At 41.6% G+C, this 133,425-nt stretch overlaps 1 protein-coding gene across 1 annotated transcript; it reads right to left on the minus strand.

Annotated features, from left to right (window-relative positions):
• Window positions 1-57,793: 57,793 nt before the first annotated feature.
• LOC137425338 (amine oxidase [flavin-containing]) lies at window positions 57,794-121,652 on the minus strand. The gene is made up of 15 exons (XM_068113658.2): window positions 121,408-121,652; window positions 111,515-111,609; window positions 111,156-111,293; window positions 108,626-108,730; window positions 107,874-107,965; window positions 102,474-102,615; window positions 102,189-102,338; window positions 95,545-95,704; window positions 94,799-94,895; window positions 88,251-88,304; window positions 73,625-73,682; window positions 71,662-71,759; window positions 67,902-68,013; window positions 61,639-61,701; window positions 57,794-59,390 (listed from the first exon to the last, which is right to left on the minus strand). Exons 1-15 carry the CDS (start codon window positions 121,454-121,456, stop codon window positions 59,232-59,234), a joined length of 1,572 nt encoding a protein of 523 aa, XP_067969759.2. The 5' UTR covers window positions 121,457-121,652; the 3' UTR covers window positions 57,794-59,231.
• Between the last annotated feature and the right edge of the window lie 11,773 nt (window positions 121,653-133,425).

Below are 133,425 nucleotides of genomic sequence, written 5' to 3' on the forward strand. Positions count from 1 at the left end.
ATCCCATACACTTAAGTATCAAATTCTGGAGCAAAATCTGGAGCAAAATCTGACAAAATTTCACATATTAGCGATTCTTATTAGGTTTTACTGTCCTTAACTTTTTCTACTGTTCCAACAACAATATTGAGTGAAGAAAATGTGAAGGAATGTGCCCAAAGTGTAACTTTATCGAGTTCAATGAAAATAATTAACCAGCAGGATCGACGGCAAAGCTTCCGTACTCGCGCCTGTATAGTATGCTCTGTGGGGAATTATCTGAGTAAAGAAGGCAAAATATATCAAATTATTAAATCTAATTAAAGACCGTGATCCTCCTCCTGATATACCTAGACTCTATGCAATTAATTTCCTTCCTTTAAAAAGGAGAAAGTACACCGATGGATGAACAAAGGCCTGTTTCAAGGTAAACCTTTGCTGTTTTGGGGTTGTATTGATGTACTTTATGCGTGTTTATGCTTTACCGCAACTTTACTCGTGCCTGTATAGTATGCTCTGTGGGGAATTATCTGAGTCTGAGGCTTGCTGAGGCTTGCTGGCGACGGTTCGTTTTTTCGCAGGTCTCCACGCTCTCCATCGAAATCGAAGTTAAGTCATTGTTCCAATTTTGTATTTTCGTTATAACTGTATTTCTTTTATGGTGTATGTACGTTTACTGTCCCGTCAAAGATTTTCGGTGCAAATCTTTCATACCTGTATTGAAAATCGCGTTAATTCGTGTCGTCTCGAGGTCTTGTACAGTGTACACTGTACAACCTTGAGGCTTTGTTTTTCTCTCAGCGCCTGTCGTTTGTGATCCAATAACTTTCGTTCTCTGTTTTCGCAGTCTTTCCACCCCAAAGCCTACTTCCTTATGTAAATCTCAACTCAAAAAAAACAAAAAAAAAAGACTACCTTCTCTGTGCTCATTCGTTTATTCATTCTTATTCGTTCGTTCGTTCTTCGACCACGTGTTTCTCCCCCATTTCCCCAGATAGATTGTCAAATTTCAATTCGTTATTTTATCGTCCATGTGATATTGTTTGATTAGAGTTAGTTTTGGTTTGAATTTCCTGTAACTCGTAATTAATTAATTAATCGTTTTCTGCTCATCGTGTGTGGCCTTGTAGTTGTACCCCCGTCGGTGTTTTGTTAACTTAAGTGTGTTTTGCTTGGCTCTTGGTTTTTTCCCTTCTACCCCGAACATAATACTGTCTAACGTTCTAATTCCCCACCCCCCCCCCAAAAAAAACAACAAAAAAAAACAAAAACATTTTTTTTTCTTTTCTCCACGTGTACTGTTGTCTCATCCTGTATTTTCTGTCCAGGTGTGCTGTTCGCCCCACCCCCATTATCTCCTTGCCATCCACCGTTTGCCCTGTTCACGTGACTCGTGGTGGTCCCTCTCGGCTCTCCCCCCGTTGGTATTTTTGTGCATATAAGATTGTTCATAGTTCTGTTTAAATATTTTTAAATATGTTTAACCTTTCCCCTTCTGTTTTTTATTCAGTGGTATATTACAACACGCTGTTTTTCTTCCTATTTAAAAGGCTTTTCTCAATTTCCTCTCCAACTCATTCCACTTCAAAAAAAAGAAATTCAATATCTTATACGTCTCCCTCACTACATGGTCTAAATTCACATTCATTCCATCCCTCCTCCATCATCCTGAACCGGATTGCTAACTTGAAAATCACAACAAACCCAATTTGTTATCAATGTTCGTCTTTCATTAATCATCCACTTTCTAAACTCCCCTCTTGCCCCTCCCATCCAAATCCCCCCCCTTGCACCTACACTCCGAAACTTCCCCCTTGCCCCTCCACTCTTAAACTCCCCCCTTGCCCCTCCACTCCTGAACTCCCCCCTTGCCCTTCCCCTCCTAAACTTCCCCTTTGCCCCTCCCCTCCTAATCCCCCCCTTGCCCCTCCACTCCTGATCTCCCCCCTTTCCCCTTCCCTCCAAAACTCCCCCCTTGCCCCTCCCCTCCTAAACTCCCCCCTCACTCCTCCCCTTCAAAACTCCCCCCCAATCCCTCCCATTCAATTCTCCCCCCTTACCATTCCTCTCCAATTCTCTCTCCTCCCCCCTCCTCCTCCAAGCTGCCTCCTCCCCACTTCATCTCCCTTCTATCTCATACCTCCACCCCCCCAAACCTTCTACTTTCCTCTGCCCCCCCTCAAACAACCCCTCACTGTGCCGCATCCCTTCACCAGCAAACCTTTCATCCTCCTCATCCTTCCCTTTCTTGGAACTCTTCTGCAACATCTGAAACACTATCAACTGCTCTCCCTACCTCCCCCTCTCATCCTTCATCTTACCCTACTCCTCCCCTCCCCTGTCCTGTACCCGATGCTCCCCCTCTCTCTTCATTAACGGTATGGACCTCAAACATCCGGGGCCTTCGCTCAAACCTGACTGATCTCTCCATACAGGTTGCTTCTGACAATCCAGACTTGATCTGCTTAACAGAGACTTTCCTCCTTCAAGATGTCTCTGATTCCTTAATATCTCTTCCTGGTTACTCCCTCCTCCGGTATGATAGACCTGAGCCTCGGCCTGGTGGTGGGGTGGCTATCTTTGTCAAAAACTCTCTTCCTCACTCTCCTTGCACTGCTCTCTTTCCTCCTCACCCGCAGGAGTACCTCTGGTTACGGCTTCCTCTCCGCTCCCACCTTTTGTTCATATGTGTTCTGTACCGTCCCCCAAACAGTGATGACTCCATCTACATTTCAATGTCTGACAACATGGACCAACTTCTATCCACTCATCCCAACTCTCTCTTCCTCATATGTGGTGACTTCAACTGTCATCATGCCACCTGGTTGGGTGTGGGTTCCTCTCTCACTAGTCATGGCACCTCAGCAAAGGACTTCTGTGACTCACTGGGATTGACACAATCTGTCAATTTCCCGACCCGGATCTCAGCCAATGGAGTATCTTCTCTTCTAGACTTGGTTATGACAAACTTCCCTGCTAATGTCTGCTGCTCTTCTTCTGCTCCAATCGGTTCTTCTGATCATGTGCTTGTCAAAGTGGACATCTCTCTGGCCATTCTCAGAGAGCCTCCTCAGCGTCGACGAGTCTGGCATTTCACTCAGGCCGACTGGGACGGTTTTCAAGCAGCCATCAATCGTCTGGATTGGTCTCCCATCTCCACTGCCTCTGACATCAATTCTTCCTGGGAATTCTTCCAAAGCAAACTGATCTCTCTCATGCACAGATTTATCCCATCTCGCCTTCAATTGTCTTACGCTTCCTCCCGTCCATGGTACACTGAATCTTGTGGTGAGGCTGTTGCCCTGAAACAACTTGCCTTTGCCTCTTGGAAGGCTAATCCAACTGAAGGAAATCTCAGTTCCTTCCACCAAGCTCGGAACAAGTGTGTGTCTACCCTCAGGAGTGCCAGGAAGCACTATCTCTCCTCACTCAAGAATGAACTCTCAAACCTGTCTCCTTCCTCCAAATCCTGGTGGCGTCTGGTCAAATCCGTTTCTGGTGTTTGTTCCCCCTCCATCCCCTCCCTTACCTCAAATGGCCACACAGTTGACATCGCACGTGACAAAGCCGAATGCCTCAACTCTGTGTTCGCCTCGAAATCCTTAGTCCCAAACCCATCTCTCTCTGTTCCCACCTTTCCCAGTCGAACCCAAATGCTCCTGGACTCTGTGTCCTTCTCTCCTGAGAAGGTGGAGGAGTTTTTGTCAAACCTCGACTCTGATTCTGCAACTGGACCAGACGGCATCAGCCCACGGGTCCTAAAATCCTGCTCTGCAGCTCTATCTCACCCTCTCTCTGTTCTTTTCACCCTATCTTTTGCTCAAGGTCATCTGCCAGCATCCTGGAAATCAGCTAACATTACCGCTTAACACAAAAAAGGTGCAAAAACAGATCCTTGCAACTACAGACCAATCAGCCTGCTCCCAATTATCAGCAAAGTCATGGAATCCATCATTGCTTCGGATATGAAATCTTTCCTCTTCTCCAATGGCTTGATCTCTGATCATCAATTTGGTTTCAGACCTGGTCACTCTACTCTGGACATGCTGCTTCTGCTGTCTCAACAATGGATGGAGGTCCTGAATGCCAAACAGGAAATCAGAGCTGTCTCCCTTGACATATCAAGGGCCTTTGATACGGTCTGGCACCCAGCTCTGCTCACCAAACTCTCCTCCTATGGTATCCATGGAAATCTCCATGCATGGCTTGCGGACTTCCTCTCTGGTCGTAGTCAACGTGTGGCCCTGAATGGATTTCTCTCATCTCCCCTTCCTGTTCAGGCTGGAGTTCCCCAAGGAAGTGTGCTGGGCCCTGTGCTTTTTCTGGTCTTTATCAATGATCTCTCTGACTCTCTGGAAAATCCTCTCTATCTCTTTGCTGATGACTCCACTCTCTGCCGCTCCATTCCTCTTCCCTCAGATAGGCAGTCTGCAGCCTCCTCACTCTCTGAAGACCTGGACAAAATCACAGACTGGTCAAACAAGTGGAACATGTCTTTCAATCCTGCCAAATCTCACTCTCTTACTATGTCTCTCCGGAAAGATCGACTGGACAACCCTCCCATCTACTTTCTCAACAATCCTCTCCAAGAAGTTCTGTCACTCAAGCTTTTGGGTCTCACTATCTGCCATGATCTTTCTTGGGAAAACCACATTTCCAAGCTGGCCTCCAAAGCCAGTCGCCGACTGGGCATCCTCCGTCGTGCGAAGTCCTTCCTCGGCACACCTGAGCTCCTCACCACATACAAGGCTTTCATCCGCAGCTCAATGGAATACTGTTCTCCCCTATGGGCTGGTGCTCCTGCCTCACACCTGGCTCGGCTTCATGCTGTTGAATCCAAAGCTTTCAAAATCATTGGAATCTCCCGCGATGAAGCTATCTCTGAGGGCCTTTCACTCACTCACCGCAGGCAGGTAGGTGGTCTTTCTGTCTTCTACCGACTCCTCTCCGGCCTTGCTCCCCCAGCTCTCTCCGTGCTCTGTCCCCCAAATATTCCTACAGGTCGCACAAGATCTGCCAGCAACCCTCTGATGGTTAAACTGCCGAAATCTCGGCTCTCTGCTCACCTTCACTCTTTCATTCCTCTTTTCTCCCGCCTGTGGAACAAACTCCCACACTCCCTTCAATCCCTCTCCTCCCTCCAGGTCTTTAAAACAGCTGTTCACCACCATCTCTTATCTTCCCCCATCCATAACCTTGATCTTTTCTACCCCCACTAATTCACCCCAGATCCACCTTGTTTGAAATTCCAACTTATTTCCTGGAAATCCTGGCAGTGTCCATATGTTTATACCTCTCCCACCCCCCACCCCCTTCACATGCCTCCCCCCCTTCACATGCCTCCCCCCTTCACATGCCTCCCCCCCAAAGCCCTCTCCCTCCCACAGATCTCTCGATGTCTCCATGTCTCTCGGTCCCTGCTCTCAAATGTTGTGTTTGTGTCCTTCCCCCTCTCTCCCCATCTTGTCTACCGCTCCCGATGTTATTTGTTTTATGTGTCTGTTTGTCTTTCTGTGTGATTAATTTTCGCTCTTTCACGAGCCTCGATCTTGTATACAAAAAAAAAAAAAAAAAAAAAAACACTACTTCAAACAAGCTGCGGTGCCTCGATCCACTCATAAGTGCTCATATCGGATATGTGTGTGTGTTTGTGTGTGTGTATGTGTGTGTTGGGGAATGGAGCTCTCACAGGTCTCAAGGTATCCACTTTCATGTGAGTGTGTGTGTGTGTGTGTGTGTGTGTGTGTGTGTGTGTGTGGTCATTAAGCATACCATATCACTGTCTTTGCTATCCCCCCTCTCCTTCCCTCACATTTCTCTTTTTTTTATTATCTGCCCCCCCCCCCCTTCTATATTGCTCCCCCACCCCTCCCTGTCTCTCACCCCCCCACCCCCTCTCTGTCTCTCACCCTCCCCCTCCTTTCCACCTGCTCCTCTTCCTGCTCTCCTTCCCCTCCTCCTCCCCTTCCCCCTCCCCACCCTTTTTCTCTCCTCCTGCTCCCTTCCCCCTCTCCCCTCATGCTCTCCTTCCCGCTCCACTTCACTTTACCCCCTACCCCTCCCCTGCCCTCCTGCTGCGACTCCCACGCCCGTCCCCATCCCACTCCCACTCTCACTCCCCTCCCCATTCCACTCCTCCCCTCTTCCTCCACTTATCCCTTTCCTCCCTCTCTTCATATTCCCATCACAAAGCGACTCTGCATTGCCCGGCAACGCCGGGTATCTTTACTAGCATATAATAACTTGAGGCATTTTAGAGCTTCTTGAAAAGTTCACGCAATTAAATTTTGAAAACTAGACCATTGTGGGAGCTGTGCTCGCACGATAAAGCCGGACAAAATGGACGACACCAGGAACGAAGTTTCACTGAGCAATTATTTTAGCTCAACTCGAAAGAACTCAAAAGCACTGAATCAGCCCATCGAACGGGCGGCAATTTATAAGTAAAGTTCCAACACACAAAAGCCACGCCTCTTAGGCGGGGCGTGGTATGCAAATAGGTAAGCCAAGTGTTCGCCCGGGAAAGGCAAGTCTGGACACGCCCGGGCGAGTCCGGACAAGTGACCGCTCGCCGGTTGCGTCATCGGCCGGTGCAAGGTGATTATGTCATGCTTCTGGTAACCGCTACACCATCATTTCAAATGCTATTACTTAGGAACAGTGCTGCAGCATTTGACGATTTTTAAAAGGCAACTAAAATCATCTTCAGGGTAATGACTTAAAATTACCCACCTTGATAATCTGGCACATTATTTTCGGATGAAGGAAAAAGGAAATATTTTCTGACACATTATCAAACAGACAGACATGAAAGAGATTTTAAAACGACATATTCATATAAGTGAAAGATGATTATACCAATGGATGTTTACATCACACTTTAAACAAGCATTCTGAGTATTGCGCTGCAATACATGTCCCCTACCGGCAGTCTGTCGTCCGGATAACTTGGGGAAATTACCAAGGGTTATTTACCCACAGGTTCTGAATCGTTCCCAATCGCTAATTACCTCAGGATGGGCTCACCTGTGATTCGCACTCGGGACTTCGATTTATACACCTTGCAGACAGGTCAGCAGAAGCACGAGAAAATACGTTGTTGATAAAGAACCTTTCGAGTCGCTAAATATCAGTAATTTGTTATATTTTCCGGTTCACGATCAAAGATCGATGTGTATATATATGTTGCTCGGCTTGGCTCCGCCCCTCCGGAAAGTGCGCGGTGTGTCGCGCTTTTGACGTTCGCGAGACGAGGCTGAGGGCGCGCGGTGCGGCTTAAGGAGAACTCTAGAATAAACAAGAGATATCCTTTTTTTATTTTTTTTATTTTTTTCGTTTAATTAACGATATCTGCCAAACCACGTGACCTATCGCAAATTCCAAAAGGACATTTTAGTAGACTGACATGCTGAACAGATCTGTGAAGTTTCCCCTCGATTGGATCAAAAATGAGGGAGGGGCTCGGTTTTAAAAGTTCATGCTTAAAAACGTCATAACTCTGAAACCATGTGATGCATGACGTCATGCTCGCTGACTTTTTTGTTCATCATAGGTGTGCGACTCTGCCTGCAAAGCTTGGCCTCGATCTGTTCATCCGTTGCAGAGAAAAAGGGGTTTTTCCTGTTTTCACGAAAAACAATATGGCGGCCGAACCACGGGACATGTGACGTAATAATTACATTAAAATATTCTACAGACCGAGTCCCCCCTACGGTGAAAATTTGATCTCAATTGGTCCAATTATTGCAGAGAAAATCTTTTTTAAAGGAAATTAAAACTTAAAATGGCACTGAGTTAAGGATCATCAGAATTATCAGAATTCCCAAAGTTCAAAGTGCCATAACTTTGTCAAAAATGATCGAAACGTCGTGAAGTTCGAACTTGATCTGTAACTTATCATGAGGAAACCATGTGCCAAGTTTGAAATCATTAGCATTAAGAGTTTAGAAAAAAAGTCCGGAAAACTGTTCTTTGCGTGACGGACTGACAGACTGACAGACTGACGGACTGACGGACTGACGGACGGACAGACAGAGGGACTGCGTGGAAATCCATAGTCCCCTCCAGTGTACACCGGTAGGGGACTAATAAGAGAACTAAAAAGAGCAATCAAGGATTTCAGACACTCGCTAGGACTCATTTTGTGTGTTGATGTGTTTGTGTACAGTGTGTAGACGATCTATGTGTAATTGACGGCATAGGTTTATGTTCATACAGCGGACAAGCAGACCTTTTTTGGTTTTATTGCATAGATTCACGTTCCAATTGTATGTATTTTATAAAAGTATTATGTACGCATTTTATAGATACACGCATTATACTGATGTAGACGTATTTTTATATACCTACTTTATAGATGCACTCACGTTTTTAAAACACGTACTCACATTCTTAATAGTTCATATTTTATAAACGTACTCACATTCTAATATTACATACTTTATAGACGTACTCACATTCCAATAGTACGTACTGTTATGGCCACGGGTTTGGGGTCTACGACGAGGACCTGAAGGCCACCAAGCGAGCGCGGATAACTCCGCGATCCAGCGGGTTGTTAATCAATCCCAAATGCTAATTAGTTGACCAAATCCACCAGGGTCCTCCATCTCATTACCATTTACCTGGGGTGACGTGGCTTTCTAACCGGCTTTCGCGCCCTTGGTATGTACTGATCTTATCTTGTTTTAATCAGATGCAGCTGTGCAAGGCTTTGATGATCGTCACCCATCAAGCTTAAGCGCCATGGCACCCCAGCGATGTGCAAGATGTTAGTTGTAACCGCAATGTTCAGGCAGGTGATCAAAAGCTTGCGGTGGTCCAGTGGTGAGTATCTTGTGGTGGTGGTGTCGTGGTTGAGTAGGGATTGAAATTGCGTGGTTGAATGTTGAGCAAAAAAGGTGCGAGGTTGGTCGTTGTGTGGTGGGGAAGGACGGTGATTTTTGTATGGTAGTGTAGAGTTGGTTGATAGTCCGGTGGTGAGTAAATTGTGGTTGAGGTACCTAGCATCGGTTAAGGTGGTGACGTTTGGAAGTTGGTGTGAGGATTCAAATTGGTTTTTGGGTGTGATATGCAAATGAGGTGTGCCTTCTGGTACGCCACGCTGCTCTTCTGGGTGGCTGGACGATCATAGCACTGTTCTTTAAGGTTGATTGAAATGATAAAAGAGAGAAACCCTAGCTAATACCTTCACAAAGCATGTTAGCCTGGAAACCCACAGCACATAAGGGAGGACTGTGTGGAACATTTAATAAGGAAATAACTAACTAGGGAACCAATATGTTGTACGGGATTGCCTGGCGAATGACGGTTCTCAGAACCATCACAATCTTTATAGACGTACTCACATTCTTTTTGTACATACTTTATAGATGTACTCACAATATAATTGAACATACTTTATAGATTTACTCACATTCTAATTGAACATACTTTATAGATTCACTCACATCTAATTGTACATGTGTGTACATTCTTTTCTATATTTGTCTTGTTTCAATCCAAGGGGATGGTTGTGCTGCTTTTGTTTTCTTTGTGTAGCCCCCACCTTGAGTGGCCCTGTAGGTTTTGTGGTGGGCAATATCCCATCCAAAAAAAAGGAAAAGGAAAAAAAACATACTTTATAGATTTACTCACAATGTAATTGTACATACTTTATAGATTTACTCACATTCTAATTGTACATACTTTAAAGATTTACTCACATTCTAATTGTACATACTTTATAGATTTACTCACAATGCAATTGTACACACTTTATAGATTTACTCAGAATTCTAATTGTACATACTGTTACGTGGTCCTCCCCAACCCCCTGGTCACAGTGTACCTCCGAGCCCCGAGAGGAGCCACGGCAGAATAATGTGTTACTCCGTGTCAAAATCACTCGTGAAACCACACCAATGGTTATCAACAAACAAATATTGTATTAAAAATCACACCAGACTAACGATACAACAATAATAGCAACCAACAATACAATCAACACATCTTATGATGGTACCATCAGCTAGGGTAAGATAACTCACTGTGCTCCAAGTGAGTGAAAAAGAACACTCCCCAATGTCTCTATAGCTCAAAGGTGATCCCCTCCAGCGAGCGTCAGAGCGATATCGAATCGAAACCCGAACCCCGTTCAGATGACGGGCTCAGTCACACCATCAAAACAGCACAGAGGCGTAGGCGGCCGAAGCGGCGCAAAGAGTCACGTGGTCCAAAACCGCGTAAGGCAACTCACGGAGGAATGGGAAATCCAAAGGCGCCCTCCAGGTATGAACATTCACGGTTCACCGTCAGCGAACTGCAAATTAATCTTCAAACTCCGCGTTGCACACACACATCCCAGATAGACGTCTGAATGGTGAAAAAAGCTGACGCGAAGCAAAGACCTTTTGCAATGAGCAAAGCGCGAGTGTCAAAATGGCCGACGGCTCGTACTTGAGTCGCACCGACCCGGCGATGATTCTTCAGAATCCCAACGCCAAACCTGACCACGCAGGTTTATCAATCCCAGCGATAACACCTATCGCAGGAATTCCTTTCAAGGAAACTCCAAGTTCACTCGCGACTTTTATTCGACAACGCTCGCTCCGGAGCTTGAAGCGACCAGCTTCTTGTCCAACTTTTTGCCCTGCCTTCTTTTCTCTCTCCTCCTCCTCGTCTTCCGGTTCCCGATCCGGTTTCCTGTTTCATTTAACATTAACCTTTTTACCTTTTGACAATAATAATGGCTATTTTCCTCAAACAATCATAATAATAATACATAGAACAAGAAATGTTTCAAGTGGATGAAAACCACAACACCGGAAGTGACGAATCCGTAACAATACTTTAAAGATTTACTCACATTCTAATTGTACATACTTTATAGATTTACTCACAATGTAATTGTACATACTTTATAGATGTACACAGAATATAATTGAACATACTTAAAAGATTTACTCACATTCCAATTGTACATATTTTATAGATTAACTCACATTCTAATTGAACATACTTTATAGATTTACTCATATCTAATTGTACATGTGTGTACATTCTTTTCGATATTTGTCTTGTTTCAATCCAAGGGGATGGTTGTTCTGCTTTTGTTTTCTTTGTGTAGCCCGCCTCGAGTGGCCATGTAGGTTTTGTGGCGAGCAATATCCCATCAAAAAAAAAGGAAAAGGAAAAAAACATACTTTATAGATTTATTCACAATGTAATTGTACACACTTTAAAGATTTACTCACATTCTAATTGTACATACTTTATCGATTTACTCACATTCTAATTGTACATACTTTATAGATTTACTCACAATGTAATTGTACACACTTTATAGATTTACTCATATTCTAATTGTACATACTTTATAGATTTACTCACAATGTAATTGTACATACTTTATAGATTCACTCACATTCTAATTGTACATACTTTAAAGATTTACTCACAATGTAATTGTACATACTTTATAGATTTACTCACAATGTAATTGTACATACTTTATAGATTTACTCAAATTCTAATTGTACATATTTTATATATTTACTCACATTCTAATTGCACATACATTATAGATTTACTCACAATGTAATTGCACATACTTTATAGATTTACTCACATTCTAATTGGACATATTTTATATATTTACTCAAATTCTAATTGTACATACTTTATAGATTGACTCACATTCTAATTGCACATACTTTATAGATTTACTCACATTCTAATTGTACATACTTTATCGATTTACTCACATTCTAATTGTACATACTTTATAGATTTACTCACAATGTAATTGTACACACTTTATAGATTTACTCATATTCTAATTGTACATACTTTATAGATTGACTCACAATGTAATTGTACATACTTTATAGATTCACTCACATTCTAATTGTACATACTTTATAGATTTACTCACAATGTAATTGTACATACTTTATAGATTTACTCACAATGTAATTGTACATACTTTATAGATTTACTCAAATTCTAATTGTACATATTTTATATATTTACTCACATTCTAATTGCACATACATTATAGATTTACTCACAATGTAATTGCACATACTTTATAGATTTACTCACATTCTAATTGGACATATTTTATATATTTACTCAAATTCTAATTGTACATACTTTATAGATTGACTCACAATGTAATTGTACATACTTTATAGATTTACTCACAATGTAATTGTACATACTTTATAGATTCACTCAAATTCTAATTGTACATACTTTATAGATTGACACATTCTAATTGGACATACTTTATAGATTTACTCACAATGTAATTGCACATACTTTATATATTTACTCACATTCTAATTGCACATACATTATAGATTTACTCACAATGTAATTGCACATACTTTATAGATTTACTCACATTCTAATTGGACATATTTTATAGATTTACTCACAATGTAATTGCACATACTTTATAGATTTACTCACAATGTAATTGTACATACTTTATAGATTCACTCACATTATAATTGTACATACTTTATATATTTACTCACATTCTAATTGCACATACATTATAGATTTACTCACAATGTAATTGCACATACTTTATAGATTTACTCACATTCTAATTGGACATAATTTATATATTTACTCAAATTCTAATTGTACATACTTTATAGATTGACTCACATTCTAATTGGACATACTTTATAGATTTACTCACATTCTAATTGTACATACTTTATAGATTTACTCACAATGTAATTGCACATACTTTATAGATTTACTCACATTCTAATTGGACATATTTTATAGATTTACTCACAATGTAATTGCACATAATTTATATATTTACTCACAATGTAATTGCACATACTTTATAGATTTACTCACAATGTAATTGCACATACTTTATATATTTACTCACATTCTAATTGCACATACATTATAGATTTACTCACAATGTAATTGCACATACTTTATAGATTTACTCACATTCTAATTGCACATACTTTATATATTTACTCACAATGTAATTGCACATACTTTATAGATTTACTCACAATGTAATTGCACATACTTTATATATTTACTCACATTCTAATTGCACATACATTATAGATTTACTCACAATGTAATTGCACATACTTTATAGATTTACTCACATTCTAATTGGACATATTTTATATATTTACTCAAATTCTAATTGTACATACTTTATAGATTGACTCACATTCTAATTGGACATACTTTATAGATTCACTCACATTATAATTGTACATACTTTATATATTTACTCACATTCTAATTGCACATGCATTATAGATGTACTCACAATGTAATTGCACATACTTTATAGATTTACTCACATTCTAATTGGACATATTTTATAGATTTACTCACAATGTAATTGCACATACTTTATAGATTTACTCACATTCTAATTGGACATATTTTATAGATTTACTCACAATGTAATTGCACATACTTTATAGATTTACTCACAATGTAATTGTACATACTTTATAGATTCACTCACATTCTAATTGTACATACTTTATAGATTTACTCACAATGTAATTGTACATACTTTATAGATTTACTCACAATGTAATTGTACATACTTTATAGATTTACTCAAATTCTAATTGTACATACTTTATAGATTGACTCACATTCTAATTGTACATATTTTATATATTTACTCACATTCTAATTGCACATACATTATAGATTTACTCACAATGTAATTGCACATACTTTATATATTTACTCACATTCTAATTGCACATACATTATAGATTTACTCACAATGTAATTGCACATACTTTATATATTTACTCACATTCTATTTGCACATACATTATATATTTACTCACAATGTAATTGCACATACTTTATAGATTTACTCACATTCTAATTGCACATACATAATAGATTTACTCACAATGTAATTGCACATACTTTATATATTTACTCACAATGTAATTGCACATACTTTATAGATTTACTCACATTCTAATTGGACATACTTTATAGATTTACGCTTTGTAGATAGATTTACGATTTACTAATTTACGATTTACGACATACTTTATAGATTATAGATTTACCCTTCTTCCTTTTTAAAAATATTTTATTTTAATCCCAACTATCAACTGGTATTTTTTTTTATTTGGCCTTATGATATCATTTTGAAACTGGTTATGTAAGAATTTCTGCTGCTGCCTGTTTGCTGATTTTTGTGCTCATTTTTAACCACTTTGTAAAATCTTAATTTTGATCTGTTTAAGTACTTGTTTGCAGGGTCTTGGAGTTTAATTGTTTCACATTTTTTGATCCATTTGGTGAAATCAACTCTTGTATTCCCAGGCATTATAATTTAGCCATTTGTTTTTGTGAGTACAGTCTTAACATGTTTTGGATAGAATATGCACAAGGTTTATGAGATGTATGTTGATTTTTTAAAATTATTTTTTTACTTTTCCTAGACCTAAAGAGGGAAGCAAGCATCTGCCATATGCTGAAACATCCACATATTGTGGAATTATTGGAAACCTACAGTTCAGATGGCATGTTGTACATGGTGTTCGAGTTGTAAGTATGGAATGTAAAATTGGGAAGTGTCTTTTAGCATTGAATAGAGGTAATTCAAAAATAACCTCGTTCTGCTTACCTATTCATTAATTTGTTTCTTACTTCCCCCACTCCCACCCTCTCTCTCCCCTCTCTCCCTCTCTTTCTCTCTTTTCCACATCTGCCCCTAAATCTCTTGTAGCATGGATGGAGCTGACCTTTGTTTTGAGATTGTGAAGCGGGCTGATGCTGGCTTTGTGTACAGTGAGGCAGTGGCCAGGTTAGTTTCCTTCTTTCTTTTGCATTTTCATTTTTTTATGCCTCCGCCGACGAAGTTGCCAGAAGCATTATGTTTTCGGGTTGTCCAACTGTCAGTCCACCCGTCCGTCCGCCCGTGATAGGTTTTCGTTACCACGATAACTTGAGAATGGCTGAAAGGGTCTAAGTCAAACTTGGTGCATGTATGTATAATGAGGTAAAGATTAACTGATTCGATTTTGGGGTCATTAAAGTCAGAGGTCATGTCAGGTAAAAATCCTGCTACCCGGCATGATAACTTGTGAACCAGCGATGGGATTTTGACCAAAGTTGGTACAAGTATATATAATGATGCAATGATGAACTGATTTGATTTTGGGGTCAAGAGTTCAAAGGTCTGAGTCTGTAATAGGATTTTGTTACTGCCATAACTTAATAACAGCTGAAAGGAACTACAGTATGTCAAACGTGGTACAAATATGTATAATGATGTAAAGATAAACAGATTCGATTATGGGGTCAAGAGGTCAAAGGTCAGAGGTCCTGTTAGGTTAACGTTCTATTGCTGTGTTAACTTGTGAACCAGTGATGGGATTTTGACCAAACTTGGTATAAGTATATATTATGATGCAAAAACGAACTCATTAGATTTTGGCCTTTGAGGTTAGAAGTCATGTCATGCAAAAATGTGATACTTAAGAACAGCTGAAGGGATTTAAATCAAATTTGATGTAGTAATGATGTAGTAATGTGGGCGGAGGCATATTAGTCAATGTTGTGATGTCTAAGAGAGTCATTCTAGTTTACTTCTGGTAGAAGCACCCCACAAAGCACCCAAATAAACTATTAATAAATGTTAACATGGTGTTTGTTCAATAAGGACAAACCTCTTGCGGAGGGGGATATAATTAGTATTAATATTGTTTTGTAATAACATTAATATTATGGTATTGAAGGACCTGTGCTCCAACTCGAATCGAAAGAATGGACGCGACAAAAAGCTGGAATTCGTCCGAGTTTCTTTATTGCATCAAATGAACTCGGGTAAAACTGAAAAGCCCGTTTATCGGGCAGCATTATATACAAGCACTCGAATATCTCATGCCGGAGCGTTTGCCCTTAAAAGGCACGACTGGGCGTGTCCGGGAGACCTGGGCGAGTCTGGACATGCCCGGGAACGGCGAGACTGGGTGTCGCCGGACGGGCCGGGCGTGCCTGGACATGCCCAGGAACGGCGAGACTGGGTGTCGCCGGACGGGCCGGGTGAGCCCGGGAAAGGCGAGTCCGGGCATGCCCGGGAAAGGCGAGACTGAGCGTCTCCGGGCGGTCTGGGTGAGCCCGGCACAGCGATCGCTCCGTGGTTGCATCCTCGGCAGGTGTAAGGCGATTGTGTATGTTCAGCGGCAACCGCTACAGTATTATCATTGGTATTAGTATTACTTTTGTTATTAGAAGCAGCCTTGGAAAAAAGCCAAAATAAGCTATCTTTACATGGAAATACACCTTAACATGGATTTTGCCCAAAGTGGACAATCCTCTTGGGGAGGGGGCAGATTAAGTCACTACAACCTCCATCGGGTGATCCTGAGTCATCTTGTCAGGTTTAGTTGAGATTGGATAAGCAACAACCCAATGTATCATGGTCAGACAGACAAACAGACAGACAGACAGACAGACAGACCAGCCACAAAATTGTTTATTTTAGTATGTGATTATGATGATGATTGCGATGTCTTTAAAGTTCAAGGAAATTAGACATTCTGATATTACGCATTGCCAGAGCATCGTCTGCAGTTATTACAGCTTAGGAGAAAGGGAAAGTATTCTATTTCTTTGCATTAACAAGAGCAGAGTGCAAAAAAACGTAGGTTGGGAATTCTAATTCAAAATGAAACGTTTCATGGAAGTTAAAAATTAATGAAACAAAACCTTTCTTTGGTCAATGTATAATTTAACAACCGAGCTCACACACATGACCGTAAATGCTAGAACTGTTCCAAATAGTTGTAAAACTGTGTAATGTAAAATAAACACTGAACTGTATACATATTAACTTATCACCCATCTCCCCATCCCCACAATGCATCACATCCCAACCTGGCCCCCTTATCCTAACCAAGGGTGACACTCACACAGATAACAACTGGTAATTATGACTTTTGTCAAGCTAGATAATGGGTGATGGAAGAGTGATACAACAGAACTACCGTGTCACAATGATCCAAAGGACCATCTCGCAATGACAAAGCCAGAAGAAAGGCCAAACAGTCTCTTACAAACTTGGCCACCAGGTTTTAACAAACGAGTTATTTAATTAACTCAGTTGAGGTTATAAACAATAAAAAGCAAGTACGATCCAATAGGAAAACCAGAACTTTGAGTACAAAAAATAATAAAACTGTTGAAGGAGCTGTGCTCCCACGTAATCGGAAGAATGGACGCGACAAAAAGCTGGAATTCGTCCGAGTTTCTTTATTGTCACAAAACAACTCGGGTACTCTGAAAAGCCCGTTTATCGGGCAGCAATATATATACACACATTATCCCGGAGCGTTTGCCCGGGAAAGGCGAGAGGGGGCATGCCCGGGCGTCCCGGACGCGGCCTGGCAAGTCGAGAGCGGGCGTCCCGGCCGAGGCCTGGCAAGTTGAGCGCGGGCCTGCCCGGGCGTCCTGGACGAGCCCGGCATGGTGATCGCTCCGCGTCCTTGGTAGGTGCAAGGCGATTGTGTAAACCCAGCGGTAGCTGCTACACACGTCCCCCCCAGAATCGACTTGCACCGGCAGGGTCAATTTGAGGGGGGTCCTGATGACCCGGCCGAAGCGACCCCTGGCAGGTCGTGGGGGGGGGGGGGGGTCCGGTGTGGTGGTGGGCGGTCGAGTGGGGGGCACCGTGGACGGGGGGCGGCCTCGCCGCAGCGGAAGGGCCAACCGTGGCGGTTGGTCGATGTCCACGTGCGCCGGCTTGAGGCGGTCCACCGCAATCCGGTCCGACCTGCCGCCGATGTCGATGACGAACGACTTGTCGTCCCATCGCAGGACCCGGAAGGGCCCGTCGTACGGCGGCCGGAGTGGCCCCCGATGTGCGTCATGACGCACAAAAACGTACTCCGTTGTGCGAAGCGCTGGGGGGACGTAGGACTGGGGGTCACCGTGGTGGGATGTTGGCACGGGGGCAAACCGTCGGGCGGCCTCCTGGAGGTCCGAGCGCTGGTGAGCTGCGGACCAGGGACTGGTAGCGTCGGGCACGAATTCGCCCGGGACGTGTAGCACCTGGCCGTAGACATGCTCGGCGGTGGATGCCCGGAGGTCCTCCTTGGGGGCCGTGCGGAGGCCCAAAAGGACCCAAGGCAGCCTGTCGGCCCAACCGTCGTCTTGAAGGCCGGCCATGAGCGCGGCCTTCATGGAGCGGTGGAATCGCTCGCACAACCCATTGGCTTGGGGGTGGTAGGCCATAGTACGGTGGAGCTTGACCCCCAGGTTGCGGGCGACCGCGCCCCACAGCTCGGAGGTGAACTGCGGTCCGCGGTCCGACGAGATGTCCGCCGGTGCGCCGAAGCGGGCGACCCAGGTGGCGATGAAAGCCTGCGCCACGTCGGCGGTGGTGGTGGAGACGAGGGGAACGGCCTCCGGCCACCTGGTGGTCCTGTCCACCATGGTGAGCAGGTGTGTGAACCCCCGTGATGGGGGGAGGGGGCCCACCAGATCCAGGTTGACGTGGTCGAAACGTCGTTCGGGCACGGTGAAAGGTGCCAGCGGGGCCTGGGTGTGTCGGTGGACCTTGGCCTGTTGGCAGGCTGTGCAGGTGCTGGTCCAATCACGGACGTCCCGTCGAAGGCCGTGCCAGACGAATCGCGCCGACACCAGCTTCTGGGAAGCTTTCCGGCCCGGGTGGGAAAGGCCGTGGAGGGAGGCGAAGATGCGGCGTTGCCAGGTAACGGGCACGATGGGGCGAGGTTGGCGGCCTTGGGAGATGTCACAGAGCAGGACAGTGTCCGCGAAGGGGATGTCGGCCAGGCGGAGGCCCGTGTCCGCCGCCCGGAGGGCTTGCACCGTGGTGTCGGTGGTTTGGTCCGCCGCCATAAGCGCGAAGTCCACGCCGAGGTGGACCGCGTTCGCACTGGCCCGAGAAAGACAGTCGGCCACGGCGTTGTTTTTGCCGGCGACGTGCCAGATGTCCGTGGTAAACTCCGACACGGCGGAGAGGTGGCGCTGTTGGCGGGCCGACCACGGCACCGTGACCTTGGCCATTGCGTAAACCAACGGCTTGTGGTCGACGAACGCCGTGAAGGGTCGGCCCTCCAGGAGGTGGCGGAAATGGCGAACGGCCAGGTGTAGACCGAGGAGCTCCCGGTCAAACGTGCTATATTTGAGCTCGTTCGGCCGGAGCTGCCGGCTGAAAAAAGCGAGTGGCTGCCAAACCCCGTTCACCCATTGCTCATGTACGGCGCCCACTGCGTAGTCGGAGGCATCCGTGGTGAGAGCGATGGGAGCGTTGAGCACCGGGTGAGCGAGCAGTGTTGTGTCGGCGAGGGCCCGCTTTGAGCTTTGGAAGGCCGCGTCCATTGCTGCAGACCAGACGATGTCGTGCTTGGCCGGCTTGCCCCGGAGGGCTTCGTAGAGGGGCCGCATGAGTTGAGCAGCGCGGGGCACGAAGCGGTGATAGAAATTCACCATTCCCAGGAATTCCTGCAGGGCCTTTATGGAGCGGGGACGCGGAAACGTGGTGATAGCCGCGACCTTGGTTGGCAGCGGCACGGCCCCGTTCTTGGTGATGTGGTGGCCCAAAAAATCAACGGCCGTCGTACCGAAGTGGCATTTGGCCGGGTTGACGATGAGGCCGTGCTCGCTGAGGCGCCCGAACAGTGTTCGGAGGTGGAGGAGGTGCTCGGCCCGGGATGTGCTGGCGACGAGGATGTCGTCCAGGTAAACGAAGAGGAACGGCAGGTCATGCAGCACGCCGTCCATCAAGCGCTGGAACGCCTGAGCCGCGTTCTTGAGGCCAAACGGCATCCGTAGGAATTCGAATAAGCCGAACGGCGTGATGACGGCCGTTTTAGGGACATCGGCCGCCCTGACAGGTACCTGGTGATATCCCCGTATGAGATCGATTTTTGAAAAAATGACCCGTCCTGCCAGACGGGCAGAGAAGTCTTGGATGTGCGGGATCGGATACCTGTCGGGGGTGGTAGCGTCGTTAAGGCGGCGGTAGTCGCCACATGGGCGCCAGCCGCCCCCTGGTTTTGGGACGATGTGTAGTGGCGAAGCCCACGCGCAATCGGAGCGCCGCACGATGCCGAGGTGTTCCAAAGCGTCGAACTCGGCTTTGGCCACGGCGAGCTTGGCTGGGTCGAGGCGGCGGGCTCTGGCGTAGACCGCGGGCCCGTGGTTGGTATGTGGTGCTCGATCCCATGTCGTACTGCGATGGCCGAAAACGTCGGCCGCGTGAGGACCGGGAACCGTGAGCAGGCGAGCAAACTCGTTCGCCGCCGGGAGGGCGCATGCCAGCTCGGTCGGAGCGGAGCTGCTCAATGAGCATACCAGGGAGCTGAAGATCTCGGCGTTGATGAGGCGACGCCGTTGGACGTCCACCAGCAGTCCGTGTGCGCAGAGGAAGTCGGCGCCTAGCAGAGCCATGGGCACGCTGGCGGTTACAAAAGTCCAAGTAAAGCGTTGGCCGCCGAAGCAGAGGGTGACGTTGCGCGGGCCGAAGGTGCGGATGGCCGATCCGTTGGCCGCAACCAAGGAGGGGCCGCAAACCGCGGACTGCCTGTCCTGATCGGAGGCGGGTATGACGCTCAGTTGGGCGCCGGTGTCGCACAGGAAGCGCCGTCCGGACGCTTTGTCCGTGATGAAAAGTAAGTTGCCCGTGTGGCCGGCGCTCATGGCTGGTAATGAACGCCGGCCCGGCCGTTTCCCGGCCTGCCGAAGGTGCACGGGGGTCGGCATGTCCGGGCCTTCTGTCCGAACCTGGCATGATAGTAACACCACGCTTGGTCAGGTGGAGGCCCCGGTCGTCGTGCTGGAGGTGGTCGGCTCGGCATTGCGGCCGCCAATTGCGTCGGCAGTTCGGTCGTCGACCGTGCCGGGTGCTCGGGCACCATGGGCGTTGCGTCGGACGGCGGTGGGCCCCAGGTCGCTGCTGCAATGCGTTGGCCTGCCGCGGAGATCTTGTCGGCTTCCCTGGCGAGGGTGCGGGGATCCGTGATCGTCGTGCTCGCCAGGGCGAGGCGTACCGGGCTAGGCAGCTGACGGAGGAACAGCTCCCGGAACAGGAATGCCGGAGAGTGCTCGCCGAGCAGCGAAAGCATGTAGTCCATTCGCTCGGACGGGCGCATGTCGCCGAGCTCGGGCAGGTCGAGCAGGCGCCGTGCGCGTTCCGCCGATGGGAGGGCGAAAGCGTCGAGGAGGAGCTTTTTAATCGCGCCGTATTTGTCAGCGGCTGGCGGGCTCTCGAGGAGGCTCAGGGCGCGGGCCGCGGTGGCTGAACCGAGCACTGCTACCACATGGTGGAAGCGGGTGTCGTCGGCCGTGATGCCTCACAGGGCGAACAGGGAGTCCGCCTGGGGGAACCAAACCGCCGCGTGAGCCTCCCAGAAGGTAGGCAGTTTAAGGGCAACTGCCGTGTCCATGTCGGTAGGTCACCAATGAAGGAGCTCTGCTCCCACATAATCGGAAGAATGGACGCGACAAAAAGCTGGAAATCGTCCGAGTTTCTTTATTGTCACAAAACAACTCGGGTACTCTGAAAAGCCCGTTTATCGGGCAGCAATATATATACACATTATCCCGGAGCGTTTGCCCGGGAAAGGCGAGAGGGGGCGTGGCCGGGCGTCCTGGCCGCGGCCTGGCAAGTCGAGGGCGGGCATGCCCGGGCATGCCCGGACGCGGCCTGGCAAGTCGAGAGCGGGCGTGCCCGGGCATGCCCGGGCGTCCCGACCGAGGCCTGGCAAGTTGAGCGCGGGCCTGCCCGGGCGTCCTGGACGAGCCCCGGCATGGTGATCGCTCCGCATCCTTGGTAGGTGCAAGGCGATTGTGTAAACCCAGCGGTAGCCGCTACACAGTATTTATTACAGGCCTGTTCATCGTTTATACAATGTAACTAGCAGAGGTTTCCGCAGCTCGTGGGAAGGAATTTCGAGTTTAGAAACAGACAGCCAAGTACTATGTATAATTCCAATTAATTCATCACGTATAATTTAGCAGGCAATCTACCATACAAAACACAATTTCAGTTTGTACAGATATCTGTCCCACTTCGTAAGGACAATTTGAGTCGGGTTTTAAAGGCCAATCTTTTAACACGAGTGTGTGTTCACTACGGGTAAAATTTGAGGGTAAAACAAACTCGAAAAACATTTTCCATAAAAGAGTAATTTATGTTTCCTCTATTGGTAGTGTAGATGGTGGCTTGCAAACCGAGCATCAAGGGCGGTGCACAGAGGCGTTTAAAAAAAAAAATACAATGCGCAGGGAGGTGAAATTTCCTGCACATTATGCGTAACGTGCGGAGAGTAAAACGAGTATTCATTTACATCCGTATGATGTCTAATAAATAAAGAAGATATAAGCACACCTGACACTAGGCCGAGGCTTCAGACTTTGGCATGCTCACGAGGCTGTACCATCGAATAAATTGTTCCAACCCATCATTTTTGACAGGCTATTATTCTAGTACTATAATAAAAATAGGACCGTGGGTAGTACTGAAGCTCACCTGGATCAGGAGCAACAGTCACTCAAACCACCCCACAGACCTCCTCAGACCCTGATATTTTTAAAACTGTTAACAAACCTTGGTACATCATGGGCGATGAAGGTAGTGATCAAGTTTCATTTAAATTGTGTGTGTAGTTTCGGAGAAGAGAGCAAATACCTATTTCCGGGGGAGAGGGGCAGGGGTCAAACCCAACTCCTCCCTTAATGAGTGCAGATTTTGATGCGGTCAATACACCTTCGCTAGGCATCAGATATGAAGCTTGTGGCCAAGTTTCAACAAAATCGTGTGTTTGGTTCAAGCGATAATTACAGAAGTGTTTACAGATTCACTGGCTGACTGACTGACTGACTGACTGACTGACTTACCTACGGATACTACTCGATCGCATAAGCTCACTGGAGTAAAGTCCGGTTCTTCGATATAACATCATTATATGAGCGCAGATTGTTACAAAGTATGTACAAAGGGTGTTGGAGAGGAGGATAAGAAAGAAAGTGAAGATCGACGAAATGCAGTTTGGATTTATGCCAGGAAGAGGAACGACAGACGTGCTTTTTATTGTGAGGCAGTTGCAGGAGAAGTACATGGAGAAGAGGAAGAAGTTATTTCTTGGGTTTGTTGATCTGGAGAATGCGTTCGATAGGGTTCACGCGAAGTATTGACATGGGCATTGAGGAAGTTAGAAGTGGAGGAATGGTTGATCAGAGTAGTGATGGCAATGGACAAAAGAGCGCGCACAGCTGTAAGGATGAAAGACGGGAACAGTGGTGAGTTTGAGGTGAAGGTGGGAGTGCATCAGGGGTCGGTACTAAGTCCACTACTATTTGTAGCTGCAATGGAGGTGCTGGCTCAGAACGTAAAGGAGGGTTTACATTGGGAGTTGTTGTATGCAGATGATCTGGTGTTGATTGCAGAAAGTATGGATGGACTGAAGGAGAAGATGAACAAGTGGAAGGAATGTATGGAGACAAAAGGTCTGAAGGTGAATATCGGAAAGATGAAGGTGATGGCAAGTGGTAAAGCATGTGGTGAGGTAGAAAGAACTGGGAAGTGGCCGTATGCTGTGTGCAGGAAGGGTGTCGGAGTGAATTCCATTCAATGTACAATGTGCGCTGAGTGGGTTGATCAAAAATGTAGTGGGCTGAGAGGGTCATTAACCACTAACCAGTGTGGCAGCTACATTCAAGTGTAAGGTGTGCACAGAGGGAGCTGCAGATGGAGGAAATGTTGAGTTGGATATTGGAGATGGCATGAAGCTGGAAGGTGTGAAAACATTTTGCTACCTCGGAGATATGCTGAATGGAGAAGGTGGATCAGACTCGGCAACGGTTGCTGGAGTGAGATGTGCATGGAAGTAGTTTCGGGAACTGAGTGGCATGCTGACGAGGAGGGGAGTGTCGTTGAAGCTGAAGGGAAAGGTGTATGCTGCATGTGTGAGAAGTGTTATGATTTATGGGAGCGAGACATGGGTAATGAACGTAGAGCAGCAACGAAGGCTGAAAGGGTGGAAATGCGAATGGTTCGGTGGATGTGTGGAGTATCGTTGGAGAGAGAGGAAGACAAATGTTGAATTGCGAAAGATGATGGGAATAGACCCTGTGATTGATGCTGTGAAGAGAAACAGGTGGAGATGGTTTGGTCATGTGTTGAGGAAGGATGAAAGTGACTGGTTGAGAAGGGTGATGGAAATGAATGTAGAAGGAAGTAAAGGATGGGGAAGACCAAGAAAGACTTGGGTAAAGGTGGTGGAAGAAGAAATGCAGGCAAGGGGGTTAACAAGGGGAGATGTAGAAAATAGGGCAAAATGGAGAAGATTGTCCTGGGCCCCAAAAAGGCTAACCCCCGTTCTAGCAGGGAAAATGGCCTTAAAATGCCTGTTGTTGTTGTGTTGTGGTACAGTTGTTGTTAAAGTGGTCAACATGAGGGCCGTAGAAGTGACATTACCATCTAATATAAATGGATGATGTGTGTGTGTGTGTGTGTGTGTGTGTGTGTGTGTGTGTGTGTGTGTGTGTGTGTGTGTGTGTGTGTGAGGCATACTTTTTATGTCTATTAATTACCTACTATTGAAATGTACCTTTTAAATCTTTAGACTGCTGAGACCCCTTCGGTCTTTGAAGACCCTTTAAGACACCAAAGACCCATAAAGATCCACAGGACCCAAAAGTCCCCGAGGGCTCAAAAGACCCAGAGGAACCAAAAGACGCAGAGGACCCAAAATATCCAGAAGATCAAAAGTCCCCAAGCACCCAAAGGATCCAGAGGACCCAAAAGACCCCCAAGTCCGGCAGGCAGGTATGCTACAAGGCAGTGAAGACCAATGAAAATTTGGTACAATGGACCAACGGACCCCCTAGTTCAATACAAATAATGCAGATGAATAGTTTTGTCTACCAACCTGAAGAATAAAGAAAAGGCAGTGGACTGCCACCTTCCTCCGAGGGAGGACTCAAATTTTCTGGGTGCAGCTAATGGTTTTACAACTATCTGTTGTCAGCTCTTCTGTTGTAAATGGAGTTTGTAAACTCTTCCAAAGAATGTAGGGAAGGAACCAAGTTGTTGCCTTTGAGCACAGCTGTGCACCGGTAAGTTGGAAGTTTTTTTTTTGCACCACCTCTGTCAATAGTGGTTGTCATAAACAAGTGTGAAAATAAATCAGAACCCTCTGTCAATTCCATCTTGTGATGCCATAACATTCCCAGTTGAAAGTTTCAAAATTCCGATCTGCCTTCAGTGAGCGACCGCTTTATCAAAACCAAAGGAAAAATCTGATGCACCAATGGTGCATCTAGTTTATGATTCAGCCACAGTCGGATCATTGCTCTTTTAGCCTGATAATAAAATGGATCATTTAGGACTGACACTTTCTCAAACAGCACCTGATTTTTCTGCACACAAACGATTTACTACTTGGGTTTGCAAAACCATGATTACCTCCTCCATCAAGAGTTGATGGAGGTGACATATTCACCCTTGTTTGTTTGTCTGTTTATGAGCAGGATATCTCATGAAGTTATTAACGGATTCAGACGAAACTTGGTGGACAGATTGGGAGTGTGACAAGGATGAAATGATTCGATTTTGGTGAAGATCTGGAGGCTGATATGAGATTTTTTTTCATTTTTACAAGCGAGTCTTCATCATTGAAAGACAGGACCAAAAACGATATACATATATAGAATGATATTTCAAAAAGTTGTTGATGTATTATGACCAAACTTGGTAAATGAGTTGGTTCGGTGACAAGAACGAGTTGATTAGATTTTGTTTCAGGTCCGAATCCAGATCCAGCCTATCAGTGGGATTCAAAACATAAACTGTTCAGCCTGGTGGAGGTATTCGCTCTACCGAGTAACGTTCTAGGTCAATACTTGCCTATCCCTTTAACATACAGAGATGACAAATGTTTCAATTGTTGGGAAAGAACTGCAATCTGTTCCTTTACAGTAGACATAGTCCCACCCATATCTGAAATCAATAAACTTTGTTTGTCTTGAAAGTTTCACCAAATTATTTTCAAGGCCAAGCAAAAACAGTTCAACAAATTTCCAATACAGATCCAGTACGGACCGCCATTGTTGTAAAGCAAGTTTGAACACGAAATTGTTACAACCAGATGTGACTAAAATAGAAGGCACAATATCAGATTTATTTATGTATTTTGTCAAACATTGATTTGCATAAATTCTGTCGTGTGTGTGTGTGTGTGTGTGTGTGTGTGTGTGTGTGTGTGTGTGTGTGTGTGTGTGTGTCTTCCGCACTCCTAGACCAAGTTAAACTGACAATGTCTAAGATGCCAAATTCTCCATACATCTATATAATAATAGCGTTTGGACTCGATTTTGTTATCCCTTTTACGCCGCACCCAGTGACCCGATGCCCACGGCACTAATGGATTTACGATCTACGAACCATGCTCTTTGTTTATCACGTACAGCCATACTCGAAAAATCTGAATTAGCCGACGTTGGGGCCCAAAAGCATCCGATTAACTGCCGATACGACGCCATCTTATTGGCGTCTGCTGGGTGAAGGCGAAGCAAGCCGTCTGCTGATTGGACAGTCGAAGGCGACAGCAAGCCGTCCACTGAGTGGACAATCCTGAGCATGCATTTGTGCCGGTGTCGTCGGTCGCGGTGTACGCTAACCTCATCAGGTGGGTTTACCATAATTTCTTCCAACCGCGCTCTTTGTTTATCACGTACAGCCATACTTCCTAACTCTTACTCAGACAAGCAGATCCCCTATGCCATCCATAATGGTACACTCTATCCATACACCACATCCTCCCTTCCGTGGATGTTCCACGGGTTTCGGCTAGTCTATTAATAATAGTAATGTCTTGAAGAGCTTCACAAACCTCAGATGTGGCCATCCAATAAAAGAACAGCAATTACCATCCATCATGTATAAAAAGTCATCTTGTTCTACATTATGCCTTTCTGCACTCACACCAGGAGTACAAACATTTATGAAAACTAAACATTGATCATTAAAAGTGAACTCAAGGCAAGCCCTATGATTTTGGTTCAGGTCCAGGGATGCCCACCCAGTATTTGTACTAAACCGATGAGGGCGCTGTTGAATAAAGAATGCCACCCCAACAGCGGAAGAACACACATCACTAAATAACCGCTGCCTTTGAAGTAAGCATTGTCCCTGAAAGTATCCCTTTGGTTTTTTTGTAGACAAAGTCGAGGATTGCAGAGGAGCTAGAACATACAACTGAGCAGGATGTAACAGAACAAAATGAACGAAAGAAAGAAAGCAAGAAAGAGAGAACGAGAGCAAGAGAGAAAGAGAGAGAGAGAAAGAGAGAGAGAGAGAGAGAGAGAGAGAGAGAGAGAGAGAGAGAGAGAGAGAGAGAGAGAGAGAGAGAGAGAGAGAGAGAGAGAGAGAGAGAGAAAGAATCACCAACAGTAGGGATGAGGGACAAAATGGAGGAAGACAAGGACAAGAGTTGTGGCGAAGAATGAGAAGTATGGGGAGGATGCACAGGATGGACAAGATGGATAAAGAAGCAAACTCTCAGGACACAAAAACTGGAAATTTGGAAATTGGTGGCTTTGGGAAGGTTATTGGGGTAGAAAAGATAATGGTTTTGGATGGGGGTGATCTGAGATGGTGGTGAACAGCTGTCTTGAAGACTTGGAGGGAAGAATGAGATTGAAGAGAATGTGGAAGTTGGTTCCACAGATGGGGAAAAAGAGAAACGAATGAGTGGAGGTGAGCAGTGATCATGGATTTAGGGAGTTTCACCAAAGGGGATTGATGGTGGTCCATGTGTGTATTCCAGAAACATGGGAGTGGGGGTGGAGACAAAGCATGGAAAGAGTAGAGGATGCAAAACCAGAAAGGAGGTGATAGAACTCATGGAAGATAGAAAGACCACCGACCTGCTAGCGTTGGGAAAATGATAAGCCCATAGTCTCGGCCTCATCGCAGGAGATTCCAATGACCTTGAAGGCATTTGTTTTCATGACATCAAGCTGAACAAGGTGTGAGGCAGGGGTGCCAGCCCAAAGACGAGAGCAATACTCCATCATGCTGCGAATGAAGACCTTGTATTTGGATCGATAAGAGTTCCGGTATGCCAAGGAAGGACTTTGCACAACGGAGGATGCCCAGTCGGCATCTGGCTTTAGAGGCCAATTTAGAAATGTGGTTTGCCGAAGAACTATCATGGCTGATCGTGAGACCCAGGAGTTTGAGTGACTGAACTTCCTCAAGAGGATTGTTAAGAAAGTAGAAAGGAGGGTTTGCCAGATGGTCCTTTCAGAGAGAGATAGTGAAAGTGTGAGATTGATCAGGATTGAAAGACATATTCCGAGTTGTTTGTGACATTGTCATGGCATGAAGCGAGGGAAGAAGCTACTGCCAGCCTATCTGAAGGATGAGACGGATGTCATGGCAGAGGGTGGAGTCATCAGCAAATAAATGAAGAGGATTTTCCAAGACAGTCGGAGAGATCGTTCATGAAGTTTAGGAATATGACTGGACCCAGAACACTGCCTTGGGACACTCCAGTTTTGACAGGGATAAATCAGAAGGTCCCGTTGAGAGCCACACGTTGACTACGAGGCTTGGGGAGATCAGTAACCCAAGAGTGGAGCTGGCCTTGAATGCCATTGAGAGTTTGGAGAGCAAGGCGGAGTGCAAAACTGTATTGAAAGGTCGAAATGTGTCCAGAGAGGCGGTTCTGATATTATGTCTCACATTGAGGGCCTACATCAATATCTCACATTTTATATGTAAGACTAGTAAGTGACAGTGATAAAAATGTAAGACAAATACGTGGCCGGAATATAAATGTAAGACTAGTAAGTGACAGTGATATAAATGTGAGACTAGTAAGTGACAGTGATATAAATGTGAGACTAGTAAGTGACAGTGATATAAATGTAAGACTAATAAGTGGCCGTGATATAAATGTGAGACTAGTAAGTGACAGTGATATAAATGTAAGACTAATAAGTGGCCGTGATATAAATGTGAGACTAGTAAGTGTAAGTGACAGTGATAATGAACAGTTTACGTTTTGTATTCCAAGTAAACCAGAAAATCACAATACAGAATCACATTTAATCAAAACAATTCGTCCATAACTTTTTGAGATATTCTGCTATATGTCGTTTTTGGCCCAATCTCCCGATGGTGAAGAATCACTTAAAAAATTATACTAGCCGGATCCGGATCCGGATCTTCACCAAAATTGAATCGATTCTTCCTTGTCACACCCAACCTGCCCACCAGGTTACGTACAAATCCGTCCACAACTTTTTGAGATATCCTTCTATGTATCGTTTTTAGCCCGATCTCCCAATGGTGAAGAATCACTCAAAAATTTTTAGAAGCCGGATCCGAATCCAGATCTTCACGAAAACGAATCATTTCATCCTTGTCACATATGCTATCTCGCTGTCAAATTTCGTCCGAATCCGTCCACAACTTTTTGAGATATCTTGTTCACAAACAAACAAACAGACAGACAGGGGTGAAAACATAACCTTTGACACCTTTGACACCACATGACACCTTTGGTGGCGGAGGTAAAAATGCAAGACTAATAAGTGGTATTGATATAAATGTAAGACTAACAAGTGGCAGTGATATAAATATAAAACTAATAAGTCGTATTCATATAAATGTAAGACTAACAAGTGACAGTGATATAAATATAAAACTAATAAGTGGTATTGATATAAATGTAAGACTAACAAGTGGCAGTGATATAAATATAAAACTAATAAGTGGTATTGATATAAATGTAAGACTAACAAGTGACAGTGATATAAATATAAAACTAATAAGTGGTATTGATATAAATGTAAGACTAACAAGTGGCAGTGATATAAATATAAATCTAATAAGTGGTATTGATATAAATGTAAGACTAACAAGTGACAGTGATATAAATATAAAACTAATAAGTGGTATTGATATAAATGTAAGACTAATAAGTGGCAGTGATATAAATGTAAGACTAATAAGTGGTATTGATATAAATATAAGACGAACAAGTGGCAGTGATATAAATATAAAACTAATAAGTGGTATTGATATAAATGTAAGACTAACAAGTGACAGTGATATAAATATAAAACTAATAAGTGGTATTGATATAAATGTAAGACTAACAAGTGACAGTGATATAAATATAAAACTAATAAGTGGTATTGATATAAATGTAAGACTAATAAGTGGCAGTGATATAAATGTAAGACTAATAAGTGGTATTGATATAAATATAAGACGAACAAGTGGCAGTGATATAAATATAAAACTAATAAGTGGTATTGATATAAATGTAAGACTAATAAGTGGTAGTGATATAAATATAAGACTAATAGGTGGTATTGATATAAATATAAGACTAACAAGTGGTAGTGATATAAATATAAGACTAATAAGTGGTATTAATATAAATGTAAGACTAACAAGTGGCAGTGATATAAATATATAACTAATAAGTGGTATTGATATAAATGTAAGACTAACAAGTGGTAGTGATATAAATATAAGACTAACAAGTGGCAGTGATATAAATATATAACTAATAAGTGGTATTAATATAAATGTAAGACTAATAAGTGGTATTGATATAAATATAAGACTAACAAGTGGCAGTGATATAAATATATAACTAATAAGTGGTATTGATATAAATGTAAGACTAACAAGTGGTAGTGATATAAATATAAGACTAATAAGTGGTATTAATATAAATGTAAGACTAACAAGTGGCAGTGATATAAATATAAGACTAATAAGTGGTATTGATATAAATATAAGACTAACAAGTGGTAGTGATATAAATATAAGACTAATAAGTGGTATTGATATAAATGTAAGACTAACAAGTGGCAGTGATATAAATATAAGACTAATAAGTGGTATTAATATAAATGTAAGACTAATAAGTGACACTGATATAAATATAAGACTAACAAGTGGCAGTGATATAAATATAAAACTAATAAGTGGTATTGATATAAATGTAAGACTAACAAGTGACAGTGATATAAATATAAAACTAATAAGTGGTATTGATATAAATGTAAGACTAACAAGTGGCAGTGATATAAATATAAAACTAATAAGTGGTATTGATATAAATGTAAGACTAACAAGTGGCAGTGATATAAATATAAAACTAATAAGTGGTATTGATATAAATGTAAGACTAACAAGTGACAGTGATATAAATATAAAACTAATAAGTGGTATTGATATAAATGTAAGACTAATAAGTGGCAGTGATATAAATGTAAGACTAATAAGTGGTATTGATATAAATATAAGACGAACAAGTGGCAGTGATATAAATATAAAACTAATAAGTGGTATTGATATAAATGTAAGACTAACAAGTGACAGTGATATAAATATAAAACTAATAAGTGGTATTGATATAAATGTAAGACTAACAAGTGACAGTGATATAAATATAAAACTAATAAGTGGTATTGATATAAATGTAAGACTAATAAGTGGCAGTGATATAAATGTAAGACTAATAAGTGGTATTGATATAAATATAAGACGAACAAGTGGCAGTGATATAAATATAAAACTAATAAGTGGTATTGATATAAATGTAAGACTAATAAGTGGTAGTGATATAAATATAAGACTAATAGGTGGTATTGATATAAATATAAGACTAACAAGTGGTAGTGATATAAATATAAGACTAATAAGTGGTATTAATATAAATGTAAGACTAACAAGTGGCAGTGATAAAAATATATAACTAATAAGTGGTATTGATATAAATGTAAGACTAACAAGTGGTATTGATATAAATATAAGACTAACAAGTGGCAGTGATATAAATATATAACTAATAAGTGGTATTAATATAAATGTAAGACTAATAAGTGGTATTGATATAAATATAAGACTAACAAGTGGCAGTGATATAAATATATAACTAATAAGTGGTATTGATATAAATGTAAGACTAACAAGTGGTAGTGATATAAATATAAGACTAATAAGTGGTATTAATATAAATGTAAGACTAACAAGTGGCAGTGATATAAATATAAGACTAATAAGTGGTATTGATATAAATATAAGACTAACAAGTGGTAGTGATATAAATATAAGACTAATAAGTGGTATTGATATAAATGTAAGACTAACAAGTGGCAGTGATATAAATATAAGACTAATAAGTGGTATTAATATAAATGTAAGACTAATAAGTGACACTGATATAAATATAAGACTAACAAGTGGCAGTGATATAAATATAAAACTAATAAGTGGTATTGATATAAATGTAAGACTAACAAGTGGCAGTGATATAAATATAAGACTAATAAGTGGTATTGATATAAATATAAGACTAACAAGTGGCAGTGATATAAATATAAAACTAATAAGTGGTATTGATATAAATGTAAGACTAACAAGTGACAGTGATATAAATATAAAACTAATAAGTGGTATTGATATAAATGTAAGACTAACAAGTGACAGTGATATAAATATAAAACTAATAAGTGGTATTGATATAAATGTAAGACTAACAAGTGGCAGTGATATAAATATAAGACTAATAAGTGGTATTGATATAAATGTAAGACTAACAAGTGGCAGTGATATAAATATAAGACTAATAAGTGGTATTGATATAAATATAAGACTAATAAGTGGCAGTGATATAAATATAAGACGAACAAGTGGTAGTGATATAAATATAAGACTAATAAGTGGTATTGATATAAATGTAAGACTAACAAGTGGCAGTGATATAAATATTAGACTAACAAGTGACAGTGATATAAATATAAGACTAACAAGTGACAGTGATATAAATATGAAACTAATAAGTGGTATTGATATAAATGTAAGACTACCAAGTGACAGTGATATAAATATAAGACTAATAAGTGGCAGTGATATAAATATAAGACGAACAAGTGGTAGTGATATAAATATAAGCCTAATAAGTGGTATTGATATAAATGTAAGACTAACAAGTGGCAGTGATATAAATATAAGACTAACAAGTGACAGTGATATAAATATAAAACTAATAAGTGGTATTGATATAAATGTAAGACTAATAAGTGACAGTGATATAAATATAAGACGAACAAGTGGTAGTGATATAAATATAAGACTAATAAGTGGTATTGATATAAATGTAAGACTAACAAGTGGCAGTGATATAAATATAAGACTAACAAGTGACAGTGATATAAATATAAAACTAATAAGTGGTATTGATATAAATATAAGACTAACAAGTGGTAGTGATATAAATATAAGACTAATAAGTGGCAGTGATATAAATATAAGACAAATAAGTGGTATTAATATAAATATAAGACTAATAAGTGACAGTGATATAAATATAAAACTAATAAGTAGTATTAATATAAATATAAGACTAATAAGTGACAGTGATATAAATATAAAACTAATAAGTGGTATTGATATAAATATAAGACTAACAAGTGGCAGTCATATAAATGTAAGACTAACAAGTGGCAGTGATATAAATATAAGACTAACAAGTGACAGTGATATAAATGTAAGACTAATAAGTGACACTGATATAAATATAAGACTAACAAGTGACAGTGATATAAATGTAAGACTAATAATTGGCATTGATATAAATATAAGACTAATAAGTGACAGTGATATAAATGTAAGACTAATAAGTGACAGTGATATAAATGTAAGACTAATAAGTGACAGTGATATAAATGTAAGACTAATAAGTGACAGTGATATAAATATAAGACTAATAAGTGACAGTGATATAAAAGTAAGACTAATAAGTGACAGTGATATAAATATAAAACTAATAAGTGGTATTGATATAAATGTAAGACTAACAAGTGGCAGTGATATTAATATAAGACTAATAAGTGGTATTGATATAAATGTAAGACTAACAAGTGGCAGTGATATAAATATAAGACTAATAAGTGGTATTGATATAAATATAAGACTAATAAGTGGCAGTGATATAAATATAAGACGAACAAGTGGTAGTGATATAAATATAAGACTAATAAGTGGTATTGATATAAATGTAAGACTAACAAGTGGCAGTGATATAAATATTAGACTAACAAGTGACAGTGATATAAATATAAGACTAACAAGTGACAGTGATATAAATATGAAACTAATAAGTGGTATTGATATAAATGTAAGACTACCAAGTGACAGTGATATAAATATAAGACTAATAAGTGGCAGTGATATAAATATAAGACGATATAAGCCTAATAAGTGGTATTGATATAAATGTAAGACTAACAAGTGGCAGTGATATAAATATAAGACTAACAAGTGACAGTGATATAAATATAAAACTAATAAGTGGTATTGATATAAATGTAAGACTAATAAGTGACAGTGATATAAATATAAGACGAACAAGTGGTAGTGATATAAATATAAGACTAATAAGTGGTATTGATATAAATGTAAGACTAACAAGTGGCAGTGATATAAATATAAGACTAACAAGTGACAGTGATATAAATATAAAACTAATAAGTGGTATTGATATAAATATAAGACTAACAAGTGGTAGTGATATAAATATAAGACTAATAAGTGGCAGTGATATAAATATAAGACAAATAAGTGGTATTAATATAAATATAAGACTAATAAGTGACAGTGATATAAATATAAAACTAATAAGTAGTATTAATATAAATATAAGACTAATAAGTGACAGTGATATAAATATAAAACTAATAAGTGGTATTGATATAAATATAAGACTAACAAGTGGCAGTCATATAAATGTAAGACTAACAAGTGGCAGTGATATAAATATAAGACTAACAAGTGACAGTGATATAAATGTAAGACTAATAAGTGACACTGATATAAATATAAGACTAACAAGTGACAGTGATAGAAATGTAAGACTAATAATTGGCATTGATATAAATATAAGACTAATAAGTGACAGTGATATAAATGTAAGACTAATAAGTGACAGTGATATAAATGTAAGACTAATAAGTGACAGTGATATAAATGTAAGACTAATAAGTGACAGTGATATAAATATAAGACTAATAAGTGACAGTGATATAAAAGTAAGACTAATAAGTGACAGTGATATAAATGTAAGACTAATAAGTGACAGTGATATAAATATAAGACTAATAAGTGACAGTGATATAAATGTAAGACTAATAAGTGACAGTGATATAAATGTAAGACTAATAAGTGACAGTGATATAAATGTAAGACGAATAAGTGACGGTGATATAAATATAAGACTAATAAGTGACAGTGATATAAATGTAAGACTAATAAGTGACAGTGATATAAATGTAAGACTAATAAGTGACAGTGAAAGAAATGTAAGACTAATAAGTGACAGTGATATAAATATAAGACTAATAAGTGGTAGTGATATAAATGTAAGACTAATAAGTGACAGTGATATAAATGTAAGACTAATAAGTGACAGTGATATAAATGTAAGACTAATAAGTGACAGTGAAAGAAATGTAAGACTAATAAGTGACAGTGATATAAATATAAGACTAATCAGTGGTAGTGATATAAATGTAAGACTAATAAGTGACAGTGATATATACATAAGACTAATAAGTGGTCGTGATATAAATATAAGACTAATAAGTGGTAGTGATATAAATGTAAGACTAATAAGTGACAGTGATATAAACATAAGACTAATAAGTGACAGTGATATAAATGTAAGACTAATAAGTGACAGTGATATAAATGTAAGACTAATAAGTGACAGTGATATAAATATAAGACTAATAAGTGACAGTGATATAAATGTAAGACTAACAAGTGGCAGTGATATAAATATAAGACTAATAAGTGGTAATGATATAAATATAAGACTAATAAGTGGTAGTGATATAAATATAAGACTAATAAGTGACAGTGATATAAATGTCAGACGAATAAGTGACAGTGATATAAATGTAAGACTAATAAGTGACAGTGATATAAATGTAAGACTAATAAGTGACAGTGATATAAATATAAGACTAATAAGTGACAGTGATATAAATGTAAGACTAATAAGTGACAGTGATATAAATGTAAGACTAATAAGTGACAGTGATATAAATGTAAGACGAATAAGTGACGGTGATATAAATATAAGACTAATAAGTGACAGTGATATAAATGTAAGACTAATAAGTGACAGTGATATAAATATAAGACTAATAAGTGACAGTGATATAAATGTAAGACTAATAAGTGACAGTGAAAGAAATGTAAGACTAATAAGTGACAGTGATATAAATATAAGACTAATAAGTGGTAGTGATATAAATGTAAGACTAATAAGTGACAGTGATATATACATAAGACTAATAAGTGGTCGTGATATAAATATAAGACTAATAAGTGGTAGTGATATAAATGTAAGACTAATAAGTGACAGTGATATAAACATAAGACTAACAAGTGACAGTGATATAAATATAAGACTAATAAGTGACAGTGATATAAATGTAAGACTAATAAGTGACAGTGATATAAATATAAGACTAATAAGTGACAGTGATATAAATATAAGACTAACAAGTGACAGTGATATAAATATAAGACTAATAAGTGACAGTGATATAAATATAAGACTAACAAGTGACAGTGATATAAATATAAGACTAATAAGTGACAGTGATATAAATGTAAGACTAATAAGTGACAGTGATATAAATGTAAGACTAATAAGTGACAGTGATATAAATATAAGACTAATAAGTGACAGTGATATAAATATAAGACTAATAAGTGACAGTGATATAAATGTAAGACTAATAATTGGCAGTGATATAAATATAAAACTAATAAGTGGTATTGATATAAATATAAGACTAACAAGTGGCAGTGATATAAATAGAAGACTAATAAGTGGTAGTGATATAAATGTAAGACTAACAAGTGGCAGTGATATAAATATAAGACTAATAAGTGGTATTGATATAAATATAAGACTAACAAGTGGTAGTGATATAAATATAAGACTAATACGTGGTATTGATATAAATGTAAGACTAACAAGTGGCAGTGATATAAATATAAGACTAATAAGTGGTATTAATATAAATGTAAGACTAATAAGTGACACTGATATAAATATAAGACTAACAAGTGGCAGTGATATAAATATAAAACTAATAAGTGGTATTGATACAAATGTAAGACTAACAAGTGGCAGTGATATAAATATAAGACTAATAAGTGGCAGTGATATAAATATAAGACGAATAAGTGGTATTAATATAAATGTAAGTCTAATAAGTGACAGTGATATAAATATAAGACTAATAAGTGGTATTGATATAAATGTAAGACTAACAAGTGGCAGTGATATAAATATATAACTAATAAGTGGTATTGATATAAATGTAAGACTAACAAGTGGCAGTGATATAAAAATAAGACTAATTAGTGGCAGTGATATAAATATAAGACGAACAAGTGGTAGTGATATAAATATAAGACTAATAAGTGGTATTGATATAAATGTAAGACTAATAAGTGGCAGTGATATAAATATAAGACTAACAAGTGGCAGTGATATAAATATAAGACTAATTAGTGGCAGTGATATAAATATAAGACGAACAAGTGGTAGTGATATAAATATAAGACTAATAAGTGGTATTGATATAAATGTAAGACTAATAAGTGGCAGTGATATAAATATAAGACGAACAAGTGGCAGTGATATAAATATAAAACTAATAAGTGGTATTGCTATAAATGTAAGACTAACAAGTGACAGTGATATAAATATAAAACTAATAAGTGGTATTGATATAAATGTAAGACTAACAAGTGACAGTGATATAAATATAAAACTAATAAGTGGTATTGATATAAATGTAAGACTAATAAGTGGCAGTGATATAAATGTAAGACTAATAAGTGGTATTGATATAAATATAAGACGAACAAGTGGCAGTGATATAAATATAAAACTAATAAGTGGTATTGATATAAATGTAAGACTAATAAGTGGTAGTGATATAAATATAAGACTAATAGGTGGTATTGATATAAATATAAGACTAACAAGTGGTAGTGATATAAATATAAGACTAATAAGTGGTATTAATATAAATGTAAGACTAACAAGTGGCAGTGATATAAATATATAACTAATAAGTGGTATTGATATAAATGTAAGACTAACAAGTGGTAGTGATATAAATATAAGACTAACAAGTGGCAGTGATATAAATATAAAACTAATAAGTGGTATTGATATAAATGTAAGACTAACAAGTGGCAGTGATATAAATATAAAACTAATAAGTGGTATTGATATAAATGTAAGACTAACAAGTGACAGTGATATAAATATAAAACTAATAAGTGGTATTGATATAAATGTAAGACTAATAAGTGGCAGTGATATAAATGTAAGACTAATAAATGGTATTGATATAAATATAAGACGAACAAGTGGCAGTGATATAAATATAAAACTAATAAGTGGTATTGATATAAATGTAAGACTAACAAGTGACAGTGATATAAATATAAAACTAATAAGTGGTATTGATATAAATGTAAGACTAACAAGTGACAGTGATATAAATATAAAACTAATAAGTGGTATTGATATAAATGTAAGACTAATAAGTGGCAGTGATATAAATGTAAGACTAATAAGTGGTATTGATATAAATATAAGACGAACAAGTGGCAGTGATATAAATATAAAACTAATAAGTGGTATTGATATAAACTAGGGCATGCCCGTACTATATATATATCTAAAATTATATCCCCCCCCCTCTATTTACATGGAATGGTTTGGTCCATTCGCAAAGCCAAAGGCAAAGCGAACGGCTTGCGAGTACGGTGACAATCCCCCCCCTCTATTTACATCAAATGGTTTGGTCCATTCGCAACGACCACAGAACCCCCCCCTCCCCCCCCCTCTATTTACATGAAATGGTTTGGTCCATTCGCAACGCCAAAGCGAACGGCGAACGGCTAAATCGCCATAGCTCGGTAACTACTTGTCCGATTAATTTCAAACCTTGAAAAGGCACATCCTCGGGTCCCCAGCAATATACCTGGCAAGTTTAAAGTATATCGGACCCGTGGTTGTCGAGAAACAGCGGTCACAGACAAACATACAAACATACAAACAAACATACACACAGAGATTAGTGGAATTATAGATAGATGTAAGACTAATAAGTGGTAGTGATATAAATATAAGACTAATAGGTGGTATTGATATAAATATAAGACTAACAAGTGGTAGTGATATAAATATAAGACTAATAAGTGGTATTAATATAAATGTAAGACTAACAAGTGGCAGTGATATAAATATATAACTAATAAGTGGTATTGATATAAATGTAAGACTAACAAGTGGTATTGATATAAATATAAGACTAACAAGTGGCAGTGATATAAATATATAACTAATAAGTGGTATTAATATAAATGTAAGACTAATAAGTGGTATTGATATAAATATAAGACTAACAAGTGGCAGTGATATAAATATATAACTAATAAGTGGTATTGATATAAATGTAAGACTAACAAGTGGTAGTGATATAAATATAAGACTAATAAGTGGTATTAATATAAATGTAAGACTAACAAGTGGCAGTGATATAAATATAAGACTAATAAGTGGTATTGATATAAATATAAGACTAACAAGTGGTAGTGATATAAATATAAGACTAATAAGTGGTATTGATATAAATGTAAGACTAACAAGTGGCAGTGATATAAATATAAGACTAATAAGTGGTATTAATATAAATGTAAGACTAATAAGTGACACTGATATAAATATAAGACTAACAAGTGGCAGTGATATAAATATAAAACTAATAAGTGGTATTGATATAAATGTAAGACTAACAAGTGGCAGTGATATAAATATAAGACTAATAAGTGGTATTGATATAAATATAAAACTAATAAGTGGTTTTGATATAAATGTAAGACTAACAAGTGGCAGTGATATAAATATAAAACTAATAAGTGGTATTGATATAAATGTAAGACTAACAAGTGACAGTGATATAAATATAAAACTAATAAGTGGTATTGATATAAATGTAAGACTAACAAGTGACAGTGATATAAATATAAAACTAATAAGTGGTATTGATATAAATGTAAGACTAACAAGTGGCAGTGATATAAATATAAGACTAATAAGTGGTATTGATATAAATGTAAGACTAACAAGTGGCAGTGATATAAATATAAGACTAATAAGTGGTATTGATATAAATATAAGACTAATAAGTGGCAGTGATATAAATATAAGACGAACAAGTGGTAGTGATATAAATATAAGACTAATAAGTGGTATTGATATAAATGTAAGACAAACAAGTGGCAGTGATATAAATATAAGACTAATAAGTGGTATTGATATAAATATAAAACTAATAAGTGGTATTGATATAAATGTAAGACTAACAAGTGGCAGTGATATAAATATAAAACTAATAAGTGGTATTGATATAAATGTAAGACTAACAAGTGACAGTGATATAAATATAAAACTAATAAGTGGTATTGATATAAATGTAAGACTAACAAGTGACAGTGATATAAATATAAAACTAATAAGTGGTATTGATATAAATGTAAGACTAACAAGTGGCAGTGATATAAATATAAGACTAATAAGTGGTATTGATATAAATGTAAGACTAACAAGTGGCAGTGATATAAATATAAGACTAATAAGTGGTATTGATATAAATATAAGACTAATAAGTGGCAGTGATATAAATATAAGACGAACAAGTGGTAGTGATATAAATATAAGACTAATAAGTGGTATTGATATAAATGTAAGACTAACAAGTGGCAGTGATATAAATATAAGACTAATAAGTGGTATTGATATAAATGTAAGACTAACAAGTGGCAGTGATATAAATATAAGACTAATAAGTGGTATTGATATAAATATAAGACTAATAAGTGGCAGTGATATAAATATAAGACGAACAAGTGGTAGTGATATAAATATATAACTAATAAGTGGTATTGATATAAATGTAAGACTAACAAGTGGCAGTCTTATATGTAAGACTAACAAGTGGCAGTGATATAAATATAAAACTAATAAGTGGTATTGATATAAATGTAAGACTAACAAGTGACAGTGATATAAATATAAAACTAATAAGTGGTATTGATATAAATATAAGACTAACAAGTGGCAGTGATATAAATGGAAGACTAATAAGTGACAGTGATATAAATGTAAGACTAATAAGTGACAGTGAAAGAAATGTAAGACTAATAAGTGACAGTGATATAAATATAAGACTAATAAGTGGTAGTGATATAAATGTAAGACTAATAAGTGACAGTGATATATACATAAGACTAATAAGTGGTCGTGATATAAATATAAGACTAATAAGTGGTAGTGATATAAATGTAAGACTAATAAGTGACAGTGATATAAATGTAAGACTAATAAGTGACAGTGAAAGAAATGTAAGACTAATAAGTGACAGTGATATAAATGTAAGACTAACAAGTGGCAGTGATATAAATATAAGACTAATAAGTGGTAATGATATAAATATAAGACTAATAAGTGGTAGTGATATAAATATAAGACTAATAAGTGACAGTGATATAAATGTCAGACGAATAAGTGACAGTGATATAAATATAAGACTATTAATTGGCCGTGATATAAATGTAAGACTAATAAGTGACAGTGATATAAATATAAGACTAATAAGTGACAGTGATATAAATGTAAGACGAATAAGTGACGGTGATATAAATGTAAGACTAATAAGTGACAGTGATATAAATGTAAGACTAATAAGTGACAGTGATATAAATGTAAGACTAATAAGTGACAGTGATATAAATATAAGACTAATAAGTGACAGTGATATAAATGTAAGACTAATAATTGGCATTGATATAAATATAAGACTAATAAGTGACAGTGATGTAAATGTAAGACTAATAAGTGACAGTGATATAAATGTAAGACTAATAAGTGACAGGGATATAAATATAAGACTAATAAGTGACAGTGATATAAATGTAAGACTAATAAGTGACAGTGATATAAATGTAAGACTAATAAGTGACAGTGATATAAATGTAAGACTAATAAGTGACAGTGATATAAATGTAAGACTAATAAGTGACAGTGATATAAATGTAAGACGAATAAGTGACGGTGATATAAATATAAGACTAATAAGTGACAGTGATATAAATGTAATACTAATAAGTGACAGTGATATAAATATAAGACTAATAAGTGACAGTGATATAAATGTAAGACTAATAAGTGACAGTGAAAGAAATGTAAGACTAATAAGTGACAGTGATATAAATATAAGACTAATAAGTGGTAGTGATATAAATGTAAGACTAATAAGTGACAGTGATATATACATAAGACTAATAAGTGGTCGTGATATAAATATAAGACTAATAAGTGGTAGTGATATAAATGTAAGACTAATAAGTGACAGTGATATAAACATAAGACTAACAAGTGACAGTGATATAAATATAAGACTAATAAGTGACAGTGATATAAATGTAAGACTAATAAGTGACAGTGATATAAATATAAGACTAATAAGTGACAGTGATATAAATATAAGACTAACAAGTGACAGTGATATAAATATAAGACTAATAAGTGACAGTGATATAAATATAAGACTAACAAGTGACAGTGATATAAATATAAGACTAATAAGTGACAGTGATATAAATGTAAGACTAATAAGTGACAGTGATATAAATGTAAGACTAATAAGTGACAGTGATATAAATATAAGACTAATAAGTGACAGTGATATAAATATAAGACTAATAAGTGACAGTGATATAAATGTAAGACTAATAATTGGCAGTGATATAAATATAAAACTAATAAGTGGTATTGATATAAATATAAGACTAACAAGTGGCAGTGATATAAATATAAGACTAATAAGTGGTAGTGATATAAATGTAAGACTAACAAGTGGCAGTGATATAAATATAAGACTAATAAGTGGTATTGATATAAATATAAGACTAACAAGTGGTAGTGATATAAATATAAGACTAATACGTGGTATTGATATAAATGTAAGACTAACAAGTGGCAGTGATATAAATATAAGACTAATAAGTGGTATTAATATAAATGTAAGACTAATAAGTGACACTGATATAAATATAAGACTAATAATTGGCAGTGATATAAATATAAAACTAATAAGTGGTATTGATATAAATATAAGACTAACAAGTGGCAGTGATATAAATGTAAGACTAATAAGTGACAGTGATATAAATATAAGACTAATAAGTGACAGTGATATAAATGTAAGACTAACAAGTGGCAGTGATATAAATATAAGACTAATAAGTGGTAATGATATAAATATAAGACTAATAAGTGGTAGTGATATAAATATAAGACTAATAAGTGACAGTGATATAAATGTCAGACGAATAAGTGACAGTGATATAAATATAAGACTATTAATTGGCCGTGATATAAATGTAAGACTAATAAGTGACAGTGATATAAATATAAGACTAATAAGTGACAGTGATATAAATGTAAGACGAATAAGTGACGGTGATATAAATGTAAGACTAATAAGTGACAGTGATATAAATGTAAGACTAATAAGTGACAGTGATATAAATGTAAGACTAATAAGTGACAGTGATATAAATATAAGACTAATAAGTGACAGTGATATAAATGTAAGACTAATAATTGGCATTGATATAAATATAAGACTAATAAGTGACAGTGATGTAAATGTAAGACTAATAAGTGACAGTGATATAAATGTAAGACTAATAAGTGACAGGGATATAAATATAAGACTAATAAGTGACAGTGATATAAATGTAAGACTAATAAGTGACAGTGATATAAATGTAAGACTAATAAGTGACAGTGATATAAATGTAAGACTAATAAGTGACAGTGATATAAATGTAAGACTAATAAGTGACAGTGATATAAATGTAAGACGAATAAGTGACGGTGATATAAATATAAGACTAATAAGTGACAGTGATATAAATGTAATACTAATAAGTGACAGTGATATAAATATAAGACTAATAAGTGACAGTGATATAAATGTAAGACTAATAAGTGACAGTGAAAGAAATGTAAGACTAATAAGTGACAGTGATATAAATATAAGACTAATAAGTGGTAGTGATATAAATGTAAGACTAATAAGTGACAGTGATATATACATAAGACTAATAAGTGGTCGTGATATAAATATAAGACTAATAAGTGGTAGTGATATAAATGTAAGACTAATAAGTGACAGTGATATAAACATAAGACTAACAAGTGACAGTGATATAAATATAAGACTAATAAGTGACAGTGATATAAATGTAAGACTAATAAGTGACAGTGATATAAATATAAGACTAATAAGTGACAGTGATATAAATATAAGACTAACAAGTGACAGTGATATAAATATAAGACTAATAAGTGACAGTGATATAAATATAAGACTAACAAGTGACAGTGATATAAATATAAGACTAATAAGTGACAGTGATATAAATGTAAGACTAATAAGTGACAGTGATATAAATGTAAGACTAATAAGTGACAGTGATATAAATATAAGACTAATAAGTGACAGTGATATAAATATAAGACTAATAAGTGACAGTGATATAAATGTAAGACTAATAATTGGCAGTGATATAAATATAAAACTAATAAGTGGTATTGATATAAATATAAGACTAACAAGTGGCAGTGATATAAATATAAGACTAATAAGTGGTAGTGATATAAATGTAAGACTAACAAGTGGCAGTGATATAAATATAAGACTAATAAGTGGTATTGATATAAATATAAGACTAACAAGTGGTAGTGATATAAATATAAGACTAATACGTGGTATTGATATAAATGTAAGACTAACAAGTGGCAGTGATATAAATATAAGACTAATAAGTGGTATTAATATAAATGTAAGACTAATAAGTGACACTGATATAAATATAAGACTAACAAGTGGCAGTGATATAAATATAAAACTAATAAGTGGTATTGATACAAATGTAAGACTAACAAGTGGCAGTGATATAAATATAAGACTAATAAGTGGCAGTGATATAAATATAAGACTAATAAGTGGTATTAATATAAATGTAAGTCTAATAAGTGACAGTGATATAAATATAAGACTAATAAGTGGTATTGATATAAATGTAAGACTAACAAGTGGCAGTGATATAAATATATAACTAATAAGTGGTATTGATATAAATGTAAGACTAACAAGTGGCAGTGATATAAATATAAGACTAATTAGTGGCAGTGATATAAATATAAGACGAACAAGTGGTAGTGATATAAATATAAGACTAATAAGTGGTATTGATATAAATGTAAGACTAATAAGTGGCAGTGATATAAATATAAGACGAACAAGTGGTAGTGATATAAATATAAGATTAATAAGTGACAGTGATATCAATATAAGACAAATAAGTGACAGTGATATAAATGTAAGACTAATAAGTGACAGTGATATAAATGTAAGACTAATAAGTGACAGTGATATAAATGTAAGACTAATAAGTGACAGTGATATAAATGTGAGACTAATAAGTGACAGTGATATAAATGTAAGACTAATAAGTGACAGTGATATAAATATAAGACTAATAAGTGACAGTGATATAAATGTAAGACTAATAATTGGCATTGATATAAATATAAGACTAATAAGTGACAGTGATATAAATATAAGACTAATAAGTGACAGTGATATAAATGTAAGACTAATAAGTGACAGTGATATAAATGTAAGACTAATAAGTGACAGTGATATAAATGTAAGACTAATAAGTGACAGTGATATAAATATAAGACTAATAAGTGACAGTGATATAAATGTAAGACTAATAATTGGCATTGATATAAATATAAGACTAATAAGTGACAGTCATATAAATGTAAGACTAATAAGTGACAGTGATATAAATGTAAGACTAATAAGTGACAGTGATATAAATATAAGACTAATAAGTGACAGTGATATAAATGTAAGACTAATAAGTGACAGTGATATAAATGTAAGACTAATAAGTGACAGTGATATAAATATAAGACTAATAAGTGACAGTGATATAAATGTAAGACTAATAAGTGACAGTGATATAAATGTAAGACTAATAAGTGACAGTGATATAAATGTAAGACGAATAAGTGACGGTGATATAAATATAAGACTAATAAGTGACAGTGATATAAATGTAAGACTAATAAGTGACAGTGATATAAATATAAGACTAATAAGTGACAGTGATATAAATGTAAGACTAATAAGTGACAGTGAAAGAAATGTAAGACTAATAAGTGACAGTGATATAAATATAAGACTAATAAGTGGTAGTGATATAAATGTAAGACTAATAAGTGACAGTGATATATACATAAGACTAATAAGTGGTCGTGATATAAATATAAGACTAATAAGTGGTAGCGATATAAATGTAAGACCAATAAGTGACAGTGATATAAACATAAGACTAATAAGTGACAGTGATATAAATGTAAGACTAATAAGTGACAGTGATATAAATGTAAGACTAATAAGTGACAGTGATATAAATATAAGACTAATAAGTGACAGTGATATAAATGTAAGACTAACAAGTGGCAGTGATATAAATATAAGACTAATAAGTGGTAATGATAGAAATATAAGACTAATAAGTGGTAGTGATATAAATATAAGACTAATAAGTGACAGTGATATAAATGTCAGACTAATAATTGGCAGTGATATAAATATAAGACTAATAAGTGGTATTGATATAAATATAAAACTAATAAGTGGTATTGATATAAATGTAAGACTAACAAGTGACAGTGATATAAATATAAGACTAACAAGTGACAGTGATATAAATGTAAGACTAATAAGTGACAGTGATATAAATGTAAGACTAATAAGTGACAGTGATATAAATATAAGACTAACAAGTGGCAGTGATATAAATATAAGACTAATAAGTGGTAGTGATATAAATGTAAGACTAACAAGTGGTAGTGATATAAATATAAGACTAATAAGTGGTATTGATATAAATGTAAGACTAACAAGTGGCAGTGATATAAATATAAGACTAATAAGTGGTATTAATATTAATGTAAGACTAATAAGTGACACTGATATAAATATAAGACTAACAAGTGGCAGTGATATAAATATAAAACTAATAAGTGGTATTGATATAAATGTAAGACTAACAAGTGGCAGTGATATAAATATAAGACTAATAAGTGGCAGTGATATAAATATAAGACTAATAAGTGGTATTGATATAAATGTAAGACTAACAAGTGGCAGTGATATAAATATATAACTAATAAGTGGTATTGATATAAATGTAAGACTAACAAGTGGCAGTGATATAAATATAAGACTAATTAGTGGCAGTGATATAAATATAAGACGAACAAGTGGTAGTGATATAAATATAAGACTAATAAGTGGTATTGATATAAATGTAAGACTAATAAGTGGCAGTGATATAAATATAAGACGAACAAGTGGTAGTGATATAAATATAAGACTAACAAGTGGCAGTGATATAAATATAAGACTAATAAGTGGTAGTGATATAAATATAAGACTAATAAGTGGGAGTGATATAAATGTAAGACTAATAAGTGGTAGTGATATAAATATAAGACTAACAAGTGGCAGTGATATAAATATAAGACGAATAAGTGGTAGTGATATAAATGTAAGACTAAGAAGTGACAGTGATATAAATGTAAGACTAATAAGTGACAGTGATATTAATATAAGACTAATAAGTGGCCGTGATATAAATGTAAGACTAATAAGTGACAGTGATATAAATATAAGACGAATAAGTGACAGTGATATAAATATAAGACTAATAAGTGGCAGTGATATAAATGTAAGACTAATAAGTGACTGATATAAATGTAAGACTAATAAGTGACAGTGATATAAATGTAAGACTAATAAGTGACAGTGAAAGAAATGTAAGACTAATAATTGGCATTGATATAAATATAAGACTAATAAGTGACAGTGATATAAATGTAAGACTAATAAGTGACAGTGATATAAATATAAGACTAATAAGTGACAGTGATATAAATGTAAGACTAATAAGTGACAGTGATATAAATATAAGACTAATAAGTGACAGTGATAAAAATGTAAGACTAATAAGTGACGGTGATATAAATGTAACACTAATAAGTGACAGTGATATAAATATAAGACTAATAAGTGACAGTGATATAAATATAAGACTAATAAGTGACAGTGATATAAATATAAGACTAATAAGTGACAGTGATATAAATGTAAGACTAATAAGTGACAGTGATATAAATAAAAGACTAATAAGTGACAGTGATATAAATATAAGACTAATAAGTGACAGTGATATAAATATAAGACTAATAAGTGACTGTGATATAAATATAAGACTAATAAGTGACAGTGATATAAATGTAAGACGAATAAGTGACGGTGATATAAATGTAAGACTAATAAGTGACCGTGATATAAATGTAAGACTAATAAGTGACAGTGATATAAATGTAAGACTAATAAGTGACAGTGATATAAATGTAAGACTAATAAGTGACAGTGATATAAATGTGAGACTAATAAATGACAGTGATATAAATATAAGACTAATAAGTGACAGTGATATAAATGTAAGACTAATAATTGGCATTGATATAAATATAAGACTAATAAGTGACAGTGGTATAAATATAAGACTAATAAGTGACAGTGATATAAATGTAAGACTAATAAGTGACAGTGATATAAATGTAAGACTAATAAGTGACAGTGATATAAATGTAAGACTAATAAGTGACAGTGATATAAATGTAAGATTAATAAGTGACAGTGATATAAATATAAGACTAATAAGTGACAGTGATATAAATGTAAGACGAATAATTGGCTTTTTTTTTTTTTTTTTTTTTTTTTTTTTGTATACAGAATCGAGGCTCGTGAAAGAGCTAACATTTATCACACAAACAAATCAAACAGAGAAACAAACAATGTATATAAAAAGGGGAGCGGTAGACAAGATGGGGAGAGAAGGGGAAGCACATAAACAAAACATTTGAGAGCAGGGACATTGGGAGATGTGTGGGAGGGAGAGGGCTTGGGGGGAGGAGGCATGGGAAGGTGGGGGGGGGGGGGGGGGGTGGGTGGGAGAAGTATAAAACACATGGACACTGCAAGGACTTCCAGGAAAGAAGTCGGTATTTCAAAAAAGTGGATCTGGGGGTGAAATTAGCGGGGGTAGAAAAGATCAAGGTTTTGGATGGGGGAAGATAAGAGATGGTGGTGAACAGCCGTTTTAAAGACCTGGAGGGAGGAGTGGGATTGAAGAGAGTGGGGGAGTTTGTTCCAGAGGCAGGAAAAAAGAGGAATGAGGCATTGATATAAATATAAGATTAATAAGTGACAGTGATATAAATGTAAGACGAATAAGTGCAAGTGATATAAATATAAGACTATAAATTGGCCGTGATATAAATGTAAGACTAATAAGTGACAGTGATATAAATATAAGACTATAAATTGGCCATGATATAAATATAGGACTAATAAGTGACAGTGATATAAATGTAAGACTAACAAGTGGCAGTGATATCTATCTATAATTCCAGTAATCTCTGTTTGTACGTTTGTACGTTTGTTTGTCTGTGACCGCTGTTTCTCGACAACCACGGGTCCGATATACTTTTAACTTGCCAGGTATATTGCTGGGGACCCGAGGATGTGCCTTTTCAAGGTTTCATATTAATCGGACAATTACTTACCGAGCTATGTCCAAAAAACGATTCAACCAATCAGAGAGCAGCGAACTATCGCGTGTGCCGAACGTGGCGGACACACTCTGCCTCGGATGGCACATTTGAGAGCGTATTCATTTATTTCACGTTTGCAAACTATGTTGGCGTTAAACTATGTTTTAAAACTAATAAAAACGAATTTGCGATTCATTCGCTTTCCTGCGCGTTTGTGCACGCGATGGCGATTTCTTTACCAAACTCCGGAAGCCGTTCGCTTTGGACCAAACCATTGCATGTAAATAGAGGGGGGGGATATAATTTTAGATATAGATATAGTACGGGCAATGCCCTAGTAAATATAAAACTAATATGTGGTAGTGATATAAATATAAGACTAATAAGTGGTAGTGATATAAATATAAGACTAATAAGTGACAGTTATATAAATATAAGACTAACAAGTGGCAGTGATATAAATATAAAACTAATAAGTGGTATTGATATAAATATAAGACTAATAAGTGGCAGTGATATAAATATAAGACGAACAAGTGGTAGTGATATAAATATAAGACTAATAAGTGGTATTGATATAAATGTAAGACTAATAAGTGGCAGTGATATAAATATAAGACGAACAAGTGGTAGTGATATAAATATAAGACTAATAAGTGGTAGTGATATAAATATAAGACTAATAAGTGGGAGTGATATAAATGTAAGACTAATAAGTGGTAGTGATATAAATATAAGACTAACAAGTGGCCGTGATATAAATATAAGACTAATAAGTGGTAGTGATATAAATATAAGACTAATAAGTGGGAGTGATATAAATGTAAGACTAATAAGTGACAGTGATATAAATGTAAGACGAATAAGTGACAGTGATATAAATATAAGACTAGTAAGTGGCAGTGATATAAATGTAAGACTAATAAGTGGTATTGATATAAATGTAAAACTAATAAGTGGTATTGATATAAATATAAGACTAATAAGTGGTAGTGATATAAATGTAAGACTAATAAGTGGTATTGATATAAATGTAAGACTAATAAGTGATAGTGATATAAATGTAAGACTAATAAGTGGTATTGATATAAATGTAAGACTAATAAGTGACAATGCCTCAGCCAATGAATAATAATTAATTAATCAACACATGGAACAGTCTTCCAGCAGATGTCGAGTAATCATTCAAAACAAAACTGAATGATCACTGGAAGAATAAGGAAAACAAGGTTGCACCCAGGTGTCTTTATTAATATGGAACTAATAATACAGGAACAACACAGAACTGAAGGAAGTGAGAGTCTTTCATGATGAGGCAGATGGGAACAGATTGGAACTAGGGAGAAATATCACGGCCCTTAATCAGTCTTTGAGACTTCATCGGACATCTACCAAGTACCAACAGCTTAACAATTAATAACTCAACTGTCAACTTTGACTCTGTCGTTCATTCATCCATATCCCCATATGATATAAGAAGTATTGTGTCAGAACTGTGTCTGATGGAGATATTCACTGTCTCGTCTTACCATTTTGACCTCGAGCTTATGGACCTTCACATCCATCGCTGCTGGGAATTGTATCTACAAGAAGTCCCATTGGCCACTTGTTCTGCTTGACCATTTAGTCCTCTAGCAAAACAAGTTCACCTACTTGAATGTCCGGACTGCCATTTGTGGCAACTCTGAAGTATTATGAGAAACTCACACCTCCTGTGGTCCCAAAACAAGTTTGCATGTTCTGCGCCTGCGTCCACCGCCATTTGTAGAGGTCTTTGGTATCAAAATTCCAAGGTGGCACACAGGGCACACTGATCTTCTGAGTAAGAAGCGTATAGTTGGAGTTATGATGAATGGCAACACTGGGTTAGTGGACAAGAAACAGATGTCTTGCATTAGCAATAGCTGAAACCTCAGCCATTAGAGTTGTCAGGACATCATGGGAGAGTCGAAAAGGCCTGACATCTGATAACATGGATTCCAGGATGCGATGACTGACACCGATCATCGTTCGCAGACTCCACCTGTATGTGAAGGGTGAGGGAAGTTGAACATTCATGTGCATCCTCCTTACAAGCTCCAACAAAGTTGGTTGTACAGAAGTTTGAAATGCCCAGAGAGTTAATGATTTCATTGTGAATGCATAGGCCACCGTTCGTTGCTCACATATCCTTGCCTTGTCCAAAGTGGTCTTTGGTCGGATCCATGGTCTGAAGACGTCGATTCCTTCATAGGAGAACGCGGGCTCTGTGCTATGTCGATTGGCCAGCAATTCTGCCACCTTTTGTTCCTCTCGTCTGCCTCCAAGATGAAAGCATTTCATGCACCTAATAGTTGAACCGGTAATGCATCATTTTATGCAGATGATCCACAACTCTACCCTTCTGATCACTCCCTCTGTGAGGTTATGACCTTGGTGTTTAACCTGCTCATGATAACGGCGCATGAGCAGTGTGGCAACATGATGACGAGAGGATGTCGCTCACTCCTGACAAGCTTGGTATTGTTTCAGTGACCTACAATCCTCACCAAGCAGTCCTCATCAATGATAGAGTTGAACCTTCTGAAGGAGCTGCCCTTGGGAATATCTTCCTTCTTGTTAATGCGCATCATCTCCTCCATGTATGCTTTATTGTGTACGCAGCAGAAGCTGATTGTCTTGGCGTGAGAGAGCTCATCAATGGTGCATGGTTTTTCAAAGTGGTGCCAACCGTGGCAACTGTTTGATTCTACAACTATCGGGGATGCTTCTTCGCGGTGGTTGTACCCCCCAACGCAAGTCGGGGGCCAAATCTTCGCCATTCTTCCATGCTGTCCAGATTAGTCAGGGAAGCGCTGTCACGGTCAGAGTGCCAATCAGTCCCCATGGGCGGTCCTTTTTTTTCCCTCTTGTCTTTGTCTCTCTCTATGTCTGCCTCTCTCTAACTCTGTCGAGGCCCTGACTTCCTGACGGTGGGTGTAGACTGTAGACCATCCTGGATGTGGGGGGTCTTTGGGTCGCTCCTGCAAGATCGATCGGTTGTCTCCGTGCCGCGGGCTTGTTCGGGAGAACTGTCCCAGGCTATACAACAACCACCACCACCACCACCACCACAACAACAACAACAAAACAACAGCAACAGCAGCAGCAGCAGCAGCAGCAGAAACAACAACAACAACAACAACAACTTGATTCTTGATCAGGATTCCGGAGGTAGGAGCAGATGTGGATAAGATGCACTGCAGCTTGTATATGTGTGTCCAGTCTGAATAGCGGTCAAAACTATGTCAACCAAGCTGGTTTTCAGTAGCGCTGATTGCAACAGTTGTACCTAAAGATGGATCTCTGTGTCTGATGCAGGGTCGACAAGTTCAAAGTGGTCTCCCATAGCCAATAGTGCACCATTGTAGTGCAACAGTAACGCCAACCCTGTATCAAAGATGGTATATCTCTACTCAATAAGATGACTGAGAGACAGAGAATATCACTTTCTTGTGATACAATTTAATCAACACTTGCTAGAACAAATTCAGAGTTTACACCACATATATTTCATTACACAACACACAAGACGTCCAGCCAGGTTCTCTCTGCTCTCGGAGAATTCTGTCTCTTTATAGTCGTGTGGTTTCTTTGATGTCAAGGAGGAAGAGCAGAAGGGTATTACAAGGTCAGACGAGATGGCGTCTCTTGGAGCTGTTTCTTTTCTTGCAGCCACCAGAATGTTGTAGGAGCTGGACTCATCTCAGAAGGTGGAGGAAGGTCATTATATTCCTAGACAAGCCGACGCCAATGTCCAGATGTACCCCATCATTTAACAGGGTGTAGTTTGAAAAATACGAGTAGGTAGGTCTCAGAGGAGAAGAAGAGGTGGATACTGAGGTGAAGTTATCTGGACCTTGTCTGAGATAACAGAGCGGAGCCTGCACTTAGCCAGAAAACTGCATTTATAGCAGGTCAAAAAGGTCACCACACAAGCTTCTCTCCCTCTAACTTCCAGCACCCATTTCATGAAAACTTTTCCCAAAGCTCATCTTCATTATTATTAGCATTTCATTTTAATGGCTCTAAGTAAACACACAAACCAATATCCATGTATTGGTTATACTCTGCATTGTTAAAAACCCATGCACCAATTACAATTTGTTAGCTGTGAGTAAAAACTCACTCAAGGACATTATTAATTCTTCCAATCATAAGAAGTCCTAAACAAGGACTTCCACACCTGTTAACCATGTCGTGTGCATCATGTGAGCTACAAGAACTGACCAAGTAGCGTAATCTTCTGGATTGTAGTTGCTAGCAATGTAATGCCACTGCTCTGGTCGCATTGACATCTTGTTACGCTCCACCCAGTTACTGACATACTCATAGAACCTCCTAGTTTGGTTGTATATGTACCTCAGCACTACTTTGTTGTCAATGTAGAGCTTAATGTCGTTGAGTTTGATGTCCATTTCATCTAGAATTAGCTCTGCTATCTCTACTGCCTGTACATGCCCACATAGCTCAAGTGTAGAAATAGTGTGTTAGGCCTGTGTTGCTAGCTCAGCCTTGTCTAGGACCCCACATAGTACTTTATTTTGCCATCTGTGATCCTTCAGCTTGGCAACATTCCTTTTTTATTTTTTAACTCAGGGAAAATCCCGTCAAAATGACTGGTGCACAAAACAACACAATGCAGAGGATTACAATAAATACAAAGTTATGGATTTATACATCCGATGAATTATTTGCAATAAATGATAGTCCAATAAATGAGACTTTCCCTGGGGAGGATTAGCGATGAGCAATCTGTCAAAAAATTGCACATTGGAATGAGAGCATGGGAAATTTAGAATGGGAGATCCATACACTTGTTCAACGGATGGGTGATTGTATGCATGTGTAGTGATTACCTTGTCCGAGAGCTTAGTTAAAAAGTGAATCCTCTGTCATGTCTGCTCTGTTCATCCTCACCCTGCAAACCCCCATCATCCCTCCTCTGTGTATAAAAATATAACACACTGGTGATGTTTCTGTACCTGCCCCCTTGTTCTACCCACTCTCATCCACCCAAAATGAAATTGATTAAGTGGTAGATTGGGTTAAGATCATCGATGACAAATAGACTGAGACATTGAATTGTCGGTGTGTGGACGAGCACAGGCATGATGTCCAAATGGTCTCTTCCTATGTCCGAGTTCCTTGTACCGTATTGTATCAGCCCCAGACATCTCGTCATCCTGTAATATGTACACATTAAATAAAATATTGCACTTTTTTCTCTATTTTGCTACTTTTAGTACCATCAGCATCAGATACATCTTGAATCTTCATTTAATCAGAATGAGAATCCATAGTCAAAACTGAGCAATAAAACACACGACAAGCTGGAAGACAATCTTCACAGTTGTCGGCTTGGCAAACAGGTGTAAATGGTCATTGAAAATGCAAGCTTTCATTCACATGTCTCTAACATTTGGAATTCAATCATCCATTAACTGTGAAGCTGTACTATAAAAAAAATAATGCTTCACGCGAGACATTTTGTTTGAAACTGTAAAAAAGATAGAAAAGAAAGACATTAATGCTGTCTTCCGAATGTAGTGTTGATTTTATGAATGAATAGTTAACAAACTATCAATTAATTCATTTTCATAGTGTTCGTATGCCCGTTGTTGAAATTCTTATTGATATTGTTATGAATTTTGGGTAAGCATATCTAGATCTAGGTAGATCTGTATAGGTATCATGCTTCGTCTGTCGTGGGTAGCTAGAACCACCTCAATGTAAATAAGTAGAGGACCTGTCTGGACCGAATGTCGGATTAAGTGTGTACCTGTGATCATACGAGGATGATCCGGTGATAAATAGTTCCAGGGAATAAGGATATGGCTCCATTGTATGTGAAACCTCTGTGATCATTCCGGTGTCCCTTATGGCAACGCACTCATATACATTAGCTAGGCCCATTTGCACATACACACTAATGCCTGTTGTCTCTTCCCTCTCTTAATAAAACCTGACTGGACGAACAGACCAGATGCGGTCACGCATTACCCCAGCATGGCAGGCAGACATTCGGACAGGCAGGCTGAGACCCCACGCCCACCTCATGATTGATTGACACCAAGGGTATGATGGGCAGATGACATCACTGGAAGGCAGGGCCAATCGACGTGCAGCTGAAGCCCAGGGACAATAAAGAGCCAGCTGATTGGCCAAGTGTGATCAATAAAAGTGGAGAGAAGCCGACATTTTGTCTCTCTGATACTGGATGCGATAGCAAATGGTCGGAGACCGACATTTGCGCTCTGCCCTCTCATGCTGGATCCGATAGCGAGTGGTCGCATTTTGCCTCTGTCAGCATCGACGTCCCTCTCCTTCCTGTCTCGTTGTTGGATACTCTCTCTCGCTTGGCCCTCACATATTCCTCTGCCATCGACTCTCCCTGCTTCGTGTCGGACTTTGGCGAGCGACGGTGTGCGGGACGTGACCTGTGGTTGCGAACCGAGGAGAGACTGCGTGCGGGGTGTTCGTAAAATGACAGAGCCCCAAGAACGAAGAGCCCGCGGTTTCCGTGCCGCGTTCGTGAGGAAGGGCACGGTTGGGGAGCGGGCTGTGCACTCGTTCCCCTTGCGCGGGAGGCCTTCATCGGGGCTGAGCGAGCAAGTGCGCGTCGGGGCCTGGTTCGCGCCAATGACTGAGTGGTTCGCACCAACCGGAGCTGTGTTCGGACTACGTGCTAGGACCGGATGATTCCTGACGCACAAAGATAAGCCAGCACAAACGCAAACACAATGGTTCTTTTTTTTTTTTGATATATCTTCCTTTGTTTGTTGATGCGTCTGGTGTATGGGATTCCAACTTAGAACATTTAGCTTTATCGTCACGCGTCCTTGTCCCAATAGTTCTTGTAAATAAACCTTTTTATTATTTTCCCTTTTTATTCGAAATCCGTGTTCAGTTTGAATTATTTCCCTCAGGTTGAAGACGCACGCGGACCATCAGGTAAATCTCGCCGCTTCTTCCTCTTTCCTTCTTTTCTCCCGTGCGTGTATAGGAAATCCGCCATTGATCGTCGCCTGGTTAAGCTCGTTTCCATCCGCGATTCCCCGGTCTTAACCGACAGGCAATCGCGTGACATTTTTTCTATGTCGCAGTAAAACCGCTCGCTCGCCGGCATTTTCTCTCTCTCTCCCCTTTGTCCTTCTCTTGTTGGCTGCCTTCCCACTTGGACCTACCTTCTGACCTTGCTTTTCGTTCCCGGTTGGAGTTTCGCTTTGAAAGACGGTGGAAAGATGTTGGAGCGCCGACGATTATCTTCCCCGGCGTTCACGTGTGAACGGCGAGCGTACGAGCTGCAGCAGCCAGGAGACCATTGCATGCTCGCTCGCTTGGCGCGAGAGGCCTGGTGAACGAGGGGCTGGTGGAACGCCAGCAGACGGGACCGGGCGGTTCGCGCTGACCAGAGCTGCGTCAGACGGTGCCTGATCGACCCGACGCTACATCCAGGGACAGATAATACGCATCCACAAACACGACGATTCTTGTATTTAATTCTTTCCCTTGTCTTGTATGTGAAGTGAGGTGTGCGGGATCCCAACCTAGGTTTTAGTTCTTCCGTCGCGTTTCATTGTACTCGGGTTCCGTTCAATAAATCATTTCTTTTTGTACATTGAATTCGGGGGCTTGATTGAATTTCCTGCAGTTTCGAGGGCTGCCGTCGGAACCGTGAGGTAAGGTACTTCAGCATCCCCCTCACCCTCCACACCATCCTCCCTCCCCGCGTGTATTAACTCTGCCATATTTGAACTGAACGCCTTCGGAGTTAAAGCATGCTCGGTTAATCTGTTTCCTTGGTGAAGATTTTAATCGCCAGGAACACGACATTTCATTTCATTTTTATGTCAACAACACAATGCAGAGGATTACAATAAATACAAAGTCATGGATTACATCCGATGATTTATTTGCAATAAATGATACAGTCCAATAAATGATACTTTCCCTTGGGAGGATTAGCGATGAGCAATCTGTCAAAACATTGCAGACTGGAATGAGAGCATTGGAAATTTAGAATGGGAAATCCATACACTTGTTCAACGGATGGGTGATTGTATGCATGTGTAGTGATTACCTTGTCTGAGAGCTTAGTTAAAAAGTGAATCCTCTGTCATGTCTGCTCTGTTCATCCTCACCCTACAACCCCCATCATCCCTCCTCTGTGTATAAAAATATAACACACTGGTGATGTTTCTGTACCTGCCCCCTTGTTCTACCCACTCTCATCCACCCAAAATGAAATTGATTAAGTGGTAGATTGGGTTAAGATCATCGATGACAAATAGACTGATAGATTGAATTGTCGGTGTGTGGACGAGCACAGGCATGATGGCCAAATGGTCTCTTCCTATGTCCGAGTTCCTTGTACCGTATTGTATCAGCCCCAGACATCTCGTCATCCTGTAATATGTATACATTAAATAAAATATTGCACTTTTTTCTCTATTTTGTTACTTTTATTACCATCAGCATCAGATACATCTTGAATCTTCATTTAACCAGAATGAGAATTCATAGTCAAAACTGAGCAATAAAACACACGACAAGCTGGAAGACAATCTTCACAGTTGTCAGCTTGGCAAACAGGTGTAAATGGTCATTGAAAATGCAAGCTTTCATTCACATGTCTCTATCATTTGGAATTCAATCACCCATGAACTGTGAAGCTGTATTGTAAAAAAAAAAAAAAAGCTTCACACGAGACATTTTGCTTGAAACTGTAAAAAAGATAGACAAGAAAGACATTAATGCTGTCTTCCGAATGTAGTGTTGATTTTATGAATGAATAATGAACAAACGATCAATTAATTCATTTTCATAGTGTTCGTATGCCCGTTGTTAAAATTCTTATTGATATTAAGGCAGTGAATTGTACCTAATAGCTCTTTTTTATTAAAAATTGTATTCATGTTGTTTAACAAACAATTAAGTAACAAGACCAGAATATAAATGACTCCTCTCTACTACAATAAAACTCATTTTGTTCGTGACATTATAATGCATTATTACACAAAACACATTATACAATAGACGTGGAACTGCTGGTTCAATAACCATCATCCAATTAGCTGCTTGAGACACTAAAAGGACCAATGATAATCAACACATCGAACACTAACTAGTGACTTTCTTGACAGACCAATCTTCTCTCTTTCTCACCACATACCCAAACTACCTTACTGCCAAGGTACAAAGAAAAGATCACAAAATGACAAATACTGGTTTTCTTGAGAAGCAACAAGTAAAGCATTTTTGACGCTTAACTATCAATTACGCACACCCTCGTCCATGTTATGACCGATTCTGTCCCATCTCGCATGTATGCCTTTAGCGGCGAGTAACACAGATCCCATGATATCTGGCAGCCATAAAGATACTGGCGAGTCCAGCCACAATCCCCCCAAATGTTAGTAGGTTGACGAGGGTGGAGGCTGAGGGCAGCACCCACTCACAGAAGGAGATCTCGATCGGGGTCGAAGGAACGTCCTGCAGGTAGAAGGGTTGGTGAGTAAGGAGATAGGGATGTTAAAAGTCAATAAAATCTAGATGTATATGATAAAGTCAAAATGCTGTGTGATATTATTGGGAAGGAAGGTGAAGGTATGAGAGTGGAAAGGAATGAGGTGAAGTGAGAGTGGGAATTGGAAGGATGGTTTGAAAATGTTTCTGTGTTCTTCAATGTACTGCAGACAAACATGTAAATGTTCGGATGCTTTGAGAGTCAAACAGGGTGGAAGGTAAAAACACTATGCAGTTTAACAGTTTCCACACTATGTTAATGTTAGGTTTGTCCACCCTTTCGTCAAAACTCACGTGTCCTACAGCTCACGTGTTCTAAAACTCTGATCTGCTGCTCTTGCACATCCTCTCTCTCTCTGCCCCTTTTCACGCTGTCATTTGCCCTCGGTTATCTTCCCTCTGCCTAGAAATCAGCCAACATCACTGCACTACATAAAAAGGTACAAAAACCATTAACGTACTTACTTCCAAGCATCAGCAAGGTCACGGAATACATCACGCAGTTGATATAAAATCATTCCTTTTCTCCAACAACCTCATCTCAGATCACCAATTTGGTTTCAGACCAGGTCACTCCACTTTGGACATGCTGCTTATGCGCACCCATTGATGGATGGAGGCCTTCAATGTCAAACATGAGATCAGGGTGTCTCCCTGTACATATCTCCTGATTTTGATACAGTCTGGCATCCTGCCTTACGCGCCAAGCTCTCTGCCTACGGCATCCAAGGCAAACTCCACACGTGGCTCATTGACTTCCTTTACTCTCATAGCCAACTAGTCGCTCTCAATGGAATCCTCTCATCCCCTCTTCCTGTCAAGGCTGGAGTGCCCCCATTGCAGTGTTCTGGGCTCAGTCCTTTTCCTGATCTTTAATGATCTCTCTAACTCTCTGGAAAATCCTCTTTATTTTTTGATGACTACACCCTCTGCAGTGACATCCCTCATCCTTCAGACAGGTAGGCCTGCAGCCTCTTCCCTCTCTTCAGAACTTGACAAAAATCACAAGCTGGACAAACACTTTGAATATGTCTTTCAATCCTGACCAATCTTACACGCTCACTATCTCGCTCCGAAAAGACCATCCGGCAAACACTCCCATGTACTTTCTTAACAATCCTCTTGAGGAAGTTCAGTCATTTAAACTCCTGGGTCTCACTGTCAGCCATGATCTTTCTTGGGCAAACCACATTTCAAAGTTGGCCTCCCAAGCCAGCCACCGACTGGGCATCCTCAGTTGTACAAAGACCTTCCTTGACACACCTGAACTCCTATCCACCGACAAGGTTTTATCCACAGCTCCACGGAGTACTGCTCTCCCCTTTGGGCTGGATCCCCTGCCTGACATCTTGCTCAGCTTGACGCCGTGGAAACCAAGGCCTTTAAGATTACTGGAATCATCTGCGATGAAGCTGAGTCTGGGAGTATCACTTTGCTATCACAGACAGGAAGGAGATCTCGCTGTCTTCTAGCGCTTTCTTTATGCTCTTACAACCTCTGCTCTTTCCGTGATTGTCCACCCCTAACTCCCCTCCTTCCCCCCTCTCCAGGTTTCTGCAGGGCTCACATGATCCACCATCAACCCCTTTCTGGTGCATCTACTTAAATACAGAACCACTGCTCACCTACACTCATTTGTTCCTCTTTTTTTTCCCCGCCTGTGGAGTCAACTTCCACATCCTCTTCAACTCATTGTACCCTCCATGTCTTCAAGACAGTTGTTCACCACCATCTCAGATCATCCCCAATTCAAAACCATGACCTTTTCTACACTCGATCAGCTCCTTCTTCCAAATTTCCAATTTTCCCCTTCTTGAAGTTTCCTTCTGTATCCATCTTGTCCATCCCATGCAGCCTCTGTGTCCAACTTGCCCACCCCATGCATGCGTGGTGTGCATCCTGTTTTTGTCTGTTACATACTGTTCCATTCAGTGTACTATCTCTTCCACAAGCCTCGACTATGTATGCAAAATAAAAAACATGCATCGTTTTAATCCAGTAGAACATGTGCATGATCAAAGGGAGGAGAAAGCTAATAATCGACATCAGTTTAATTTTACATGATTTACAAGGACATTCCTAGGCAATGGACAAACACATATGGTACATGAGCATTTGAACCTGGACTACCCACATCATACAAACACTCACACATTTTTACTAAATGGCATTTAAATATGTTGTGTTGCGTTGCATGATGTTTTGGCATTCTGACCTCAGACTCTGGGCAATCCTGTATGATGTCATTCTTTCTGATCCGACCCATTGCCCACAGAACCTGCCAGAGCACACAACACCCAAAATTACTACTACTACAACTACTACTACAACTACTACTACAACTACAAATACTACAACTACTACGACTTATTATCAGTTTTCACAAAATGAAGAAATCATCAAGCTGTGGATCACAAATTATCAATTCACAAAATAGAGAAAAAAGTGCAATATTTTATTTAATGTATACATATTACAGGATGGCAAGATGTCTGGGGCTGAGACAATACGGTACAAGGAACTCCAACATAGGAAGAGACCATTTGGACATCATGCCTGTGCTCGTCCACACACCGACAATTCAATCTATCAGTCTATTTGTCATCGTTGGCTTAGCGGTTAGGGTGCCGGCTTGGGATCCTAGGATCCTGGGTTCGAATCCCGGTCGATCGCTGAATTAACGCCAGGGGGGTTGACTCAGCCTGTCATCCTTCCGAGGTCGGCAAATTGAGTACCAGCTTGCTGGGATGAATAATCCCGGTGTGTACCCCGGTTTAGAATAGGTGCACCGTATCCCTGCGCATCGTAAGAGCGTGACCAAGGGTTGGCGTCAGGAAGGGCATCCGGCCATAAAAACATTGCCTCAAACAGGGAACCATGATTGCCATGGGACCCGCAAGGCCAACCCCCGCTCTAGCGGGGAAAAATGGCCTTAAAACGATCATTCAGTCGATTTGTCATCGATGATCTTAACCCAATCTACCACTTAATCAATTTCATTTTGGGTGGATGAGAGTGGGTAGAACAAGGGGGCAGGTACAGAAACATCACCAGGGTGTTATATTTTTATACACAGAGGAGGGATGATGGGGGTTGCAGGGTGAGGATGAACAGAGCAGACATGACAGAGGATCCACTTTTCACCCTTCAGCCCAAATTGGGCTAAGGGGTATTGTCGTCAGGGCGTCGTCCGGGCATCTGGGCGTCCGTCAACTTAACTTTTGGTTTCCGTCAATTTCAAGGAGAACGGCTTGTCCGATTAAATCCTTGTTTGCAGTGTGTTTTGGGGTTGAGTAGATGAAGGTTCCTTTCGAAAATGGGCGCACTGCGATTTTCAATATGGCCACCACGGCAGCCATCTTGAAATTGGTTTCCATCAATTTCGAGCAGAACGGCTTGTCCGATTAAATCCATGTTTGCAGTGTGTGTTGAGTAGAGGAAGGTGCCTTTCGAAAATGGGCGCGCTGCGATTTTCAATATGGCCGCCACGGCAGCCATCTTGAAATTGGTTTCCGTCAATTTCGAGCAGGACGGCTTGTCCGATTAAATCCATTTTTGCAGTGTGTGTTGGGGTTGAGTAGAGGAAGGTTCATTTCGAAAATGGGTGCGCTACGATTTTGAATATGGCCACCAGGGCAGCCATCTTGAAATTGGTTTCCACCATGCATGGGCTGAGGGGTTATGCCCGCTTTGCGGTGCTATTTATTAACTAAGCTCTCGGACAAGTTAATCACTACACATGCAACCATTTTCCATATTAAGGTGTTGGTCAGCTGATGGCCCCTCTCCACTTAGTCCTGTCAAAAGCATCCTCCTCCTCGGACACCAACAACTGCATGTCTCCATTGATCCCCTTCCCAGGTCTTTTTTTAGTCTACCTCTTGTTCTTTCCTCTCAAATATTAAACTGGTGACTTTCTTGACAGACCAGTCTTCTCTCTTTCTCACCACATACCCAAACCACCTTAGTATTCTCTTTCTCAACTCTTCCTCAATACTATTATATCTTTAAGCCTCTTTCGTATGTCCAAACTACTCTGCTTATCCTATAGCGTTACCCCACACATCCATCGCATTATCTTTAGCTCTGTCCTCTCTATTCTTCCACTCTCATTCCTCATGCCCCACTACCAGTGATGCCTCCATAAATCGAAGAAATCCCCTACTTCATCTTGCTTGTTTGAACATCCCCCATTTTTTTCTGCTTTTTAATCGTTCCACAATCCTTCCATGGATTTAACTCCTTTCCTGGCTCATTCATGGGTGATTGACCCTGGCCAAGTGGTTTACAAGTGATGGTTTTGTCAAAATGAATTTTCTACTAATTTTGTTTGTATAGCTGTTCAGCTAATGCTGTTCAACGATGAGACAAGTATTGGTTATTTAAAAAAACTGAAATAAAAATAGTGAAGTATTTTATCCAACAAGGTGGCGAGATTTACAGAATAGACTTGGCAACCATTACGAATCTTTCACATATTCATAAAATTGGTTTGACGTTAACCGCTCGGCGTTGGCTCATGAAAAACAGTGATCATTTAGCTATCCTTTAAGACTGAGCTTCAGCGTGGACTGTATCTACCTGGATGTGCTTCTATCCTGTTGGGTGGTTACCATCCACAAGATAATTTTCACAAATAATAATTGCCCTAGAGGCAAATGTACTGCACCTTTTTTGCTGGCATTTTATGTTTTCCCCATTTGACATGTGAGAAAGGAGGGATGAAAAGAGCCTTTCCACATTCGGACTGACCATCTAGCCCCTCGGTGACAGTGGAATCTTAAAGAGATTAATGTTTACTACTATTCACAGTTAAACGCAGTCTGTGTCAATCGGTCATTGGCGTAGCGCGAACATACTCGTACAAGTAAATAAATTTCACCTGTAATAAATACCTACTACAAAGCACAGATCGAAAAGGGTACTTGCAGCTTCAGCAGCAACAGTGCAACAAGGGGGCATTACAGGATGGTACTTGCAGCTTCAGCAGCAACAGTGCAACACCTATTGAATTAATGAACCAAATTTATTCTGTTTAATGGACTGGAGACCAGCTGGTATGAGGTTGGAGAGACATTTGTGGAAGGAATAGAAAAACGACTGTTAATTATTCTGGGAATGGATTCGGAATCTATCGCAGAGCCTGGCCTTTGAACTGCAATTGATTTGTGGATTCCGTTTGGACCGAGATGCTCTCATAGATATTTTATAATTTATGCTTTTATTTATATTAATAATGAAGTATTGAATGTATTGAAGTATTGAAACATGAATTTCGAAATTTGTAATTTATCAAATCTAAAAAGGTTTACAAACGACAATCAGGAATTGGAATAAAGTCTGATTGGAAAATTATTATTTCTTCAATGTTTGGTTTTGAATGTCAATATCTTATGACTTGAGGTGTGGAGTGCATCACCAAATTGGGTACGTGCTCAATCCATCCTCTCGTTTACTCAATAAATGTATCTACATTATTCACTCATTTGCCCCACGTACTCAATATACAAACGAGACGTCATGCAGAGCAAGATACTTGCAAAATCCACCCCTCCCCAAAATAAAAAGTTGCCATGGATACATCAAATTGTCCATTTCACCGAGATCAAAATTGACGATCTTAATCAAAGCTCAGGTCAATGGGATTAAAATTGATGATTTTTCAGATGAAAATTGATATTAGAAGTTTGACCTTGAGTTGACCTTTTGACCCTAAATATAGTTGGTTTCCCGACTTAGCAACTCAATATGCAAATGATGTTCAATTTTCAAGTCAATGGGATGAAAAATGATACTTTTAGAAATATGACCTCAAGATGACCTTTAACCTCAAAATCAATAGGCTTCTTCCTCATGTCCAACTCTACCATCTGGTAAAGTTTCGTGAAGATTGGTTTAAAATTGTGACCTGTATGCGATTGACAGACAAACAAACAGACAATAAGGCACAAGACCAACCAAGATGCTTTAAAAAATCTTCGATTTTGCAAGTAATAATCCAACAAACATACACGTGCCCACTCATTCATACATATACATACATACACATATATACATATATATATATATACTAGCTTCGTTAGCGTCGTTACTGAGGCGCAGGCTTATTTTAGCTGAGGATAATGACTGTGTACCTGAGTTGCTGTGTTGTCATGATTTACACCAATCATAATACAAACAATTATTTTGTACAAATGTATTTGTTGTGTTTGTGATATTACATTTTTATAGGCAATTTAGGTTGAAGATTTAAGTTGAAAAAAAAAAAAAACAATTAAAAAAGAACCCCTCAGCACATACATAGGAGTAGGTGCAGCCTGGAAGTTTGGGACGATTACACCTCACCACCACATAATTTAAAACACCTCACCACCACATAATTTAAAACACCTCACCACCACATAATTTAAAACACCTCACAACCACATAATTTAAAACACCTCACCACCACATAATTTAAAACACCTCACCGCCAAGTATTTTAAAACACCTCACCGCCAAGTATTTTAAAACACCTCACCACCACGAAATTGAAAACACCTCACAGCCATAAAACACGTAATAAAGACACCTCACAGCCATGAAATTAAAAACACCTCACCACCACATCATTTAAAACACCTCACCACCACATAATTAAAACACCTCACCACCACATAATTTAAAACACCTCACCACCACATAATTTAAAACACCTCACCACCACATAATTTAAAACACCTCACCACCACATAATTTAAAACACCTCACCACCACATAATTTAAAACACCTCACCACCACATAATTTAAAACACCTCACCACCAAGTATTTTAAAACACCCCACCACCACGAAATTGAAAACACCTCACAGCCATAAAACACGTAATAGACACCTCACAGCCATGAAATTAAAAATACCACCACCACATGATTTAAAACACCTCACCACCACATCATTTAAAATACCTCACCACCACATAATTTAAAACACCTCACCACCACATAATTAAAACACCTCACCACCACATAATTTAAAACACCTCACCACCACATAATTTAAAACACCTCACCACCACATAATTTAAAACACCTCACCACCAAGTATTTTAAAACACCCCACCACCACGAAATTGAAAACACCTCACAGCCATAAAACACGTAATAAAGACACCTCACAGCCATGAAATTAAAAACACCTCACCACCACATCATTTAAAATACCTCACCACCACATAATTTAAAACACCTCACCACCAAGTATTTTAAAACATCTCACCACCACGAAATTGAAAACACCTCACCACCACGAAATTAAAAACCCCTCACCACCACCAAATTGAAAACACCTCACAGCCATAAAACACGTAATAAAAACACCTCACAGCCACGAAATTAAAAACACCTCACAGCCACGAAACACGTAATAAAAACACCTCACCACCACATAATTTAAACACCTCACCACCACATAATTTAAAACACCTCACCACCACATAATTTAAAACACCTCACCACCACGAAATTAAAAACACCTCAGCCATAAAACACATAATAAAAACACCTCACAGCCACAAAATTAAAAACACCTCACCACCACGAAATTAAAAACACCTCACCGCCACGAAATGAAAAACACCTCACCACCACGAAATTAAAAACACCTCACCACCACAAAATTGAAAACACCTCACAGCCATAAAACACGTAATAAAAACACCTCACAGCCACAAAACACATAATTAAAAACACCTCACAGCCACGAAACACGTAATTAAAAACACCTCACAGCCACGAAACACGTAATTAAAAACACCTCACAGCCACGAAACACGTAATAAAAACACCACAGACACAAAACACGAAATTAAAAACACCCCACAGCCACGAAATTAAAAACACCTCACCACCACGTCATTTAAAAACACCTCACCACCACGTCATTTAAAAACACCTCACCACCACCACATTTAAAAACACCTCACCACCACATCATTTAAAAACACCTCACCACCACATAATTCAAAATACCTCACCACCACGTGATTCAAAACCACCACCACGTTATTAAAAACACTTCACAACCACGGAAACAAAATTGTCAGGGAGTAGTTCAGTGACAACAGACACTGCCCAGATATGTAGATATATAGATAAATGACTGTACCTGAGTTGCAGTTTTGTCATGGTTTACACCAATCATAAATCAAACAATCATAATGCACAAATGTATTTGTAATATACGTGATATGACATTTTATAAACAATTGAAGTTGAAAACTTAAGTTGGGAAAAAAAAAACTTCCTGAAAAAATTCCCCAAAAAAAAAAATTGGAAATTTTTTCAAAAGTAATACCCTTAGGTCATACCGACGGGAGAGATATAAGTATACCAGAAGTTTGGTACGATTTCACAAAAGTTTGAGGGAGTAGTTCAGTGACAAGACAACACAAGACAACACAGACACTGCACAGATATATATATATACATATACTCGTACCTCACGAGCTGCTCTTTCCCCTGCCTCCAATGCACCATCCATGTATCCACTCCACTTGGTGGCCGTTTCGGTTCCGGCAAAGTGCACTCGACCAAAAGGCTTCCTTATTATGCTGCACATATAAGAATGATTCTAATTAAAATGTACAGCCAAAATTGACACTGTTAAATAAAACAACAAATACATTTTTATCAGTTCTTGTAGTCATGTCATCTAGTGATCCACAAGGTCTCACACAAGCTTGTAATGCTTGCAACTCAAAGTATAAAATACCATTGTGCGCATTGTAGTCATGTGACATGTCATGTGATCCGCAAAGCCTCATTTTGGCTCGTTACACATCGTCGTTTTTAGAGAATACACATCTTGTAATGACTTGGATCCCCATATGAACATCATAGGCAGTAATGAATTATCAACAGTGTGCAAATGGATTAAAATAAATCAAGTTAAACCTCAAATTTATCAGAGGTCAGCCAGAATGGAGCCTGCAAATGCGCAAGTTTTTTTTTTGCTTCATTTATTAACACTTTTATAATATAGATTGCCCTTCCTGAAAGGAGGAAGATTATCTAGCCATTAATACGAACCATAACGCTTCATAAAAATCAAATATAGAATTCAGAAAGGGTCAGAGGTTTCAGGAGCAGATGTTGTAAATTGAACCATTTAAGGGAAGGTGACACGTTTCTATATGCTCAGATCCTTTATTATAATACGGGGCTCAAAAGTTCAAATGTGGTATGAGCTTAAATTATGAGTATTTGTTCATTATATTATACATGACCCGCTTCTTCTCCAAACATCACAGTCCCTTAAGATGTGACATGCATTGGCATGACTAATCTCACATGATGTGTGACATCCAGGTTAATGAATGCTGCAAGTCTCACAACTTCCCACTTGGTTTAAAAGTAAAACCCCGACATTCACGCCTTACGTTCTTGAAAACTGCCGCGAATCCTCAAATATCGGGGCATTGTTTCAATGGGAAAAGGGGGGTTCGGTTCATGGCGGTTTGTGATTCAAGAGGGAACATTTTTAAAGTTTGAAAACACTAAAACACATAATTATAGTTTCATTGTACTCAATCAAGCCACACATTCAATGCCTTCTCCATTTTCTTCAATATGGATGTCTCTGACCTCTGTAATGACTTTGGAACTGGGTGCTGCACCAACAACGACACATTCACGAATCACCTTCTCGTTTTTAACCACCGCCACCGTAGGTGGATGGAGGTTATGTTTTCACCCCTGTTTGTTTGTTTGTCTGTCTGTGAACAAGATATCTCAAAAAGTTGTGGACGGATTCGGACGAAATTTGGCAGAGAGGTCGGGTCATAAACCAAACATATGTGACAATGATAGAATGATTCGATTTTGGTGAAGATCCGGATTCCGATCTGGCTAGTATAATTTTAAAGTGATACTTCACCATTGAGGGATCGTGCAAAAAACGATAAATAACACGATATAAAAAAAAAAAATTATGGAGGAGTTATGACTACACTTGGTGGGCAAGTTGGTTTGGTGACAAGAACAAGCCGATTCGATTTTGGTTCAGGTCCGAATCCAGCTCCGGTCGATCAGTGGGATACAAAACATAAAATGTTCAGCCTGGCAGAGATATGCGCTCTACCGAGTGCTGTTCGAGTTACCCTCGCCAGAGGAGAGGCTATTGCATTTGAGTCCGTTTGTTTGTCTGTGTGTCTGTCTGTCTGTTTGTCCGCACAGAATAAATATGATTTTCTCTGCAACCATTGGTCCGATTGACAGGAAATTTTCACCATCGGTGCAACTCCACCTGTATAATTTTTAATGATAATTATGACGTCATAGGTCACGTGGTTTGGCCGCCATCCTGAAAAAAACGGAAAACATTTGCACCTCTATATCTCTGAAAGCGCTGCATAGAAAAAATTGAGACATGTTAGTGATGTCATATGTGCCTCTATTACGACATCATAATTTGACAAGTACAAAACTTCATCGATCAAGATGAAATTTCTTGAGCATAATCTAGGAATAAATTGGTGGAGAAAAAAAAAATGATGATGTCATCGGTCACGTGGTTCGGCCGCCATATTTGTTTTAACACAAAAGCCTTAAAAAACACTGAAAATACATCCTGGCGAGGGTTTGCAATCTCTGATTGCTCTTTCTTGTTCTTTATGTATCAGACAGTGGACTCGTTCATACCATAAAGTCTGCCCACCCCTTGCTAGTTGGTCAAGCAACTCCACTTTCTGGCTGAAGTTCATAACATTTTCTGCCTCTTGGTAGCAGACACATGTCCTGCACTACTCTTACGCTTAGGACCCATGATTGAATTGAAACAATAAGTGCTAAATTGAAACGATACACACAAAATTGAAAGAATAAAGCACAAAAGTTCACAAATACAAGGAATAACAGCGAAAAAATGCGAGAGGAGTTAGGCCCAGGAACGCTGTGTAGACAGACCCGCACAGAGGATTGTGGGTAAGGGAGTATCACTAGGGGTATTGGGGGTACAGGGAGGAGGGATGAGTAGTGATCATCATTGGTGGAGGATGGTTTATGGCCACAAAAACCGTGAGAGCGAGACAAGGTGAGAAGAAAGAGTTAGGCTCAGGACCCGGTGCGCAGTCGGACCCACACCGGGGATTGTGGGTAAGGGATTATCACTAGAGGGATTGGAGGTAGATGGAGGAGGGGTTGATAGTGACTATTGTTTGTGGGGGATGGTCCACCGTTGGTGGCAGATGGTTTATGCCCACAAAAAAAAACGCGAGTAGCTGGAGCACAGGGGCCGCAAAAGTAGAAACAGAATGCATTTTTAAAACCGCGAATAGCTGGGTTCCATGAATTGTGAATCCGTGATTCTACTTCCATAACATTAAACATTCGATTTTAGTACAAAATGCATTTCTTATGTTCATTTTCATCCTCATCGCTCCTTCAATGCTGGCATTACAGATCAGCTTATTAATGTGCTCATGTAACTTTTTACACCAATTTTTCTCAGTCATGTTTGTCAAGCCCCTGTCACACCTTGACGATTTAGCCAGCGTATGCCGACGTATCAAAATTGAGTGCTAGTGTGAGTCATACGCTGGCATACGTCGACAAATTTTGTGCATGCACAAAATTTGTCGACGAGCTCGGCGTACTACGACGTATGCCAGCGTGCTTCAGCGTGCTCTTAACGTATACAAAACTTACCCATAACGTATTCGACGTGTGCCAGCGTATTCGCCAAATTTTTCATACGCCGGCATACGCTGGCTAAAACGTCAAGGTGTGACAGCGGCTTTACTTGGCAATACAAATTGACTAACATGTGATAGCTGCACAAACCCAATTGTTGGTGTTCGACCACCTGTGTAGGCTTTGCTGCCACAGTAACAATTGTTATGGTCTTCCTTGAGGCAATGGAGTTGTTTATCAGAATGTTTAAATTGGAAAATAAGTATTTCAGGGATAACAAACTTAAGCCTAGAGCCATTGGTTCAGATACAAGTCCTAAACAGGGTTTTTGATGTTCATTTAAACAAATAAAATCACATCACCTGCACTTTTAGGATCATAATGTGTGGATTACTGTTCACAAAAATACTGCAGTTAAAAAAATTGCACTACTTCCTGCAACTGATTGTCATGTGAAGAAATACAAAATCATTCCTAAGCTTGCACACATGAAAGATGAGGATCGTTCAAGGGAGTTCCCTATAAGACATGTGTATGTATTTATTAATTCATTTATTAAGGGGTCTGACCTGCCATACTCCGTCAATATTCCAGGAGCGAGACATGCAGTGTAGCATCCACCTGAGTACTGCTCTTCCATCCAGTTCTTCTCCTCATAATGTACCGGCTGACATACACACAGGAGTTATTCATTCAGTAGATTTTAAATGTTTATACTTTCACTTCTTTTAAAACTTCCTGTTATATATTTACCTAACTTGTTAAACGATTTATGTTCATAGCACGTTACTCACTATTTTCTGTTATAACGCACAATGACATTATACGATAGCCAGTCAATAAGTAACCTTAAAATGGCGATATAAATTCGAGAATGTAATGTGTGTCGTTGTAGACGACATATGTTATATCTATGGGTAAGAGTCATGTTTTGCCTGTTTTAGATCTGGCAACATTGAGAGTATGACGTCATTAGAGCAGTTCCAAGATGGCGGCTCCCTTAGAAGCATGCACCAGGGAGGAGCAACGTTCTGTCATCCGTTTTTTGGGAAGTGAGGGTGTGAATCCCAGTGAAATCAATCGCAGAATGAAAATGCAATATGGTGATGCATGTTTATCGCTGCAGCAGGTGTACGACTGGGACAGGAAGTTTAAAAGTGGAGTGTCCAGTGTGGCAGATGCTGCTCGCTCGGGCCGGCCTCACACAGCCGACACACCAGAAATGGTTGCAGGAGTTGAGCGCGTGCTATGGGAAAGCCATCGCATTACGCTGGATGAAGTGGTCTCTGAATTGAACATTAGCCATGGTTCAACACACCATATCATTCACAACGTGCTGGGGTTCCGCAGAGTGTCTGCAAGGTGGGTGCCTAGACAATTCCCACCCGAACTGAAAGAACAGAGAGTGGATGCATGTGAAGAACTTCTGTAACTTTATGAAACAGAAGGCGACGCTTTCTTACAGCACGTAGTGACTGGGGATGAAAGCTGGGTCCACTACTTTCAGCCAGAAACGAAGAGGGCAAGCAAAGAGTGGCACCATTCAACTTCACCGAAGCCCAGAAAATTCCACACACAGCCGTCCGCTGGAAATGTGATGCTGACGCTCTTCTGGGATAGCAGAGGACCACTTGTAGAACATTACATGCCCAGAGGGACCACAGTCACCAGTGTATCATACTGCGACCTCCTTAAAAATCATCTTAAACCAGCAATCAGATCAAAACGTCGTGGACTACTCACTACCGGTGTTTTGTTGCAGCTTGACAATGCTCGGCCCCATACTGCCTGCGCGACAGTTTCAACAATCGAGGACCTGCATTTTGAGTGTCTTCCTCATCCACCCCACTTGCCAGACCTCGCCCCTTCGGATTACCACACCTTTGGGCCACTTAAAGAGGAGCTTGGTGGAACCACTTTCCGATCCGACGAAGAGGTCCAAGAGATGGTGCACGAATGGCTACACAAGCAGCCAAAATATTTTTTTTCTAGAGGAATCCAGACCTCAGTAAGGCGCTGGAAAAATGCATTGAACGCAATAGAGATTATGTTGAAAAATAACAGTTGTTACACACGTACATGCAATTAACAAGTTGTGAAAAATATTTTAAGGGTACTTATTGACTGCCCCTCGTACATAATATCTATAATGGAGGGAAAGTATGTTTGGATCATCTACTGATTATTCTACTTTCAAAACTTTCAGGGATTTGAGTGAAAACTGAAACTGAAAACAAAACTTTCAGGGACATCCTGAAGTTGTGCATGTGCATATTTCATTTGATCCCATCAAGTATTGAAAAACAAAATTCCTTTTGTCTAGATTTTCATAGAGTCTGATAAGGAGGCCTAATTCAATAAAATGTCATGAAATAAAAGTTGCAGAAAATGTTCCACTTAGAAGGGGCAGCGCGAATTTATATCTTGAAAATATTGACTAATTTGGCCATAATTCCTGGAAGAAAAAAAAACGAAGAGAGGATTCTGAATGTGATACATGATCTGTAATCAAATGCTCCTTTATGAACTTACACACAGTGCCTCTTCTGAATCAAACACCTTTGAGTAAATTTCACAAATCCTTCTTTTCCTGCAAAAGTAGAATACCGTATCACCAGATCATGGAGAGAAGCCATTCATCAACCATTCCTGTACATATTCATTTGAAAATTATGGATGAACCATTCCATGCACCATAAATTAACGTATCGGATTAGAGATGGCAGAAGCACAAAAAATAGCATTTGATACCTCTCATATTGGAAAAATGTTGAACATAATGAAATATAACAAATTTTATTCAAGTTAAAGTATTAGCAATGCCAACTCAGTTCTGGCAGGAAAGGCTAAAGGTACTCACACTTGCCTTTGAGCCATCTAGCCTGATTCTGAATCCAACTATAATCTACACTATAATTTATAGACAACTATAATCTCTCACCTTGGTGTTTCACATGTAGGACCAGGCATTATTGTGTCCATCGGAATGACGTTAAGCCACATGATGCGTCTGCCAGCACCGGTTGTTCTTGTAAGTTAAAGGTGCCATGGTGTTTTTCGCAGTGAGTGGGAGAGTTATCATCGGCACCATAAAAGGTTTCTAATTCCTGCTCAATTCACCCGTCAGGCCTTATTGAGGGATAGGAGCTCCTAAAATAAGTCAAGAGCAGGGCCAACTCATGCGTTGACACTGTGAGCAAAGTCTAAGTGCTCGCCTTATCGAAGGATGCTTTGGCAGCACCCTTTGGTGGATTAGTGGTCTGCTCAGGGTAAATATTGTCGCGCGAATCCTTCGGTTAATACCAGGGCTCGCAGAGGACCGAACGGCTTTAATGGAGGCAACGACCAAATACGGATTTTGCAATAAAAGCACGGGAGAAAGAAGGCAAAAGAGGAAGAAGCGGCAAAAGCGCGTACCTGTACAGGGAATTAACTCAAACGGGAATCCGGGTCTAAAAGGAAATGGAAATAATACAAGGTTTTATTTACAAGGATAGCGGGACAGGAAAATACGCGGTGATAAATAAAATGTCCTAATCGGGACGTCCCCACTCACTTCGGATACAGCACAGGGGAAATGAATTAATAAAAATAAAACGTTGTGTAATGTTTTGTGGGGTATGGCCTTATCTATCAGTCATCAAGGAATCGTAAGCTCCAAGTGCCCGCTTTGATGTCGGCGGGAAACAGGCCTCGATGCGCGCCTGTTCGCGCGCCGTCAGGCCTCACCGAGCGCCTCGCTGCAAGCCCCTTGCCAGTCACACCCGAGTTCCCATCCGCTCACAGCACCAAAAAGCACTGAGCACCACGACGAGCCAAAAGCACCAAAGGTCCAACGCAGGGCTAGCGATCTCCACACGAAGCCGATCCAGCACGGAGAGAGTCCGAATAATGCCAGGAACGCACAGAGAGGGAACTGGCCGAGACAAGAAGAAGCCAAGAGAGCCAAGAGACAAAATGTCGTACAGCGCGTCCTCTTGTCCCTCGTGTGTCACGTCACTCCTTCCTCTGCCCCAGCCAGAGCCTCGTCTCTCGACCTCTCGAAGGTTCTGACTCATGCGCTCATGCTTTCTCATTGGCCAAGTGCTTCCCGCCACCATGTCACGCCACCCTCGTGGCCAACCACCAGTCCTTCCCTTCCTTCCAATCACGGGGCAGTTCTCTGTCCCTCCTATGGACTAATCAACAGTCCTCCTGGGCATGGCTATAGTCTGCCACGATGTCTGACGCCCACGCCGGTGTTGTACGCGGCCGCTGCCTGCTTGTCTTCCACAGTCTTATTGTAAGGGAGGGGAATTTAATTACTGTTGTGCACTAAGGGCCTATCTAAGTGTTTATATGAGTGCGTTGCCATAAGAGACACAGGTTTGACGACAGAGGGGATGACGAACAAAGGAATCTTATCCATAATCCCTGCACTATTCAGCACGCCCTGCTCCCTCGTAGCGGGGACATCAATACAGCTTATACCGACAAACCGGACTAAACATAGAACTTATTACAGGTAGATTCCCTATCACGACAGTCGGATACCTACCTATACAGATCTATCTGACTCTAGATATTGCTCTACCCAAATTCATAACAATATGCTACAATGGAAATGTTCATGAACGATTGTGGGCACCCTGTTGCTTCCTCGTAGGGTTAGGGGAAAACAAATGGAGTAAGGTGAGGAAAGATGTCTTCTCGGTAATTTTGTTCAGTATACTAAACTTTTTCTTTTTCATTTTAAAGTTCCTGCTCATGTCAGCAGGATATTGGAAATTTAGGAGGCAAACTTTAACCATGACAAATAAGGTAATGCATGGGGGTGGAGGGGTGGGAGTGAGGGTTAATGTTGGCCCACCTTTCTCGACAGTGGCATCGTGCCCTCAATACTACAACTTAAGAACTCCAATTCCTTTTGGAGAAGTGAATGAAATGCTCAAGAAAAGAGGTTGCTTTGGGTTCCAATAACAATCCGATATAGTAATCCAAAAGATGGCTCCAATTATCCTTCAATAAGGCACAATGCTCAAGGATGCACTGTTACGGTTTAATTTTGACATCGAAAAATATTGAGGTCATTGTCACGATGGGACTGTGAGTCAACGATGTATGATCTGGAATACATGCTCGGATCAAGCTTGAAGAACCAAGAATGTACAATGTATGGCTCCGGATGACACAACTTGGTTGTCAAGAAGACGATTATGACAAACCCAAAGCAAATACCAAGTGTACCCTGTATACAAAAATGCTCAAAGGCTCACTCCTGCTGTAAGATAATTTTAACTAAGATCTACCCCAAGAGCAACCCCTCTTCTAGAGATACACTGTACCTGGTGGTCAGTCAAATGTATGCCTTGGTGACCCCAAGGTCTTCAACGCTCTGAACATCTAAGGCCCTACGCATTAATATGAGCTCTCTTCCTGTAACAACAGCAGAGTTATCATCAGAGGACGATGAACAAGCAGACTCATAGTAGAGTCCCTCAATGGAAAGAAAATTTCCCAACCATCTTCGAGAACAAGGGCCTCTCCTTGTGATAGGAATGAGATAATCACCAGAACCTTGCAAGTGGTTCAATCACCTCAGACAAAAATTAGAGAGAGAAAATACCAGAAGATATAGATATATTCTTACACATAGGCAGCAACTGTCGCTCAAAATAAGGGGGTCCTTCAATGGTCCAATGAATACATCTTGGACCCAGTGCATAGACTTGAACTGGTCTGCCTTAGTCGAATTGTGCATGGGCACAGCCAAGGGGAGAGCACAAGCTTTAGCCAGTAACAACTTTTTATCAGAAACACAACCTCAATCACAACTTCAGCCACAAAGCTCAAATCTAGACCTGCCAGGATGCAGAGAAGGAAGAATAGACGTGTGAAAATCACATATACAGTCACATGAAAAAGTAAGTACACCCCATGTAAAGTTTTGACTTTTTCAACATATTTCAACATTCAGCTATTTGATCTTCATTTCAACAATATTGACAGATAAAGGTGATATAATATAACAAATATCATGAAACATTTACATTTTGTAGTCCATTGTATAATTTAAATAAACATGAATGCAAATTTCGCATGTGGAAAAAGTAAGTACACCCCTACATTTATCACGACTTCAAATACCTAAAATCAGAATCAGGTGCACCAGCTCAGGTGCAAATGATTAGAACATCGTTGGAGAAGATCTTGGAGGAACCTGTCTTATTTAAACCTGACATTTAGTTTGGTGTGCTCTTTGTTGTTGAAGTGTGCGGCGTCACCATGCCTAGATCAAAAGAGCTCTCTGAGGCCTTCAGAAAGAAGGTTATAGATGCCTACGAGTCTGGGAAGGGATTCAAAAAGATCTCCAAACAATTTGAAATCAATCATTCGACTGTCCGGAAGACCATCTACAAGTGGAGAAGATTCCAAACAACTGCCAACTTGTTCAGGCCAGGCCACCCCAGCAAGTTCAGCCCGAGAGCAGACCGCAAGATGCTGAAAGAAGTCTCTAAGAACCCCAGAATGTCATCACGGGACCTACAGGTAGCTCTTGCCACTGTTGATGTCAAAGTGCACGAGTCTACCATTATAAAAAGGCTGCACAAATTTGATCTACATGGGAGGTGTGCCAGGAGGAAACCTTTGCTGTCCAGAAAGAACATCAGGGCAAGACTAAAGTTTGCCAATGAACACCGAGGCAAAGACCAGCACTTCTGGAACAATGTGCTCTGGACAGATGAGTCAAAGGTAGAGCTATTTGGCCACAGTACCAGAAGACATGTTTGGCGAAAACCAAAGACAGCATTTCACCACAATAACCTGATAGCAACTGTAAAGCATGGTGGTGGAAACATTATGGTTTGGGGCAGCTTTGCTGCATCAGGGCCTGGGCAGCTCACCATCATATAATCCACCATGAATTCTTCATTGTACCAGAGGGTGCTTGAGGATAATGTGAGGCCATCTGTCGGAAAGTTGAAGCTCAACTGAAGGTGGACCTTGCAACATGACAATGACCCTAAACATACCAGTAAATCCATCTGGGAATGGCTGAAAAGAAAGAAATGGAGGGTTATGGAATGGCCAAGTCAAAGCCCGGATCTAAATCCCATCGAGATGTTGTGGGGGGATTTGAAACGAGCTGTGCATGCAAGAAACCCCTCAAACATCGCACAGCTGAAAGAATTCTGCATGGAGGAGTGGGCAAAAATCTCTCCCAGTCGATGTCAGAGACTGGTAGACAGTTATAAGAAATGCCTACTTGAGGTTGTTTCTGCCAAAGGGGGCAATACCACCTATTAGAGCCAAGGGTGTACTTACCTTTTCCACATGCGAAATTTGCATTGATGTTTATTTAAATTATACAATGGACTACAAAATGTAAATGTTTCATGATATTTGTTATATTATATCACCTTTATCTATCAATATTGTTGAAATGAAGATCAAATAGCTGTATGTTGAAATATGTTGAAAAAGTCAAAACTTTACATGGGGTGTACTTACTTTTTCACGTGATTGTACATGAAAACATTACTCCCCACACCCCCTTAAGTTAGTAAAGACGCCAACCAAAAGGCTGCAGACGATCACAAGAAGACCAAGTTAGTTGAAGATTGACACTTCCTCAACACCATGAAAACTGGTGCTCACACAAGCTCAAAGGGAAACCTTTCAAGAAAGGACAGATGAGAGTACTGAACAATCCTTGATAGGTTTAACACTGACTGAAAATCATTGTTAGAACCCCTATGGAAAACGCCAAAGTTGACTGACTGTTAAGCATTCTTGGAAAGAATTAACAGACTACCAGGGAATGCATTCATCACATGCCAGAGAATGAAGCGATCACACAATGTGGAATGATAGATACGGTACCTGCGACACTTCAGTGTTTCCAACTGAAAGTAATCTGATATCTGCATCGATTTCGACATAAAACAAATGTTACCACAACTTTCTCGCTTATCCAGGTCATTGATCGTGATCTCCTTCGCTTCCTGTGGTTCCAGGATAATGACCAAACAAAACCTGTCATTGAATACAGGATGAAGCTTCACCTCTTTAGCAACTCCTCTTCAATTCCTGCAGCAACTTTTGGCCTGAGAATTGTCTGTGAGGAGTGCAAAAATCCTCACAGAGATGATGTGATAGAGTTCATTGAACAAAACTCCAACATTGATGATGGCCTAACATCCAAACCTGTTGCAGGCACAGCTATCCTGACAGAATGTAGTAGAGATACCTTAACAATGAAGATCATCTGGTTCGAAAAATTCTCTCCAACAGCTAGGAAGCGATGAACACCCTCCCTAAGGAAGGAAGATCGAAGGAATTTTAAAAAGTCCAGACCTCAACCATGATGCCTTACCTGCACAACAATCTGTCAGAGTGCATTTGTCTCTTGAACAAGACACTTTCACCTTCAAAGTGGACTCTTCTCCTGGCGGGGAGGCGTGTTGATAGTCAACTCTATATATGATTCAATGGGCCTAGCTGCGCCAGTAATATATGAGGGAAGGACCATCCTTCAGGAATTCATGACAGATATGAAGAAGGAATCAAATGTCACACAAGACATATGGGAATGACAGCTTTCAGAAGACAACTTTGAGATGGAGTTACTATCGTCCTTCGCTAGCATACCTGGAAGACATAAATGTCCAACGGACCATTACAACCCTGTCAACTGGCCCTGCCAATGGTGTTACAATCCACCAGGCTTTGGGTCGATTAAACAAAGGAAGGTCCACATCTTCTCAGATGTCGGCAATCGAGCCATAGATGCAGTCGCTTATCTATGCATAACCATTGAGATTGATCAGCCGCATGTCATTCTTGCTATCCAAGGGAAGAGTAACACCTTCGCACACCAACTCAATTACTTGTCTGGAATTGTGTGTTGTGCTAGCCCCAGAATTGGCGCAGACAGTCAAACCTGAAATGAGAGTGCCTAGAGAGAGCACTACTTACTATATACATTATACATGGACAGCAGGTAGTCCTCAGCCACATCATAAATGAAGCCAAACATTTCCATGTCGACATAGCAAACAGAGTTAATAAAAGACACACCATATTAAAACCAAGTCAATGGCATCATGTTCCTACAAATAGGAACCTAGCAGGACCTGACCACACACTCGTTTCAGCCAGCTCAACACTTCTCTTGGCTTAGGCCTTTGGGGGATTTGAGTTTCTTTTGAAATCACAGACAGACCTCTCTGACTCGGATAATATCTGGGACTCACCTAAGCCAGGACTCACTGGGATGATATCTGGCACTCACTCACTAACCTAACTCCAACTTGATTAAGATGACCCAGAGATGTGGAAGTAAGTCCACACCCACACTAGGAACTTCACAGTACACCATCCTTGTCAACCTTTCGAACAGGCAAAAACTTACGAGTTTGAAATTCTCTCACTTCTCATCTTCGACATCACTCAGATGAGCAATCGCAACTCTGATTGTGAAAGTTAAAGCTTTGAAGTCAAACAAGGACAAACACAAACCTCTCAGACTAGCAACATGTTTTTTTTTTTGGTTTTTTTGTTGTTTGTTTTTTTGTATACAAGATCGAGGCTCGTGAAAGAGCGAACATTAATCACACAAAAAGAAAACCGACACATAAAACATGTAACATCGGGAGTGGTAGACAAGATGGGGAGAGAGGGGGAAGGACACAAACACAACATTTGAGAGCAGGGACCGAGAGACATGGAGACATCGAGAGATCTGAGAGAGGGCGAGGGCTTTGGTGGGGGGGGGGGGGCATGGGAAGGGGGCGGTGGGAGAGGTATAAAACATATGGACACTGCCAGGACTTCCAGGAAAGAAGTTGGAATTTCAAACAAGGTGGATCTGGGGTGAATTAGCGGGGGTAGAAAAGATCAAGGTTTTGGATGGGGGAAGATAAGAGATGGTGGTGAACAGCTGTTTTAAAGACCTGGAGGGAGGAGTGGGATTGAAGGGAGTGAGGGAGTTTGTTCCAGAGGTGGGAGAAAAGAGGAATGAAAGAGTGAAGGTGAGCAGAGAGCCGAGATTTCGGCAGTTTAACCATCAGAGGGTTGCTGGCAGATCTTGTGCGACCTGTAGGAATATTTGGGGGACAGAGCACAGAGAGAGCTGGGGGTGCAAGGCCGGAGAGGAGTCGGTAGAAGACAGAAAGACCACCTACATGCCTGCGGTGAGTGAGTGAAAGGCCCTCAGAGATAGCTTCATCACGGGAGATTCCAATAATTCTGAAAGCTTTGGTTTCAACAGCGTGAAGCCGAGCTAGGTGTGAGGCAGGAGCACCGGCCCATAGGGGAGAACAGTATCCATTGAGCTGCGGATGAAAGCCTTGTATGTGGTGAGGAGCTCAGGTGTGCCGAGGAAGGACTTCGCACGACGGAGGATGCCCAGTCGGCGACTGGCTTTGGAGGCCAGCTTGGAAATGTGGTTTTCCCAAGAAAGATCATGGCAGATAGTGAGACCCAAAAGCTTGAGCGACAGAACTTCTTGGAGAGGATTGTTGAGAAAGTAGATGGGAGGGTTGTCCAGTCGATCTTTTCGGAGAGACATAGTAAGAGTTTGAGATTTGTCAGGATTGAAAGACATGTTCCACTTGTTTGACCAGTCTGTGATTTTGTCCAAGTCTTCAGAGAGTGAGGAGGCTCTGCAGACTGCCGATCTGAGGGAAGAGGAATGGAGCGGCAGAGAGTGGAGTCATCAGCAAAGAGATAGAGAGGATTTTCAAGAGAGTCAGAGAGATCATTGATGAAGACCAGAAAAAGCACGGGGCCCAGAACACTGCCTTGGGGAACTCCAGCCTGAACAGGAAGAGGAGATGAGAGAAACCCATTCAGGGCCACACGTTGACGACGACTAGAGAGGAAGTCCACCAGCCATGCGTGGAGATTTCCATGGATACCAAAGGAGGAGAGTTTGGTGAGCAGAGCAGGGTGCCAGACCGTGTCGAAGGCACGTGATATGTCGAGGGAGACAGCTCTAATTTCCTGTTTGGCATTGAGGACCTCCATCCATTGTTGAGACAGCAGAAGCAGCATGTCCAGAGTAGAGTGACCTGGTCTGAAACCAAATTGATGATCAGAGATCAAGCCATTGGAGAAGAGGAAAGATTTCATATCCGAAGCAATGATGGATTCCATGACTTTGCTGATAATTGGGAGAAGGCTGATTGGTCTGTAGTTGCTAGGATCTGTTTTTGCACCTTTTTTGTGCATAGCGGTGATGTTGGCTGATTTCCAAGCAGATGGCAGTTGACCTTGAGCAAAAGAGAGGGTGAAGAGAACAGAGAGAGGGTGAGATAGAGCGGCAGAGCAGGATTTTAGGACCCGTGGGCTGATGCCGTCGGGTCCAGTTGCAGAATCAGAGTCGAGGGTTGACAGAAACTTTTCCACCTTGTCAGGAGGAAAGGACACGGAGTCCAGGAGCAGCAGGGTACGACTGGGTATGGTGGGTACAGAGAGGGGTGGGTTTGGGACACAAGATTTAGAGGCAAACACAGAGTTGAGGCATTCAGCTTTTTCACGTGCGGAGTCAGCTGTGTAGCCGTTTGAGGTAAGGGAGGGGATGGAGGGGGAACAAACACCAGAAACGGATTTGACCAGACGCCACCAGGATTTGGAAGAGGGAGACAGATAAGACAGATAAGCTGTGAAGGATTACTGAGTGTTGAGAGGGTCATTCTGCATGTGGTTCAAAAATAATCTTTCAATTGAAAAGATATATGACTTGAATGCAAATAAAAACTGAGCTCAGGCTGCCAGAAACATAAAAAGAGTCCTATACAAACAAGTTCATTCTTAGATTAAGAAAGAATCATTCAAGCTGAAGGAAGACTTTGACTTTAGCAGTTGCCACCCTACACTCCTTCCCAAAGACAGCTCCATCTCGAGGCGGATTGTGGAGCACTCCCATCAGGAAGTACAGCACTGAGGCTGACAGTTTTTTTTTTGTTTTTTTTGTATACAAGATCGAGGCTCGTGAAAGAGCTAACATTAATCACACAAAAAGACAAACCGACACACAAAACACAAAAAACAAGGGGAGCGGCAGACAAGATGGGGAGAGAGGGGGAAGGACACAAAACAACATTTGAGAGCAGGGACATCGGGAGGACTTGGGGGGAGGTGGGAGAGGAATAAAACATATGAACACTGCAAGGACTCTGGGGTGAATTACCGGGGGTAGAAAAGATCAAGGTTTTCGATGGGGGAAGATAAGAGATGGTGGGGAACAGCTGTTTTAAAGACCTGGAGGGAGGAGTGGGGTTGAAGGGAGTGGGGGAGTGGGGTTGAAGGGAGTGGGGGAGTGGGGGAGTTTGTTCCAGAGGCGGGAGAAAAGGGGAATGAAAGAGTGAAGGTGAGCAGAGAGCCTAGACTTTGGCAGTTTAACCATAAGAGGATTGCAGGCAGATCTTGTGCGACCTGAAGGAATATTGGGGGGACAGAGCACTGAGAGAGCTGGGGGAGCAAGGCCGGAGAGGAGTCGGTAGAAGACAGAAAGACCACCAACCTGCCTGCGGTGAGTGAGTGAAAGGCCCTCGGAGTTGACTACATCGCAGGAGATTCCAATGATTCTGAAAGCTTTGGCCTCAACAGCGTGAAGCCGAGCAAGGTGTGAGGCAGGAGCACCAGCCCAGAGGGGGGAACAGTATTCCATTGAGCTGCGGATGAAAGCCTTGTATGCGGTGAGGAGCTCAGGTGTGCCAAGGAAGGACTTCGCACGACGGAGGATACCCAGTCGGCGACTGGCTTTGGAGGCCAGCTTGGAAATGTGGTTTTCCCAAGAAAGATCATGGCAGATAGTGAGACCCAAAAGCTTGAGCGACAGAACTTCTTGGAGAGGATTGTTGAGAAAGTAGATGGGAGGGTTGTCCAGTCGGTCCTTTCGGAGAGACATTGTAAGAGTGTGAGATTTGTCAGGATTGAAAGACATGTTCCACTTGTTTGACCAGTCTGTGATTTTGTCCAGGTCTGCAGAGAGTGAGGAGGCTGCAGACTACCGATCTGAGGGATGAGGAATGGAGCGGCAGATAGTGGAGTCATCAGCAAAGAGATAGAGAGGATTTTCCAGAGAGTCGGAGAGGTCATTGATGAAGACCAGAAATAGCACAGGGCCCAGAACACTACCTTGGGGAAATCCAGCCAGAACAGGCAGGGAAGATGAGAGAAATCCATTCAGGGCCACACGTTGCCTACGACCAGAGAGGAAATCCGCAAGCCATGAGTGGAGATTTCCCTGAATACCATAGGAGGTGAGTTTGGTGAGCAGAGCTGGGTGCCAGACCGTATCGAAGGCACGTGATATGTCAAGTGAGACAGCTCTGATTTCCTGTTTGGCATTGAGGACCTCCATCCATTGTTGAGACAGCAGAAGCAACATGTCCAGAGTAGAATGACCTGGTCTGAATCCAAATTGATGATCAGAGATCAAGCCATTGGAGAAGAGGAAGGATTTGATATCTGAAGCAATGATGGATTCCATGACTTTGCTGATAATTGGGAGCAGGCTGATTGGTCTGTAGTTGCAAGGATCTGTTTTTGCACCTTTTTTGTGTAAAGCGGTAATGTTTGCTGATTTCCAAGATGCTGGCAGATGACCTTGAGCAAAAGAGAGGGTGAAAAGAACAAAGAGAGGGTGAGATAGAGCAGGATTTTAGGACCCGAGGGCTGATGCCATCTGGTCCAGTTGCAGAATCAGAGTCGAGGTTTGATAAAAACTTCTCCACCTTGTCAGGAGAGAAGGACACAGAGTCCAGGAGCAGTTGGGTTCGACTGGGAAAGGTGGGAACAGAGAGAGATGGGTTTGGGACACAAGATTTTGAGGCAAACACAGAGTTGAGGCATTCGGCTTTGTCACGTGCGGTGTCAACTGTGTAGCCATTTGAGGTAAGGGAGGGGATGGAGGGGGAACAAACACCAGAAACGGATTTGACCAGACGCCACCAGGATTTGGAGGAAGGAGACAGGTTTGAGAGTTCAATCTTGAGTGTGGAGAGATAGTGCTTCCTGGCACTCCTGAGGGTAGAAACACACTTGTTTCGAGCTTGGTGGAAGGAACTGAGATAGCCTTCAGTTGGATTTGCCTTCCAAGACGCAAAGGCAAGTTGTTTCAGGGCAACTGCCTCACCACAAGATTCAGTGTACCATGGACGGGAGGAAGGGTAAGATGAGATGGGATAAATCTGTGCATGAGAGAGAGCAGTTTGCTTTGGAAGAATTCCCAGGAAGAATTGATGTCAGAGGCATTAGAGATGGGAGACCAGTCCAGTTGATTGATGGCTGCTTGCAGACCGTGCCAGTCGGCCTGAGTGAAATGCCAGACTCGTCGGCGCTGAGGAGGCTCTCTGAGAATGGCCAGTGAGATGTCCACTTTAACAAGCACATGATCAGAAGAACCGATTGGAGCAGAAGAAGAGCAGCAGACATTTGCAGGGAAGTTAGTCATAACTAAGTCCAGAAGAGAAGATACTCCATTGACTGAGATCCGGGTCGGGAAATTGACAGATTGTGTCAGTCCCAATGAGTCGCAGAAGTCCTTTGCTGAGGTGCCATGGCTGGTGAGAGATGAACCCACACCCAGCCAGCTGGCATGATAGTTGAAGTCGCCACATATGAGGAAGAGAGAGTTTGGATGAGTTGATAGAAGTTGGTCCATGTTGTCCGACAGAGAAATGTAAATGGAGTCATCACTGTTTGGAGGACGGTACAGAACACATATGAACAAAAGGTGGGAGCGGAGAGGAAGCCGTAGCCAGAGGTACTCCTGTGGGTGGGGTGGAGAGAGGGCAGTGCAGGGAGAGTGAGGAAGAGAGTTTTTGATAAAGATAGCCACCCCACCACCAGGATGAGGATCAGGTCTATCGTACCGGAGGAGGGAGTAACCAGGAAGAGATATTAAGGAATCAGAGACATCTTGAAGGAGGAAAGTTTCTGTTAAGCAGATCATGTCTGGATTTTCAGAAGCAACCTGAATGGAGAGATCAATCAGGTTTGAGCGAAGGCCCCGGATGTTTGAGGTCCATACCGTTAGTGAGGAGAGAGGGGGAGCATCGGGTGCAGGACAGGGGAGGGGAGGGGTAGGGTCAGATGAAGGGTGAGAGGGGGTTGTAGGAAGAGCAGTTGATAGTGTGTCAGAGATTACAGAAGAGTTACAAGAAAGGGAAGGATGAGGAGGACGAAAGGTTTGATGGTGATGGAATGAGGCACAGTGAGAGTTTGTTTGAGGGGGGGCAGAGGAAAGTAGAAGGTTGGGGGAGGTGCAGGTATGACATAGGAGGGAGAGGAAGTGGGGAGGAGGCAGCTTTGAGAAGGAGGTGGGAGGAGGGAGAATTTGGGAGGGATGGTTGGGGGGGAGATTTGAAGGGGAGGGTCAAGGGGGGAGTTTAGAAAGTGGATGATTAATGAACGATGAACATATGTAACAAATTGGGTTTGTTGTGATTTTCAAGTTAGCGATTCGTTTAAGAACGATGGAGGAGGGATGGAATGAATGAGAATTTAGAGCATGGAGTGATTTGGAATCATAAGAGATTGAATATTTTTTTGAAATGGAATGAGTTGAAGAGGAAATTGAAGGGAGCCTTTTAAATAAGAAGAAAAACAGCATGTTGTAATAAACCACTGAATAAAACACTGAAGGGGATAGTTGAAACATATTTAAACAGAACTGTGAAGAACAATCTTATATTCACAAAAATACCAGTGGGGAGAGGAAGCCTAGAGCGACGACCACGAGTCACTTGAACAGGGCAAAAGGTGGAAGGCAAGGGGAAAATGGGGGCGGGGCGAGACAGCGCACGTGGGCAGAGGCAAAAGCACACGAGGAGAAAGGGAAATAAAAGTTTTTTTTGTTTGTTTTTTTGTTTGTTGTTTCGGGGGGGGGGGGGGTGGGGGTTACAACGTTAGACAAATAGTAGATGTTTGGTGAAGCTTGGTGGAGAAGGGGAAATCAAAAAAGCTAGCAAAACAGCGAAGGAAGGAACAACCTTCGACGGGGGAAGCCTGAGGCTGCAAGGCCTTGCTCGCGACGCGGCAAACAAACGATTAATTTATGAAAGATAAACACCGAGAAACTTCCAAGGGGGACACTACATGTTCACACACCGAACGATAAATACAGTTTCGACAAAATACAATTGTGAACAGACTTAACTTTGAAAAACGTGGAGACCGTGTGGACCGTCGAAAACCCCTGCCACCGTCCCAACAAGTTAATCTTCACAGCTATACAAGCTGGAAGACACTTAATCACAGGTGCCTATAATTTTGTCAGACACATCATAGACCGTCAAGTCTATCGTCATAGACAGACAAGGGGACCTCAGCATCTGCAAGATATTCAGAGGTGAGCTTTTTACCCAAGTCCTGGCTGACTTACCTAAAGACAGACTTAAGGTAACGCCACCTTCACCAACATCAGCATGGACCGGCCACGGACCATTGTGACGTCCCAGCTCATTTTATTCTAAGACATGGGTTGTGAACTTCATCTGCCTCTGTAGGAGAGCAGCATCATCAAAGTGATCGACTTGATGGACACCTCGGCATTCATATCCACTCCACACAAACGATCAGTTGCTGGGCTGAGATGCAATTGAGGGATAAACTCTGCACCAAACGCAAGATTGACAACTGCTGCACACACAAAATAAGCTGACCTAAGACCATGTGATAAAATACCTGTCCACAAAACCTATGGTTGTTTGTCTATGCTCTATCCCTTCAAATGCTGAATGTCAAGCAATGAAGCAGCACATACTATTTTTAAGTCATTAGTATGACTCAGCCGGGTTTGAACTGCTGACCTTCCAGGCTTGGAGTGGACATTCAAACCTTTACTCCAAACTTTGCAGCTCAACACCATTCCTGAGATCGCTGCATAGTGATGAAATAAGTGAAATGGCAGAGTTTCTGATCCCCATTACTTATTCTCCAGATGCCTCATTTCCATTACACCCTCTCCTTACTCTTTCCCATCCAAATCCATTCTCCATTTTCACCTCCCACCAACTCCTCCATTTTCCACATTTCTCTCCTCTTCCTACCTTCACTATTTGTTTTTCCAAATATTATTTTTCACAATTTACACCCCAACCCCACATTTGCATACATAATCTTTAGGTAGCCTTATAAGTGAGAGTATGTAAATAAGCAAACCCACCTTTCCTCCTTACTCACGTTGCAGTGTTTCCGAGCCTTGTGTGCAGTAATGAATCTATCCAAGGAAAAATAATCAGATTAACAAGCCACATAACCTTGAATCAGGAAGAACATATACGTATAACTCATCTAAATGGAATGAAATACCATTTTAAGACTCAAATTTAGAAACTTGAGTCTTAAACATTGCAATTCCCATAAGCCAATTTAAAATTATGGAATTTATCTGTTTGCATGTATTAGGAGTTCATTATATCAAAACAAGACCAAAAGTCTAACAGCGGCGTAGCCGGGCTTGTAAAATATTATAAACCACAAACACATATGATTAGCTTTTTAAACAGTCGCTACTGCTGTTTATAACATTAAACAAAGAAATTTGGAGGAATCCCGACATCAGTGAGGTAAGTTTTACTTACAGAACTGAGCGAAGATCTACTGTCATCTATGTACTCCACAAGGGTTGGAGGTGTGCTCATTTACCAAGCAGCTAGCGAGCGTTTGCCAAGCCAGCCGTTCCTTAACGGTTATTAATGGAGTGCTTGCTCGAATACTTAAACCACTTGGCCATCTCTCCACAAGAAACTTGGTAAATGAGCACACCCAATGTTCTTGAGACCCGACCATAGATCGACTGTAATCTATATACCCCAAAGAGGAATGACCCCTCCTGCCACTCCCGTAGTGAGCGGGTGTACTTGTAAATTAAAATGTTGGTCGGTGGACTCAGCCGTCATAATGACATCATAGACGTAATGACGTAACGGACACAAAACGGATGTATTTTAACTTCCAGTAAGTTTGCAGTCGCTACGAAGGGATTAGAGTTACGATTAGATTTACTATAATATTGACGTTACGTTATCATTATTTCGAAAATTATATTACCATAAAAAAACCGAGGCTAATTCCCTACTTCCTCGGGTTATTAATATTAGTGCCGAACAACGCTTAGATCATTGATCATGAGCCATACACTGCTTCAATCCATCAACTTTGTATTCAATACATTGGGATTAAAGGGTTATGGTTATATATATATAAAATAACCACCTTTAGAGGCCATTTATATTTACTATATTATTATTATTATTATTACGAAAACAATACTACTGAAATGATAGACTACTGTATTAGGAAACCTTGGCTTAATTTGTCCGAAGCGGTCCGCAGATGAGTCATAACGCCGAAGTAAGGCCTATACCGTATTGTTGGAAAAGCTGTAACGTCTATGCTTTCGATATTTTATGATCATTTTAACAATCGATTTGTTTGTGTTTCACACTGAATGAAAAACGTAAAGGTTGGGCATGGCGATTGTGATATATGACAGGTTCGACGAAATGTTCGGCATGAACGGCATATACATCAAAATGGTGGAGTGTGGAGAGTCAGCCGCAGTACGCCATAATGACATCAAACGTAACCTGTCATGTGACCATATCCTCAGCTCTGATTGAGATACGTTTGAGGGGACATACATACGGACAGACAAACACTGTTCGAGACGGCTTTGCCCGATGGATTACGCCATAAAAATCAGTTGACATCTTTTATATATCAATATACAGTACTGTACATCAATAAAACCAGCATCTCATAAATACATAAAAATGCAAAAGGCGCTGGCTATATACATGTCAGAATACACACACACACACACACACACACACACACACACACACACACACACACACACACACACACACACACACACGCGCGCGCACACACACACACACACACACACACACACACACACACACGTGAAAAAGTAAGTACACCCCATGTTAAGTTTTGACTTTTTCAACATATTTCAACATACAGCTATTTGATCTTCATTTCAACAATATTGATAGATAAGCGTGATATAATATAACAAATATCATGAAACATTTACATTTTGTAGTCCATTGTATAATTTAAATAAACATAAATGCAAATTTCACATGTGGAAAAAGTAAGTACACCCCTACATTTATCAATACTTCAAAAACCTAAAATTAGAATCAGGTGCACCAGCTCAGGTGCAAATGATTAGAACATCGTTAGAGAGGATCATGGAGGAACCTGTCTTATTTAAACCTCAGACATTTACTTTGGTTTGCTCTTTGTTGTTGTGTGCAGAATCACCATGCCTAGATCAAAAGAGCTCTCTGAGGCCTTCAGAAAGAAGGTTATAGATGCCTACGTGTCTGGGAAGGGATTTAAAAAGATCTCCAAACAATTTGAAATCAATAATTTGACTGTCCGGAAGATCATCTACAAGTGGAGGAGATTCCAAACAACTGCCAAGTTGTTCAGGCCAGGCCGCCCCAGCAAGTTCAGCCGGAGAGCAGACCGCAAGATGCTGAAAGAAGTCTCGAAGAACCCCAGAATGTCATCATGGGACCCTACTGGTAGCTCATGCCACTGTTGATGTCAAAGTGCACGAGTCTACCATTAGAAAGAGGCTGCACAAATTTGATCTACATGGGAGGTGTGCCAGGAGGAAACCTTTGCTGTCCAGAAAGAACATCAGGGCGAGACTAAAGTTTGCCAATGAACACCCAGGCAAAGACCAGCACTTCTGGAACAATGTGATCTGGACAGATGAGTCAAAGGTAGAGAGAGCTATTTGGCCACAGTACCAGAAGACATGGAAAACCAAAGACAGCATTTGACCACAAGAACCTGATACCAACTGCAAAGCATGGTGGTGGAAATATTATGGTTTGGAGCAGCTTTGCTGCATCAGCGCCTGGGCAGCTCACCATCATATAATCCACTATGAATTCTTCATTGTACCAGAGGGTGCTTGAGGATAATGTGAGGCCATCTGTCGGAAAGTTGAAGCTCAACCGAAGGTGGACCTTGCAACATGACAATGACCCTAAACATACCCATAAATCCACTAAGGAATGGCTGAAAAGAAAGAAATGGAGGGTTCTGGAATGGCCAAGTCAAACCCCGGATCTAAATCCCATCAAGATGTTGCGGGGGGATTTGAAACGAGCTGTGCATGCAAGAAACCCCTCAAACATCGCACAGCTGAAAGAATTCTGCATGGAGGAGTGGGCAAAAATTTCTCCCAGTCGATGTCAGAGACTGGTAGACAGTTATAAGAAATGCCTACTTGAGGTTGTTTCTGCCAAAGGGGGCAATGCCACCTATTAGAGCCAAGGGTGTACTTACTTTTTCCCACATGCGAAATTTGCATTTATGTTTATTTAAATTATACAATGGACTACAAAATGTAAATGTTTCATGATATTTGTTATATTATATCACCTTTATCTATCAATATTGTTGAAATGAAAATCAAATAGCTGTATGTTGAAATATCGTTAAAAAGTCAAAACTTTACATGGGGTGTACTTACTTTTTCACGTGACTGTGTGTGTGTGTGTATATATATATATATATATATATATATATATATATATATATATATATATATATATATATATATATATATATATATATATATATATAAATATATATATATAAATATATATATATATAAATATATATATATTGTCGTGTCACCTAGCGATTAAGACCACTGGGTGATGAATGGTCTTTCGTTTTTACTCCTGAGGCGGCAGCCCGAAAGTTGGCGGTACTTTTTGGCGCGTGCTGGATGGAAGGAAACAAAATGCTTACCTGGCGAAACACACAGGTTTATTCTCGAACCCACAACAAATCAACGAACACAAGGAAATTCAACAATAATGGTTTGATGAAAATAAATGCAAGGCGAAATAAAGGTTGAGGTAAAATAATTGAAATTCCTACTTTGAGGATCCTCCACTCAGACACAAAAACAGACAAGGGGAAAGATAATATTTAAAAAATGTTCCTTTTCATGCTGGCACTTAACTGTGGCCTCAAAATGGTGCTCGTGGTAAGGTCTGCAGTACAAGGTGGCCCGAAGCCATTCGTGTGGGAAACGCTCCAACAATAGCGCGGAGTCGCTCTCCACGGCGCCACAAACATGAGGTAATTCGTGCGGGCGGTCCTCATTCGCTCTCCACTCGGTCTGAAGCGCCAAGAGCCCCACAAACCACTGCCAACACCTTCTCCTCACGATCGAAATGGCCAACACCGCTCTCTCTCAGCACGAGATCCACACACACCCAATGGTGCCGCCTTCCTTCTCGATCATCCAACAAGAGACTACTGAGCGAGAGCCAAGGGACACACTCTTCTTCCTCCCTCCCTCTCAAAGCTTCTCGCTCTGACGTCACACTGACCAATGGCCGAGCTCTGTCAAATCACCCTATGTCTCCTCGACCAATGATGAAGCTTGGGGCGTGGCCTGCTGGTTACAATCTCCTCATGGTGGCGGGGTTTAGCCCGATCGGAAATGTTCTGGGTTCTGTCAGCAGTTATGTCGGTTATTGTTGGTTAATGGAGATGGTTGCATGGCTGGCCTTGTAAATGTAAAAACATAGGGGAAAAAACCACAGGAGGCAATCACATCTCGGGGGGAAAACTAACCTTACCCCCTATCTACTTAACACAGCTTCATCCCTCGTGACAATAAACAATCTTAAGCTCCAGTTGCCCTACTTAAATACATCGAGATGTCTCCGACGCATCCAGAGTCTACCTATACAATCCTATCTGTACTATGGGATTCCATCATCTACCCCCACAAACGTAACAATATATATGTATATATATATATATGTATATACAGTGGGGAGAACAAGTATTTGATACACTGCCGATTTTGCAGGTTTTCCCACTTACAAAGCACGACAAGGTCTGTAATTTTTATCATAGGTACACTTCAACTGTGGAAGACGGAATCTAAAACAAAAATCCTGAAAATCACATTGTATGATTTTTAAGTAATTAATTTGCATTTTATTGCATGAAATAAGTATTTGATACATCAGAAAAACAGAACTTAATATTTGGTACAGAAACCTTTGTTTGCAATTACAGAGATCAGACGTTTCCTGTAGTTCTTAACCAGGTTTGCACACACTGCAGCAGGGATTTTGGCCCACTCCTCCATACAGATCTTCACCAGATCCTTCAGGTTTCGGGGCTGTCGCTGCGCAACACAGACTTTCAGCTCCCTCCAAAGATTTTCTATTGGGTTCAGGTCTGGAGACTGGCTAGGCCACTCCAGGACCTTGAGATGCTTGGTACGGAGCCACTCCTTAGTTGCCCTGGCTGTGTGTTTCGGGTCGTTGTCATGCTGGAAGACCCAGCCACGCCCCATCTTCAATGCTCTTATTGAGGGAAGGAGATTGTTGGCCAAGATCTCGTGATACATGGCCCCATCCATCCTCCCCTCAATACGGTGCAGTCGTCCTGTCCCCTTTGCAGAAAAGCATCCCCAAAGAATGATGTTTCCACCTCCATGCTTCACGGTTGGGATGGTGTTCTTGGGGTTGTACTCATCCTTCTTCTTCCTCCAAACACGGCGAGTGGAGTTTAAACCAAAAAGCTCTATTTTGGTCTCATCAGACCACATGACCTTCTCCCATTCCTCCTCTGGATCATCCAGATGGTCATTGGCAAACTTCAGACGGGCCTGGACATGCGCTGGCTTGAGCAGAGGGACCTTGCGTGCGCTGCAGGATTTTAATCCATGACGGCGTAGTGTGTTACTTATGGTTTTCTTTGATACTGTGGTCCCAGCTCTCTTCAGGTCATTGACCAGGTCCTGCCGTGTAGTTCTGGGCTGATCCCTCACCTTTCTCATGATCATTGAGGCTCCACGAGGTGAGATCTTGCATGGAGCCCCAGACCGAGGGAGATTGACTGTCATCTTGAACTTCTTCCATGTTCTAATAATTGCGCCAACAGTTGTTGCCTTCTCACCAAGCTGCTTGCCTATTGTCCTGTAGCCCATCCCAGCCTTGTGCAAGTCTACAAATTTGTCCCTGATGTCCTTCGACAGCTCTCTGGTCTTGCCCATTGTGGAGAGGTTGGAGTCTGATTGAGTGTGGACAGGTCTGGAGACGGCTTTGCGGTCGGTCTTTGCGGTCTTTGTGGTCGGAGACGGTCTGGAGACGTCTTTTATGCAGATAACGAGTTCAAACAGGTGCAGTTAATACAGGTAATGAGTGGAGAATAGGAGGGCTTCTTAAAGAAAAAACTAACAGGTCTGTGAGAGCCGGAATTCTTACTGGTTGGTAGGTGATCAAATACTTATTTCATGCAATAAAATGCAAATTAATTACTTAAAAATCATACAATGTGATTTTCAGGATTTTGGTTTTAGATTCCGTCTTCCACAGTTGAAGTGTACCTATGATAAAAATTACAGACCTTTACGTGCTTTGTAAGTGGGAAAACCTGCAAAATCGGCAGTGTATCAAATACTTGTTCTCCCCACTGTATATATATATATATATATATATATATATATATATATATATATATATATATATATATATAGTACATATGTATGTGCATTCGTCACAAGTAGACTCATTTGTAATAGGACTATGCATCTTACCCAGCAAACATGACTTGAACTCGGGCTCTTAAATACTGCAATATACTCAAGGGTCAAATATGTTACTTGAGGAAGTATTTTCTCATTACCCAATGATAGCAGGATAAGTTCCATCTGGTTTGGTATCATCAATAGTAAGTGCGATTGGAGATTCCTCATCTTCAATACATGATATTCCACAGAAATCTGTTATAGAAAATAGAAAAGGATGGAAGAGAAAGAGTAACGGGATAAAAACAAGTTATTTAGAGTGCTTCTTAACACATGTGTTTACAGGTCTAAAATAGTTCTCAATCCCACAATCGGCAAAATCATCACAATTTTTTTATTAATCTGATTTCAAGGATTTGTTTTAAGACGAAGCTGCCTTTTAATTGGTCGAATGTCAATGCCCATCCTAAGTTACCCTGAGGGCTTTAAGCAAATACGATAATGGCATCAATGGTAGACATGACCATACAGGTGAGGAAAATTACTGTCTCGGAAGGACATCCATGAGCAAACTAGATTTTACTAACAATCTGATAGCAACATGGTAATTCTCCTGAGACTAGCTCAGATTCCAGATATCTTTATATTGCCACCTTTTTACCAAATTTGACCCCACAGTCTCACAAATGCCAGTCCCTTCATGTCATGTCAATGCCAAATGTCCAGTTCCAATTCACTTGCACACAATGCATTCACCAACTGCAGGGTTACATAAAATCCCTTCATGCCACGTTTGTGGGCCCTAGTTATACACGGATGCTCAGTTTGAAACCCATTGCTAGTGGACATATAATCATAGAAAGTTTTTTTAATGATGAATATGATAAGAGCGTATCTTCCAAACCTTTCTCTCTCCAGAAAGTACTTCGATAGTACATGATGGCCTTGATGACTGAGCCCATGGGTAGACGCTGCATAAGCTGCCCACGCATGGGTGGCACTGGTGGATCAAATGACATCTGAAGCTGCAGCACTGGAGGAACTGCCATGATAACATAGCCTGCCTGCGCAACAGCAGAATCACAACTGAGTTACCTGCATCCTTCAATAACTTATCTCTAATATCTCTACACCTATCCTTTCATTTATCAGCTGTGTTTTTCTCAATGAGTAATCGCTATAACCTACAGGACACGAATAACTGGACACAATAACGACCGTGGGCTGTTTGATCCATCACCCCCATGATCATCATCCATCACCCCATCCCCATTTGATTCATCACCTCTTTTTTTTTTATTCGTAAAAAGAAATAAATCGAATTTCAAAAACAGAGAATTACGATGCTTATCTGATCACGTATTTTGGACTTGTGTTTTGATATTTGATGAGGCCACAGTGTGGATGTGTGTCAGGTTACATGGGGAAAATTGACTTTTCCTATGTCTACATTTCATTGTACATATTTTGATATGTATATCTACTAATGGAAACTATTATGGTGGAAATACTAACTGCATTAGCTTCTGCTGAATTTTGTAATTGGCTATTTTGTCTTTTATTAAATGCAGTATAATCTCTTCTTCTTCATGTATGAGAAAGACAAGTGTCACTATGTTACCCAGTTACGTCGGTGTGTTTTTTGTATGAAGTTAACATTTTTTCACACCACTTCGATGTGAGTCATGGGAGAGCTCGTCACATATTTTTACAATTCTATGATTGCATAATGCAATTGTTTAATGATTGCATAATGAGTGCATATGATTGCATAATAATTGCATAATACGTGTGCTGTGTGCAGGAAGGGTGTCGGAGTGAACTCCATTCAATGTACAATGTGCGCTGAGTGGGTTCATCAAAAATGTAGTGGTCTGAGGGTTCTAAAGGAAATGTTGAGTTGGATCTTGGAGACGGCGTGAAGCTGGAAGGTGTGAAAACATTTTGCTACCTCGGAGACATGCTGAATGGAGAAGGTGGATCAGACTCGGCAACGGTTGCTGGAGTGAGATGTGCCTGGAAGAAGTTTCGGGAACTGAGTGGCGTGCTGACGAGGAGGGGAGTGTCGTTGAAGCTGAAGGGAAAGGTGTATGCTGCATGTGTGAGAAGTGTTATGATTTATGGGAGTGAGACATGGGTAATGAACATAGAGCAGCAACGAAGGCTGGAAAGGGTGGAAATGCGAATGGTTCGGTGGATGTGCGGAGTTTTGTTGAGAGAGAGGAAGACAAATGATGAATTGCGAAAGATGATGGGAATAGAGCCTGTGATTGATGCTGTGAAGAGGAACAGGTTGAGAAGGTTTGGTCATGTGTTGAGGAAGGATGAAAGTGACTGTTTGAGAAGAGTGATGGAAATGAATGTAGAAGGAAGTAAAGGACGGGGAAGACCGAGAAAGACTTGGCTAAAGGTGGTGGAAGAAGAAATGCGGGCAAGGGGGTTAACAAGGGGAGATGCAGAAAATAGGGCAAAATGAAGAAGATTGTCATGGGGCCCGGAAGGCTAACCCCCGCTCTAGCAGGGAAAATGGCCTTAAAATGCCTGTTGTTGTTGTATGATTGCATAATGAAGGTCTCAATTTTCGATACAGTTTCTAATATCGTGCTGATAAGACAAAGCAGAGCTGATTGATTCGATACAATTTCCAAGCAGATGTTGGTGCTGTTCTACAAATGGGTCACAGGTCTGAATATGCAATTATTGTAACTCGAGAAGACAAAGGAGGAAGGAAAGGTCCTGTGTGCGAATCTCACCTTGAGTTGTGTCCGAAGGAAATGGTTGAGTTTGGTATTTTTAATATGAAATAGGCAAAGCCTAGAAACCAGTTAAACCCTTTAGAATTACCCTTTGAACCCATTAGAATGATCCTTTAGAACCCTTTATAATTACTCTTTGGAACCCTCTGGAATTACACTTTGGAACCCATTTGAATTACCCTTCAGAATTACCCTTTAGAGCACATTAGAATTACCCTTTAGAACCCTTTGAATCACCCTTTAGAACCCCTTATAATTACCCTTTAGAACTACCCTATAGAACCAATTAGAACTACCCCTTAGAACTCTTTAGAATTACGTTTTAGGATCCTTCAGAACTTTATAATTACCGTTTAGAACCTTTCAGGACCACCCTTTAGAACCCATTAGAACTACCTTTTAGAATTACTCTTTAGAACCCATTATAATTACCCTTTAGAACCCTTCATATTTAGCCTTGAGAACCCTTTAGAATTACCCTTTAGAACCATTTAGAATTACCCTATATAACCGATTACAATGACCCTTTAGAACCTTTTATAATTACCCATTAGAACCCATTATAACTACCTGTTAGAACTACTCTTTAGAACCCTTTAGAACCTATTAGAATTACCCTTTAGAACCCTTTATAATTAACCTTTATAACCCATTAGAATTACCCTTTAGAACCCTTTATAATTAACCTTTATAACCCATTAGAATTAACCGTTAGAACCCTTTATAATTCGCCTTTAGAACCTGTTCTGCCCTTTATGCATGTTTTGTACATTTTTAGTGGAGCCCTCTACTGGCATATTCTGCCCGTTGTACACATATTTTGTGCACCTTTGTGTGTTGGCACCCCCAGCTGGACATTTGTGTTCATGTAGCAGGAAGTGATGTAACAGGGTGTGGCATAAGAGGAAGTGATGTAACAAGATGTGACCTAAGAGGATGCAATGTCTCTGAGCCATTCATAACTTGAATCTGAGTTAATCCCTCACAATCCCCGTTGTTACGCCTTCAAAATCATTGCCTGTAAGTACAAGAGGGTCATTTCAAATGACTCATTTGGCAGTTCATCTTATGTCAGTAAGCATTTTGCATATATCAGTCTTTTGGGTCAGGTCAGTCTTTTGGGACTGCCACTGGTAACATGTAACCAACCCAGTTCTACCTGCCGCATAGTCAGGTTATTGGTGACTAAACCGACACCCCTCACTGGCTTTGCTAGTGGGGAGGGTGACTGTGGCACTCTGTCTGCAAAGACTAAAAACAACACCTGGTAAAGAGCGGATGAGCTCCCAGAGGGAGCCAACGGCCTTCCAGTAAGGGGATGGTGTTTCCTAAAAAGCACCCATCCGGTTTGGACTGGTTCAAGTCATACCAAAGCCTTAAAATTGGTACGTGCTGCTGCCTTTCTTGAAAAGGATAGAGGACACACAATCCCCATCGTTTGGCATCCATTGGGAGGAGGAAATTCCTCTTGAGGAAATGCCCCGCTGTGTACTGTGAGAAAAGTGGCACCATTGTTTTGATGTCGCAGGTACCCAGAGTATCCTGGGAAGTGACGGTAGTGACGACACTTTCCCCAAGCTCAACGGCTGTGTTAAGTGTTCGTCTCATCAGTGTGTGTGTGTGTGTGTGTGTGTGTGTGTGTGTGTGTGTGTGTGTGTGTGTGTGTGTGTGTGTGTGTGTGTGTGTGTGTGTGTGTGTGTGTGTGTGTGTGTGTGCTCTATTACGAGCCTTAGCCCAAGTATATAGAAATATACTGTATATATTGTGATTGAAACATTGTCACTGTGTGCTGAGTTTGCATTTAATGGCTCGGTTGGCCTGGCCTGGCACCCAGTGGCATCAAGCACTAGTTGACACTATTATTAGGTTATGTGGCTTTTTCACATCGGCAGAGTCCTGAATTAGCATCTTGTTGTAATTGCTGTAATTGCTGTGATTGCTGTGATTGTAATTGCATTGCTTGGAGCCTCGTTAGTAATTGTCCTGTACTTCATATCCTTTTCAGTTTTACTCCTTGCTCAACAACAACAACAACATGCATTTTAAGGCCATTTTCCCTGCTAGAGCGGGGGTTAGCTTTGCGGCCCCCATGACAATCTTCTCCATCTTGCCCTATTTTCTGCATCTCTCCTTGTTAACCCCCTTGCCCGCATTTCTTCTTCCACCATCTTTAGCCAAGTCTTTCTCGGTCTTCCCCGTCCTCTGCTTCCTTCTACATTCATTGCCATCACTCTTCTCAAGCAGTCACTTTCATCCTTCCTCAACACATGACCAAACCATCTCAACCTGTTCCTCTTCACAGCATCAATCACAGGCTCTATTCCCATCATCTTTCGCAATTCATCATTTGTCTTCCTCTCTCTCAACGATACTCCGCACATCCACCGAACCATTCGCATTTCCACCCTTTCCAACCTTCGTTGCTGCTCTACGTTCATGACCCATGTCTCGCTCTCATAAATCATAACACTTCTCACACATGCAGCATACACCTTTCCCTTCAGCTTCAACGACACTCCCCTCATCAGCACGCCACTCAGTTCCCGAAACTTCTTCCATGCACATCTCACTCGAGCGACCGTTGCCGAGTCTGATCCACCTTCTCCATTCAGCATGTCTCCGAGGTAGCAAAATGTTTTCACACCTTCCAGCTTCACGCCGTCTCCAAGATCCAACTCAACATTTCCTCCATCTGCAGCCCATCCACTCCTAGCTCATTTCCTCCACTCCTTGCTCATCGACTACATTCTTTTGTGGCTTCATTTAAAACCCTTGGAGCTTCGACTCTATTCCCTGACTCCCATGTCATTCATGAATGGAGTTTGGCTGTCTGTCAATCGACGTACAGTTACTTTAGAATTAAACACGGTGGGTTAGAATGGTTGTTCTTCTTTATTTTTGAAGGATGGACGGACATTGCCAAATATTGAAGCAGCTGCACCAATTCGGTGTAAAATAAGTATGACAAAGTTCAAACCTCTGGCCATTTTCACAATATCATGAAGGTCTCAGATCAAAAGTACACAGAAGACGTCTCGATAGCAAATTTATGAGGGAAATTTGGAATCCCAAAAATAATGGCGTCTTTCTTGAAACATTTTAAATTAATAGATCTGGAAAATTGCAAAATGGCATGTGCACCATCTCATTATTTATTGCTATAATTGGTAAATAACATTTCTCAGACGATTTAATTTGTTTCAGCAATTAAAATAATGTAATCGCGCAACGTAACAAAGATGTGGCCTTGGCAGAAATTTTTAGTAAGAACAATGCCAGTGATCTGGTAAGAGTCGAGAGAAGAGGAAGTTTTGCCACCCACACCAAATTCACCAGATACAAATCCATGTGACTCCCACTTGATCCCCAAAATGAAATGAAAAATCTGTATACTGGCAATATGGGCACAGCAAGAACAAGGCCTCCATTGGGATCTTACTCTAATTCACTATTACTTGTTACCCCATGCACGCGATGCAAAAAATGGGGCTTAAGCAATTGGTTCACATCCACCTGTCCGTCTTTGTGTCTTATCAGTTTACGGTTGTCAGTTTATCATCGAGTAACAACTTATTTAAATCAAATGTTATATTTTGCACCCATATTTGAACATGAATAGGAAGACAAGTTTCTCGTTTTATCGTAATTTGGCTTTGAATTCGTCCTGATCTTGCATGCGCAGAGAAGAGTGAAATAATATTTTTACTCTGCCTGCCTGTCTGCCTGGCAGTCAAACAAAATTGAAAATCATTCTAAACAAGAAACCCACTGTTTTTAAGGACATTATAAAGGACACAAACAACAGGTACGAATAACTAATGCAACGTGTTAGATAGGGTGATGTAATAGACACTGGGGAAAACGGCGGTAAAACCAGGAATTTATTTATTTATACGTGTTTAAACCTCTTTAAACCTTTATTTGAATTTAACTACATACTTGAACATTGTTGAACACCAATCACCTTCGTGATACTTTCAAAAACAATGATATATATATATATAGCTTGAAAGGGCGTGGCATGTAAGAGGGACAGTATTGTGGTGAAGACGATGCCGATTGATGCTGCGTTCCATGGTGATCAATAAGGCCTCAATCTCCTAAACTGTGACTCAAAGTAGTCTTATTGGTGTATAAGAGTGATTTTTTTTTTTTTTTTTTGTATACATAGTCGAGACTCATGGAAGAGATAGTACGAGTACACTGAACGGATCAGGACACAACAGGACAAAGGGGAAAGTTGAGAGAGGTGGGAAACACAACCAGAAGAGTTGAAGGTCAAGATAGTGTCAGACTTGGACAATGAATGGGTGTGGGGATGAATGGGTGTGGGGATGAATGGGTGTGGGGATGAATAGGTGTGGGGATGAATGAGGGGCAAGAGAGAATGCATGGGGTGGACAAGATGGAGACAGAAGGAAACTCGAAGGAGGGAAAACTGGAAATTTGGAAGGAGGTGTGGTTAACAGGGGTAGAAAAGTGATGTACATAAGACTGCTTCAGTTGTGCTAAACAATATATATTTTTGAACCAATCTTTAAAATCATTATTTATTAAAATTGAAGTACAGCATTATACTTGAAAGCTGTGTGGGGTATCGTGTTCTCTAAACTCTCTAGTTATATCAACAGCACATGAAAAAACACTTAAAACCAGAATGAAAACATTATGTGTTTGAGGCATTAAGTGCACTAACATCACTGAATAACAATTCAAACATTTTGCAAAAGCCAAACATTCAGAATATTCAGCTGAATTTCTATGATGTTGTCAAAATGACTCATGTGAGTACCTTGAATGATTTTTTGGAAAGGGTCTCCACAGTAACAGAGGAGTCGTTCTGGATCACGCTGCACACAGGGCTGGACAAGTTGACATGGTCACCAAAAGCCGCAGCCATTATCTCACTGAGCTGTTGACTTCCTCCAAGAAACTTGCATTCCTGGATTATCGGGTTGTAAAGGTCTTGGTAGGTGAGAAATGTGACTCGGGAAGGTAAGGTTTAAATGTTTCTTTGCCCCATTTTGTATCCTACAACCCCACTCCATTTCACTGCCGCTTTCCAAGCAGTACGTACCTGCCCACCATTGTGGCCAGAAAATATTCTCGTGGTTCCTCCACACTGCTTCACATACCACAGGAACCAAAGTGCAGACACCTCCTCCGGCTCTGACGTCACATCAACGTTGACAAACAGGCGAGCAAAGCTCCGAGCTGCCCTAAAAGTAAAATGAATGGTTACATTGAGTTAAGGTAATAAATGAGCAGGTGTGGGAGGTAAGCATTGTTGCATATGCATTTTAGAATTAAACGCGGTGGGTTAACACAAATCTTACAATTAGCCTCAAGAAGACAGAGGCTATGCTTCAGTCGAGACCAGAAAGTGTGTATACCGTCCCATCCATTACCATCAATGACACGCCAGTCAAAGTTGTAGATAAGTTCTGCTACCTTGGAGGTGTTCTCTCTCAAAATGCAATGATTGATGACAAAGTAACATGAAGACTCGGTAAAGCATGTGTGTCCTTTGGAAGATTGACATGAACGTAACATTCGCCTGGACGCCAAGATCAGTGTCTTTCGTGCCGTTGTCTTATCAACACTCCTGTATGGACGCGAATCTTGGACACCCTATTGTCGCCACATCAAACACCTTGATCAATTCCATATGCGATGCCTTCACAAGATTTTTGGCATTACCTGGCGAGACAGAATACCTAACTCCTCAATCCTAGACCGCCGTCGTATCCAAGGAATTGAGCATTTCCTGATGCAACCCAGCTTTGGTGGTCAGGACACCTCGCACGCATGGAAGAACATCGAATCCCAAGAGTGCTTTTCCATGGACAACTTAAATTTGGTAAACGGTCACGTGGTGGACAAAGGAAGCGCTATAAGGACCTCCTTAAGTTTACTCTCAAGTCTTGTGCCATTCCAGTTGTCAACTGGGAACATCAGGCCACAAACAGGTCAACTTGGCGTAACATTTGCCGCAAAGGCCTGGACCACTTTGAATGTGGGAGACTTGCTATGAGAGACAGCGGAGGCAAGAAAGGCAAACCTGCCAACGTCCCTATCCGCAAGGACCTGTCTATACCCGTGATATTTGCGGTAGACGCTGTGGGTCCTGCATTGGACTGTACAGCCATCGCACAATGCTTAGTGAGCACGCCAACAAAGAGAAGAGATTTGTTGAAAGCCTTCACAAGGTTTTCAACGCCTTCCTGGATTATCATCATCTTATGCTTTTTTGTAGTATACTTTTTTTTTCTAATCCCAGAGAACCATTTGATAACATGGAATGGGAAGGGCCAGTCAACCTCTTTTCTATTGGCTGGCCAAGCTTTTCATGTTAAAGGTTATAACCTTTGTGAAAGTAAATGAGCATCTGAAAATGTGAATCAAATATGCAGCTAATAATATCGAAAATGCAGCTAGTAAACCCAACTCGGTGCCACAATGGTTGGTATACAAAATCGAGGCTCGTGTAAGAGCTAACATCAATCACAAAAAAAAAACGGACACACAAAACATACAACAAAGGGAGCGGGACACAAGATGGGGAGAGAGAGGGAAGCACACAAGTACAACAGCAGAGAACAGGGACATCGGGAGATCTGTGGGAGGGAGAGGGCTTAGGGGGAGGGGGCATGGGAAGGCGGGGGAGGGGTGGGAGAGGTATAAAACACATGGACACTGCTAGAACTTCCAGGAAAGAAAGAAGTCGGGATTTCAAAAAAAAGTGGATCTGGGGTGAATTAACGGGGGTAGAAGAGATCAAGGTACCTTTGACCTTTGGCCTCTACCCCCCCATAATCTAATCAGCAAAATGGTGGAGGTAAATAGCAAATAATTATTGTAGCCAATATTACAGCAATCTTTTGTTTTATTGTAGAAAATCTCTCAACATTGTTCAGTCTCAATAAAATGTAATGTCGCCAGAACTCAGAAAAACAGAATTTTGCTGATGACTAATTTCACGCAAATAACCCAAGGGCCATACATTAAATTAGTATCAAAAATTCCAACTGGAGGTATACTCGTGTGCAGGTTATATGGTATTTCACTGTACAACATGAGACATAACCACAGGGGGCCAAGTTAAACCAAAGACTTTTATAGTGGTACGTGAGACTTCCTTCCTTTCATGATGCTTAAAATTTAAAAAGGAATGGAGCATAGACAAACAACCATAAGTTGGCAATCACAACGCAGGCTCGATGGGCCTCAAGGCCTCCTCCTTCATCGAGGTCTCTTGTAAAGGAACTCATCTAAGATTGAACGTGGAGATTATTTAGTCATGAAAAACCAATATTCATGTGGTTTGGACATTATAGGGTTAACGATGAGCATTCACTGATTTGGACAGTGGTTTTGACGGTAGACTTTCCAAATTTGCAGATGCTTGACGGTACGGTATATAGCAAAGAGGGAGGGGGGTGGGTGGGGGAAGGAGATCAGATTCAGGAAAGTCGAAATACTTGAATCGATTGTGAAAAAGATTGACAGATGCAATTTAACATTAAAGAAATGTAAGGGGCAAGGAGCATTCTTAGAGCATGTGACACAGTAAAGGATTCGGGGTAGTGGTGGTGGTGGTGGTGGTATAAGGGGCCAACACAACATTGTGACGGGAAACAATCGGTGAAACTGATAGGGTTTTGTGTTGCATTTGCAGGGGGATCAATTATAAATCAAAAGAGGTAGTGTTAACACCTTACAGGAATTAAGTGTGGCCTTTCCTAGAATATTTCATCCAGTTTGCTCGCCACATCCGAGGAAGGACAAAGCTGCAGTAGAGAGGAATAAATATTGAGCATCTTAAGTCTAGGCTATGAAGAGCTTCTTCTTTCACATGCAGCAAATGCCTGTGGGGGTGTGGCTGTGCCACTGATGCAGTGCCCTCTGTTGGTTAGGACAGATATTTTTGAATAAGGCCTTCCGCAGGCCTGAGCTATCATTCAGTTTTGTTCCGTTAAAGAGGTGCTACAAGTAGTGGACAAATAAAATGGAAAAACAAATGTAAAGTCACTTAATAGGGCATTGGGTCAACACGTTTGGCCAGTATGGCCTGTATGTGCCATGGCATATAATCCACCAGTGTCCGGGATTCTGCAGGAGATTGCAGCACCATTCTTCCAAGTGTGAGGCTTGGCAGAGATTTTGAACAATTGCATTGCGCAAGGGAGACGAGGAGGATTGCGTGAGGGAGACGAGGAGGAATGGGTGAGGAGACGAGGAGGATTGCGCGACGGAGATGAGGATTGCGGGAGAGAGGTGAGGAGGATTGCACAAGAGAGGTAAGGAGGATTGTGCAAGGGAGACAAGGAGAAATGGGCGAGGAGACGAGGAGGAATGGGCGAGGAGACGAGGAGGAATGGGCAAAGGAGACTAGGAGGATTGCGCAACGGAGATGAGGATTGCGGGAGAGAGGCGAGCATTGCGCGACAGAGGTAAGGAGGATTGCGCAAGGCAGACAAGGAGGAATGGGCGAGGAGACGAGGTGGATTGCACGAGAGAGGTAAGGAGGATTTTGCGAGGCAGACGAGGAAGAATGGGCGAGCGAGACGAGGAGGACTGGGCGAGGGAGACGAGGAGGAATGGATGAGGGAGACGAGGAGGTTTGCGCAACGGAAATGAGGAGGATTGCGGGAGAGAGGCGAGGAGGAGTGCAAGGGACTGGAGGGTCTAACTGAGTGTTGAGAATTGATTGTGAAAAACATTTACAGTGTTTACTTTGAAATGTGTTTACTTTTTGAATTTGGTGAGGGAGAAGGGAGTTGGGTGGGGGAGAGGAGTTGAATGTGAAAATGCCAACAGGAGTGGGAGGGGGAGAGAGGAGGTTGAAAATGGTGTGTGTGTATGTGTGCATACAGGATGGTGACAGCAGGTTAGTGTAGTAGGTCCAGCAGGTCATCCCAGGCAGCGCTGCTAATTGATGACCTGAACAACCCAAACTAATCACGATGGTGCTGGCATTGCCAGGTAGGCAGCAGTTCAGAGGTGAGGACTGGCTAGGTTGTTTGAATGTGGGAGTCGAGGTGGTGGAGATAATGCAGAGAATGAGGTTGGAAGTGTTGTGTGTGCAGGAGACCAGATGGAAAGGAGACAGGTTGAGGAGGTTGGCTGGAGGATACAAGCTGTTGCACGTGGGTTGAGATAGAAGGAGTAATGGCGTGGGAATGATAGTATCTGAAGAGATCAGCAAGCAGGTGGTCAGAGTAGAAAGGTGGGAGGGATGGATAGCTATGGCGTGGGTGTTGATATCTAGGCAAATGGTGTGTATTTTGTCAGTATATGGGCCACAAACGGGAAAGACTGGGGCAGAGAAGCAGGAATTCATGGACACAATAGAGAGGATGATGGGAATTGTCGAGCTGGAGGTGATACTATGCAATGTGGTGGACTTTAACGTGCATGTGGAAGAAGCGGATTCGGGTGAAGAGGATATGTTGGTAAATTTGGTTGGGGAACAAGGAATAGAGAGGGTCGAGAGCTGGTGCAGCTGGTGGCGAGGAAGGGGATGGCCTTAACTGGTTAATTCTTTCAAAAGCGGGAAAGGCACAAGATTACCTAAAGGAATGGATGGCACAGAAGAGAACTGGATTTGGTGGTGGTAAGGAAGCTGCAACATAACAAAATGTGAAAAAAGTGAAGGGGTCTGAATATTTTCTGAATGCACTGTATATCATGGTTGAGATGGGAAGATTGTGTAGAAGGATTTCAGTAAGGTGAGGGTGGTTGGAGAGTGGAGAGGGTTGATGACAGAAGGGACAGCTTGGTGCTATTGGACCTCACTCCTTATGAAGGAAAGAAGAGGAGAAGAAGATAATTCTTTCAATATAGCACAGTCAACGAATGTATTTCTGATATAGAAACTATGATTTGTTATTTTGGAGTTCCCCAAGTTTTGTAGCCCTTAAATGAGTCGGAGTTGCTCAGAGATACGAGTTGCCAAAAAGTGCCTTTTTGACACGGTTGACCAACCTTGAGATCCCACAGAGCATTGTTGGGCGGAGATCTCATGGAGAAATTTTAACCGAGAGACCATCCTAAAGTTTTCTATCAAATCTGAAGAATTCAATAGCACCCCTTTCTTAAAACGAAATTTGTTTTTAAACATTGTATTATTATAAATGCTGCTCACAATCTAAGTATGACCATGGTGCCGGCGACAGCTCACATATTCTGCATGGACACCATGGGTTCTTTAGCATCTACCAACTAACGTCCATCCGAGGGATGGCACACACATTGATGAATTGCCCTGCCTGCGGAACACCAGGCTGACGGTGTGTAGCTGGGTCTGGATTTGAACCCAGGCTAGGCAGCTCACTTTGTATTTACTTGGTATGTCCCTTAGCATGGCATATAAAACATGCTATGTAATGAACCTTCATGAAGGCAAAACATTTACACCGCGGGTTGTGTTTATTATTTTCATATTCACATCATAAAGATTTAGGATGAAGATCACCTGGTATAGCATATTTCTTCCAAGAGATCTTGCATTGATCTTTTGTCCCACTCTTGTGCATGTGGTGCAGTCCAGGGTGCATCTGTGGGAATCTGATCCGGGCCACAAGATACATTTTAGAATTTAAAAGCTCAGATATCCAAAGCAATGACCGAGACAACATCAGAGGCTGCATGTTTGCGAGAACAACTGGATCAGCAGGATGGCGGAAGTGAAGAGGGTGGATAGGAGGAGGACCCTCTCGTTTCATTATAATGCGTTTTTTAAAAAATATATAGATAAAGATGATGAATTTGGATCTATTAATCTGATCCTAACTCATTGCATTTATTGAAATCCTTGTTCCACAATGCCGCGATTATTCCCATGTTCTTGTAGGTTTGGCCAGGCGAAGCTTGGCTCAGTCTTTCACGAACCAGCTGGCCAGACCTGACGTTCGACGAAGGTTAGGGCAGGAATTTTTTGTATTTGGCCAGGGTGCTGGCGATAGCTCTCCTACTCTTTGCGAAGGACACTCTGGGATCTTTACATCCACCAACTAATGCCGGAAAACGGGACACGCGGTTTAACGTCCATCCGAGGGACGTCACACATTGATGAATCACCTTACTCGTGAATCACGGGGATGTCCGTTTATAGCTGGGCCGAGATTTAAACTGAGTGTACGTACCTCCAGACCATCCTGCCAGCCCAGCATTTATCAAAAATAAAATATAAAAAACAACAGCTATCAATAACTTGCACTTACTCACCTCCTCTCCCATTTTGTCCAAGGTTCTCCATAGGTTATTTAGGTCTAACCAAACCAGAGGATTTGAGGAGGAAGGGAATGTAGATGTGAATGGGTGACGTTTGCCCTGCATAACACACACACACATGACATACTGTATACTGTATCTGTGCATCCCAGAATGAAGCTTAAAATGTGAGATTGAACATTTCCCCTTTAGGGATTGTTGTTTTTTGGTAATTATATATTGATATTCTCCTCTCAGATTTGGCTAGTTAACTTAAAATGTAGCTATGCGGTTCATATCCCATCTGGTTCATATTCCTTGTAGATAGGGCAACATCTGTCCTAGACTGAAAATTAAAATGCTGGTTTGCACAAATCCCTTTTAATGGGTTTTTGAGAGGAACCAAAATAAGTGAAATGAATTTGTATTTCACACTAAATAAGGGTTGATTTTCTTATTTTCTATGCAGAGATTGAGATCCATGGAAGAAATGGATGACGGAACATGTTGGGCAACGCAAGAGGAGTAGCTGGTCATAGGACATTCAGATGAACAAGATCAGTGACAATAGAGAAGCTTGCAGGTAGAAAAGGATAACAGGTTAGCTAGGTTAAAAAAAATCATTAATAGATATAATGATGAGGATTGAGGAGAACACAACATCGAGTCATCACCTTGAAAGACAGCGGGAACAAGATGGCATGGACAAGCAATTGCATGCATATGAGTAAAGGGGAACAACGAAGTGAAGGTGAGCAGACATGCAATTCCACACATGTGATTTGATGTCATAACAGTGCACTGCGCAACAATTTCACATTATCATGATGTCATAATTTTTCTTCTTCTTCTTATGACATCCACTTAACATGGTGACATTATGAGATTTTTCCAGTATTCTCAATCGGACATAGCGTTGAAAAAATGAACGGCACTCACGCTGGTGTCCTTCTGGATAATGTCGCAAAGGGTTGTAAGAGGATGCCCCCTTCTCTGGGGTTCCTTGGGCCTCAGGAGTAGGACTTTCGTTGCTGGTTCTTCATGGAACATCACATGGCCAGCAAGTCAAATGCGTCAATTCCTCACATTAGCAGAGATGTGGATGTGGGGAAGGCAACGATGCACATCTCTGTTGGTGATATGATCTCGCCAAGAAACGTTCGGGACTTTGCCAAGCAATCGGGTGTAGGTATCATCCAATGAATGACTTCTCCGGTACTTGGGTCAAGGTCCAGGATTTGCACCCATAGAGAAGAATCGACTCAACGGTAGTTTTGAAGATTACCGAAGTTTGAAGTTTGAAGTTTGAAGAACTTACTCTGTTTGTGGACTGGAGATCTCCAAACTTTATGAAGGGTATGAACTGTTGCTCAGCTCTGAGCTTTTCTACATTCTAAGTAATGCGTGCTGGTGTAGGAACCAATATAAAGTCTTTCACTTTCTCTATCAGACCTCCACCAACAATAAGTAGAGCACAATCAGTAGGAGGATTGATGTGCCTATACTTCCTTTTTTCAGCATTGAGTACTAGTCCAAAACACTTCACAGCAGTTTCAACCTTGTGAAGTAGAAATTCAGCTTCGCATAACATATCAGAGAGGAGTGCTATGTTGTCAGTAGATTCATGGGAGGGGAGGTTGAAGGGGAGGGAATTGGACAAAACATGGAGAGGGCAGAGGGTGCAAGACCAGAAATTATGTGGCAGAAGACAGAGAGACAACCTACCTGTTGGCGATGGCAAAGTGATAGACTCAGCTTGAGCGCAAGAGATTCCAACGATCTTGAGGATTTGTTTCCACAGCGTCAAGCTGAGCAAGATGAGACGCAGGGGAGCCAGGCCAGAGGGTAGAGCAGTAGTCCATCAGGCTGAAGATGTAACCCTTGCAGGTGGATAGGAGCTCAGTTGTGCCAAGGAAGGACTTTGCACGACGGAGGATGCCCAGTTGGTGCCTGGCTCTTGAGGCCAAATTTGAAATGTAGCTTGCCCAAGAGAGATCATGGCTGAGAGTGAGACCAAAGAGACCTCTGACCTATGAGTGACTACCTCTGAGAGGGTTGTTGAGAAAGTATATGGGAGGGTTTGCCGCACGGTCCTTTCCAAGAGAGAGGTGTGCATGTGGGATTTTTCAAGATTGAAAGACATATTTGACACAAAGACATATTTGATAATTAAAATTAGTAATTAATGTAGTGCCAAGTTGGAACCAGTTTAGATGATGGTTCTTTTGATCTAATAAAACAGTGATACTCTATGGTGTTATTGCTTTCGTGTAATGAAGTGTATTGCTATTACTGCATTGTGAAAATTTAGTATATATAGCATAATCCACACAAAGCACTTCATTTTGGTTGATCCGTGTGTGTGTTAGGGTTAGTATATGTTATTTGAGTCGTGTGCTTACATTCTAATCCACACGCTGACGTTATTGAGGCAAAGATCAGGACATGTAAAACTGCTTTGGGAATCACAATGTGAATGTCAATGAATGAATGTGTGGAATGAATGTGGGATGTGAATGTGTGAAATCACAATGTCAAGTCTTACATTAATGAAATGAACCAATCGCTCAGTTTCGTTGATCTTGTAGGTCGCAACTCCAAGCTCCTTGGCCAAGCGCAGAAGTCGGTTTTGAGTTGGACCCACATAGGCTCCACCAAGGTCCACGTGACCACACTGAGGTCCCTGTTAAATCCCATTGAAGGAAGCAGTATAAAGAACAAGAAATCGAGAAGGGGGTAACATACTTTGTGTTTGGGAACAGAGACTTTGGAGTAAAGTTCAAAGTTAACATTTAAACAAATATGATTAGAAGCAACTTATCAGCCAAACTTTATTTCAGTAATTCCAAAATTACTTGTACAATAATAAAATTGCCAAAAAATATTGTTACAACTGGGACAAACCTTAATTGTATAAGTGCGGCCTCCAACCCGGTCACGAGCTTCTAACACCACAACTTTCAGGCCATAGCTGTTCAGATGACGTGCCGCAAACAGCCCTGAAGCATATGGATGTTGTAATCTAGGCAATTCATAGTACTTTATAATCATTATTAGTCCCCGGTGGACTTAGTCCGAAACGGGGGATCATGGATTGGGTCTCGTCCGTCCGTCCGTCCGTCTGCAACCATATCTCGGAGATGCACGGACCGATTTTGTTCAATCTTGGCACACAGACAATACATGAGAGTATACATATACAGAAGATTTTGTTTTGTAATCCGACCAAAGATGGCCGACTGACATCCTTTAACTCCATACAGCAAAATTACTAAAACCACAGGGACTATGACATTTTATGTCTTTTTCTTCTTGTTCTACCTGATACATTATTGGTGAAACCTGCTCAACTAGCAGTCTCTACAATTACAATGCTGCATTTTGAAGTATCTATTCAAGATGCTACAAGTGCAGCTTCCTGTGTATTCCATGAGCTACAAGTACATGTGGATAATTAATTAAACAAATCTAGAAATATACATTTAAGCAGTCAGATATGCTCAGTCTTAGATCTCTTCATTTTTGTTGTCATACATAAAACAATATCCTTCAGGTACCAATATCATATGCTGCTCCTTTTGCATTGGTGTTCCAGTTTCCAAGACAACCAGCACTGTCACCATAGCAACGCCTGCTCCTGTAAGCTCACTGGAACTGTTTTAATATCTATTGAGATTTCCCCATTTCCACTGCTATGACAATAGGCCAACACATCATTCAATGTTATAAAAATCTCATTGTAGCAGTGTCTTATTCCTTTGTTAGACATGATGCATCTCAAGTATCCGTCAAACAATACACAATGGCCCTGCAAAGGTGGTGCATATGCTATGTGGATGGAGAGAGGTAGATGCATTGAACATACCGACAGGTACGACTTAACACAGAGTGCAGGATTGTTTTGAGGGTATATTTGCCAAAAGATTAAGACTGTCAGTCTTGTTTTGAGCTCAAATCCATTTGTCTTTTTGATCCCCATTATCCACCCTGGCCATATATATTTTATATTCTGCATCACCATTATGCTGTTTTCGCAGAATTACTAGTTCTTCAAAATAAACTGGCACAGTACATTCTGTTTTATGTTTACCTTACTTCTACACCATCAGGTTATGTGAACCACATTGTGAAAAGACAACTCTTTATGATCAATTCCATAAGATGTTCAAATTTTGAAACCCCAAAAACGGCTTCTTGTTGTCAAATTAATTACAGTTTACCTCAACTCACAGGTGACATTAATTGTTCATTTTGGAACTTTTATCGGTGATCAGGTCGCTGCTCCCTGTATGCCGAGGCTGGGATGAAGAGGTAGGCGAGGGGTGGAGGGAGTTTGTGAACAATAATAAAATTGTGACTTGATTTTCACACTAAAATATGCAGTTTAGTGTCTATCTGTTTGTATTTGTGACCACGATACATTTGACCGTTACTTATCCAATCTCGACCAAACTTCAGAGGAGGACTAAGGGTCACATGATGGAGGTTATTGTGACTTAATTTGCCCCCCTCCACAAAGGGGTTTTCTGTCTTGGCGAAATCTGTGTTGAGGTGTATAATCTGTATTAAGATAGGTAATCGTGGTGTTTTTCCAAGGCCGCTTCTAATAACACTAGAGGTTCCAGGGAACCTGAACTCAACTGGTCTATATCAATATGGTTAGAATATGCATTATAGAACCACAAACTATATAGTTTATATGTGCTAAAAATATATGACAAAAATGGATTTTCAATATGGCCACCCTGCCGCGCCCATTTTTGGGCGTGCAACGCCCAAATGCAATCCCAAACTTGTTTATGTTTTAACGATGCTGCATAACAAGTTTCATCAAATTTAATCAATATTTGTGACTTTTAGAGCATAGACGTCGAATTGTTTACAGACGACAGACGGACGACGGACGACAGACACTGGGTGTCGACAAAAACTCAGCTGGACATAGTCCAGTTGAGTTAAGAAGTAACTAGAATACACTGGGTAGACTGCATACCTCCGCCAGGCTGAGCCGCTTATGTTTTGTATCCCCACTGAAAGGCCAGATCGGGATCCGAACCTCCAAAATCTGACCTGAACCAATATCGAATCAGCTTGCTCTTGTCACCTAAACAACTCATCCATCTAGTTTTGTCAGAACTTGTTCACAACTTTTTGAAACATCATGCTATACATTGTTTTTGGCCCTATCTCTCAATGATGAAGAATCAGTTTAAAATTTTTTGAATCTCATATTCAGATTTGGATCTTCACCAAAATCGAAGTTCATCCTCGTCACACCAAGTAATTATTCATTAATATGGATTGGGTCCATATTATATGGATTGGGTCTGTCCAAAGACATATGGACAGAAAACCGGTCCACCAAAATTCATCCGAATCCATCTACAACTTTTTGAGATAACCTGTTCACAGATAGACAGACTAACAGACAGGCAGGCAGCTGGGGGTGAAAACATAACCTTCGTCCATTTTCGGTGGCGGAGGTTAGTAATAGCAACACTATTGATATAGTCAGGGTGCATAAGTGATAATATCAAGTCCAATTTAGAAATTCCGCCAAAAGTAATTTTGTGCTTTTAAATGTTAACCGGGATGCTGCTTAGCAAATTTTACTTGTTGTCCAGTTTTTTTTCATATCTCTCCACATTATGACGTCATCAAGATGGCACCAAAATTTGTCAATTTATGTTCCCCTCGTGTGTGTTTCCAATCTACATCATAATTTTATTTTGCTAATATATTTTGCTACCGACTCCTCTCCGGCCTTGGGCTATCCAGCTCTCTCTGGGCTCTGTGCCCCAAATATTCCTGCAGGTCGCACAAGATCTGCCTGCAACCCTCTTGTGGTTAAACTGCCAAAATCAAGACTCTCTGCTCACCTTCACTCCTTCATTCCTCTTTTCTTCCGCCTCTGGAACAAACTCCCTCACTCTTTTCAATCCCACTCCTCCCTCCAGGTCTTTAAAACGGCTGTTCACCACCATCTCTTATCTTCCCCAATCCAAAACCTTGATCTTTTCTACCCCCGCTAATTTCACCCCAAATCCACTTTTTTGAGGCGACTTTTGTCTTCTTTCCTGGAAGTCCTTGGTGTCCTTGCGTTTTATACCTATCCTGCCTCCCCCCAGGCCCTCTGCCTCCCACACATCTCCCGATGTCCCTGCCCTCAAATGTTGTGTTTGTGTGCTTCCTCCCCTTCTCTCCCCATCTTGTCGACCTCTCCCATTTTTGTATACTTTGTTTACTTGTTTGTTTGATTTGTTTGTTTGATAAATGTTAGCTCTTTCACGAGCCTGGACTCTGTATACAAAAAAAATAAAAAAATAAATATATATATGTGTTTGGTTCTAAAATTCAATAGAAGCTCATCTGCAGGATAATATTTGAGCCTTAACAGGGGGAAGACACCGACCGTCCGACCGACAATTGATGCTGACCAAACTATTGAGCAAGAACACAAGAAAATGAAGAGCAAAGGAGGTTTCATCGGCATAACAGGGAATGAGCAAGGTTCAAACCCTGCCCGAGTGATGCCAAAGGCTGCTTGTTTCCTTGCATGACGCTCGGAATTTAAAAGGATACAGCATGGACAAACAATGCTGGGAAAGCAGTGGCAAACCACTCAGTTTAACCTGGGTTGTAATGCTGCCAGGGCTCTTCTTCGGCACCTCAATCCATCCGAGGCAGAGCTTAACTCCACAACAGTAAAATAAAAAATATTTTTGAAGACCACATGCCAAATTGCTGGTAATGCTGAATTCTCTAATTGAGGTTGCTTAGTGATGTCAGCAATTTTTTTACCATCGCCATATTGGAGTGAATGAATGAATGAATGATCGTTTTTAAGGCCATTTTCCCCGCGAGAGCGGAGGTTAGCCATGCGGGCCCCATGACAATCATGGTTCCCTGTTTGAGGCAATGTTTTTATGGCCGGATACCCTTCCTGACGCCAACCCTTAGTCGCCTCTTACGATGCGCAGGTATACGGTGTACCTATTCTAAACCGGGGTACACACTGTCGCCATATTGGAGTACTAAAAAAAAAAAAAAAAAAAAAGAGAGGAATGCCCATTCACAATAGGTTGTTATTGTGCTTTCATGGCCAAGCAATTGGAGTGAAAGCTTGTCCCAAAGCTTGGTTTTGTCGATACTTTGGAGACTTTGTCTAGGAAGCGATATTATAACAACACAGGTTAAAGGCAAAACAGACCCGTATGAATTGCCGAATACAACAAAGTCTAGAAGCGAGACAAACCTTCAGCCATTTTATATTCCGATTTAGTGAATTATCTTAGGTTTACAAAAAGGAGGTTTACACCCCGGAATACATTAAGGCATGGAAAAGTTTGGATGCCTACAACGAGATGAAGTCTGGCTAGATCAGTGATGTGACTGTTCTTGTAAAGAATGTATATCATGTTGTACAAGCAAAGGTAGGCCTATAATACATCAATGACAGATGTTGGGAGAGCAGATAAGCATGATGTTATATATGTCAACATCATGCTTTACATCTGCTATGCCAACATCATCCATATCTGCTCTGCAATCTTCTTCAATACCCTTGGATGTTTATCTGGCCACAAAGCTTCATCTTCTTTAGCCAACTCCAAGAAACACACCAACGAAACAACTAATGCTGGCAGATGGAACACCCAGTTTAACATCCATCCGAAGACCAGCACACATCTTGATGAATCACCTTGCCTGTGAAACACCGGGATGGCAGTTTATAGTTGGGCTGGGATCCAGATCTATGCCATCCTGCAGCCCTTACCACATGGTACAAAAAAAATAAATCTTTCTTTCTTAAAATACATCGTTTTGTCGAAAAACGGTGCTTAGAGACAAAATTGATCTGACTTTTTCTTCAAAGAGGATTTGTATTTGTGATATTAAGTGGGTGTCAGTGTTAAGCTTTTGCTTATCATGGTAAAATGTGCGTATTTCATTTATCATCCAAATGTGCGTATTTCATTTATCATCCAAATGTGCGTATTTCATTTATCATCCAAATGTGCGTATTTCATTTATCATCCAAATGTGCGTATTTCATTTATCATCCAAATGTGCGTATTTCATTTATCCTCCAAATGTGCGTATTTCATTTATCATCCAAATGTGCGTATTTCATTTATCATCCAAATGTGCGTATTTCATTTATCATCCAAATGTGCGTATTTCATTTATCATCCAAATGTGCGTATTTCATTTATCATCCAAATGTGCGTATTTCATTTATCATCCAAATGTGCGTATTTCATTTATCATCCAAATGTGCGTATTTCATTTATCATCCAAATGTGCGTATTTCATTTATCATCCAAATGTGCATATCCAAATGCACAAATGCACATATGGTTCATCCAAATGTGCGTATTTCATTTATCATCCAAATGTGCGTATTTCATTTATCATCCAAATGTGCGTAGTTCATTTATCATCCAAATGTGCATATCCAAATGCACAAATGCACATATGGTTCATCCAAATGTGCGTATTTCATTTATCATCCAAATGTGCGTATTTCATTTATCATCCAAATGTGCGTAGTTCATTTATCATCCAAATGTGCGTAGTTCATTTATCATCCAAATGTGCGTATTTCATTTATCATCCAAATGTGCGTATTTCATTTATCATCCAAATGTGCGTATTTCATTTATCATCCAAATGTGCGTATTTCATTTATCATCCAAATGTGCGTATTTCATTTATCATCCAAATGTGCGTATTTCATTTATCCTCCAAATGTGCGTATTTCATTTATCATCCAAATGTGCGTATTTCATTTATCATCCAAATGTGCGTATTTCATTTATCATCCAAATGTGCGTATTTCATTTATCATCCAAATGTGCGTATTTCATTTATCATCCAAATGTGCGTATTTCATTTATCATCCAAATGTGCGTATTTCATTTATCATCCAAATGTGCGTATTTCATTTATCATCCAAATGTGCGTATTTCATTTATCATCCAAATGTGCATATCCAAATGCACAAATGCACATATGGTTCATCCAAATGTGCGTATTTCATTTATCATCCAAATGTGCGTATTTCATTTATCATCCAAATGTGCGTAGTTCATTTATCATCCAAATGTGCATATCCAAATGCACAAATGCATATATGGTTCATCCAAATGTGCGTATTTCATTTATCATCCAAATGTGCGTATTTCATTTATCATCCAAATGTGCGTAGTTCATTTATCATCCAAATGTGCGTAGTTCATTTATCATCCAAATGTGCGTATTTCATTTATCATCCAAATGTGCGTATTTCATTTATCATCCAAATGTGCATATTTCATTTATCATCCAAATGTGCGTAGTTCATTTATCATCCAAATGTGCGTATTTCATTTATCATCCAAATGTGCGTATTTCTTTTATCATCCAAATGTGCGTATTTCATTTTTGGAGACTCAAATGGTTAGCGTCATGTGAAAACTTGATATGACTGTAAATCTCCCAAAGACACCTAACACTTCACAGCCGACATTTTCGCAGGGCTCCAGTGCCTCAAAATTTGGCACTGCACCATTGAGTATCACCCTTGCCAAGAAACTATTTTGGCAGCACCAACGCCTGTATAGTATGGTTCATCAAAAGTATGGTATCGCTATGGTACATCAAATCAATATACAAAACCTAGGCCTATAGAAGAGTGAATATGCAAAAGATAAAATGTCAATGTACTTAGTGGTCACAGTTGGAAACAACAAGCAAGAGAAGGAACAAACAGGAAAAAGAGGAGAGAGATGCCGGGGGGGAAGCAAAGTAATTTGCTCGTAGGATAGTCGAGTTCAGTAGGGATAGTGAGGGTAAAAAAGATTGTGGGAATTGATGGGGGATATCCCCAGAGATGGCGGTGCACTGCTTGTTTGAAGTCCGAGAGGGGAAGAGCCCGATCGAACAGTCTCCTAAAAGCCGTTCCACAAACGGGAGAAAAGACGAACAAAGGGGTGGAGGTCGGCAGAATGGTTGGATTTGGGGAGTTTACCTCGGAAGCTAACAAGTAATCTGATCTCTCAACTATCCAACCCTCGACAGCAACCCCCCCAGATGCATGTAGAGCAAAGAATGTCTTGTTGTTGAAGGATAATGCCGATCCGCATCAGCGGACAGGTACAACAATGGAGGAAATCAATAGGTAATTGATTGAGGTATTCTAAATGCACCTTTGGGATAAAGGAGAAGCGACGTTTTGGCCCTTATCAGAGCAAAAGATAGGCATTAACCTTCTCTTTTGCTACAATATATATATATATATATATATATATATATATATATATACGTATACACAGTGCATTCAGAAAGTATTCAGACCCCTTCACTTTTTCACATTTTGTTATGTTGCAGCCTTATGCTGAAATCGTATGTACATGAAATCGTATATAATTATACATGGCATTGCTTGTTGCCCAACGAATGGATCAGATTTGCAGTATCTGTCAATGAACCTCATCGAAAGCGTTTGTAATGCGAGTGCAATATACTGATGGATATTTACAGAGAGACATATGGACAGAAAACAGGAAAATGAACACTTTAATACACAGAATAGACAAGTACAGGGAAATTATGAGTACATGGTCGACAGGATGGGCCTCTGAGCTGTCTGGCCTGGGTTCGAATCCCGATCCAGCTACAAGTATAAACTGCCATCCCGGTGTTTCTCAGGCAGGCAATTCATCAATGTGTGTGACGTCCCTCGAATGGCCGTTAAAACTGGCGACCTGTCTGCTGGAATTAGTTGGTGGATGTTAAAGACCCCACGGTGTCATTCATGAAGAGGCGGCGAGCTATCGCCGGCACCCTGAACAAATTCAAAATTCCAGCCCGAACTACCGTTGGGAAGGCAATGGCAAAGCACCTAGTATAAAACTTGCATTTGATCAGTATGATCACATTGAGGCTGCAGACACTGACACTGTGAGAGGGGCTTAGGTTTGGAGGGTGGAGTCTGTAAACATCCTGATTACATTCCGAGATAAAACAAACAAGACAAACTGCTTTGGCGAAATCAATGCTCTGTAACAGATCAGTATGATACTGCACATTTGATCAGTATGATACTGTACTGTACATTTGATCAGTATGATACTGTACATTTGATCAGTATGATACTGTACATTTGATCAGTATGATACTGTACATTTGATCAGTATGATACTGTACATTTGATCAGTATGGTACAGTACATTTGATCAGTATGATACTGTACATTTGATCAGTATGATACTGTACATTTGATCAGTATGATACTGTACATTTGATCAGTATGATACTGTACATTTGATCAGTATGGTACAGTACATTTGATCAGTATGATACTGTACATTTGATCAGTATGATACTGTACATTTGATCAGTATGATACTGTACATTTGATCACTGATACTGTGCATTTGATCAGTATGATATTGTACATTTGATCAGTATGATACTGTACATTTGATCAGTATGATACCGTACTGTACATTTGATCAGTATGATACTGTACATTTGACCAGTATGACAGTGTACAGTTGATCAGTATGATACTGTACATTTGATCAGTACGATACTGTACATTTGATCAGTATGATACTGTACATTTGATCAGTATGATACCGTACTGTACATTTGATCAGTATGATACCGTACTGTACATTTGATCAGTACGATACTGTACATTTGACCAGGATGATACTGTACAGTTGATCAGTATGATACTGTACATTTGACCAGTATGATACTGTACATTTGATCAGTATGATACTGTACATTTGATCAGTGCGATACTGTACATTTGATCAGTATGATACTGTACATTTGATCCGTATGATACTGTACATTTGATCCGTATGATACTGTACATTTGATCACTATGATACAGTACATTTGATCAGTATGATACCGTACTGTACATTTGATCAGTGTGATACTGTACATTTGATCCGTATGATACTGTACATTTGATCAGTATGATATTGTACATTTGATCAGTATGATACTGTACATTTGATCAGTATGATACTGTACATTTGATCAGTATGATATTGTATATTTGATCAGTACGATACTGTACATTTGATCAGTACGATACTGTACATTTGATCAGTATGATACAGTACATTTGATCAGTATGATACTGTACATTTGATCAGTATGATACTGTACATTTGATCAGTATGATACTGTACATTTGATCAGTATGATACTGTACATTTGATCAGTATGATCACATTGAGGCTGCAGACACTGACTGTGAGAGGGGCTTAGGTTTGGAGGGTGGAGTCTGTAAACATCCCGATTACATTCCGAGATAAAACAAACAAGACAAAATAGTTGTTGCAAATGTTGGCTCATGGAAGGTGTTGTTGCAAATGTAGGCTCATGGAAGAGCTAGGACACAGAACAGATTAGGACACAACATAGCAAAGGGAACAGCAGGCGAAGGGAGAAAGTAGATGAAGCCGGATAACCAGGTAATGCAGCCTGCAGGTAACGATGAGGGGTAGAGGGAACACAATGAGTGGACAAAATGGATGCATAAGCAAAATTTGTGGGGGGTGAGGGTTGTTTAACAGGTGTAGAAAAGATCATGGTTTTGTATGGGGGATGATTTGAGATGGTGGTGAACAGACCTGGAATGAAGAATGAGATTGAAGAGAGTGTAGAACATGGATGGTTGCACATACAGAAAAAATAAGGAACGAATGATTAAACAGATATAACCATCTCCAACTGTTATTGGTAGTTTTATATAGCGGCATACAGTATTTGCACTGCACCCCACGTACCAGAAATACCAGCTCCAACGACAACCACGTCTATCTTCTCCGTAGTCATCTTCTTCTCTTAGCTGTTTACACTCTTTGGTCTTTGTTCCTTAAGCGAGCTCATCGCTCCACCCAGCTGTCGTTCATGAAGCCCCACCCTCTCTCCTTGCGAGGTCCGGCAACTTTATAAAGACCACGCCCTCTCCCAATGCTATGTCCACTAAATTCATGAAGCCCCGCCCTCTCACAATGACAAGTCATGAAGCCCCGCCCTCTCACAATGGTGTTCATCCAATTCAAGAAGGAAACGTACCGGCAAAAGGGATGTTGTTGCAAATTTTTAATCGCTTTCAATTCTGTCTTATTGCAGCAGACTGTACGTCCAACCTCTGATAAGTAGCCGGTTGGATGGGTTTGGGGGCCCGCCTTTAGGCTGGTTAAAAAAAATTCCTGTTAATCATCGCCGCCCGCCCCATAAAAGTCGTCCGCCCCTAAAAGGATTTTTTTTTTTTTTTTTTTTTTTTTTTTTTTTTTTTTTGCTGGCGAAGTCAGTAAAATCCGTTCCCGCTCAGTGGAGTTAGGGTTCGAATTTTGTATGTGCTCGCGTACTGTCTGAGCCAAGTTACATGTGCTCGAACTTCGCCGACCTGCAGGAGACCAATGAGGCAAACGTCTTCAATAATGTCTCCGCCAAAGCCAATCTCACGTGCAACGATGCGACAGAGAAGCCATACTACACGGCTGGCTATGAAGATGTGTGCTATTTGTGTGGCTGTGTTGAGGAGCTGAGTACCACAGATGAGTCATATCCTATATGCAGTACCTGCAGTAAGAGTCGTACTGACGAGAAGAGGCCCACTCGGAAGTTCAAGAAGTAGTTGGTATTCTGCAGGAGAAGCCAACTATCATCGGCAAACGGGAGAGCCTCACGTGATAATTATTGCTGTGGATTCCTAGTCAAAAATTAAACGAGCGCTACACTACATGTAGTAGTAGGTGATGATAGATACATCCATGAGTGTTGTAATAGCAGTAGCTGCTGATAGATAGTACATCGATGAGTGCTATAATAGCAGTAGCTGCTGATAGATAGTACATCGATGAGTGCTATAATAGCAGTAGCTGCTGATAGATAGATACATCGATGAGTGCTATAATAGCAGTAGCTGCTGATAGATAGATACATCGATGAGTGCTATAATAGCAGTAGCTGCTGATAGATAGTACATCGATGAGTGCTATAATAGCAGTAGCTGCTGATAGATAGATACATCGATGAGTGCTGTAATAGCAGTAGCTGCTGATAGATAGATACATCCATGAGTGTTGTAATAGCAGTAGCTGCTGATAGATAGTACATCGATGAGTGCTATAATAGCAGTAGCTGCTGATAGATAGATACATCGATGAGTGCTATAATAGCAGTAGCTGCTGATAGATAGATACATCCATGAGTGTTGTAATAGCAGTAGCTGCTGATAGATAGTACATCGATGAGTGCTATAATAGCAGTAGCTGCTGATAGATAGATACATCGATGAGTGCTATAATAGCAGTAGCTGCTGATAGATAGATACATCTATGAGTGCTATAATAGCAGTAGCTGCTGATAGATAGATACATCTATGAGTGCTATAATAGCAGTAGCTGCTGATAGATAGATACATCTATGAGTGCTATAATAGCAGTAGCTGCTGATATATAGATAAATCTATGAGTGCTATAATAGCAGTAGCTGCTGATATATAGATACATCTATGAGTGCTATAATAGCAGTAGCTGCTGATAGATAGATACATCTATGAGTGCTATAATAGCAGTAGCTGCTGATAGATAGATACATCTATGAGTGCTATAATAGCAGTAGCTGCTGATAGATAGATACATCTATGAGTGCTATAATAGCAGTAGCTGCTGATAGATAGATACATCTATGAGTGCTATAATAGCAGTAGCTGCTGATAGATAGATACATCTATGAGTGCTATAATAGCAGTAGCTGCTGATAGATAGATACATCTATGAGTGCTGTAATAGCAGTAGCTGCTGATAGATAGATACATCTATGAGTGCTGTAATAGCAGTAGTTGCTGATATATAGATACATCTATGAGTGCTGTAATAGCAGTAGCTGCTGATATATAGATACATCTATGAGTGCTATAATAGCAGTAGTTGCTGATGGATAGATACATCTATGAGTGCTATAATAGCAGCAGCTGCTGATAGATAGATACATCTATGAGTGCTATAATAGCAGTAGCTGCTGATAGATAGATACATCTACGAGTGCTATAATAGCAGTAGCTGCTGATAGATAGATACATCTACGAGTGCTATAATAGCAGTAGCTGCTGATAGATAGATACATCTATGAGTGCTATAATAGCAGTAGTTGCTGATAGATAGATACATCTATGAGTGCTATAATAGCAGTAGCTGCTGATAGATAGATACATCTATGAGTGCTATAATAGCAGTAGCTGCTGATATATAGATACATCTATGAATGCTATAATAGCAGTAGCTGCTGATAGATAGATACATCTATGAGTGCTATAATAGCAGTAGCTGCTGATAGATCGATACATCTATGAGTGCTATCATAGCAGTAGCTGCTGATAGATACATACATCTATGAGTGCTATAATAGCAGAAGCTGCTGATAGATAGATACATCTATGCGTGCTATAATAGCAGTAGCTGCTGATAGATAGATACATCTATGAGTGCTATAATAGCAGTAGCTGCTGATAGATAGATACATCTATGAGTGCTATAATAGCAGTAGCTGCTGATAGATCGATACATCTATGAGTGCTATCATAGCAGTAGCTGCTGATGGATAGATACATCTATGAGTGCTATAATAGCAGTAGCTGCTGATATATAGATACATCTATGAGTGCTATAATAGCAGTAGCTGCTGATATATAGATACATCTATGAGTGCTATAATAGCAGTAGCTGCTGATATATAGATACATCTATGAGTGCTATAATAGCAGTAGCTACTGATATATAGATACATCTATGAGTGCTATAATAGCAGTAGCTGCTGATAGATAGATACATCTATGAGTGCTATAATAGCAGTAGCTGCTGATAGATAGATACATCTATGAGTGCTATAATAGCAGTAGCTGCTGATAGATAGATACATCTATGAGTGCTATAATAGCAGTAGCTGCTGATAGATAGATACATCTATGAGTGCTATAATAGCAGTAGCTGCTGATATATAGATACATCTATGAGTGCTATAATAGCAGTAGCTGCTGATATATAGGTACATCTATGAGTGCTATAATAGCAGTAGCTGCTGATATATAGGTACATGTATGAGTGCTATAATAGCAGTAGCTGCTGATAGATAGATACATATATGAGTGCTATAATAGCAGTAGCTGCTGATATGTAGATACATCTATGAGTGCTATAATAGCAGTAGCTGCTGATATATAGATACATCTATGAGTGCTATAATAGCAGTAGCTGCTGATAGATGGATACATCTATGAGTGCTATCATAGCAGTAGCTGCTGATATATAGATACATCTATGAGTGCTATAATAGCAGAAGCTGTTGATAGATAGATACATCTATGAGTGCTATAATAGCAGTAGCTGCTGATAGATAGATACATCTATGAGTGCTATAATAGCAGTAGCTGCTGATAGATAGATACATCTATGAGTGCTATAATAGCAGTAGCTGCTGATATATAGATACATCTATGAGTGCTATAATAGCAGAAGCTGCTGATAGATAGATACATCTATGAGTGCTATAATAGCAGTAGCTGCTGATAGATAGATACATCTATGAGTGCTATAATAGCAGTAGCTGCTGATATATAGATACATCTATGAGTGCTATAATATCAGTAGCTGCTGATAGATAGATACATCTATGAGTGCTATAATATCAGTAGCTGCTGATAGATAGATACATCTATGAGTGCTATAATAGCAGTTGCTGCTGATATATAGATACATCTATGAGTGCTATAATAGCAGTAGCTGCTGATATATAGATACATCTATGAGTGCTATTAAAGCGCGGCGTTACGCGCGCTGCTTGTGAGCAAGGAGGAAGCGGACAAGCGGAAACATATAAACGTCTTTATTGTAAGACTACACTGTAACACTGTACTGTCCCGGGCTGGGCGCCCGGTGTATATCATGAGGCCACGCCTACCCCTGGTGCGTGGCCACCGCCCACTTGGTGCGCGGAATGATGTCACCACGCCAGTGGGCTTTTGTGTCCGCCACACGCGCCCCCCCAGAATTCCCGCGCACCTGGAGGGCCAGTTTGCGGGGCAGACGAATGACCCGGCCGAAGCGCCCCCTGGCGATCGGCGGCGTCCGGGGTGCAGGGATGCCAGGTGGGATGCCCCTGGCTGCCCCTGGGATGGGTGCAGGACCGGGGGGCGGCGTGGCGGCGGGGCTGGGCGGTGCCGGGGGTCCGCCCGCAGGAGGGCGGCCCCGACGTGGGGGTCGGGCCACTGGCGGTGGATGGTCCACATCGAGGTGGGCCGGCTTGAGGCGGTCTACCGAAACGCGGTCAGGAGTACCGCCGATGTCCAGGGTGAAGTGCTTCGCCCCGGTCTCCAGCACGCGGAAAGGCCCGTCGTACGGGGGCCGCAGTGGTGTCCGATGGGCATCGTGGCGGACGAAGACGTACTCCGCCGTGCGAAGCTCCGGGGCGACGTGCGTCGGTGGGTGCCCGTGGCATGCCGTTGGCACCGGGGCGAACCTCTGGGCGGTCTCTTGTAGAGCGGAGCGCTGCTCTGCCGCGGACCATGGTGCCGTGGAGTCGGGGAGGAACTCGCCCGGCACCCGCAGCGGTTGCCCGAAGACCAATTCCGCCGCGGATGCGCGCAGGTCCTCCTTGGGCGCCGTCCGGAGGCCCAGCAGGACCCAGGGGAGCCTGTCGACCCAGCCGCCGTCGCGGAGGGTGGCCCGGAGCGCGGCCTTCAATGAGCGGTGAAATCGCTCACACAGGCCGTTAGCCTGGGGATGGTAGGCCGTGGTTCGGTGCAGCCGGACCCCGAGCCCCTGCGCAACCGCCCCCCAGAGCTCAGAGGTGAACTGGGGGCCGCGGTCGGATGAGATGTCTGAGGGGGCGCCGAACCGGGCGACCCAGGTGGCGATGAAAGCCTGCGCGACATCGGCCGCCGTTGTCGACGCCAAGGGCACGGCCTCCGGCCACCGGGTGGTGCGGTCCACCATGGTGAGGACGTAGGTGAAACCCCGCGAGGGGGGCAGAGGTCCCACCAGGTCCACGTGGACGTGGTCAAACCGGCGTTCCGGCACCGTGAACGGGGCCAACGGGGCCTGGGTGTGCCGGTGCACCTTGGCGCGCTGGCACGCGAGGCACGTCCTGGCCCAGCCGCGGACGGCCTTCCGGAGGCCATGCCAGACGAACTTGTCGGCGATCAGCCTTTGGGAGGCCCTCGCGCCCGGGTGGGACAGGCCGTGGATGGCGTCAAACACCTGGCGCTGCCAGCCCGCGGGCACGATGGGGCGAGGGCGCCCGAGGGAGACGTCGCACAAGAGGGCCGCGCCCGCGCCGTCAAACGGCACCTCGGTGATGCGGAGGCCCGTGACGGCGGTCCGCAAGGCCTGGACGTCGGGGTCAGCGGCCTGGTCCGCTGCCATCCGGGCATAGTCGATGCCGAGGTGGACTGCGTGGGCGACGGCCCGGGAAAGGCAATCCGCCACCGGGTTGTCCTTCCCCGCGACGTGCTGGATGTCCGTCGTGTACTCGGACACGGCCGAGAGGTGACGCTGCTGCCGGGCCGACCACGGCTCGGTGACTTTGCCCATCGCAAAGATCAGCGGCTTGTGGTCGACGAAGGCAGTGAACGCCCGGCCCTCGAGCAGATGGCGGAAGTGCCTGACCGCCAAGTGAAGTCCGAGCAACTCGCGGTCGAAGGTACTGTAATGGCGTTCGGGCGGGCGAAGCTGCCGGCTAAAGAACGCCAGCGGTTGCCAAGCTCCACGCACCCATTGCTCATGCACTGCGCCCACCGCGTAGTCCGAGGCATCGGTGGTGAGGGCGATCGGTGCATCGGGCGCCGGGTGCGCGAGCATGGTGGCGTTAGCCAAGGCGAGCTTCGCGCCCGTGAACGCCGTGTCCATCTGCTCGGTCCAGGTAACGTCGCCTTTGCCCGGCTTACCTCGGAGAGCTTCGTGCAGGGGGCGCAGGAGCTGGGCGATACGGGGCAGGAACCGATGGTAAAAGTTCACCATGCCCAGGAACTCCTGCAGCCCTCTGATCGTGCGGGGGCGCGGAAACCCCTTCACCGCCTCCACCTTGGCCGGTAGGGGGACGGCTCCGTGCCTGGTGACACGGTGCCCCAGAAAATCGATTGTGGCGGCGCCGAACCGGCACTTTGCGGGGTTCACAATTAGGCCATGCTGGCCCAGGCGTTCGAAGAGCGTGCGGAGGTGGCGTAGGTGCTCTTCGCGGGACGCGCTGGCGACGAGGATATCGTCCAGGTAAACGTAGACAAAATCCAAGTCGCGCAGGACGCTGTCCATCAGTCGCTGGAACGCCTGAGCCGCATTCTTCAGACCGAAGGGCATGCGCAAGAACTCGAAGAGTCCGAATGGCGTGATGACCGCCGTCTTCGGGACGTCCTCCGGCCTGACGGGGACCTGATGGTAGCCGCGTATGAGGTCCACCTTCGAGAAGAAGGACCTGCCCGCCAAACGGGCGGAAAAGTCCTGAATGTGGGGGACGGGGTAGCGGTCGGGAGTCGTGGCGTCATCGAGACGGCGATAGTCCCCGCACGGTCGCCATCCCCCGCCGGGCTTCGGCACGATGTGCAGCGGCGACGCCCAAGCGCTCTCTGAGCGCCGAACGATGCCGAGTCGCTCCAGGGTAGCGAACTCCGCTTTTGCCACCGCCAGCTTCGTCGGCTCGAGGCGGCGTGCCCGGGCGTAGACCGGTGGCCCGACGGTGGGGATGTGATGGGCCACCCCGTGCTTGACGGCCCCCGCCGAGAAGGTGGGCCGCGTGAGGGCCGGGAAGCCGGCGAGGAGGCGGGTGAATGCGTCCGCTGCCGGAAGCGTACAGACCAACGTGGCCGGAACCGAATCGTTCGGCAAGCCGCTTGGCAAGCCGCTTGTTGAGCTGGGCAACGCACAAGCGAGCGAGCTGAACGTCTCGGCCTGGACAAGCCGTCTGCGCTTGACGTCGACCAGGAGCCCATTAGCGCACAGGAAGTCCGCGCCAAGCAGTGCCATGGGCACGTCGGCGGTGACGAACGTCCATCGGAAAACCTGCCCTCCAAACCGCAGAGAGAGGCAGCGTTTTCCGTACGTACGGATGGGCGTCCCGTTCGCGGCAAGCAGCGCGGGGCCCCCACCCGCGGCGTGCTTGTCTGACGTGCCGGCGGGAATGACACTCACCTGCGCTCCCGTGTCGCACAGGTAACGGCGCCTGGAGAAGGTGTCCGTTATGAACAGCAGGCTGTTCGAATGGCCGGCGCTCATCGCCACTATTGAGCGCCGGCCCGGGCGTTTCCCGACCCGTTGAAGGAGCACGGCGGATGACACCGCCGAGCTTCGTGGCCGAACTTGGCGTGGAACCAGCACCAGGAGGTGGAGCTGGAGGAGCGCGGCTGGCTCCGCCAGGCCGGTGGAGTTGGCGGGTTTCCCCGCGGTGGCGGTTTTCGCCGCGGCGGTGGGCGGGGCGTGGCGGCGTTCACGAGGTGCGTATCAGCATGCTGCTGAACATCAGCGTGCTGTAGAAGCTGATGCTGTGGAACATGCTGCTGAACATCAGCGTCGAGGGCCGTGACGGCCACGCCGACGCTCGCCCGCATGTCCGAAGCGGCGAAGTACCTGTCCGCCTCGGCCGCCAATGCTCGGGGTTCCGTTAGCTCGGTCCCGGCCAACGCGAGGCGGACCTGCGCTGGAAGTTGGCGCCGGAAAAGCGCCCGGAATAGCGAACCGGGGGCTTCGTCGCCCAACAGTGACAGCATATGGTCCATTCGGACCGACGGGCGCGTCTCACCGAGCTCGGGGAGATCCAGGAGGCGGTCGGCCCGTGCGTCGTCCGTAAGGCCGAACGTGGCTAGGAGTAGCCGCTTGAGTGCCTCGTACTTGTGGCCGTTCGGTGGGTGGCGAAGGACGGACACAACTCGAGCGGCCGTGCCGGGCCCGAGGGAGGCGACGACGTGGCAATAGCGCGTGTCATCGCCGGTGAGGCGCCGAAGCTGAAATTGGGCTTCGGCCTGGACGAACCAGACTTCGGCCTGAGCCTCCCAAAATTCCGGAAGTTTGACGAAGTCGGCCATGGCGATGGCGTCGCGTGTGGAAGGATCGCTCCAGCAGATCCAACGTCGAGGGTCACCAGTAAAGCGCGGCGTTACGTGCGCTGCTTGTGAGCAAGGAGGAAGCGGACAAGCGGTAACATATAAACGTCTTTATTGTAAGACTACACTGTAACACTGTACTGTCCCGGGCTGGGCGCCCGGTGTATATCATGAGGCCACGCCTACCCCTGGTGCGTGGCCACCGCCCACTTGGTGCGCGGAATGATGTCACCACGCCAGTGGGCTTTTGTGTCCGCCACACTATAATAGCAGTAGCTGCTGATAGATAGATACATCTATGAGTGCTATAATAGCAGTAGCTGCTGATAGATAGCTACATCTATGAGTGCTATAATAGCAGTAGCTGCTGATAGATAGATACATCTATGAGTGTTATAATAGCAGTAGCTGCTGATAGATAGATACATCTATGAGTGCTATAATAGCAGTAGCTGCTGATAGATAGATACATCTATGAGTGCTATAATAGCAGTAGCTGCTGATAGATAGATACATCTATGAGTGCTATAATAGCAGTAGCTGCTGATATATAGATACATTTATCGATATTATAATAGCCGTAGATGATTCTGTTGGGTGTCTGTCCGGGGTGTGGCTTACTCGGTTTGCAGAGTAGCTCCACCCATAGCTCCACCCATTCTGGGAGTGGCTTCATATAATTATAAACAAATATCCACCATTTTATTGACTCGCATAGCTTTGAGGCCTGTTTGGTAGGCCCGTGGTGTCTTGCTCTCTCCCAGTTTTATTTCAAATCAAATTCGATATATCATTTCATTTTTCACAGTCGCTAACATAGTTTTAGACTCGGTTGAAAAAAAACGGGAAGAAAATACAATGAAAGTTGCTGTTTATAGAACGAAATGAATTCTCAAACGCCTGTAACTTCAAGGCCATTGAGTCTCTCTCACGCCTTTATCTCCAATCTAACTCACCATATGATTTCATTTTTATCGATGGTTTTACTTTTAGACTCGGTGTCAGCAATAATTGAGAACATTCCACACACGCGGGAAAATGCAGAGATATATTTTTTAAAATCGCCTCATGGTGTATCATACACCGCCCAACATGACACCGACGGCAATGTGTCGATATATATTAAAAATTCGCTTTTGCTTTTCCGTTAAGATATATTACTTTTTCGTTTGATGACAGTCGTCACAAAAACGTCAACAATGATGCCGACATATATTTCTTCGTTTTTATTTCATTCAACATTATTAGCCGGAAGTAAAATATGTTTCAGGAAATTACCGAGAGATATTTCTTCGTTTTTTTTATTAGTTATGTGCGCATACACTTTAAATAGGTTTATTTGAAATCTTTAATTTTCCACAAACATTCCACACACGCGGGAAAATGCAGAGATATATATTTTAAAATCGCGGCATGGTGGATCATACACCGCCCAACATGACACCGACGGCAATGTGTCGATATATATTAAAAATTCGCTTTTGCTTTTCCGTTAAGATATATTACTTTTTCGTTTGATGACAGTCGTCACAAAAACGTCAACAATGATGCCGATGTGGCGGACACAAAAGCCCCCCCCAGTTCACCTCGGAGCTCTGGGGGGCGGTTGCGCAGGGGCTCGGGGTCCGGCTGCACCGAACCACGGCCTACCACCCCCAGGCTAACGGCCTGTGTGAGCGATTTCACCGCTCATTGAAGGCCGCGCTCCGGGCCACCCTCCGCGACGGCGGCTGGGTCGACAGGCTCCCCTGGGTCCTGCTGGGCCTCCGGACGGCGCCCAAGGAGGACCTGCGCGCATCCGCGGCGGAGTTGGTCTTCGGGCAACCGCTGCGGGTGCCGGGCGAGTTCCTCCCCGACTCCACGGCACCATGGTCCGCGGCACAGCAGCGCTCTGCTCTGCAAGAGACCGCCCAGAGGTTCGCCCCGGTGCCAACGGCATGCCACGGGCACCCACCGACGCACGTCGCCCCGGAGCTTCGCACGGCGGAGTACGTCTTCGTCCGCCACGATGCCCATCGGACACCACTGCGGCCCCCGTACGACGGGCCTTTCCGCGTGCTGGAGACCGGGGCGAAGCACTTCACCCTGGACATCGGCGGTACTCCTGACCGCGTTTCGGTAGACCGCCTCAAGCCGGCCCACCTCGATGTGGACCATCCACCGCCAGTGGCCCGACCCCCACGTCGGGGCCGCCCTCCTGCGGGCAGACCCCCGGCACCGCCCAGCCCCGCCGCCACGGCGCCCCCCGGTCCTGCACCCATCCCAGGGGCAGCCAGGGGCATCCCACCTGGTATCCCTGCACCCCGGACGCCGCCGATCGCCAGGGGGCGCTTCGGCCGGGTCATTCGACTGCCCCACAAACTGGCCCTCCAGGTGCGCGGGAATTCTGGGGGGGCGCCAGTCACATCGAGGTCACCAGTAAAGCGCGGCGTTACGCGCGCTGCTTGTGAGCAAGGAGGAAGCGGACAAGCGGTAACATATAAACGTCTTTATTGTAAGACTACACTGTAACACTGAACTCCTCCGGGCTGGTCGCCCGGTGTATATCATGAGGCCACGCCTACCCCTCGGGCGTGGCCACCGCCCACTTGGTGCGTGGAATGATGTCACCACGCCAGTGGGCTTTTGTGTCCGCCACACCGACATATATTTCTTCGTTTTTATTTCATTCAACATTATTAGCCGGAAGTAAAATATGTTTCAGGAAATTACCGAGAGATATTTCTTCGTTTTTTTTTATTAGTTATGTGCGCATACACTTTAAATAGGTTTATTTGAAATCTTTAATTTTCCACAATATAATTTACTTCCCATTTATCATTTGATGATTACAAGAGACACTTCCTCTTGAGGATCGTGACAATTCATGCGCTGCGTGGAAAATTCTATTTCCAAAATGAATGAGACGCTCGATGAAGAACGCAGACTTGAACAGGATGTAGCAAGAAAGCGAATGAGACGGGCGAACGAGTCCGTCGACGAACGTCAATGCAAACTTGCGGGGTCATCCGTGGGAATCCCACGGGCATGGATGTGTGTGACATTTCGACATATTGAGTTAGATGCTGCACATTCATTTTTACAAAATGGTTACTGGCAAGTCATCAGATCCAGAAATGGTGTAATGAACACAATATATTTACGCGCAAGCAAGAAAGCAAGACGGCCCGATTTCCGATTCCAACGGGCCGACGGGCGAGACGAGCCGAGGGGCCGACGGGCGAGACGGGCCGACGGGCGAGACGGGCCGATTTGGAGCAAGACAAAGAACGAGACGGGAGAAAAACGAGAGAAACGAGACGGGGAAAGTCGATTGGAGAGGCGAGTGAGGAGCGATTGGAGAGGCGAGTGAGGAGCGATTGGAGAGGCGAGTGAGGAGCGATTGGAGAGGCGAGTGAGGAGCGATTGGAGAGGCGAGTGAGGAGCGATTGGAGAGGCGAGTGAGGAGCGATTGCAGGGGCGAGTGAGGAGCGATTGGAGAGGCGAGTGAGGAGCGATTGGAGAGGCGAGTGAGGAGCGATTGGAGAGGCGAGTGACGAGCGATTGGAGAGGCGAGTGAGGAGCGATTGGAGAGGCGAGTGAGGAGCGATTGGAGAGGCGAGTGAGGAGCGATTGGAGAGGCGAGTGAGGAGCGATTGGAGAGGCGAGTGAGGAGCGATTGGAGAGGCGAGTGAGGAGCGATTGGAGAGGCGAGTGAGGAGCGATTGGA

Source organism: Myxine glutinosa, chromosome 4 (assembly GCF_964187855.1).
Source record: "Myxine glutinosa chromosome 4, kmMyxGlut1.1, whole genome shotgun sequence".
NCBI lineage: Eukaryota > Metazoa > Chordata > Myxini > Myxiniformes > Myxinidae > Myxine > Myxine glutinosa.

What these genes read in the sequence shown, in the direction of transcription:
- LOC137425338 (XM_068113658.2), bottom strand. Translation starts at nt 121,456, where the DNA reads ATGACTACGGAGAAGATAGACGTGGTTGTCGTTGGAGCTGGTATTTCT. An exon ending in TGGACAAAATGGGAGAGGAG is followed by an intron (nt 107,966 to 108,625) that starts GTGAGTAAGTGC and finishes GGCCCGGATCAG; the next exon opens with ATTCCCACAGATGCACCCTG. An exon ending in TACTTTCTGGAGAGAGAAAG is followed by an intron (nt 94,896 to 95,544) that starts GTTTGGAAGATA and finishes TTTCTATAACAG; the next exon opens with ATTTCTGTGGAATATCATGT.